General features: G+C 45.4%; 1 protein-coding gene across 1 annotated transcript; it reads right to left on the minus strand.

Annotated features, from left to right (window-relative positions):
- Positions 1–32,632: 32,632 nt before the first annotated feature.
- On the minus strand, positions 32,633–95,824 carry syndig1l (synapse differentiation inducing 1-like). The gene is made up of 4 exons (XM_033991141.2): positions 95,552–95,824; positions 74,237–74,828; positions 49,642–49,779; positions 32,633–33,701 (listed from the first exon to the last, which is right to left on the minus strand). Exons 2-4 carry the CDS (start codon positions 74,750–74,752, stop codon positions 33,543–33,545), a joined length of 813 nt encoding a protein of 270 aa, XP_033847032.1. The 5' UTR covers positions 74,753–74,828; positions 95,552–95,824; the 3' UTR covers positions 32,633–33,542.
- Positions 95,825–144,179: the final 48,355 nt, after the last annotated feature.

Raw genomic sequence — 144,179 nt, forward strand, 5'->3', positions numbered from 1 at the left:
TTAGAACATGCATTAAAGCTACAAGAGTCAGTTTTGTGTGATAAAGGAGGTTTTAAACATGATCTGTTCCACCTTGTGATGTCATCAAGTGTTAGTAGTTTTCAAGTGAACAGCTCCTTTTACCTTTAGCTCATTAGAAATTTAGTAATTCCAGGAGCTGAAATGATCCAGATGATTCTATAAATGAAGGTGTGTGGAGTTTAAAAACACAGTGGAGCACTTCCTGTATCACCACATGATGACATCACAAGGTGGAACAGAGTGTTTTCAGGGTTAAATCTGCAGGTTTGTGTGAATGAAACAAAAATACACAACTCCAGGTCTGTTTTTGAAGAAGTAACAACATTAGAACATGGATTAAAGCTTCAAGAGTCAGTTTTAAATCCAGTTTCCATTTTAGAATAAAAAGTGAAACTATTTCTCTCTGATTTTGAACAGAACAGACGCCATTTTGAGCCGAGCGTTTTTGAAGATTACTGTGGTATTTTAGGAGCAGATCAGACTCACATCGATCTCACATTTTTGTTGGAAAAGTGATCACGTCTTCGGGCGTTTTAACATTCGTGAAGTCACCGCCGACTCAGACAACAGTGGAAACGAGAGGGAGCGCTTCATTTCTACACGCTCTGGTCTATAACGCAAACGCACCCTATTATTAAAAACATTCAGTTTCATCAACACCACAGCTTCAGAGTGAAACGGCTGAGAAACTACCGTCGACGTTTACGTAATGGGTCCGTCCTGGGTTTGTTCTCGCTCTAGTGTGACGCATCTGTCCATAGGGGGCGCTACAGCATGAGGCGCTTTAGTGTGACCACAGTTTTCTAACACGGACGTCAGCGGATTTGTTTCTTTTATTCAGTGTTTTTAGATGAATATTGTGATTTAAAAAGTGTAAATTATAACAGAATGATCCACAGAGATGAGAACTATAAAGACTCAAGCTCAACGGGACTGATTTAATTAAAAAAACATTTGGTAACGCGCAAAAAATGATCATAATTAATTTTTTTTTCTGTTGTTTTTGGCTTATGTCGTGTGTTTTCTCAATACGCAATAGTTTTAGAAATGAGACGAGGACGACAGATGATAAAAAAATACTTAAATATACTTTAACTTTTTCTTAAACTAATTTATTATAGACATTGGATTAGACCAGATGCCCTGTTTGAGTGTTTGTTTGAGTGTGAATATGTTTGACTTGACCCTAAAATACTGAAAACTGAAAACATAAAAACAGAACAGTTCATTTTAAACATTTTTCTCTGACTTTATTCATCAGAACATCCTCATGACTCACCAGGATGAGTTTATAAGCTCTTCACACAGCGGCCAGACACCAGAGTGCACCCAGTTAGCATGTTGAGTTAGCTTTACTGAAACTAGCACTCAATCTGAAGGTTAACAGTTCAAATCCCGCTCTGGACGTGAACATCATCATCGTTAGCGCTTTGAGTCTTAAACGTGGAAAAGCGCCGTATAAAAATGTGACCCACGTGTCTTTGGGCGAAGACACGTTTCGCTCAAAAACGTGGCGTCAACGTGGCCCCGCCCCCTTTAACTCCGTGTTGTTTTTTTTCCCCGTGTCTCAGACGGAGAAACGGCCTGAACGCTGAGCTCTGATCCGCTTTCCAACACGAGAAACATCATAAAACGTCGTCTGCTTTTGCTTTTTGTCGGTGTGATAAACGCTCGCCCTTGTTGCCATGGCGACGGAGAGCGGCATTGTGGGAAGCAGAGGGGCAGGTGTGGGCGCAGATCAGACGTGTGCGCCGCTGTCACACACGATCACACGCACGGGAATGTTCCACAGTGCGGCATTAAACGTGTCTTTTGTGTTCGTTTTATCGTAGAATTTACTTTATATTATTTTTCTGCCCCAAAACATTTATTTGAAAACAGATTTTTTTACTGACAAAATAAATTAAAAACACATGTTCTTACTGTGAACAGCCTCCCCTCTCCACAGATCTGACCTGTAACTTGAGAATGTCATCTGCTCGTCTTCATAAAGATAAACACTTAAAGCTAAACTGTGGAACATTCCAGGTGCATCTTGTGTTAAAAAGAGACTGCAGATGTTTAAAGCTAACGCGGTTTTCAGCAACATGCTACGCTAGGCTAAGCTAGTGCTACCAGGCCGCACAAAAACAGGAAATAATTGATGAGCGACCGCATCTTCTCCGACGTGACTTTGGCCCCTCCCTCATGACACAAAAATAGCCGGAGCCGGAAGAGGAGCCGGAAGAGGAGCCAGAGCCAGAAGAGGAGCCAGAGCCAGAAGAGGAGCCGGAAGAGGAGCCGGACGAGGAGCCGGAAGAGGAGCCAGAGCCGGAAGAGGAGCCGGAAGAGGAGCCAGAGCCGGAAGAGTAGCCAGAGCCAGAAGAGGAGCCAGAGCCAGAAGAGGAGCAGGAAGAGGAGCTGGAAGAGGAGCAGGAAGAGGAGCCGGAAGAGGAGCCGGATGAGGAGCCGGAAGAGGAGCCAGAGCCAGAAGAGGAGCCAGAGCCAGAAGAGGAGCCAGAGCCAGAAGAGGAGCCAGAGCCAGAAGAGGAGCCAGAGCCAGAAGAGGAGCCAGAGCCGGAAGAGGAACCGGAGGAGGAGCCTACGACCTCCAAGAAAAACAAAGTTAAATTTACCAGACGACACCAGAGACTTAAACATGAGTTTGTCTCTGCAGGTGAGTCTCAGGCGCCGAGTCGGCTCTGTGGAATATGTGGAGGAAAAGTGAAGGAGACGATGAAACCTTCTAAACTTCAGCTCATGAGACGAAGCTCCGGGATTAAAAGATACGACTTTAGAGTTTTATGAAAGAAACAAACGCGAACAAGAAGGAAACAAGAAACAATCTCACGAGGGTTTTTATTTACTTCACTTGTTTTGTCCATATTTATCTGCTCAGTGTGAAAATAAAACTACAAATAAAAACTACATTATTCTGGGCTAAGCTAACGTTAGCCGTGCGTCTCAGTCACATAAACATAAACACGGATCGTCCTGTGTCAAACTTTTATTACAAAACATGAACATGGAACAAAAACAAAGCCACAACTGTGACCAGGAAGTGACATCATCACCGAACAACGCCACACAGGAACCAGGAGAGTTCTATATTTGGAAATCCGACCACGAGTATCATAGCAACCAAAGAACCAATCAGGAGCCAGGCTGTTGGAAGGAAACGCCCCTTAGCAACGCTGTCAATCAAACCTGTTGCTAACGGTAGCGGCAGAGAAGGCGCCGGACTTGTCTGTTATGAGTCTCTATGTGCAGACCCTCTATCAGAAAAGTTCCACAGTGTGCTTTAATACTGACACTGTCTTTCTTCTCTTCTTTTGTCAAAATTCCGTGTGTTTTTTTCCGTGCTTTCCTGTTGTGATCCCCGCGGCGTCTTCTTCTTCTGCTCTGAGCGACGTCCTGCTGACACGACTCGCTCTAGGGCGCCCCCCGCAGTCTGCCACCTGTACTGTGATGTAATGGAGCCCCCCCCCCCCCCCCACAGAAGAATGGAGAGATGAGGAAAGAGGAGAGGAAACTGTACATGAGAGAGAGAAAGAGGGAGGGAGGAGGACAGAGAGAAAGGGGAAGGAGAGTGAGAGACGGCAGAGGTAAAAGAACGGGGAGAAAGAGAGAGGAGGGAGGAGGAATAGAGGCGAGAGGAGGAGAGGGGGTAAAGGAAGGGAGAGGAAAGAGCGAAAAATGAGGGGAAGAGGAAAGAGAAAGGAGAGAGAACAGTGCTCAGTGTCCAGTAGGTTCCATTATGGTGAGAGAGAGAGAGAGAGAGAGAGAGAAAAGAGGAGGAAAAGAGGGAAGACGAGGAGAGAGGGTAAAAGAATGGAGAGAGAGGAGGAAAGAGGAGATGAGAGAGGGAGGAAGGAGGAGAGAAAGGGGAGGATTTGTGAGAGGAGGGAGGTAAAAGAACGGGGAGAAAGAGAGAGGGAGGAGGAGGAGGAGAGTTTTGTGTCATGTGGAGCGTGGGTGGTGTAGACTTGTGGGCGGAGCCTCGTACAGACTCGTACTACTGACTGTGAGGAGGGTTTGAGATCTCTAGATGACTCAGACATGCACAGATGACATTTAAATCTCTTCAGACGTGTTTTTGTTGCGGGAACGACATTTGAAAACACGGGAAAACGCTCCATAAAGTCGTTTTTCCCAGAGTCCTGCCTGGAGACGTCTCTGCTGCAGAATCATCGGGGACAGAGACACTTTTGGTTTGGACTGAAATATCTTTTCTCTGATCTCATCACAAGAGAATCTCATCTCGACTTTTCAGACTGAAGCGTCAAACACGTCCCCCCTGAATCGAGACGAGACTCCGCCCCCAACAACGAGAGGAAACAGAGACAAAGAGACAGAGAGAGACACGATTCACACGAGGAAGACATCACAGAGGGACAGAGGGACAGAGAGACAGAGGGACAGAGAGACAGAGGGACAGAGAGACAGAGGGACAGAGAGACAGAGGGACAGAGGGACAGAGAGACAGAGAGACAGAGGGACAGAGAGACAGAGAGACAGAGGGACAGAGGGACAGAGAGACAGAGGGACAGAGAGACAGGGGGACAGAGAGACAGAGGGACAGAGAGACAGGGGGACAGAGGGACAGAGAGACAGAGAGACAGAGAGACAGAGAGACAGAGAGACAGAGGGACAGAGGGACAAAGAGACAGAGGGACAGAGAGACAGGGGGACAGAGAGACAGAGGGACAGAGAGACAGAGGGACAGAGAGACAGAGAGACAGAGGAACAAAGAGACAGAGGGACAGAGAGACAGAGGGATAGAGAGACAGAGGGACAGAGAGACAGAGAGAGACACAGAGACAGAGAGACAGAGGGACAGAGAGACAGAGGAACAGAGAGACAGAGGGACAGTGGGGCTTCTGGGTAATGAGCAAACGGCAACGAAATGTCCAGGCCACAATCATGGAAATGTGAAGAGTGGAACAAAACAAGGACTAAACCAGAACTAAACCAGGACTGAACCAGGACTAGACCAAGACTGAACCAGGACTAAACCAGAACTAAACCAGGACTGAACCAGGACTAGACCAAGACTGAACCAGGACTAAACCAGAACTAAACCAGGACTGAACCAGGACTAGACCAAGACTGAACCAGGACCATGTTCCACTCTGTCCCTCCTGACACTGAGGGTCACACACATGAAACACAAATACAACACGAAGTCCAACATTTAACATGGAACATCACAGTGTTTGTGTAAAGACGGAGCTTGAATCGTCATCGCGGGATCAGAATCGTATCGTATCATATCGTATCGAGTATCGAGTCTATTCTTTAGCATCGAAATCACGTTTAAAATTTGACCATCGCAACAACAAAAAAAGAAATCAAGTCACTTTTTAAGGCAAACATGTGGATGGTTTTCAGAACATCCTAATGACTCACCACGATGAGTTTATACAAACTTCACACAACTGACACAGACCAGAGGTTTGTCACGTATCAAACACAGACACATCGCTAACCTGCTAGCCACCGCTACGTACCAAACAGGAAGTGATCACAGACGCACTTCCTGCTCCATCGACTCTGTATTAACCCTCTACATGATCCTGGGGTTTTTATTTCACATTAATAACAGACACATCAGGTCCTTCTGTCCCCGACGTCGCTCCTGTTAGCGTTAGCATTAGCGTTAGCATTAGCGTTAGCGACAGGTTTGATTGACAGCGTTGCTAATAAACCTGTGCTGGGGTGAGACACTCGACGGTTCTGGTCTCGCTCTGCGGCTCTGTTTGCTCGCCCTCTCGTTCTCCGGGTCAAAGGGAGGAGCCTGAGCGAGGAGCGGCGGCGGCGGCGGCGGCTCGGTGGGGTCGCCGCGGCAGCCGTTTTAATTACTCTTTAATGAGATTATAATTACACCTGACTGTCAGTGTTCAGAGGAAACGTCTCAGCGGGAACAAGGTGTTTCCCTCAAACAACATCGAGAAACAGAGGGAGAGAAAGAGAGGGAGAGGGGGGGAGAGAGAGGGGGGAAAGAGGGAGGAGAGAGAAAGAGGGAGGGAGAGGGGGGGGAGAGGAGGGGGAGAGAGGGAGGAGAGAGAGAGGAGAGAGGGGGGTGAGGGGGAGAGAAAGAGGGAGGGAGAGAGGGAGGAGAGGGAGAGGAGGGAGGAAGAGAAAGAGAGGGAGGAGAGAGAGGGAGGAGAAGGGGAGAGAGGGAGAGAAAGAGGGAGGGAGAGAGAGGGAGGAGAGGAGAGAGGCAGGAGAGGGGGGGAGAGAGGAGAGAGGGAGGGAGAGAGGGAGGAGAGGTGGGAGAGAGGAAGAGAAAGGAATAGATGGAGAAAAAGAAGGGAAGAGGGAGGGACAGGTGTGTTCAGGAGGAGAACAGACTCGATACTGAGTTCATTTTAAAATGTCTTTAGACGATATCGACATAAATGTGTTTGTTCATTACATCATGTGACCAGAGTCATGTGACCTGAGTCATGTGACCAGAGTCATGTGACCAGAGCCATGTGACCAGAGTCGTGTGACCAGAGTCGTGTGACCTGGACAGTGTGACCTGGACAGTGTCATGTGACTGGTCCATTCCTTAGTCTGTGGGTCTGTTCTGATAAAAGATGAGGGGTGAGTGAAAACAGGACTTTTCAGAGCAATGGCGCAAAATCTTTAAAGACGATTCACCAATGTTGATGTTTTTCTTTTTTTCTTTTAGATTTTTAAATTTCACTTTCGTTTTTTTGATGCTCTGTCTCCCTCCTCTCTTTGCTCTCTGTGCTGAACCCCTCCCCCTTCAGAGCACTATCACTAATGAAACTCCTGCACATCACACCAGGTTTGTGAAGTCGTAGTGCAGTTTTGTGTCATATTTTTGTTTATTTATGGAGAGATACAAACTGATTCAGATCAATACATTTTTCATTTTCTGTTGTGGCTAATAATCCTCCCCTTTAATAGATGCGGCGCGTCCTCTCCTTTAAGCCTGACGGATGATGCGCCGCTACTTCCTGTGTGCGTCTAATGACATTTCTACACGGCGTTTTTATACTTTTTTATTGATCTGAAAATCCATCATGGCCGACAGAGACCGCGGCCCATCGCTCATCGCCGCCGCCGCCTCCTCGTCCTTTTAGGGACAGTCGCTAATTGAGCGCCGCGTCGCCATGGAAACGCGCTAAAAGGCGGCGGAGTGCGATCGCCGTAGTAACGCAGGTGAGAATCAATGCCCCTGTGAGCTCCTCAGAGGGGCAATTAAACAGAGGGGCAATTATACAGAGGGCAATTATACAGAGGGCAATTATACAGAGGGGCAATTATACAGAGGGCAATTATACAGAGGGGCAATTACACAGAGGGGCAATTATACAGAGGGCAATTATACAGAGGGGCAATTACACAGAGGGGCAATTAAACAGAGGGGCAATTATACAGAGGGCAATTATACAGAGGGCAATTATACAGAGGGGCAATTATACAGAGGGGCAATTAAACAGAGGGGCAATTAAACAGAGGGGCAATTATACAGAGGGGCAATTATACAGAGGGGCAATTATACAGAGGGCAATTATACAGAGGGCAATTAAACAGAGGGGCAATTATACAGAGGGGCAATTATACAGAGGGCAATTATACAGAGGGGCAATTATACAGAGGGCAATTAAACAGAGGGCAATTATACAGAGGGCAATTATACAGAGGGGCAATTAAACAGAGGGCAATTAAACAGAGGGGCAATTATACAGAGGGGCAATTATACAGAGGGCAATTATACAGAGGGCAATTATACAGAGGGCAATTAAACAGTGGAGGTAGAGAAGAGGAGGAGGAGAGAGAGGAGAGAGGAGGAGGGAGGAGGAGGGAGGGGTGGAGGTAGAGAAGAGGAGGATGAGGGAGGAGAGTGGACAGGTTCTATATTTAGCCGTTTAAGTCTGAGATCAGTGACGCTCGTTCACTCGCCCACCTCCTCCATGTTTACAACAACATCCCCCTCTACATGGAACACTGAGGCATTATGGGAAACACGAGGGACGGAGGTGAAGAGAGGGGAGTACCTGGAACTGAGAGAGGAGAGAGAGGAGAGAGGGAGAAGAGAGAGAGAGAGAGAGGAGAGAGAGGAGAGAGAGAGAGGAGAGAGAGAGAGAGGAGAGAGAGAGAGAACAGAGAGGAGAGAGAGAGGGGAGAAGAGAGAGAGAGAGGAGAGAAGAGAGAGAGAGGAGAGAAGAGAGAGGAGAGACGAGAGAGAAGAGGAGAGAGAGAGAGGAGAGAGAGGGAGAGAGGAGAGAGAGAGGAGAGAGAGGAGAGAAGAGAGAGAGAGGAGAGAAGAGAGAGAGAGACAGGAGAGAAGAGAGAGGAGAGAGAGAGGAGAGAGAGGAGAGAACAGAGAGAGAGGAGAGGAGAGAGAGAGGAGGTAATCCACAAATGGCTGTTGTTGGGGCCAAATGAGAGACTGAGACAGGGAGGGAGAAGGAGAGAGAGAAGGAGAGAGGGAGGGAGAGAAGGTGCTTAGCTCAAATCCACAGACGAGTGCAGGGCCAGACTCTGCAACATCAGAAAATATTTAGTGACAAAAAAATATCCTCAGAAATTCACCGACAAAAAACAATTTATAATCAGGATCAGCAAACACACCAAAGAGAGCCAGAGCCAGAGAGCCAGAGCCAGAGCCAGAGAGCCAGAGCCAGAGCCAGAGAGCCAGAGTAAGAGCCAGAGCCAGAGCCCTGTTTCACTGACAGTAACAACAGCTGTAATGGCGTCACAACCACAGACTGTAAAGAAGTGACTGAGTGAGACGCCACAGCTTCAGCTCAAATGAAGCAGAGACCACGAGTATCACAGCAACCAAAGAGCCAATCAGGAGCGAGGCTGTTGAAGGTAACGCCTCTGGTTTAACGGGGAGCAAGCGCTTAGCAACGCTGTCAATCAAACCTGTTGCTAACGCTAACAGGAGCGACCTCGGGGACAGAAGGACCTGATTTGTCTGTTATTAATGTTCAGATCTTGATTTACAGACACAATAGTGAAATAAAAACCCCAGGATCATGTCGAGGGTTAATACGAACATTTAAGACCAGAACGACGAGTCGATGGAGCAGGAAGTGCGTCTGTGATCACTTCCTGTCTGTACCGCGGTCGTGGCTAGCAGGTTAGCTCTGTGCATTTATATAATCAGTCTATGTTCCCCACACCAGGACTAACTTAGGAGGGAGGAGAGTTTTCGAGAGAGCAGAGGGACTATTGACAAACATGTGGCAAAGCGACAGAAAAGTTCCACAATAGACCTTTAAACGGCCCACATTAACACCCTGTTTGTTCACATATTTCGGTGTTTTACTCGTTTCTTTCTTTCGTCACACAGCACATTCTGGTCCGAGCTAACCGCCGCAGATTCCTCCATCGATCGCCGCTTTGCCCGAAGGAGCCGCAGACACTCGGCCCGTCCCAGTGCATTGTGGGGGATTATCCGGTCACTGCTCTCTGGACGTGTCTAAATCAGTGTATTAAAGGCAGAGCGGCTCTAAACAGGGCCGTGGCATTTCAAACGACACATTAACCCGTCCAAACGATCGGCCGCGGCGCCACAAAAGTCAAGATTATTTCATCGATTCATCTGCTCCAACTCTCTGGGTAATTAATGAGTTAATCCTGTCGCCCGCCGGAGCTCGACGCTGACCCCGAGAAACGACGCTCTGCAGGTCACTTTCACTTTCAGTTTCATCATAGAAACATCAGAAAACAATAGGAGAAAGAAAGAGAGAGGAGGAGAAAAGAAGAGACAGAGAGATTGAAGAGAGATGGAGAGATAAAAGACAAAATGGCTGCCGTTCCCCGGTGGAGCAGGTCAGAGTGATTTATGAAGAGGAGCTCAGAGCCTCGGCACAAACGCAGTCGAATCATCTGCTCCTGTCCGTGCGCCCCCTGCTGGCCCCGCTGTGTAATACGGAACATTCTCCTACGGTGGCCCCCGGGTTCACAAAGGTCTGTGCACTAAAAGCAAAACGCAAAAGAACAAAAAAGACAAAAAGACACAAAGATCATCGTCCAGACACGAACAGTAAACACATTTCACTGAGAAGGATGTTTACTTCATTACAAGGTTAAAGGTGCACTCTGTGACTTTTCTGCGTGTCACCTGCTGGTCTCCATGGCGACGCCGTTCAGTTTAAGTTTGGCGGCGGTTGGAGGAGCGACGCGGCGCTTTACGAGGCTCTAAAAACACGTGAAAAACAGTGAAGCCTCCTGCACCTTTAAGGCTTAAAGTGGTTTAAAATGAAGGAGACGAGGGCGGAGAAGTGTCTTGCCCAAAGGACGCAACAACAGCAGCATTCATCTGCGGGAGCTGGAATCGCACCGTCAACCTCAATCAATGATGTTTACACTGGTCCTGGTTTATCGTGGGGATTATGTTCTAAAAATAACCTGCAAAAGTTGAAATCCATGAAGTATCATCTTTATTTTTACATTATTCTCTCTGTTTTTGTCTGTCAAACCCCTCACCACACACTTTATACACTTTTCTCACACACTCTTCCTTCGTCTTCCTTTTTCTCTTTCTTTCTTTCTTTCTTTCTTTTTTCTTTCTTTCTCTTTCTTTTTCTCTTTCTTTCATTTTCTTTTTTTCTCTTTCTTTCTTATTCTTTCTTTTTTCTTTCTATTTCTTTCTTTCATTTTCTTTCTTTCTTTTTTCTCTTTCTTTTTCTCTTTCTTTTTCTTTCTTTCTTTTTTCTCTTTCGTTCTTTTTCTTTCTTGTCTTTCTTTTTTTCTTTTTCTTTCTTTCTTTCTTTCCCTCACCACACACTTTATACACTTTTCTCACACACTCTTCTTTCTTCCTTTTTCTCTTTCTTTCTTTCTTTCTTTCTTTCTTTTTTCTTTTTCTTTCTTTCTCTTTCTTTTTCTCTTTCTTTCATTTTCTTTTTTCTCTTTCTTTCTTATTCTTTCTTTTTTCTTTCTATTTCTCTTTCTTTCATTTTCTTTCTTTCTTTTTTCTCTTTCTTTTTCTCTTTCTTTCTTGTCTTTCTTTCTTGTCTTTCTTTCTTTCTTTCCCCTCACCACACACTTTTTACACTTTTCTCACACACTCTTCTTTCTTCCTTTTTCTCTTTCTTTCTTTCTTTCTTTTTTCTTTTTCTTTCTTTCTCTTTCTTTTTCTCTTTCTTTCATTTTCTTTTTTCTCTTTCTTTCTTATTCTTTCTTTTTTCTTTCTATTTCTCTTTCTTTCATTTTCTTTCTTTCTTTTTTCTCTTTCTTTTTCTCTTTCTTTCTTGTCTTTCTTTCTTGTCTTTCTTTCTTTCTTTCCCCTCACCACACACTTTTTACACTTTTCTCACACAGACGTTCACATTTTCTCACATTTCTCTCTCGTTTAAACTCTCTCAAAGTTCAAACCTTCGTCTTGCTGAATGTTTCTTGATAAATTCTGCACTGACTCTTGTTTCGTGTGAATTTTCTCGTACAGAATTAAACTTCTCGTCTGTTTTCATCACTGAACCACCTGAGGCTTTAATAGACGGATTTTCTAGATTGTATCAAACCAATTATTTGAGCCGCGTGAGTTTTTAAACCAAATCTCCTCCTTTTGCATCCAAATGACGGAGCGCCGCCGCAGGGAGAACACATCCGGCAAATCCAACACAAACAAGAAATATCTGTGGTTTTCTGAAATAAATCTGCGTAAAAATCGTCCAAAATTGAGAAACAACCGATTCTTTCTTTACTGAATGTGTCTGATATTTCACATTTTAAATCTTCTCAAATCTGTCGTGTGGAGTGAAGACGTTTGGACGCTCCTTCAGCTCAGGTCAGATTCCTGCTGGACGCTGCCTTATGTCTGTCTGAAGGCGGAGCTAACAGCGCTGAAGCTAACAGCGCTGAAGCTAACACGTCCGTTTGCGTCGGACAGGAGAGTTAGAGACGCCATGTTTGTTTGGAAACACGATCCGTCTCTGAACAGGAACAAGGGATTTAGGCTTCGTTTATCTCCTGTTTAGAACTGCAGCCTCAGACCTACATCCAAACGAGCAAGACAACAGCGCTAGCCCGATGCTAATAGCCCGTATGCTAATAGCCCGTATGCTAATAGCCCGTATGCTAATAGCCCGTATGCTAATAGGTGTGAGAGCAGCACTGATCTGTTAAAATAACTGGAGGCTCAGGCTGCTTAGAGGGACCTACAGGGACTGACTAGGACCTACAGGGACTGACAGGGACCTACAGGGACTGACTAGGACCTACAGGGACTGACTAGGACCTACAGGGACTGACTGGGACCTACAGGGACTGACAGGGACCTACAGGGACTGACTAGGACCTACAGGGACTGACAGGGACCTACAGGGACTGACTGGGACCTACAGGGACTGACAGGGACTGACTGGGACCTACAGGGACTGACTGGGACCTACAGGGACTGACTGGGACCTACAGGGACTGACAGGGACTGACTGGGACCTACAGGGACTGACTGGGACCTACAGGGACTGACTGGGACCTACAGGGACTGACTAGGACCTACAGGGACTGACAGGGACTGACTGGGACCTACAGGGACTGACTGGGACCTACAGGGACTGACTGGGACCTACAGGGACTGACAGGGACTGACTGGGACCTACAGGGACTGACTGGGACCTACAGGGACTGACAGGGACCTACAGGGACTGACAGGGACTGACTGGGACCTACAGGGACTGACTGGGACCTACAGGGACTGACTGGGACCTACAGGGACTGACAGGGACCTACAGTTTTCACAAAGGTCCAGTTTTGTTGTGATTTGTACCTATTTTCAGCTCTAAACCGTCTGTTGTCTTAAAAAACACTTCGCTCTCTGTCCACTCTCGCTAAGCTCGAACTCTGATTGGTCAGAGCGGTCACATGGTACGACGTGAACGAGCCTGTGAGCGACGTGAACGAGCCAAACTGTCCTGAATGAGCCGCAGGTTTAGGACGTGGCTCTGAAGCTCCTGAAGCACAAACATTAGCAGATTTTTTTATATTTATTTCTTCTTCCTTCGCCTCCTCTCGTCGCTCAGAGTCTCATGGGCGGAGCTAACCTGCGCACGGCCACTAAATGCTAAACTAGCAACATGCGCCATTGAGTACGGCCCGTTGGCTTGAAAGGGCAGCCATGTTTCGACTTGGAGCTTGACGCAGAGACGGATTCTGTTTTCGGTCTCACTGCCTCCTGTATTTTCCCTTAAGTTTTTGTTCTTTTTCTTCACAAACTGATAAATATTTAGCGCAGGTACAATCCCGTCAAACCACGAAATACCGTACTCTCGCCACTTCGTCAATACATCGACGTGTGTGTCACCGCGGCTCACACACTGCCCTCTGCTGACCTCATTGTGCAACTTTTTTCCATAATAACTTGTTAATCATGGTATTGTTTTGTCCCCAGTGTAATTACAAATTGATTAGAGCAGCTCAAAATGCCACAGAGGTCACACGGGGCGTCCGGCGTCTTTACACGCGGCGTTTTACCTGCACCCGCTCACCCGGAACATTCTATCGATTTGTGAATTTGAATTTTGCAGGAGGAAAACGAGATGGTGCCACATGTAGGTCATTAACGCAGGATCGATGAGAATAATCGACTCGAGACGTGGAGCATGTTCAGGTATCGGCTCATACTCAGACCAAACCACTGATCCGATACCGCTCTGTATTTCCAGAATGTTCGCTGTTGGCGTCTATGGCTAATGCTAACGCTAAATACAAACTGTCCTCAGACACTTAAACACGATAATGACAGAAAAGACATTTGTGTTTCCTCTTTCGTACTTTCATTTAGCCTTTGGAGCGGACGCTAAACTTAGTAAAGCAACCACCGAGATAACAGCGCTAACACGACGACAGCGCTTACACGACGACAGCGCTAACACGATGACAGCGCTAACACGACGACAGCGCTAACACGACGACAACGCTAACACGACGACAGTGCTAACACGATGACAGCGCTAACACGACGACAGCGCTAACACGACGACAACGCTAACACGACGACAGTGCTAACACGACGACAGTGCTAACACAACAACACTACAATTGCGCTAACATGACAAGGGACCTAACGCAATAACAGTGCTAACACCACGGCGCTAACGTGAAGACAATGCTAACATGACAGCAGCGCTAACACGACCACAGTGCTAACACGGCAATGGAGCTAATAGAGCAACAGCGCTAACAGGACAACAACGCTAAAACCACAGCAGCGCTAACATGACGACGTGTGTGAGCAGAGAATTAAACCACTTTCTGCACTTTGCTGCAGATGGCGCTGTTCCTCTACGAAAACAGGAAGAACGGAGCCAAAATCCGCGCAAATCGGCCGACAAGACGCCGCTGTAAGGTCATGTGATTGTTCTTGTTGTTGTTAGCTCGAGTTGTGTAATGTGCTTATAAACTCATCAGGGTGAGTCATCAGGATGTTCAGACGCACGAGGAGCGACTTTGGACGACTGTAAACTGTTTAAAATGAACTAGTTTTGTTTTTAACGGTAATAAAAAAAAGTCTTCGTTTTTTATTTCTCAGCCGTTTCTCCAGACGCAGGAGCCAATAACGTCGCAGGTGCATCGTCCAATCAGGAGCCAGTTTACATAACTCTGCGCCGCGTTAACCCCGTCACACCCGTGTTTGTGTTCAGAGAAAGAATCCCCCGTACAGTCGATACCGTTCACCAGGATGAATGTAGCAATCAAGCTAACACGCGGGCCGAGACGAGATAAGAGCGGGTTAGCGACGTAGCGGCGCGTCAATGGGACCTACGGGAGCGCGTGCAGAGCGTTAGCCTGTAGCGCGTTAGCCGTGATCCGCGTCACAGAGGAGCACTTATCTGTTAGCGCGGCGAGGTCAGACGCACGGGAATGTCACCGCGGCGCCCGATGTTTTCAAGGTCGTCTGAAAACGGGAAAGGACGAGAAAAATGGACTTTTCACACTTTAACCTTTGTCATAATTGTTTTTTTTTGTGATAAAAAATCAGTTTGACGGTGAGAACTGACGCTGTCCAGGGTCCCCCGTTTATCTGAGGGGTCACGGTCTAAAAATAACCCCTCACCACACACTTTATACACAGGAGGAGACAGGAGGAGACAGGAGGAGACAGGAGGAGACAGGAGCAGACAGGAGGAGACAGGAGCGGACAGGAGGGGACAGGAGGAGACATGAGCAGACAGGAGGAGACAGGAGCGGACAGGAGGGGACAGGAGGAGACATGAGCAGACAGGAGGAGACAGGAGGAGACAGGAGCAGACAGGAGGAGACAGGAGGAGACAGGAGCGGACAGGAGGGGACAGGAGGAGACAGGAGGAGACAGGAGGAGACAGGAGGAGACGGGAGGAGACGGGAGGAGACAGGAGGAGACAGGAGGAGACGGGAGGAGACAGGAGGAGACAGGAGGAGACGGGAGGAGACGGGAGGAGACAGGAGGAGACAGGAGGAGACGGGAGGAGACAGGAGGAGACAGGAGGAGACAGGAGGAGACAGGAGGAGACAGGAGGAGACAGGAGACCTGTCCTGTGTGTCCATCTTTCTTCTGTCCTCAGACCCTGTGATTCTCTGGGGAAAATGTATTTGCAGATTTGTTTTATTCGGTCGTTTATTTTAATTAAAAATATAAATGTTTCAGTTTCTCAAAAGCTTCACAAAGAGAATCATGTCCCTCAGACTGACATTGTTCTTTTTACTCCTATTTATTTTTGTTGTTTGTTCTGACAAACAGTAAAACACGTCCTTCCTCTGAGCTCGCTTCTCCACAAACCTGACTCTTATTTGGCCTCGTCCTGCTTGTTTCCATGGAGATGATGTTCCATTGGCTGTGACTCATGGAGAATGTCGCAGAGTGTGGCTTTAACGTTAGCATTAGCAGCAGGTTTGATTGACAGTGTTGCTGCAGGAGGAAAGGGGCGTGACCTTCAACAGCCTCGCTCCTGATTGGCTCTTTGGTTGCTATGATACTCGTGGTCAGGTCCATCAAACCCAACGTCCCTGGACCTTTTGTTTATGAAACTGTTTCAGATCCACGTTCCACAGGAGGAAGGATCTGTGTAAATATCATTAAAATGTGTTTAGAGACGATAAATCCACAGCAGCGTCAGGGCCCACGGGGACGACCCACGGGGACGGCCCACGGGGACGGCCCACGGGGACGGCCCACGGGGACGGCCCACGGGGACGGCCCACGGGGACGGCCCATGGGGACGGCCCACGGGGACGACCCACGGGGACGGCCCACGGGGACGGCCCACGGGGACGACCCACGGGGGGCAGCAGAGGCTCCGGGGCACAATGTCAATGACAGCAGAGTTTCAATGTAAAGTGAACTGGAGCCAGATGGAGCAGGAAGTGAACGTGATACTTCCTGTTTGTGGCGCAGTGCAGATCACACACCTCACCTCATCTGAATGTGTGTGGTGTGTGTGCTTTGGTTGAACGCAGTGCAGTATATATATATATATATATATATATATATATATATATATATATATATATATATATATATATATATATAGACGCTGTGTCAGTCCTGTGTTAATGTGATTATTATTAATGTGAATCTTTAAATCTGTTTGTTCTCGTGTCGTTGCTGATAATGACGTCTCTGTTTGTCTCAGAACATCAGGAGATTCAGAGTGAAGTGATATAATGAGAGAGAGGGATGAGAGAGAGAGGGAGAGAGGGAGAGAGAGAGAGGGAGAGAGAGAGAGAGGGAGAGAGAGAGAGAGAGGGAGAGAGAGAGAGAGAGAGGGAGAGAGCGAGAGAGATGGAGAGAGAGAGGGAGAGATGAGAGAGAGATGGAGAGAGAGAGAGAGAGAGGGAGAGAGAGAGAGAGAGAGAGAGCAGAGAGTGGGTGGGATGTTGTTCAAAGCCTTAATGTTCCTTTAAATGTCGTGCAGCTGTGAGTGACTGTGATCTGAGCTGAAGTACTGAAGTACTATTGTACTGCAGTATTGAAGTACTATTGTACTGCAGTATTGAAGTACTATTGTACTGCAGTATTGAAGTACTATTGTACTGCAGTATTGAAGTACTATTGTACTGCAGTATTGAAGTACTATTGTACTGCAGTATTGAAGTACTATTGTACTGCAGTATTGAAGTACTATTGTACTGCAGTATTGAAGTACTATTGTACTGCAGTATTGAAGTACTATTGTACTGCAGTATTGAAGTACTATTGTACTGTTGTAACGTCTGGACAGACTAAAGATACAGTCTCAGGAAACAGAGTTTATTAACGACACAAAATGGACCGTGGTCGGAGCAGGAGGTGGAGCAGGAGGTGGAGGGGGTGGAGCTCTGGGTGGAGGGGGTGGAGCTCTGGGTCGGCGGTGGGGGTTCGGGGACAGGGCGGTGGTCGTGGGGTCGAGGGCGGAGGCTCCAGGGAGGGACTATGTCTCTCTGGCCCAGGACACCACCAGAGGAGCTGGAGGAAGCGTCTGGGGTGAGGAAGTCCACACTTAGACGGCCCCAACCCCAGAGAAGGAAGAGCAAGGAAGAACCCAAGAGGTCAGAGGTCAAGCAGCACAAGACTGAAGTCACCGCTGTGGACACGCCCCACTGTTCTCCTCATGTTTGGGCCTCGTCTTCCTCACGTTTGGGCCTCGTCTTTCTCATGTTCATTCATAAAAAGTCCAAATCTCCGGGAGCGTTCACATCTGGACTGGACCAAACAGAAAAGCCCCACAGTCTGACCCCAAACACTCTGCGCTCTGACCCTCAGGGGGCGGGGCCTGAAACGTGTGGGTGTTTTGAGGTCCGCCTCTTTAACGACCCGTTGGTTTCGTGCTGTTTGGGCTGAATACAGAGCGATTACACACTAAATGAGCGCGGATGCCGTTGCCGCGGGCGACGTGTGACAAACCCTCTGTGATCATCTCCATTTGAATCACGAATTACCCCAAAGTCGAACGAATCTAACGCTCCTCCTCAGCCGCGGGTTCCGTTTCGGCGGCGAGATTGGATTATTAGCCGCGTGTTTATGAGAGAGACGTGTCTGTCGGCTCCGGTGATCACGAAACAAAAACAACACGGGGTTATTGTTTTGAATCCACTTTTCTCAGACACGCACATTCTGTAAACACATTATCCGCCGAGCACGTCCTCGTTTGGCGGCGACGCTAAACTCCGCCCTGTAATGTTGTTTTCTCATCTAAAAAAAACCCTACAGTTATACAGGAATCCAGAGTCAAACCTGGAAACGGGTGATTTCACTTTGTGACATCATCGGGTGAATCGAACGACACGTGCCCAGTGCAGACGGATTCGCGACGCAGTAAACGCAGCTCTCGGGGCCGTAATGAGACTCTCCCGTCGCCGTCTGCAGCTCATCAAGCGTCAAAACCGGTGCGCTGTTAGCATGCTAGTTGTTGTTAGCATTAGCGTCACGGCTAAACTTTGCTCTGGCGTCTAAAACTTTTGAACCACTGCGTAATTACGGCACTAAAAATGCCTCACACATGTTTTTTTTTAACGCACACACCCTGCAGATTTAGGCTGAGTTCTTCTTCTCTCAAACTGAAAACACCCCGTTCCACCTGGTGATGTCATCATGTGGTGGAATCGTTTGGATCATTTCAGACCTGGAATCTCTGAACTGGAGCTGTAAACTCGAGAACTGCCACTGCTCTGAGCCGTCTGCATCCTGTCGAGTATTTGTATTGTCCAGGAAGTGCTGCTGGTGCGCTGTTAGCATGCTAGTTGTTGCCAGCATCACCGTGACGACGGGCTCAGTGTGTCACAGTCACTTTTATTAAAATCAAAAAATATAAAATAAACAACCTGTTAAAATGCAAATTAATTCAAATAACAACCTCTGTGCACCTCCTCCCTCTGCTGTGCACCTCCTCTCTCTGCTGTGCACCTCCTCCCTCTGCTATGCACCTCCTCCCTCCTCTGCAGACCTCCTCCCTCCTCTGCAGACCTCCTCCCTCCTCTGCAGATCTCCTCCCTCTGCTGTGCACCTCCTTTCTCTGCTGCAGATCTCCTCCCTCCTCTGCAGACCTCCTCCCTCCTCTGCAGACCTCCTCCCTCCTCTGCAGACCTCCTCCCTCCTCTGCAGACCTCCTCCTTACGCCTCCTTCACACAGACATAGATTTTCCTCCTGTTTTTCTCGTCTTTGCGTCTCATATTTGACTCGTTGTGTAAATCAGTTCTGAGGGTCTCTCCTGAGGAACACAAAATCTATACGACTCATTCTGTCTCCCCTCCAACTACGTTTCACCTCCTCCTCCCCCACGAGGAGCAGGAGGAGCACGAGTCTGAACCGTGATGTCTCTGTTTTATTGAATCTGGTTTATTGTATGTGATGTACAGATTTATAAAGCTTTAAAAACACGAACAACAAACTCAGTCCTGAAGTAAAACGAGTTTATACAGAACAAAATAGTTTAGTCCTGGTTTAGTCCTGGTTTAGTCCTGGTTTAGTCCTGGTTTAGAGCTGGTTTAGTCCTGGTTTAGTCCTGGTTTAGAGCTGGTTTAGTCCTGGTTTAGTCCTTGTTTAGACCTGGTTTAGTCCTGGTTTAGAGCTGGTTTAGTCCTGGTTTAGTCCTGGTTTAGTCCTGGTTTAGTCCTGGTTTAGAGCTGGTTTAGTCCTGGTTTAGTCCTGGTTTAGACCTGGTTTAGTCCTGGTTTAGTCCTGGTTTAGAGCTGGTTTAGTCCTGGTTTAGTCCTTGTTTAGACCTGGTTTAGTCCTGGTTCAGTCCCGGTTCAGTCCCGGTTTAGACCCGGTTTAGTCCCGGTTTAGTCCCGGTTTAGTCCCGGTTTAGTCCCGGTTTAGTCCCGGTTTAGTCCCGGTTTAGTCCCGGTTTAGTCCCTGTTTAGTCCCGGTTTAGTCCTGGTTTAGTCCCGGTTTAGTCCCGGTTTAGTCCCGGTTTAGTCCTGGTTTAGTCCCTGTTTAGTCCTGGTTTAGTCCTGGTTTCATTTTGACCCCTGCGCTGGTGTTGGTACATTTTCTTGTGGCGTCTGTGTTGTTTCTCCAGTCCTCGCTCCTCGCTCCTCGCTCCTCGCTCCTCGCTCCTCGCTCCTCGCTCTTCGCTCCTCGCTCCTCGCTCCTCGCTCCTCGCTCTTCGCTCTTCGCTCTTCGCTCCATGACCACTTCCTGTTTGTCACGTAGCGGCGGCGCTAGCAGGTTAGCTCTGTGCGTTTCTGTAAACAGCCGTTGTCGTCATCGTAGCCGTATTTTCCGATGTTTCTGGAGTTTAATATTTTCACACTGAGAGCGGCGCTTAGTGTGTCATGCATCATCCGTCCACTGGGGGCAGCGCAGCAAAAACACAACCTCCCCCTGAATCCCAAACTCGCTCTGTGTCCGGAGGCGGAAAAGTCCAACTCTGACGAACGCCACGTTTTATTCACAAGTCACATCTCCGTTTGACTGGACTCTGATAACACGGCGGACGCTTCTCCCTCCGGCGGCGCCAAACGCAGCTCCGACAACTAAAAACACATCGACTGCGACGCCCGAAATGTCCCAGAGCGTGGCATTAAAGCTGCAGATCTCCACGGACGCAACAGAGGGTCAGGTTCAGTCTCTCTCTTTTTTGAAATGTAAATAGACAGAATAATAAAAGATGGAGAGCGGCGGTTGCTGGTGCTTCTTCACACTCATTCGTCGAGCAGTTAGATCCACAGAGCCGCAGGTTGACGGTGCGATTCCGGCTCCCAAAGATGAACGCTGCTGTTGTGTCCTTGGGCAAGACACTTAACCCACGTCACCCCCAGTGTGTGTGTGCACTGGTGTGTGAATGTGTGTGTGTGAATCCTATAAATGGACATAACTAACCTGCCGCCGCCACATTCCAAACAGGAAGTGATCCTGGGCGCACTTCCTGCTCCATCGACTCTGGCTCCAATTCACTTTACATTGAAAAACTGGTCATTTTGGTCTTAAATGTTCGTATTAACCCTCGACATGATCCTGGGGTTTTTATTTTGAGTTTATTTTTTCCATGTTTTTCTTTTTCTTTTTTTTTTTAGTTATTTTGAGTTCTTTTTTTTTTAGTTTATTTATTTATTTGTTATTATTATTATTTTATTTATTATTGTTATTATTATTATTATTATTATTATTATTTGTTATTTGGAGGGAGTTTTTTGTGTGTTTTTTGTTATTTTGAGTAAATTTTTGAATTTTTTTATTTTTTGTTTTCTGTTTTTTTTTTTTTTTACATTTTTTTGTAATTTTGAGTTTTTTTTTGTTTTTTTAATTTATTTTGTTATTTTTAGTTTATTCTCTCTGTCTCTGCTGCTTCAGAGTCATTCTGGTCTTAAATGTTCGTATTAACCCTCTACATGATCCTGGGGTTTTTATTTCACTATTGTGTCTGTAAATCAAGATCTGAACATTAATAACAGACAAATCAGGTCCTTCTGTCCCCGACGTCGCTCCTGTTAGCGTTAGCATTAGCGTTAGCAACAGGTTTGATTGACAGCGTTGCTAAGCGGTCGCTACCTACTAAACCAGTGGTGTGGGCAGGAAGGGGCGTTACCTTCTACAGCCTTGCTCCTGATTGGCTCTTTGGTTGCTATGATACTCCGTCGCTGCTTGAGCCTCGTCACTTCTGTAAACAGGTTATAGTTTTAAAATCTTCTGATGTCAAAGTAAATACAAAAATGCTTCTTTCTTTCTCCATAATGTTATTTATACTTTTCTTTTCAACCTTTTCTCCTCAAACTGTCACTTCACCAACGTAAACTCAGATAAACATTTAACTCAGGTACAATCCTCCAAACCACGTCGGACTTAGACAAACATGAAACAGCGTCACGTTCGCTCGTTTCTGTTATTTCTTTGTTTTCACATCTGTCCAAAAACTCGCCCTGAGCTGAAGACGCTCACATTTGCATAAGCTCTTCACTTTTCATGCTGTTTCTCCTCGATCGATTCCAGCTCGGATCTGAAAACGCTCCAAATGGCGTCTCCAGCTGCGGCTCGGTCTGACCTGCAGTGGGAGGAGGCCGTGGCGTTTTTTTACATTTTTCTGTCTCTTTTCTCACCTCGAATATCCCAGAATGGAGCTTTCCCCAGAACAGAGGCTCAAAACACAAAGAGCTGCGTTTGAAAGAGGTTTGTGCTCCGGAGTCTGTGGAGCTGCTTTTGTTTTGAGCTGGAGACAGTTTCTTCATCGTGGACGTTTTTTTATTTTTATGTATTTTTTAAAGGTTCTACAACACACAAACCTCCACACAAACACAGAGAGAACACGCAAACCTCCACACAAACACAGAGAGAACACGCAAACCTCCACAAAAACACAGAGAGAACACGCAAACCTCCACAAAAACACAGAGAGAACACGCAAACTCCACAAAAACACAGAGAGAACACGCAAACCTCCACAAAAACACAGAGAGAACACGCAAACTCCACAAAAACACAGAGATAACACACTAACTCCACACAGACACAGAGATAACACACTAACTCCACAAAAACACAGAGAGAACACGCAAACTCCATAAAAACACAGAGAGAACACGCAAACTCCACAAAAACACAGAGAGAACACACAAACCTCCACACAAACACAGAGAGAACACGCAAACCTCCACAAAAACACAGAGAGAACACGCAAACCTACACAAAAACACAGAGAGAACACACAAACTCCACAAACTCCTTGGAGCTGTGATGCATCGCTGTGTCGATACAGAGACGCCAAAGACACTGGAGCTCGGATCAAATGCAGCGGACAAACGGATTATTCCATTTGCCGCGTCTCGTCGGTTTCTCTCTCCGTCGGCTGCGTTTGAAGGACACTTACGTCACTTCCGTTGCGATGAGGCCCGTCCCGTTTCACGCACCAACGAACGCGCCCGACAAACGTGCCCTGCGTTTCCAGCGTTTCCATGGAGATCGTCCGTGATCGAAGCCTCTGAGCAGACGTCACGCTCTTCTGTATCCCATCATGCACCGCACGCCGCTTCTTCTACGGAAGAAACAAGGTATATTTTCTTAAAGTTACGTAAAACTCGCTACAACTGGGAAGAAATCACCTCCAATGTTATATTTGTCTGTTGATATTCAAAGAGAAACATTAATTCTTCACTTTATTCAATCTAAACGGAAATAAATGGCTGCGACGACGACGACACCTCGACTGTTTCATGAAATAATAAAGAATTAAAAAGTAAAACTGTCATTATTTCAGACTCCATTTTACACGTTTAGGTCGTTCGCTCAGCAGACGTCGCGGTTGCTCGGAGATGTGACGTAATCGCAGAGACAGAGGTCGACGTTCGCTCCGCGGTGTCGGCCTGTCCCATTTCAGCGCGGCCTCTGCGTTCGACAGAGGAGCGCCCTTCGTCGGCCGCGTCCTTCGAACCGTACTTCAAAGTGTGTGACCGTCGAACTGAGACACGGCAGAAGTGAGTGAGACGTCGCCACAGCTTCAGCTCAAACGAAGCTCGTCGAGGCTGAAGCAGGAGACGTACGACCTCTCGTCTTGTAGCGCGTCGTACCGTGACATAAACGTACAGAAATAATCTCATTTATTTGTTTTTGTCTTTTTGGAGGTTTATATTTGACTCAGCGCTAAAAGGAAACGACGCTGCACCGCTAACGACATGTAAAATGAAACTAAACATACGCAGGTTTGTTTAGACGAGGACCGTGAACTCCGAGTGACGCCGTACGAGCTCTTCTTCGTAACGGCGCCGCTTCTTCTTCTCTTTCTTGGTTCTGCTGCTCGTGTTGTTTTGATGTCGCTCCTGTGAGCTTCAGCTGCAGTGGCCTCATTACCGCCGTGAATGAAACGAGGCGCCGCGTGTTTCTGTCTGAACGCACTCGCGGCTCCAATCATCAGACAGGTGAAAAATACACTGGCAACCAAACAAGCTAACCCTGCGCTCGCTAACAGCTAACAGCGACAGAGACGGCAGCAAATTAATAAGGACGATACATCAAAAACAGAGAGAGAGAGATTTATACACCTGAAAATGCACCAGAACACGATTAGAAGGTTTAAAACAGACAGAGAGAAAACAAGTGTGAGGAGGTATTTACATCTGTGGGGTATTAAAGAGGAGGTATTTACTTCTGTGGGGTATTAAAGAGGAGGTATTTACATCTGTGGGGTATTAAAGAGGAGGTATTTACATCTATGGGGTATTAAAGAGGAGGTATTTACTTCTACGGGGTATTAAAGAGGAGGTATTTACATCTGTGGGGTATTAAAGAGGAGGTATTTACTTCTACGGGGTATTAAAGAGGAGGTATTTACATCTGTGGGGTATTAAAGAGGAGGTATTTACATCTATGGGGTATTTACTGTAATATTTAGTCTCTCCATCTAAAGGCGTCCAGTGCGTTTGATCTGAACTATCTGCATTTAAATTTACAGTGTTTTATTGCCCGACGATTAGCATGCTAGTTGTACATTAGCATGCTAGTTGTACATTAGCATGCTAGTTGTACAATCACCATGACGACAAAACTCCGCTCTGGCGTCTGAGAGTCGTGTAAAACTCTGTGAATAGTGAAAATCACATATAGAATCTTTAATAAACATCTTCATTATTAATTATGTTTTTATAAAGGTTTAATTAAAGGTTTAATTAAAGGTTTAATTAAAGGTGATTAGGGTGTATTTATGGTGAAGTGTAATGAAACACTCGAGTTAAGTACATTTAAAGTCAAAAGTACTCAGACGTAGTACTTTACACTCATCTCTGTACTTTGCTCCTCCTGCTCCTCCTGCTCCTCGTGCTGCTCCTCCTGCTGCTCCTTCTCCGGCTCACCCATCAGTTTGAAGAGTTTGAACGAGAACATTTCTAATCTAAACTCATTCCTTAAACCTCAGAACACCATAATGATTCACCCTGATGAGTTTATCTGCACTTTTCACTTTCACTGTCACAGTAACACTAAAAACAACTAGCATGCTAAGCGCGCACTTCCTGATTACTGGACAATAAAACTCTTTCTAATTAGACGCACACAGCAGATTTATGAGCACGATGACCTGATCACACCGACTTTTACACACGCAAGGAGTGTGTGTGCGTCTCCATGGCGACAAGGAGGCAACACCTGCGGGACAAGTTACACGTCAGGTCTGTGGAGAGGTGACACTGCAGGTTTTCCACATGTTTTATCAATCCAAACATCTGTAATGGAGTAAATTCAAAGTTAATTACAGGCTACACTGTGGAACATTCAAGGCAAAGCAATAACATCTCCATGGCAACAAACACACGACTCCACGAGTCCAAGTTATAGGTCAGATCTGTGGAGAGGCGAGCACACTGTCAGTAAATGTTTTTTTAACAATCAAAACACGTCTAATTGAACTAAAGCCGTCGCCAAACTGTGAAACAAACTACACACAGAAATAACATCTCACTGTGGACAACAGAAAAGTTTCATAATGTGTCTTTAATGAAGCCACAGGGACGAACGTGTTCCCCTGAGACACTTTTAGAGCCGCTCGTCCCTGGTCTCGTCCCCAGACTCGTCCCTGGACTCGTCCCCGGTCTCGTCTCTGGTCTCGTCCCTGGACCTGTCCCTGGACTCGTCCCTGGTCTCGTCCCCAGACTCGTCCCTGGACTCGTCCCTGGACTCGTCCCTGGACTCGTCCCCGGTCTCGTCTCTGGTCTCGTCCCTGGTCTCGTCCCTGGACCCGTCCCTGGACCTGTCTCTGGACTCGTCTCTGTTTGTATTTGTCACATCCTCAGACCTTTTCACAGAACAAACCGTCTGGGACTTTGCTCCAGGAGAAACGAGGAAAAACACGGAAAAGATGTTTATGTGGAAAACCAGGCAAATACACACACACATATACACACACACATATACACACACACACCTACACACACTCACATATACACACAAACACACACATATACACACACATATATACACACATATATACACCCCAACACACATACACTCACACACATACACACACACACACCCACATACACACACATACACACACACCTTTTTAGTCTGACTCCTGATCGTCTCCGTCTAAAAACTGAAATGGAGGAAAAATCTTTTTTTGTTTTGTTTTACTTGACAAAAATAGAATCATTTGAAGGACGTTTAAACTGGAGCCGCCGCAGAAATTTAATAATGTGAGAGAAACATTTAAACTAAAGCTGCTCCTGTGTGAAGGTTTAAACATGTACAGGTGTTTGTGTGTGTGTGTGTTTGTTTGTGTGTTTGTTTGTGTGTTTGTTTGTGTGTTTGTTTGTGTGTTTGTTTGTGTGTTTGTTTGTGTGTTTGTTTGTGTGTTTGTTTGTGTGTTTGTTTGTTTGTTCCGTCTCATCGGGCTCGTCCTGCACAAATACAAACACATGAAAATAAAACCGGTCTGTTCCTGTTTAGAATTCCAGAATCAGAATTATTTTAAAATTTGCAACTGAACAGAAGTGGGCGGAGACAGGGGATGGGTTAAAACCACACTCTGTTTATATAAATACTTCCTGCTCCATCGACTCTGGGTCCAATTCACTTTCTATTGTAAATCTGTGTCTCTCTGTCTCTGCTGCTTCAGACTCATTCTGGTCTTAAATGTTCAGATTAACTCTACATGATCCTGGGGTTTTTATTTTATTTTTGTGTCTGTAAATCAAGATCTGAACATTAATAACAGACAAATCTTTGATACTCGTCACAAATCCAAATACAGACCTGGACTCGACCTTCACATGTTTTAAACTTTAAAGAAGCTGCATGTTGATCTAATTCTAAAGGATTTACCTCATCAATATTTTAACGATCTGATATTTTGAGTTTAGTTCAGACTCTTTTCTTGTTCTTGTATCTGTTTGTGACGTTAATGTGATGCTCTTTTATGTGACTCTTAGTTGCTATGGCGACATGTTGATGTGAAGGTTCTATTGGTCAGTTACTGGTCAGTTTTGGAGAAGTGAGTTGAGACGCTGGTGTTGTATTCGTGTTAATCTGCTGTTGTTTTGGTGTTGATTTGCTGTTATTTTCCTGTTCTGGTGTTGTTTTAGCATCGTTTTGCTGTTCTGCTGTTGTTTTTCTGTAATTTTGGTGTTGTTTTAGTGTTGATTTGCTGTTGTTTTTGTGTTGATTTGCTGTTGTTCTGGTGTTGTTTTGGTGTTGATTTGCTGTTGTTTTGGTGTTGTTCTGGTGTTGTTCTGGTGTTGTTCTGGTGTTGTTTTGGTGTTGTTCTGGTGTTGTTTTGGTGTTGATTTGCTGTTGTTCTGCTGTTGTTCTGGTGTTGTTTTGGTGTTGATTTGCTGTTGTTCTGGTGTTGTTCTGGTGTTGTTCTGGTGTTGTTCTGGTGTTGTTCTGGTGTTGTTCTGGTGTTGTTTTGGTGTTGTTCTGGTGTTGTTCTGGTGTTGTTTTGGTGTTGTTCTGGTGTTGTTCTGGTGTTGTTCTGGTGTTGTTCTGGTGTTGTTCTGGTGTGGGGGGTTATGGCCGACAGCAGCTCTTGTGTTCAGGAAATAAACAGAAAAAGAAACTTGGCCTCAAACCAAAACACTTCAGTATTTATACAGAGGGACTTAAGTAACTGCTGCATCGATTCTCCTCTACACACTTTATATCACCTGACACGCACACACACACACACACACACACACACACACACACACACGTCCGTTGGATCCCAGCTGCTCCTCTGTGTAAACCTCCTCCGCTCTGACTCACTGCCGCTTTAAGCACAACCCTCTGAGGAGCACACACAGTATTTTGGGTTTGAATCGATCGTTTCTTCAAAACAAAAGAGGAGAAGAAAGAGGAGGCTGCTGTCAGAAAGTCGTACACTGCGTTTCGACGGTGGGAGAGTACCCATAACTGTACTCGAGTAACACAGAGAGTATAGAGACCTCAGCTGCTTTACCCTTGGACTCACTAGAATAAACTTACGGTGTTGCTTTTAATTTTATATTTTAGTTTTAGCTTTTGTTCAGTTGCTCAGAAAATCTTTAACATCTGCAGGTGCAACGAGGAGTGAAGCAGGTTAAATGAGGCTAAAACAAGAGCTGTGACTACAAAGTTTGACAAATCCAGGTCTAAAATGATCCAAATGATTCTAGAAGCACTTCCTGTATCACCACATGATGACATCACAAGGTGGAACAGAGCGTTTTCAGTTTGAGAGAAGAAGAACTCAGCCTAAATCTACAGGGTTCGTTTTTGTGTTAAACGTGTGTGAATGAAACAAAACACAACTCCGGGTGTGTTTGTTCTGACACAAATGGGCCCTGCCTCGCTCTGATTGGTCAATCCACCTGTCAATCACACACTCTGGAATCAGGGAGACACACACGACTCCAGACTCACTCGTCTTTGTGAAGTTTTCTTGTAAATATATCCCTTTACAAAAAAAAAAAAAAGGAGTGTATATGACCATTTACCATGTCCCTGTCAAATACGTAAAATAAATAACTAGCATGCTAACTCGCACGCCCTGATAATTGCCCGCTCGTAAAGACACATTTGGACCTCACGAGCTGCTTATAAAATCGATTTGTAACTGGGCGAGACACATTAGCTCAAAAACATGGAGATAACTACACTCGTGTTTAATTTCCTGCCTGGTCTTAATCAAAATAAAAAATCAGAGACAGATTGAGTTCGAAAAAGCTTTAAAAAACACAAGGGTTAAGGCACAAGCGAGCATTAAAAACGGCCCGCCAAAGGGAGTAGTTTACTTGTGTCTTATTATTAAAATGAATGCCATTGCGCTGTTTTAGGTCACTCCCCCAGAGGACACGTTCCTTCAGAAAAAGCCATTAAGGGAAGCTAATTGTACCCCGCAAATGTCAGGTATGAGTAATGCACCCGCGCTCTGGGAAAACTCAGTGTAAAATGCCACCGGGGAGCTAGCCTGCGCGAACTAGCATCTGTCGCTACGGCCACTTACGCTAAAAGGGACGAATATTAATAGGCCCTTTTGAAAACAATGTCACAGTACGTTTATTTTTGTTTGTAATTAAAGCTGAACAAATTGAAATTCCACGGTGAAATGTGGGTGTGTGTTTTTTTTGCTCGAAATATGGCTCCCGTCAAACTCTCAACCACCCAATCAATTTTAATTTAGAACTTTTATGACTGGCAAAAAACTGAGAGCCAAATCCGATTAATCTTACGGAGCATTGAGTCACGAGGGGAAAGAGCGGCAGCGTTTGATAAGACGGAGATGTGAGGGGGAATGGAGGTGTGTGAGGGGGGAATGAGAGTGTGTGAGGGGGTAATGGGAGTGTGTGAGGGGGAATGGATATGTGTATGAGGGGTAATGGAGGTGTGTGTGAGAGGTTAATGGATGTGTGTGTGTGTGTGAGGGGGTAATGGGTGAGTGTGAGGGGGAGTAATAGATGTGTGTGTGAGGGGTAATGGGTGTTAGAGGGTAAAGGATGTGTATGAGGGGTAATGGGTGTATGTGAGAGGGTAATGGATGTGTGTGTGTGTGAGGGGGTAATGGGAGAGTGTGTGAGGGGTAATGGGTATGTGTGAGGGGTAATGGGTATGTGTGAGGGGGTAATGGGTGTTAGAGGGTAAAGGATGTGTATGAGGGGTAATGGGTGTGTGGGGGTAATGGGTGTATGTGAGAGGGTAATGGATGTGTGTGTGTGTGAGGGGGTAATGGGAGAGTGTGAGAGGGTAATGGGAGTGTGTGAGAGGGTAATGGGTGTGTGAGGGGGAGTAATAGAAGTGTGTGTGAGGGGTAATGTGTGTGAGGGGTAATTGGTTTGTGTGAGGGGGTAATGTGTGTGTATGAGGGGTAATGGGTGTATGTGAGAGGGTAATGGATGTGTGTGTGTGGGGTAATGGATGTATGTGAGGGGGTAATGGAGGTGTGTGAGGAGGGATAGGGGGGTGTGAAGGGGGTATAAGGGGTTTCCAGGGGTAAATCTGAGCTTGTGCCTGGGCGTTTTTTATTTTCCAAACGATGGATCAGTTCTGGCTCCGTAGAGAAAATATCACATCTACCTGAGTTTAGGATCAGAATCAGAGGAGCAGAGGCCGGAGGTCACAGGTCTGGAGGTGGGTGTGGTCTTAGGCCTGTCGTGATCACATGTTCTAAAGTGAGATGTTTTTATAGACGATAAACAACAGTATGCCTCTGACCTGACCACCCTAAAAAAACACTTCTCCAAAAATATTCTATAAACAGATCTGACCTGCAAGAAATAAATCAAACACTTAATGAGTCCTACTAGTTATTCTGTCAACCCTGGACTGCTCAAATCTTATCATCCATCCATTTTCTTCCTCTTATTTGGGGCCGGGTCACTGGGGCAGCAGTCTGAGCAGGAACTCTCAGACTTCCCTCATCCCAGACACTTCCTCCAGCTCCTCCAGGGAGATCCTGAGGTGTTCTCAGGCCAGAGAAACATCGTTCCGCCAGCGATTCCTCGATATTCATCAGGGCCTCCTCCTGGTAGGACATGAGCCACCTCAGCTGCTCCTCTCCATGTGGTGGAGAGTCCAAGCTCCTCCCATGAGACTGAGCTCCTCCCCCTCTCTCTAAGGGAGCGCCCAGCCACCCGGCGGAGGAAACTCCTTTACACTCTTGTATCGGCCATTTTGTCCTTTCGGTCATTACACAAACGTCATGACCAAAGGTGAGAGTAAAGTAGATCTAAACCAGGACTAAACCAGGACTAAACCAGGACTAAACCAGGACTAAACCAGGACTAAACCAGAACTAAACTGAGACTAAACCAGGACTAAACCAGGACTAAACCAGGACTAAACCAGGACTAAACCAGGACTAAACTAAGACTAAACGAGGTCTAAACCAGGACTAAACCAGAACTAAACTGAGACTAAACCAGGACTAAACCAGGACTAAACTGAGACTAAACTGAGACTAAACCAGGACTAAACTAGGACTAAACCAGGACTAAACTGAGACTAAACCAGGACTAAACCAAGACTAAACCGAGACTAAACCAGGACTAAACCAGGACTAAACCAGGTCTAAACCAGGACTAAACCAGGACTAAACCAGGACTAAACCAGGACTAAACCAAGACTAAACTGAGACTAAACCAGGACTAAACCAGGACTAAACCAGGACTAAACCAGGACTAAACCAGGACTAAACCAGGACTAAACCAGGACTATACCAGGACTAAACTAAGACTAAACGAGGTCTAAACCAGGACTAAACCAGAACTAAACTGAGACTAAACTGAGACTAAACCAGGACTAAACCAGGACTAAACCAGGACTAAACTGAGACTAAACCAGGACTAAACCAAGACTAAACCGAGACTAAACCAGGACTAAACCAGGACTAAACCAGGTCTAAACCAGGACTAAACTGAGACTAAACCAGGACTAAACCAGGACTAAACCAAGACTAAACTGAGACTAAACCAGGTATAAACCAGGACTAAACCAAGACTAAACTGAGACTAAACCAGGACTAAACCAGGACTAAACCAGGACTAAACCAAGACTAAACCAGGACTAAACCAGGACTAAACCAGGACTAAACTGAGACTAAACTGAGACTAAACCAGGACTAAACCAGGACTAAACCAGGACTAAACTGAGACTAAACCAGGACTAAACCAAGACTAAACCGAGACTAAACCAGGACTAAACCAGGACTAAACCAGGTCTAAACCAGGACTAAACTGAGACTAAACCAGGACTAAACCAGGACTAAACCAAGACTAAACTGAGACTAAACCAGGACTAAACCAGGACTAAACCAGGACTAAACCAAGACTAAACCAGGACTAAACCAGGACTAAACCCTGACTAAACCAGGACACATACTCTCCTTCTGCCTCGTGGTCAGATCTTACTTGTCCATTTCTGTCCATGCAGAGAAATCGTGGCTTTGTGAACCAAACACTTTAAATAAAATTCTCACCACTTTCACCGCGTGGGTCGGCTCGAGGTCGGCCGCCTTCAAACCGGACGCACCGCGCTCCGAAGTGGGACAGGAGCGGGAAACGGTCGGGCTGAGAACGCTTCAAACAGGACCCTCGGTCAGCTGACATCTGACAAACTAAAGTATGTTCTGACTCTAAAAACATAAACGGTGAAATGTTTGAGATCTTTGTCCTGTTGAGTCTCGGACGTAAGTGAAAACTATAAGCCCTGAGTGGACCTGGCTCGTCTCTGTTCCACTGGACTGTACGTGCTCAATGGCGCATGTTTCTAGTTTAGCCTTTAGCGGCTCGGTACATCCTGCCCATCGACCACACGCCGTTATGAGACTGAGCGACGAGAGCGAGCGGAGCGACCACGAAGGAGGTGAGGGAACGAAACATAAAAACAAAAATATAAATGCCAATGTTTGTGCTTCAGGAGCTTCTGAGCCACGTTCTAAACCTGCGGCTCGTTCAGGACAGTTTGGCTCGTTCACGTCGCTCAGAGGCTCGTTCAGATCGTACCATGTGACCGATCTGACCAATCAGAGCTGGAGCTTAGCTAGAACGGACAGAGAGCGAAGCCGAAACTAATAATTAAAGACTTTTTTTTTAAGACAACAGACAGATTTTGAGCTGAGAAAAAGTTTATGATCAGTGATTACATTTCGCTCTATGAGATAAATTCGTTGTAGTACCAATGAGTGGCCACTAGTCCGACTCCAGAGCGCTCTAAACAGAAGGAGCCTCCAGTTATTTTACAGATCCGAGCTGTAAACACATTTGCACCGTGACAAAAGGTCGTAGTCCATCACTGTGGATTCAAACAAAGACACAGAGACGTGTTTTAGACAATGAGAAAACGTCATGACTTTTTAATTACGTGACACAAAGTGAGATCAGGTGCGTTTGACACAGGAGCCACAGGAGACGAACAGAAGCAGAGCCACGTGAGCAGGAAAAACCACATCATGGACATTTAAATCACACGATCCAAACATTAACAGAAGGAATTTACAAGGTCCGTTTGGGAAAGTCCTCAGAGGTTTGTCCCGTTTCGTCCAGAACAAGAACGACGACGAGGAATCCAAACTCTTTCACCGAGACGCGGCGACATTTTCAAAGCTGTTCTGTTACAGTCTGGTAAAAGGTGCAATATGTAACTTTTCTGGTGGAGGACGTACACCACCTGCTTGTCTCCATGGAGATGGAATTACTTTGACTGGATTATTCCGGTGTTTTAAAAGCTAAAAAATACATAGATAAACATGCATTCTCACTGTGAGCCAGGCCAACTCTCCGCAGATCTGACTTGTAACTTGGCCTGTGGGTGTCGCCTGCTTGTTTCCATGGAGATCGATGAGTTTAATGCCGTGCAGTCACCATGGAGACGAGCGGGTGGCAAACCCCTGCACCAGAAAAGCTACGTCGTGCGTCTTTATGAAAACAGAACGCACCGTCGTTTCTGTTTATCTCAGGCCCAAGTCTCAGCTACGGCAAAATCCTTTGGGAAACTTGGAAAATTCCCAACATATAACATCACTTTCCTCTTCACACGGTATTCCCAGATTCCCTTCGCTCGCGCCCTCCTCTGTGACCCCTCTCCGCTCGCGTGGCTAACGTCAGCTGACAGCGAGTCCTTGGGGAGCGGAGAGAAAGAGCCAAAGTACGACACATCCCCCCAAAAAAGTCCAGACAATTCCCAAATCGTCCTCCAGCCCGGAATTCCCAGAAGTTGGCGACAAAACCAACACCGTCGCTATATGTGTCCCGGTTTGGATAAGTAGGCGATGAGGGCCACGACCACCCCGACGTAGACTCCGGTGCCGATGGTGATGGACAGAGCGGCGAGGAAGAGGGCCCTCCGAGACGCGATGTTCGCCAACGAAAAGTCGCCTTTGTTCACGGCTTTGGTGGTCTGGAAAAAAACGAGAAGAACAAGAGTCAGACGTGATTTTCAAAAACCTCAAGAGAAAAAGTGACCGATTTTTAACAAGACGACGAGAATCAGACGAGACGAACGAGTCTGGAGAAGAACGAGGAACAGAGGGATGAATGAGAAGAACGAGGGAGAACAGAGGGATGAACGAAGAACAGAGGGATGAATGAGAAAAACGAGGAAGAACAGAGGGATGAACGATGGAGAACAGAGGGATGAATGGGAAGAACGAGGGAGAACAGAGGGATGAATGAGAAGAATGAGGAAGAATTGAGGGATGAACAAGTGTCGAGAAGAACGAGGGAGAACACAAAAACCATTTGGAACCAAATACACCCGAGATGGACGTGTTTAATGCCGCACTGTGGAACATTCTCTTCGTCTTTGTATTTCAAGGAGGAAAAACACGAAGAAAGAGAGGAGGAAGGAGGAACGAGCGGAGGAAAGAGAGGAAGAAGGAGGAAAGAGAGGGGCAAAAAGAGGATGAAAAAGGAAAGGGAGGAGGAAGGAGGAATGAGAGGAGGAAGAACAGAAAACAAGGGAAATGGACGTAAAGGTTTTGTTGGATCCAGAAGAGACACAATTAGAGCCGCGCTGTCAGACTCCAGGTAATGATCATGTCACAAGAGAAGAGGAGGAGGAGGAGGAGGAGCCAAGGAAAAGGGTGAGAGGAGAGGGGGATGAGAGAAAGAGAGGAGGAGGAAGAGGAGGAGGGTGGTCAGGCTGCAGGTAATGATCATGTCAGGACAAAGGAGGAGGGTCCTGGTTTAGTCCTGGTTTCTTTTGTGCAAACACACTCCTCACAGCCCCCCTCCCTCGTCCCCTCATTGTCCCCTCTCTCCCTCACCCTCCCCTCTCTCCCTCACCGTCCCCTCTCTCCCTCACCGTCCCCTCTCTCCCTCACTGTCCCCCTTCTTGTTGTCCCCCCCTCGTCCCCTCCCTGGTCGTCCCACATGATCAGATCCATTGATTTATACGTGCTGTTTTTAGGTCAGTTATATTTAATGGCGCTGCCGGATCCGTATCTCCCTGGTGTATTCTATGGGGCGTGCTAATCTTGCTAGCGCTATCTGCACTGCTAAACTGCTTTGTGGCCTCAGTCTTCTCTTTCCTCTTTGTTCCTTCTGTTTTGACCCAGTTCACTCAAGAGCCCTTAATGTTTATAGTGTGTTTTATAAGTCTCCCCGGCCTCCTGTGGACTCGCCGCTTCTATTAGCGCAGATACTCGCTGTGCTGGACGCTGTGGTGAAAGGGATTATGGGAAAATGTAAACACTATAATGGCAAGTGCAGTTTTAACTGATAATAAATGTGGTTTTATTTACTCCATCTACTGTTAAAGATGAAACACTGAGTCTGAGTCTGTTCAGGCAAACTGGTCACTTCAGGAAAATAATGAAAATAAAATAATGAAAATAAAATAATGAAAATAAAATAATGAAAATAAAATAATGTCGACGCCGATTTAGACTCAGAGAATCAGACAGAGAAAGAGACACAGAGACAGAGAGAAAGAGACAGAAAAAGAGAAAGAGAGACAGAGAAAGAGACAGAGAGACAGAGAGACAGAGAGACGGAGACAGAGACAGAGAAAGAGAGACAGAGACAGCTCGTTACGACTGAGGCCCTGGTGGATCACTCTCCCCCTCTTTCTTTCCTCTCTCCTTTCTCTCTCTTGTCCTTCTCACCTCTTTCCTCTCTCCTTTCCTCTTTCCTCTCTCTCCTCTCTCAGCCTGTCCCTCTCCTTCTCTTCACCATGGCCTCCTCTCTTCTCTTCTCTCTCTCTCCCTCCTTCTATCTCATATTTCTCATCCCCCCACTCTCTGTCCTTTTTTCTATCGCCTTTATCCTCTTCCTTTTTCTCTTTACTCTCTCCTTTTTCTCTCCCTCTCTCTTTCTCTTTCTCTCAGTACAGACTCTTCGTTCTAAAAAGCCTCTCACAGCTGCACATGTTTGATCAAAGACACAGTAATTACAGATAAACATGAGACGACAGGAACCCCCCCCTCTGTCTCCCTCTCTCCCTCCCCCTCCCTCCGTCTCCCTCTCTCCCTCCCTCTCCCTCTCCCCCTCTCCCTCTCTCTTTCTCACAGAGGAGTACCTCTCTGAAGCCTCATTACTCGTGCACATGACATCGTTTCATTTCCTCGTCATGTTTTCATCTCTGTGCCTCAGACCTGTGCGTTTGAGGAAACATCACTTTGTTCTCGTCTGTGGAGAAGCTCCTCCCACTGGAAGCCACGCCCCCAAAACACTCAGAGGGAAAAAACAACGTAACAGAAGAGAGAGCGTCTGAAATGATGAAGAAGAAGAAGAAGAAGAAGGAGAAGAAGGAGAAGAAGGAGAAGAAGAAGGAGAAGAAGAAGGAGAAGAAGGAGGAGAAGAAGGAGAAGGAGGAGGAGGCCCGAGTCCCTGAGGTCCAAACACTTTATCTCAGGAGCTTTTTCCTTAATAAACAAATTATTTGATTTGATTTATAAACCAGCAACGCTCCTGGAATTAAACTGGAAAATAAATCAACTAAACTAAAGCAGGAGGTGCAGGAGGAGGAGGAGAGAGGAGGAGGCACAGGTCGAGGAGGAGGAGAGAGGAGGAGGCACAGGTCGAGGAGGAGGAGAGAGGAGGAGAGAGGAGGAGAGAGGAGGAGGCACAGATCGAGGAGGAGGAGAGAGGAGGAGAGAGGAGGAGAGAGGAGGAGAGAGGAGGAGGCACAGGTCCAGGAGGAGAGAGGAGGAGGAGAGAGGAGGAGGCACAGATCGAGGAGGAGGAGAGAGGAGGAGAGAGGAGGAGAGAGGAGGAGAGAGGAGGAGGCACAGGTCCAGGAGGAGAGAGGAGGAGGAGAGAGGAGGAGGCACAGATCGAGGAGGAGGAGAGAGGAGGAGAGAGGAGGAGAGAGGAGGAGGCACAGGTCCAGGAGGAGAGAGGAGGAGGCGCAGGTCGAGGAGGAGGAGAGAGGAGGAGGCACAGGTCGACTTTATAGAGACACATTTATTTAATGTGAATAAACCTGAGGACGCTGTTTCTTTCACTTTTACATTTTGCTGAAGTCACTGGTCACGAGTCTTTTCCAGACGTTCAGTTAAACTCGATTAGTTTCACATTAGAGCAGGAAGAATAAGGAGGTGAAAGAGGCACAGCAGGAGGCCCAGCAGGGGGCGCTCACTCAAAACCCCACAAGAATCAGTGATATTAATGTACAATGACCTCCACAGACAGAAGTGTCCACTGTGTCCAACCCTGAACATCCATCTGGATCATTTCAATCAAGACTGAACTAAAGGAAAAAGGAGCTGAAAACTACCACCTGATGACATCACAAGGTGGAACAGAGCGTTTTGAGCTTTGTAGATGTTACAGACGAATAATAAAATGTGTGAATGAAACAAAACACAACTCCAGGTCTGTCTTTGACAATGTTCTAACGGATTAAAGCTGCAGCTGAGGGGGAGGAGTCTGGGCCTGAGGGGGAGGAGTCTGGGCCTGAGGGGGAGGAGTCTGGGCCTGAGGGGGAGGAGTCTGGGCCTGAGGGGGAGGAGTTTGGGCCTGAGGGGGAGGAGTCTGGGCCTGAGGGGGAGGGGTCTGGGCCTGAGGGGGAGGGGTCTGGGCCTGAGGGGGAGGAGTCTGGGCCTGAGGGGGAGGAGTCTGGGCCTGATGAGGAGGAGTCTGGGCCTGAGGGGGAGGAGTCTGGGCCTGATGAGGAGGGGTCTGGGCCTGATGAGGAGGGGTCTGGGCCTGAGGGGGAGGAGTCTGGGCCTGAGGGGGAGGAGTCTAAGCCTGAGAAGGAGGAGTCTGGGCCTGAGGGGGAGGAGTCTGGGGGATGACAGTGAGGTTTATGACCCTGTGTCTGCAGCCACATCTGCCTCGGGTCAGATGTATGACCCGCTCTCGAGGTCAAATGCAGGTCAAATGCAGGTCAAATGCAGGTCAAACAGGTCAAATGCAGGTCAAACGCAGGTCAAATGCAGGTCAAACGCAGGTCAAATGCAGGTCAAATGCAGGTCAAATGCAGGTCAAATGCAGGTCAAATGCAGGTGGACATTAAGGGCTGAATGTTTGTGAGACATGAACCGGTCACGTCCTCGTTTCATGGTTTGAAAATCAGGTGGTGCAGTTTTGAGGTGAGAGTCTGTGGAGGATTTGAAATTTACATAAAAAATAAATAAATAAAAAAAAAGCCAAAATTTAATTAGGAATAAAAAAAAATCCTCCTACAACGTGAGAAAAATTAAATAAACCAGAGTTTGTTTTGTGCTGGAGCCAAAAACACGAAACTCAGGGACAAAAACAGGACAAAATACTACGACTACTACTACTACTACTACTACTACTACTACTACTATTACTACTACTATTACTACTACGACTACTACTACTACTACTACTACGACTACTACTACTACTACTACTACTACAACTATTATTACTACTATTACTACTACGACTACTACTACTACTACTACTACGACTACTACTACTACTACTACTACTACAACTATTATTACTACTATTACTACTACGACTACAACTACTACTATTACTACTACTACAACTACTACTACTACTACTACTACAACTACTACTACTACTACAACTATTATTACTACTATTACTACTACGACTACAACTACTACTATTACTACTACTACAACTATTATTACTACTATTACTACTACGACTACTACTACTACTACTACAACTATTATTACTACTATTACTACTACGACTACTACTACTACTACTATTACTACTACTACAACTATTATTACTACTATTACTACTACGACTACTACTACTACTACTACTACGACTACTACTACTACTACTACTACTACAACTATTATTACTACTATTACTACTACGACTACTACTACTACTACTACTACTACGACTACTACTACTACTACTACTACTACAACTATTATTACTACTATTACTACTACGACTACAACTACTACTATTACTACTACTACAACTACTACTACTACTACTACTACAACTACTACTACTACTACAACTATTATTACTACTATTACTACTACGACTACAACTACTACTATTACTACTACTACAACTATTATTACTACTATTACTACTACGACTACTACTACTACTACTACTACGACTACTACTACTACTACTACTACTACTACAACTATTATTACTACTATTACTACTACGACTACTACTACTACTACTACTACGACTACTACTACTACTACTACTACTACAACTATTATTACTACTATTACTACTACGACTACTACTACTACTACTACTACGACTACTACTACTACTACTACTACTACAACTATTATTACTACTATTACTACTACGACTACAACTACTACTATTACTACTACTACAACTACTACTACTACTACTACTACAACTACTACTACTACTACAACTATTATTACTACTATTACTACTACGACTACAACTACTACTATTACTACTACTACAACTATTATTACTACTATTACTACTACGACTACTACTACTACTACTACTACGACTACTACTACTACTACTACTACTACTACAACTATTATTACTACTATTACTACTACGACTACAACTACTACTATTACTACTACTACTACTACAACTACTACTACTACTACTACAACTACTACTACTACTACTACTACTACTACTACTACTACTGCTACTACTACTGTGGGACAAACTGTTTAAAACTGTTTTTATGTTTTTAAGGCACGATTCAAACAGGGTAATTCAAAGTGTTAGCGCGTGTTAGCGCGTGTTAGCGCGTGTTAGCTCGTGTTAGCGTGTGTTAGCGCGTGTTAGCGTGTGTTAGCGCGTGTTAGCTCATTCACTTTGACGGCTCTAATTATTATAATGACCAAAAATAAAACTTCAGCCTCATTAACTTTTCATGAATAAACGTAAAGACGAGAACGACAAGAACGACAAGAACGACAAACCTGCGAGATCAGAGTCAGACGAGGTTTAGAATCAGACACTCTCTCTCTCCCCTCTCTCTCATCCTTCCCCTCTCTTTTCCCCTCTCTCTCTCTTTTTCTCTCTCTTTTCCCTCTCTCTCTTTTTCTCTCTCTTTTCCCCTCTCTCTCTTTATCTCTCTCTTCATTAAACACTTTTTAATTGGAAACAGAATCGTTGCTAAACTCGATTTCTGAACTGTGTAAAACAACAATTAGCACATCCCCAGAGCACCCGCTCCCACGAACACAGCACCCGCTCCCACGAACACATCACCCGCTCCCACGAACACAGCACCCGCTCCCACGAACACAGCACCCGCTCCCACGAACACAGCACCCGCTCCCACGAACACAGCACCCGCTCCCACAAACACAGCACCCACTCCCACAAACACTGCACCCGACTTGACCTTCCTCATTAAAATCACGTCTGAAGAGGCTTTAGATCATCCATGTTTGAGTCATCTAGAGATCTCTAGATTTCGCAGACATGGTTCCTGATGGTTTGGTGTAAGATTTGTACGAGGCGACTGATGCAGCTGATTGTGATCGTGCTCTGAAGGGGGAGGGGTTTAGCACAGAGAGCAAAAAGAGACTCAGACCTGGTTTAGTCTCATTCTAAATCTGTTGATTGAGTCCTCTCTCTCTCTCTATATATATATATATATATATATATATATATGTATATATATATATATATATATATATATATATATACAGCTCTCTCCTCCACAGCAGCGACGGCACAGAGCTCAAAGATTCATATTATCTGGAAAACTGGGAGTGTTCCAGGATCTGAGGCCGAGGGGGCGGGGTCGTGGAGGGGGCGGGGTCGTGGAGGGGGCGGGGCCGCGGAGGGGGCGGGGCCATGTTTGTGTTCACTCTAATTTACAGAGAAACAAGAGGTATCCATGGCAACCACATATTTATGAGCGACGCACGCAGCAAAACAAACGAGTCTCCTGTTTGGACATGTGGTACAGTGAACACCACCGTCTGGGGTTTGTGGGTAAAAGAGCCACTGTTTTTGTGTCTTTGGGCAAGACACCTCCACCTGCTCTGTGATGTTTGACACACACACAGACACACAGAGACACAGACACACACAGAGACACACAGACACACAGAGACACAGAGACACACAGACACACAGAGACACACGGAGACACAGAGAGACACAGAGACACACAGAGACACACACAGACACACACAGAGACACACAGAGACACACAGAGACACACAGACACACAGAGACACACAAATAGGGATCAAACCTTTTGGGTCTTGAGGTCAAAATAAGCGATCAGGATGTGCACATTAGCATGCTAGATGTTGTTAGCGTCACTGTCGGTGTAAAACTCTGCTCTAATGTGAAACGTGCTTCTAAACTCATCTGTGTGAGTAAAGAGGATGGTCTGAGCGCATCAGGACGACCTTTGAACCCACAGTCCCACACAAACATCGCCATCGAACTCACATCAGACAATTAACGTCTAAGTGAAAACCCGTTAGCGCCGTTTACCCGGAGAGACGGACATGACACGAATCTAAAGCCAAATATGGTCGACGAAGGAAGTGGGCGAAGCGCGGGCGTCATTATCGTCCCTCTTCACGGCGCCGTAAAGAGGCTTTAATCAGAGGAAGAGGAGAGAGGGACGAAAAAACAGACGACACGAGCAGCTGGAGACGGCGAGGAGGAGGAGGAGGAGGAACGGTCTGAGGAAAAGTCTGGATGAAAACACAAATTAAAAGGTGCAGTACGTAACTTTTCCAGTGGACAGTCCTTGTCTCCATGGAGATGTTGCTGCTTCGCCTGGAAAGTTCCAAAGTCTCCATGAAAACAAACACATGACGCTACTGTGTCAGTCACAGGTCAGATCTGTGGAGAGGCGACTCTGTGTGTCCCACATTCATCACAAACAGACGAGATTGTGTTTTGTTTCATTCACACGTTTGATTATTATTCGTCTGGAACATCTACAAAGAGCAAAATGTGACGTTCCACCTTGTGATGTCATCAAGTGGTAGTTTTCATGTGAACAGCTCAGCCTAAAGAGGGAGGAGCAGAGGAGGAAAGAAGAGGAGAGGGGGAGAGGAGGAGAAGAGGAGGAGACATGAGGAGGAAAGAAGAGGAAGAGAGGATACAAGAGGAGAGGAAGAGAGCAGATAAGAGGAGAAGAGGAGAGGGGAGGGGGAGAGGAGGAGAAGAGGAGGAGACATGAGGAGGAGAGCACTTTTCAAGTTAACTCTTCCTTTTACCTTTAGTTCAGTCGAGATAAGAGACAACTCCAGGACTGAAATGATCCAAATGATTCTATAAATGAAGGTGTGTGGAGTTTAAAAACACAGTGGAGCACTTCCTGTATCACCACATGATGACATCACAAGGTGGAACAGAGCGTTTTCAGCCTAAATCTGCAGAGTTTGTGTGTTAAACATGTGAGAATGAAACAAAACACAACTCCAGGTCTGTGTGTGACGAGGAAACATCAGATCAGATTTAAATATAAACTAAAGTCAAAGCTTTTCACACAAAATGCACTGTGTCTCCCCTGACTCCTCCTCCTCCTCCTCCTCCTCCTCCTCCTCCTGCTCCTTCCGTCTCGAGCTGTTATTAAAAAAGTCCATAAATAAAGCAGATTAGATTACATTGGTTTGTACTGTTGTGTTGTTATTGCGTTTGTGCGTCTCCCCCGGCGACACAACGCAGCACGAGTCTTATTGAGTTACACAACTGTAAAACGACTCAGATCATCTGCTTTATTTAGGACGACTCCCACTTTGTAACTAACACAATCACAAGAGCAAAAGAGCAGGAGGAGCGAGGAGGAGGAGGAGGAGAGAGGAGGAGCGAGGAGGAACGAGGAGGAGGAACAAGGAGGAACAAGGAGGAAAGAGAAGGAGCGAGGAGGAACAAGGAGGAGGAATGAGGAGGAGGAACGAAGAGGAGCGAGGAGGAGGAGCGAGGAGGAGGAATGAGGAGGAACAAGGAGGAGGAACGAGGAGGAATAAGGAAGAACGAAGAGGAAGGATGAGGAGGAATGAGGAGGAAAGAGGAGGAACGAAGAGGAGGAGGAGCGAGGAGGAGCGAGGAGGAGCGAGGAGGAACGAGGAGGAACAAGGAGGAACAAGGAGGAAAGAGAAGGAGCGAGGAGGAACAAGGAGGAGGAATGAGGAGGAGGAACGAAGAGGAGCGAGGAGGAGGAGCGAGGAGGAGGAATGAGGAGGAACAAGGAGGAGGAACGAGGAGGAATAAGGAAGAACGAAGAGGAAGGATGAGGAGGAATGAGGAGGAAAGAGGAGGAACGAGGAGGAGGAGCGAGGAGGAGCGAGGAGGAACAAGGAGGAGGAACGAGGAGGAATAAGGAAGAACGAAGAGGAAGGATGAGGAGGAACGAGGAGGAAAGAGGAGGAAAGAGGAGGAACGAGGAGGAACGAGGAGGAACGAGGAGGAGGAGCGAGGAGGAACGAGGAGGAGCGAGGAGGAGCGAGGAGGAGCGAAGAGGAGGAGCGAAGAGGAGGAGCGAAGAGGAGGAGCGAAGAGGAGGAGGAGCGAGGAAGAGGAACAAGGAGGAACAAGGAGGAAAGAGAAGGAGCAAGGAGGAACAAGGAGGAGGAATGAGGAGGAGGAACGAAGAGGAGCGAGGAGGAGGAGCGAGGAGGAGGAATGAGGAGGAACAAGGAGGAGGAACGAGGAGGAATAAGGAAGAACGAAGAGGAAGGATGAGGAGGAATGAGGAGGAAAGAGGAGGAACGAGGAGGAGGAGCGAGGAGGAGCGAGGAGGAACAAGGAGGAGGAACGAGGAGGAATAAGGAAGAACGAATAGGAAGGATGAGGAGGAACGAGGAGGAAAGAGGAGGAAAGAGGAGGAACGAGGAGGAACGAGGAGGAACGAGGAGGAGGAGCGAGGAGGAACGAGGAGGAGCGAGGAGGAGCGAGGAGGAGCGAAGAGGAGGAGCGAAGAGGAGGAGCGAAGAGGAGGAGGAGCGAGGAAGAGGAACAAGGAGGAACAAGGAGGAAAGAGAAGGAGCAAGGAGGAACAAGGAGGAGGAATGAGGAGGAGGAACGAGGAGGAGCGAGGAGGAGCGAGAAGGAGCGAGAAGGAGAAGGAGCGAGAAGGAGGAACAAGGAGGAAAGAGAAGGAGCGAGGAGGAACGAGGAGGAGGAAAGAGGAGGAATGACAAGGAACAAGGAGGAACGAGAAGGATGAGGAGGAGCGAGGAGGAACAAAGGTGTAAAGTGTTTGCACATTTGACTAAAGACACTTCACTGTCGTCTCAAGAGAAAATGAACCAACGAGACAAAAACAACACTGATGTGGACACGGGAGGGCATCTGACACACACACACATATATACACACACATATATACACACACACACACACACACACACACACACACACACTCCAGTCTGATGCGTCTCATTATGTGGCTGTGTCTGTAACATAACTGCAGGGGGCGCTCATTTACATAATCACAAAAACAAACAACATTTAAAATGTCCTCCAGTTTCTTTCTGTGTGTGTGTGTGTGTGTGGGGAGTTGGAGTGTGTGTTGTGAGTGTGTGTGTTGGAGTGTGTGTTGGAGTGTGTGTTGTGAGTGTGTGTGTTGGAGTGTGTGTTGGTGTGTGTGTTGTGTGTGTGTTGGAGTGTGTGTTATGTGTGTGTTGGAGTGTGTGTTGTGTGTGTGTTGGAGTGTGTGTTGTGTGTGTGTTGGTGTGTGTGTTGGAGTGTGTGTTGTGTGTGTGTTGGTGTGTGTGTTGGAGTGTGTGTTGTGTGTGTGTTGGAGTGTGTTGTCTATTATCTTGTCTAATTAAATTAGAATTGTCTTCTCAATCAGCGTCGCTCGTTTTCTCTCATTTCCTCGTCGTTCTCGCCTCAGAGGAGGTGGTGTGTGTGTGTGTGTGTATGTATGTGTGTATATGTGTATGTGTGTATGTCTATACGTGTATATGTATATGTGTATGTGTATATGTGTATATGTTTATGTGTGTATATGTATATGTGTATATGTATATGTGTATATGTTTATGTGTGTATATGTATATGTATATGTGTATATGTTTATGTGTGTATATGTATATGTATATGTGTATATGTTTATGTGTGTATATGTATATGTATATGTGTATATGTTTATGTGTGTATATGTTTATGTGTATATGTATACGTGTATATGTGTATGCGTATATGTGTATATGAATATGTGTATGTGTATATGTGTATATATGTATATGTATATGTGTATGTGTGTATGTGTATATATGTATATGTGTATGTGTGTATGTGTATATGTATATGTGTATATGTATATGTGTATATGTGCATGTGTGTATGTGTATATGTGCATATATGTATATGTATATGTGTATGTGTATATGTGTATGTGTATATGTGTGTATGTGTATATGTGTATATATGTATATGTGTATATGTGTATGTGTATATATGTATATGTGTATGTGTATATATGTATATGTGTGTATGTGTATATATGTATATGTGTATATGTATATGTGTATATGTGTATATATGTATATGTGTATATATGTATATGTATATGTATATGTGTATATGTGTATGTGTATATATGTATATGTGTATGTGTGTATGTGTATATGTGTGTATGTGTATATATGTATATGTGTATATGTATATGTGTATATGTGTATGTGTGTATGTGTATATATGTATATGTGTATATATGTATATGTGTGTATGTGTATATATGTATATGTGTATGTGTGTATGTGTATGTGTATATATGTATATGCGTGTATGTGTGTATGTGTATATATGTATATGTGTATATGTATATGTGTATATGTGTATGTGTGTATGTGTATATGTGTATATATGTATATGTGTATATGTGTATATGTGTATGTGTGTATGTGTATATGTGTATATATGTATATGTATATGTGTGTATGTGTATATATGTATATGTGTATATGTATATGTATATATGTGTATGTGTATGTGTATATATGTATATGTGTATATGTGTATGTGTATATGTGTATATATGTATATGTGTATATGTATATGTGTATATATGTATATGTGTATGTGTGTATGTGTATATATGTATATGTGTATATGTATATATGTATATGTATATATGTGTATGTGTGTATGTGTATATATGTATATATGTATATGTGTACGTGTATGTGTGTATATGTATATGTGCAAGCGTGATTTCGCCCCGCCGCGCCGCCCGCCCCGCCGCTCGCTCCAAACCGCCCTCGCCTCCAAATGCCAGCGCCATTTTGAATGTCAACACTAATAGACTTTATTGACGGCTTTTGAAAACACGAGCGTCCATCAGTGAAACCATAACTCATGTCGTTAGGCGCAGTTTATCGGCGTCTACAGGAGGTGGCGCCGTAAAACCTTCAGTGCTTTGACCCCGGCTTGTAAAAGCTCAAAGAGGAGGTCAGAAAACCCCATTATGGATCTGATGTTTGAGCCGTAACTGAGTATTTGAGGTTTACGCCGATGTGTCGTCATATTAGCAACTTTTAAATCTCCAGCAGAGGGCGATATTTGTGTAAATAAAATGAATCTCTGTCTCTGCTGCTTCAGACTCATTCTGCCCTTAAATGTTCGTATTAACCCTCTACATGATCCTGGGGTTTTTATTTCACTATTGTGTCTGTAAATCAAGATATGAACATTAATAACAGACAAATCAGGTCCTTCTTTCCCCGAGGTCGCTCCTGTTAGCGTTAGCATTAGCGTTAGCAACAGGTTTGATTGAATTTAAATGTTGTTATTTGAGGAAAATAATTTAAATTGTCTAAAAAATATCAGCAGATCTTATCGTTCGAGCTCTTGTTGTCATGGTGATGTTGATTTGAGGCACTAGTAACATTTAAATGGAGCTTAATCTTTTATATTTAACAATTCTGAATGTGACATTTTTAAAATCGTCCACTTTAAACGCCCTGGACTCGGTTTGTCTTTCATATATTTGAGTATAAATGTGCCTTACCCCAGCACAGTCGTGTTGTGCTCATTGTCGTTAGTGTTAGCGAGTCTGAGAGCTGTGAAAAGTGCTTATAAACTCATCACGGTGAGTCATTAGGATGTTCAGACGCATCAGGAAAATCAAGAGGAACTTTTAAAATGGCCTAGATCTGTTTTTCACGTTTTAGGACAGAAACAATCAGGTCCAGCCCCTTTAAATCTTTTCTTTATAACGCTTATAAAAGATAATTCATGATGTGACAGATTTCTGGTCGTTTAGTCATAAACTCGACACAGATCAGAGACGACGCAGAGAGAAACAATAAAACAGCGTCTCAATTATGTAATAATGATAATGCCCTGGATTTATACGACTCCTAATGAACCAAATACACTTTACTCTGCAGGATTCACTCCACACAGACAGAGGTGAATCTACGACTGACAAAACACATTTAAACAAGGCAAAATGGGTGAAGTGTCTTGCCAAAGGACACAACAACATCAGGTATTTTGTTCCGTACCGCACAAAACTGACCCTCCATCTTAGAACGTTGTCAGTGCATCAAAAACAGACCTGGAGTTGTGTTTTTGCTTCATTCACACATGTTTGACTCACACTTTATTATTCGTCTGTTACATCTACAAAGCTCAAAACGCTCTGTTCCACCTTGTGATGTCATCAAGTGGGAGTTTACAAGTTAACTCCTCCTCTTTTTACCTTTAGTTCAGCAGAAAATTGGCAACTCCAGGGGTGAAATGATCCAAATGATTCTATAAATGAAGGTGTGTGGAGTTTAAAAACACAGTGGAGCACTTCCTGTATCACCACATGATGACATCATGAGGTGGAACAGAGTGTTTTCAGTTTGACAGAAGAACTGCAGGTCTGTTTGAGATGAGGAAACATTAAAACAGATCAGAAAACAGAGTCATACGGCGCCTTTAAATGAAATATAAAGTCTGTGAAATAATAGAAAGAAGAAATAATAATGTTGATCTGAGGTTTAGGAACAGATTTTTTCCGCTTGTTCCAAACCCAAATGTTCCGTGAGACGTTCCATGAGACGTTCCGCAGACCGGGCTGGGAGCTGTCCGCGGTGGTGAAGTATTTTTAGACTCTCGACAGGAACAAGACATTTTAGTTTCTCTTTAGTTTCTCACTTTCTGTTCTGTTTGGCAGGTTCTGCAACAACGAAGGTGAATGAGGAGGAAGTGTCTTGCTCAGAGACACAAGAACAGTGTGTATTCTGACAAACAGCAGTAATATAGTAACATATTTGATTTAAAAGAGCCTTTGTGTGACGGTCAAACTGGAGCGTGCGCTGTCCGTGGTGCTGAAATAAAGTTACATGATTTTTCTGTATTTTACATTTTAACGACGAGTTTAAAGTGATAAAAACACAAAAGAACAAAAGAGGAAACAGTTTTATATCATGATAGAAAACCCCACAAAGTCTCTATCGCTCTTTAAAAAGGAAAAGACCAGCGCTTTAGTCTTGGTAATGTGCTTGTTTTCTCTCAAACGTTTTATGCCACAGCCTCGATAAGATCGTGTTTTATTTCAGTTTAAGAAGCACAAAAATAAAGATTCATCATCAGCGTCGAGTCGGGGGTCGGTTTATTTGAATGAAGTTCCAGGTTATAAAAACAGTGAAGTGTTAATGACCCGGTGAAACCAAACGACCTCAGGACAGAGGAGTCTGTTTCTGTTCAGCTGCTCGCTTCTCCGCAGAGCTGGTGCTGAAACTCTGAGACTCTGGACGATTCACTTTATTCACTTTTACACATTTCAATCAGGACTGAACCAGGACTGAACCAGGACTAAACCAGGACTAAACCAGGACTAAACCAGGACTGAACCAGGACTGAACCAGGACTGAACCAGGACTGAACCAGGACTAAACCAGGACTAAACCAGGACTAGACCAGGACTAAACCAGGACTAGACCAGGACTAGACCAGGACTAAACCAGGACTAAACCAGGACTAAACCAGAACTAAACCAGGACTAAACCAGGACTAAACCAGGACTAAACCAGGACTAAACCAGGACTGAACCAGGACTAAACCAGGACTAAACCAGGACTAAACCAGGACTGAACCAGGACTGAACCAGGACTGAACCAGGACTGAACCAGGACTAAACCAGGACTAAACCAGGACTAGACCAGGACTAAACCAGGACTAGACCAGGACTAGACCAGGACTAAACCAGGACTAAACCAGGACTAAACCAGAACTAAACCAGGACTAAACCAGGACTGAACCAGAACTAAACCAGGACTAAACCAGGACTGAACCAGGACTAAACCAGGACTAAACCAGGACTGAACCAGGACTAAACCAGGACTAAACCAGGACTAAACCAGGACTAAACCAGGACTAGACCAGGACTAAACCAGGACTAAACCAGGACTAAACCAGGACTAAACCAGGACTAAACCAGGACTAGACCAGGTCTAAACCAGGACTAAACCAGGACTAAACCAGGACTAGACCCGGACTAGACCAGGACTAAACCAGGACTAAACCAGGTTGAACCAGGACTAAACCAGGACTAGACCAGGACTCCGACTTTAGACCTTATATTTCCAGAGTAAGTTGTAAAGTTCTTGTACTTATCTCCCTGCGCCTGAACATGTCTGTGGATGTAACACTGTGGGACATTTTCTGTGAGACACGTCTGAGAAAAACAGATTTATTTCAGTCTGAGGATGAGACTCAGTGGACGACGTGTTTTCGTTGTTATTTGTCCCTAAACAGATGCAGCTCTGTTCAGGCGTGACAGAGGAAAAGCCCAGAGTTTGTACCGCAGCGGCGTCGTGTTGTGGTGTTGCCGTGGTGACGTGTTGTGGCGTTGCCGTGGTGACGTGTTGCCGTGTTGCCGTGGTGACGTGTTGCCATGGTGACGTGTTGTGGTGTTGCCGTGGTGACGTGTCGTGGTGTTGCCGTGGTGACGTGTTCGTGACCCTTACCCCCTGTGAGAAGTAGAAGGCGGCGATGCCTAAGGGCCAGAAGCAGCAGAGCATGGAGAAGATGGCCAGACCCAGGTGATCTCTGGGAGGAACCACAATGAAGTTATCCTCACTCTCACTGTCACTGGAGCAGTCGGTCTGGAACGAGAACAAGAACGATAAGAACAAGAACAACGAGAACAAGAACGATAAGAACAACAAGAACGATAAGAACAAGAACGATAAGAACAACAAGAACGATAAGAACAAGAACAACAAGAACAAGAAAAACAAGAACGATAAGGACAACAAGAACGATAAGAACAAGAACAAGAAAAACAAGAACGATAAGAACATCAGGTGTGTGCTGCTGCAGAGAGCTGAGTGACGAGGGTAGAAGAATTATATAAATAAAACAAACACATTTTCATCCATCCATTTCATCTGCAATACCCAGACTTCCCTCACCCCAGACACTTCCTCCAGCTCCTCCGGTGAGACCCTGAGGCGCCCCCAGTCCAGCCGAGAGACATAGTCCCTCCAGCATGTCCTGTGTCTTCCCCGGGGCCTCCTCCTGGAGGGAGTCGACCAGGAGGCATCAGGACCAGACGCCTGAGCTTCAGCTGCAGCGGCTCCTCCCTCAGAAAAGACCGTTTTTCGCCTCCTCTTTACTAATTTAAATCTAAATTTATCTTTTGAATGTGAAAAAGTCAAACTCATAACGTTGCAGATAAGAGGACGCTGACCCCACGAGCAGCTGACGAACACGTTTAAAAGAAACAAACAGAATGAGTTTCAGCCTGGGCGAACACTGAGCTGGTCCCGTTTCCCCGGAGACGTCTCGCTCCGACACAAAACTGATCACACAGACGGAAAACTGATCATTCTCTCATCGATTCACCAATATTCAATCTGCCGTTTATAATGTGCTGAATGAGACACGCTCTGGGCGTTAGCGACGCGCTAACACTTTCACGACTCATTAACATCGTCACATTTCACATAAAAGCACTGACCAGTTTTATCCAGTTTGACAATTATAGTTATAGTGAAGTTTATAATTTGACTTCCTGGTTGCACACGAGCCGCAGACGTGACACATGTAGATCCATAACTGTTCCCTAGCAACCGTAATGTAAACAAGGGCGAAATTTGTCTTAAATGCACAAAAATTATGATCGAGCAAATAAAAATAAATGCAAACGCCTTTATTTTATTGAATCAGTGTTAAATCTGTGTCTGTGGTGGTGACTGACCATCGTCTTTGTAAAGTATCATAGCGACCAAAGAGCCAATCAGGAGCGAGGCTGTTGAAGCTAACGCCGCTGGTTTGTCAGTGTCAACTCGTTTGACCACAACAAACGAAGGCGTCAGACTCGAGTGAAAAGGTTTTAAAAGCTCTCTACTGGAGCTTTTATTCAGTAAGTTACAATAAATATGTGCAAATTGTGCTGAAGTGCGTTGAGGCGCTCGGCTGAGGGCGTGGCCAGAGGAGCAGCGCTGGGCGGAGGAGGCGGGGCCCTTTCACAGGTGGATGTCCTGGGCCCTAGTGCACCAGGTCACCTCCAAAAACACATTAACATTATTATTATTAATTAAAAAACATGGCACAACAGGGGCCGTGACAGCAGGAAGTGGGCGCTTAGCAACACTGTCAATCAAACCTGTTGCTAACGCTAATGCTAACAGGAGGGACCTCGGGGAAAGAAGGACCTGATTTGTCTGTTATTAATGTTCATATCTTGATTTACAGACACAATAGTGAAATAAAAACCCCAGGATCATGTAGAGGGTTAATACGAACATTTAAGACCAAAATGACGAGTCGATGGAGCAGGAAGTGCGTCCGTGATCACTTCCTGTTTGGTACGTAGCGGTGGCTAGCAGGTTAGCGATGTGCATTTCTATAAACAGTCTGTGGTTGTAACACGGTGAGTTCTTGAAATGATCAGGTTTAACACTCAGGAATTTTACCTTTTTATTATTATTTCATGGTAAAACACAGTGTAACCAACGGGGAAATCTGCCTCTTGCGCCCCCATGTGGCAGTGTGACGTCATTACACTCTACAGTCTGAAAAACATTAATATCTCACTTCATAAATGTGACGTTTTCTGTGTTTATATAAAAGCAGAAAGTCGTAAAAATAGAGTAGAAACTTTTGACTGGTGGTGAATGTGAACACACAAAATGGACACCAGAAAACGCGGCGTGTGTGAGCCGTTTGGAGCCGTCGCTCGGAGCCGTCTCTCTGTGTTCTCGCTCTGCGCTCGCGTCGGTCAAGGCCGCGCTCTCGTTCAGACGTGTCATGTTTATCCATTAGCCGTGCGCTCGGTTCTGTTTTGTTCACATAAAAAAAAAAAAACGGCCTTGGTTTTGTTTTAAACTGAACATAAACGTATAATCTGAGTGCAGTGACAGACGCAGAGGCAGGGGGCGCCACAGAGTCCACACGTACCACGGAAATATGGAACGACAGCAGAGTAAGGCTGGGTTCACATGAAAACACACTGCAGAATCCCTCTACGAGCGCTAAAGTCGACACGATACTAACATTTCAAAGTCTCATACGAAGGAACAGACTCGATACTTGATACCGATTCCGATACCGCGATGATAATAAAAACGTGGTCTTATACTTTTTCTGATACGGCTCAACATCATTCTAAAGACATTCAAGGGAAGGTTCATTTCACTCCTGTGCCTTTAAAAACACAGTGGAGCACTTCCTGTATCGCCACATGATGACATCACAAGGTGGAACAGAGCGTTTTCAGTTTGAGAGAAGAACTTAGATCAGAGTATAATGAATATATAAAGTTGATATAAAGTTAAGGCAGCGTGGAAGAGAGGGCTTATGGGTAATTTCAGCTTTGGCAGTTCACTCTGAAAGTTTTAAGAAAGCGATTTTCAACTTGAACAATCACGAGACAAAATCTGCATCCACCGACAAACAAAACAAAGGCTCCTGAGCGGCGCGGCGGCTCCTCGTAATGTCACCGCACGTTTCCGCCGCTTTACGGTAACGCACCATTAGTTTCTCATTAGTTTGGAGCTATGCAGATTCCAACATTTCACCGTCCAAAAAGACATTTTAAAAACAACAGAAGGCATTAAAGGCGCCACGGATCAGGGCGTCGGCGCGGCGGGGATGTGCGGCGTTATGAATCAAACGCCCCTCCCCCTCCGGGTTTGTACCAACCCCATTTCACGCTCCAGACGGCAGACGGCACATCCGCTCCTAATGTGAATGAAGGCATTAGCTCACGGCCAAACAACAGTGACGCATCTACAGTGAAAGAAGAAGAAGATTCAACGAGCGCCATTTTAAAAACCTACTGAGCTTGAGTCTCTATGGTTCTCATGTCTGTGGATCATTTTGTTTTACACATTTTAAATCACAATATTCAACTAAAACCACGAAATAAAAGAAACAAGAAAACTGTGGCGTCCAGTGGAGCTGACGGCGCCGTAAACGTCGTCACACTAAAGCGCCTCATGCTGTAGCGCCCCCTATGGACAGATGCACATCACACTAAAGCGCCTCATGCTGTAGCGCCCCCTATGGACAGATGCACATCACACTAAAGCGCCTCATGCTGTAGCGCCCCCTATGGACAGATGCACATCACACTAAAGCGCCTCATGCTGTAGCGCCCCCTATGGACAGATGCACATCACACTAGAGCAGCACATTTTTATACATTTGGACCAAAATGACGACGCGACGCTGCAGAATCCTACGAGTATCAACGATTAAGAAAATAAAACTGGAGAAGGAAGAGCGGACGTCACAGGGGGCGTGTCACAGGGGGCGTGTCACAGGGGGCGTGTCACAGGGGGCGTGTCACAGGGGGCGTGTCACAGGTGGAGGTTAAACGGGGGCAGATCAACAAAATGGCGTCTTGAAAATAGTCGAGCTGAGAGCAGAGCTGAGTTTTGCCATTACGGTAAAGTTAACAACAACTAGCATGCTAACACACACTTCCTGATTATCAGACAATAAAAAGAATACAGAGAGAGGGGACACAGATTTTACACATAAAGTGAATTGAAGCAGGAAGTGCGCCCATGATCACTTCCTGTTTGTAGCGGCGTTAGCATGTTAGCATGTTAGCTCATTTTACGTCTTTGGAGCAGATTATAGAATATATTTTTAGTGGAGACACATTTTACTCAAATATCTGGTAAAAACTGGTGCAGGACCTTCCTCTTTCCTCAAACAGTTTTGTCCCTGTGGTTTTCAAAGATTTGAGTTTTTAAGTGAAGCCACAAAAAAAAAAAAAAAAAAAGTCTGGATGTGGAGGAGGTTTTTTTAAGAAAAATCCAGAGTTTTTCAAACACGGAGGGAGAGTTGTAATCTCAGAGCTGCAGGCGCCTTAAACCCACAGAACCACAAAACACTTCAAATGTGCCGTAATGGAGAAGTTTAGAGGCTCAAGGTGAATTTACACTTTATCATCTCCACTTCAGACGTGTGTCATGTGTCTGAGGAAAAGACTCAACACGTTCAACTATTTAAAACTGAGACGAATCAGAATCTACAGAGAAAAGTGTTTAAACAAAAAGAAGATACTGATGTTTAACACGAAAACACTGGAGATTTAGACCTGGTTCAGTCCTGGTTTAGTCCTGGTTTAGTCCTGGTCTGTTTGTTCCTGGGGCTTGTGTTTCTCGTGTTTTCTGCTCATTTAAATATTCGTCTGTTTCTCTGTTGATGAGACGAGAGGATTAACTGTGGGAGTTAGGCCCCGCCCCCAAACGCAGAGTAAACGGCGGCTGTGTGTGTCTGTGTGTGTGTGTGTGTGTGTGTGTGTTTGTGGTGATCATGGTCGCACTTCCTGCTCCATCGACTCTTCAGACTCATTCTGGTCTTAAATGTTCGTATTAACCCTCTACATGATCCTGGAGTTTTTATTTCACTTTTGTGTCTGTAAATCAAGATCTGAACATTAAAATAAGAAACTCAGCTCCAGATTAGCCGCTATCCCCGTTAGCCTCGACGAGCGTCGCTCTCACTCTGTCACGTCTTTAGTCTGTGGTTCCACCTGAAAAGTTCCACAGTTTACTCGTATTTTTATAACTTGGAAAAATAAAACGTAAATAACTTCACGTCACATCTGCAGATTCCCCTGTGCCTTAAATCGTTAAATCTCCAGAAGGAAAATTCATAAATGTTGAACCGTTTTAGAGGCCTGACCTTTGACCCCAGAGGATCAGTGTGAAAAGACTCGACTCATTTACAAACAGAAATGTCCCATCAGCCCCGGCGTGCAGTCACCTGACCTAGTCCAGTTTTAGTCTGAGCTCAGATCTGGTTTGAGCCGCACAGATCCACAGGAAACTGTCTGAAACACGGCTCCGTTTCTTCTTCTTCAGTTCGTGGCTCGTCGCTTCTTAACGCCGCGTCGCCGCAGGTCGTGTGTATTTTTCATATTCAGTTTCACAAACACGTCACAGAACAACAGTTTATCCTCCTCCATGTTTCCCCTGAAGCCTGAGACAAACTGAACCTGTGCCCATGAGCAACGCACCACACAAGAGAAATACACACAGAGGAGGAGAGGAGGAGAGGAGGAGGAGGAGGAGAGGAGGAGGAGGAGAAGAGGAGGAGGAGAGGAGAAGAGGAGGAGAGGAGGAGAGGAGGAGGAGAGGAGGAGGAGAGGAGGAGGAGGAGAGGAGGAGAGGAGGAGGAGAGGAGAGGAGAGGAACAGAGGAGGAGGAGGAGGAGGATGTTTTGTTTTTCTTTCTGTGTTCTGTTCATTATTACAAACAGCTCTGTCCCCTGTGACCTCACACACACACACACACACACCCACACCCCGACACACACACACACACACACACACACCGACAGACACATTTCAGTCCTGGAGTTGTCTCTTATCTCGACTGAACTAAAGGTAAAAGGAGGAGTTAACATGAAAACTCCCACTTGATGACATCACAAGGTGGAGCAGAGCGTTTTGATCCTTGTAGATGTTACAGACTAACAATAAAGTGACTCAAACATGTGAATGAAACAAAACACAACATTAGATCATGGGTTTATGTTTGTTTTATGTTATGTTTATATAAAAAGGTATTTCTATATTTTCGTAAACTTATAAAATTAAAATTAATTGAAAGAAAATATGTGATTAATTGTTTCTGGCTCATTTCCTCGTCCCAAGTCCCAAACTGGACATTGTGTTTGCTCAGATCATCTGTGGCTCCTCCTGTTTGGACCAACTCTACAATTTTAATGTTTCTACGAACGAGGACGAAAAAAACAAAAAAACATAAATGTGGATTTAAACGAGACTCTGCCGTGAAAACATCAAACAAACAGCACAGAACACACACACACAGAGCCTCCGCACACACACAGAGCCTCTGCACACACAGAGCCTCTGCACACACAGAGCCTCTGCACACACAGAGCCTCCGCACACACAGAGCCTCTTTTTGTAGAAGAAAAAATCGTGACTTGAACAAACAAAACTTTGCTTCAAACATAAAATGACAAATCTAGACCTAAAATGAAAAGTGATCACTAAATTACTCAAACACTCATGAAATCCTTTTTTTTTTTTTTTTTTTTACATATTTTTAGATGAAGGACAGTGTGAAAACATGTGAGAAAATCAGTTCTGAGTTGCGAGACGGGGCCGTTTTGCCTCAGCCTGATGTGTGAAAACATAAGCTCCATAATGAGACAGTGTCATTAAAGATGCAGAGGCACAAAATGAACTTTTCCAGAGGTTTTACTGCAGCAGACGACGAAAACGTGTCTCTGTTTCCACCAAGACTCAACTCACACAAAACACCGCCATAAAAGCCTTTACACGGATTACACCGCCGCAATACTGTTTATAGTTTAGAGAGAGAGAGAGACAGTGAAAGACAAACTCAATTCTGTCACTGGACTGAAACTTTAGAGTGAAGACGTTTGGAGCTCGTCCAAGACTCAGGTCAGAACTGGACACGGCCTGAAATCAACCTGTGAAGAATCAGCTTTATTTTCACATTATTCTCTCTGTTTTTGTGTGTAAAACCCCTCACCACACACTTTATACACTTTTCTCACACAGGCGTTAACATTTTCTCACATTTCTCTCTCGTTTAAACTCTCTCAAAGTTCAAACCTTCGTAGGCGTCTTTGTCGGTGCAGAACGTTTCATCGACATTGTGGGTTTTGTCGGGGAGAAAACAAATTGCAAACGTACAGCACTTCAGAGTCACACTGAGATCCAACGTTTATGTAAATTTGTCTGAACACATTCTGTACTGGACAGGAGACACGGCACGGAGGAGACTGATGGACAATGGTCTACAGTCCAACAGCCAATCAGGACGCACGACACAATGGTCTACAGTCCAACAGCCAATCAGGACGCACGACACAATGGTCTACAGTCCAACAGCCAATCAGGACGCACGACACAATGGTCTACAGTCCAACAGCCAATCAGGACGCACGACACAACGGTCTACAGTCCAACAGCCAATCAGGACGCACGACACAACGGTCTACAGTCCAACAGCCAATCAGGACGCACGACACAATGGTCTACAGTCCAACAGCCAATCAGGACGCACGACACAACGGTCTACAGTCCAACAGCCAATCAGGACGCACGACACAACGGTCTACAAAACTCTGCTCCAGATCATCCTCTGTACCTGCTCTAGCCTCGATTCTTTACCCAGTCTATGCTCTCACACCTATTAGCACACTGGCTATTAGCATACGGGCTATTAGCATACGGGCTATTAGCACACAGGCTATTAGCATACGGGCTATTAGCATACGTGCTAGCACTCCTGTTTTCCTGGTCCAGATGTGGGCCTGAGTCTGGAGTTATAAATAGGACACAGATGGATTGTGTTTCCAAACAAAACGAGTCTCTTTTTCTCCCGTCTCTGATCATTTCTTTTCTTTGGCTCAGATCTGAACCTCAGCGTCTTCAAAGCAAAGAGCCTTTTTAGAGACGGATATTTATTATTTACAGCCTTAAAAACATGAAAAAAACAAAACTAATTCATTTAATTTTAAACAGTCTGCAGTCGTCCAGAATTACTCCTTTACATTATGCACCAGAGCGTCCTAATGACTCACCACGATGAGTTTATAAGCACTTTACACACAACTCATACAACACACACAGACCAGAGTGGAGCAGGCTAAAGCTAACAGCAACCAGCATGCTAACACGCACTTCCTCAAACAATGAATCAATGCTGCTGGACATTTTTCAAACATTCTGTGAACTGAATCTTGAAATAAACATGTAAATAAATATACAAATAAATAATAAAAAACAACAACAACAAACAAATAAACATAAAAACATTACAGAAAAAAATAAAAAATAAAATAATAATAAATACTTAAGACAATAATTTGACATTTTCCACAAAAAACATATTTAAAAAAAATAAAATAAAATAAATTCAGGGGAGTTTGTTCCAGTGAAATGAGCCACACTGATGTTTAAAATGAACTGTGATGTTAAAAAAAGTCAAATACAGTATAAAAAATATATTTATTTGAGTTATTTCCCTGTTTTTCTTCAGTACATAATTCCATACGTCTTACTTCATATATTTGATGTCTCCTGTGTGTGTAAAATGTAGAACGTTGTAAAAATAAATCAAAATAAGACTCACTCGTGTAGATAAACTCTGTCTGAGCTTCTTTCTTTGATCAGACCCAGATCTTTTCCAGACGTGTTTGTGTGACGTTTGTGTGACGTTTGTGTGACGTTTGTGTGACGTTTGTGTGAGTGTTTGTGTGAGTGTTTGTGTGATGTTTGTGTGAGTGTTTGTGCGAGTGCTTGTGTGAGTGTTTGTGTGAGGGTTTGTGCGAGTGCTTGTGCGACGGTTTGTGTGAGTGTTTGTGTGAGTGTTTGTGTGAGGGTTTGTGTGAGTGTGTGAGGGTTTGTGTGAGTGTTTGTGTGAGGGTTTGTGTGAGTGTTTGTGTGAGGGTTTGTGTGAGTGTGTGAGGGTTTGTGTGAGTGTTTGTGTGAGTGTTTGTGTGAGGGTTTGTGTGAGTGTGTGAGGGTTTGTGTGAGTGTTTGTGTGAGGGTTTGTGTGAGTGTTTGTGTGAGGGTTTGTGTGAGTGTTTGTGTGAGTGTTTGTGTGAGTGTTTGTGCGAGTGTTTGTGCGAGTGTTTGTGTGAGGGTTTGTGCGTCCGAGCGCAGATGGTGAGGCCTAAAGTCCGTCCTCCTGGAGAGAGGTGCTCCACACTCACAGCTGCTCACCTACAGCTCCCACAATGCACCTCTCCAGAACCAGACCAATGAAACAGACTACAGCTCCCACAATGCACCTCTCTACAACCAGATCTATGACACCAGAATGAACTATACCTCCCGTAGTAATAGTAGTAGTTATGGTAGTAATAGTAGTAGTTATGGTAGTAATAGTAGTAGTTGAACACTCTGCTTGTCGTTATCGCCGTCGTAAATCCCCAAAGTTGCACACGGACGTTTGGCTCCGTCTGCGCGCTGAAGGGGGGCGTGGCCACTGAGGGGTGTGGTCACTGGGGGGCGTGGTCAGTGAGGGAGGCGTGGGGATTGCTAAAGGGGGGCGTGGTGATTGCTAAAGGGGGCGGGGCTGCCTTGGGGGTGTGATCACTGAGAGAGGCGTGGTCACTGAGGGGGCGTGGTCACTGAGGGGGCGTGGTCGCTGAGCTATAGCTAAGCCAGTAGTAATAGCAGTAGAAGTAATAGTAATAGTTGTAGTAAAAGCATCAACAGTAAAATTACATCCTCCATTTTGTGTTCACCTTCACACTGACCTGAGTCTGAGTCCTGCACAGGTTTGTCAGCAGTAGTAATAGTAGTAATAGTAGTAATAGTAGTAGTAGTAGTAGTAGTAGTAGTAATAGTAGTAATAGTAGTAGTAGTAGTAGTAGTAGTAGTAGTAATAGTAGTAGTAGTAGTAGTAGTAGTAGTAGTACTAGAATATTAAAGTGTGAAATTGTGTCCATGTTTCACCTTCAGTCTCGCTCTGTCTCAGTGTGAAACTCGACTGATGATGAGTTTATTACGACACAAAGAGACGGGAGTGTTTGAGTCTGGAGGTCTGTGTTGCGCCCCCTGCTGGGCTCTGGAGGTCTGTGTGAGGGCTGATGGGAGGTTGATAGTTCAATCTCAGGCGGCGGGTTGGATTACGCCCCCCGCTGGGCTCTGGAGGTCTGCGTTGCGCCCCCCGCTGGGCTCTGGAGGTCTGCGTTGCGCCCCCTGCTGGGCTCTTTCGTTTCCGTTGTAACACAAAGCTCCTCTTCGTCACACCTCAGTCTCAGTGCGACCGCACGGGCAGAGTCGCCATACGATCTGAGAATGCGACGTTACTATGGAAACAGTGAGCTTTAAAATGCGCCGCACTGCTGCTTCAAGGAGAGCGTTTAAAAGAAAAAAGAAAAAAGATCTAATGAAACGATTCAATCAGTCGGTTTAAAACAACGAGAAGAAGGAGTTTAATACAGGATGGGGAACATGTGTGTGTTCTCTCTGTGTCTGTGTGGAGTTTGTATGTTCTGTGTGTGTGTGTCTGTGTGTGTGTCTGTGTGGAGTTTGTGTGTTCTCTCTGTGTGTGGAGTTTGTGTGTTCTCTCTGTGTGTGTAGTTTGTGTGTTCTCTCTGTGTCTGTGTGGAGTTTGTGTGTTCTCTCTGTGTCTGTGTGGAGTTTGTGTGTTCTCTCTGTGTCTGTGTGGAGTTTGTGTGTTCTCTCTGTGTCTGTGTGGAGTTTGTGTGTTCTCTCTGTCTGTGTAGTTTGTGTGTTCTCTCTGTGTGTGGAGTTATGTGTGTTCTCTCTGTGTCTGTGTGGAGTTTGTGTGTTCTCTCTGTGTGCGGAGTTTGTGTGTTCTCTCTGTGTGTGGAGTTTGTGTGTTCTCCCTGTGTCTGTGTGGAGTTTGTGTGTTCTCTCTGTGTGTGTAGTTTGTGTGTTCTCTCTGTGTGTGTAGTTTGTGTGTTCTCTCTGTGTCTGTGTGGAGTTTGTGTATTCTCTCTGTGTGTAGTTTGTGTGTTCTCTCTGTGTCTGTGTGGAGTTTGTGTGTTCTCTCTGTGTGCGGAGTTTGTGTGTTCTCTCTGTGTGTGGAGTTTGTGTGTTCTCCCTGTGTCTGTGTGGAGTTTGTGTGTTCTCTCTGTGTGTGTAGTTTGTGTGTTCTCTCTGTGTGTGTAGTTTGTGTGTTCTCTCTGTGTCTGTGTGGAGTTTGTGTATTCTCTCTGTGTGTAGTTTGTGTGTTCTCTCTGTGTCTGTGTGGAGTTTGTGTGTTCTCTCTGTGTGTGGAGTTTGTGTGTTCTCTCTGTGTCTGTGTGGAGTTTGTGTGTTCTCTCTGTGTGCGGAGTTTGTGTGTTCTCTCTGTGTGTGGAGTTTGTGTGTTCTCCCTGTGTCTGTGTGGAGTTTGTGTGTTCTCTCTGTGTGTGTAGTTTGTGTGTTCTCTCTGTGTGTGTAGTTTGTGTGTTCTCTCTGTGTCTGTGTGGAGTTTGTGTATTCTCTCTGTGTGTAGTTTGTGTGTTCTCTCTGTGTCTGTGTGGAGTTTGTGTGTTCGCTCTGTGTCTGTGTGTAGTTTGTGTGTTCTCTCTGTGTCTGTGTGGAGTTTGTGTGTTCTCTCTGTGTGTGTAGTTTGTGTGTTCTCTCTGTGTCTGTGTGGAGTTTGTGTGTTCTCTCTGTGTCTGTGTGTAGTTTATGTGTTCTCTCTGTGTCTGTGTGTAGTTTGTGTGTTCTCTCTGTGTGTGGAGTTTGTGTGTTCTCTGTGTGCGGAGTTTGTGTGTTCTCTCTGTGTGCGGAGTTTGTGTGTTCTCTCTGTGTGTGGAGTTTGCGTGTTCTCTCTGTGTGTGGAGTTTGCGTGTTCTCTCTGTGTGTGGAGTTTGCGTGTTCTCTCTGTGTGTGTGTGGAGTTTGTGTGTTCTCTCTGTGTGTGGAGTTTGCGTGTTCTCTCTGTGTGTGGAGTTTGTGTGTTCTCTCTGTGTGTGTAGTTTGTGTGTTCTCTGTGTGTGTGGAGTTTGTTCTCTCTGTGTCTGTGTGGTAAATATTTTGCTTGTTATTTTGTTTGTTATACACACTCTCTCTTTCTCTGACACTTTTTGCTTTGGCCTTGAAAGAAAAATAAAAATCTATTTCTGATAAAAATGGAGGAAATTTTGTTTTTACACATTTGAAAAACTCAACTGTGAAAAATAAGATTCACATCCACAGACACAGAAGTACAACAGTATTTATATATACCACTGTACACAGGCATAGTACTAGTAGTAGCAGTAGTGGTAGTAGTAGTAGTAGTTGTAGTAGTAGCAGTAGCAGTAGTGGTAGTAGTAGTAGTAGTAGTAGTGGTAGTGGTAGTAGTAGTAACAGTAAGGGTAGTAGTAGCAGTAACGGTTGTAGTAGTAGTAGTAGTGGTAGTAGTAACAGTTGTAGTAGCAGTAGTAGTAGTAGTAGTAGTAGTTGTAGTAGTAGCAGTAGCAGTAGTGGTAGTAGTAGTAGTAGTAGTAGTAGTAGTGGTAGTAGTAGTAGTAGTAGTAGTGGTAGTGGTAGTAGTAGTAACAGTAAGGGTAGTAGTAGCAGTAACGGTTGTAGTAGTAGTAGTAGTGGTAGTAGTAACAGTTGTAGTAGCAGTAGTAGTAGTAGTAGTAGTAGTTGTAGTAGTAGCAGTAGCAGTAGTGGTAGTAGTAGTAGTAGTAGTAGTAGTAGTGGTAGTAGTAGTAGTAGTAGTAGTGGTAGTAGTAGTAGTAGTAGTAGTAGTGGTAGTAGTAGTGGTAGTGGTAGTAGTAGTAGTGGTAGTAGTAGTAGTAACAGTAATGATAGTAGTAGTATGTGGACAGATGTGGACAGGTGGACGTGAGTCTGGTCCTCATCCTCTGTCGATTTTTCAGTTTCGATACCGATTTCGATACTATACTTCCCGTATCTGCCGATCCCGATATCAACCGATACCAGAGACAGAAAACGACATTTAAATCCTTCAAACAAAACCCAAATGTGTTTTACAACTTCAGATCAGAGCCAGACCCAAACGAGCTCGTCCAATCAGATCACGGTATTTCAGTGACACGTGTGGATCGAAGCAGCTCATTGGTCGCCTGCGATTTACAAATAAAATCACATTTCCTCACCTCAGATTCAGAGTTTAGGCGTCGCTCGGTGATTCTGCAGAAATACTCCATGTTTTTTAGCCCCCGTGATCATTTTATTTATTTATTTATTATTTATTTATTTATTTTTTTCGATACAGACCCGCCCCTGTCCCTGATTGGCTAACCCACCTGTCAATCACACAATCACATTTAAAAACAGGGAGATTCTTCAGAAAGTTTTTCGTGTTTAAAAACGTCTGACACTGGGCTCCTTCACATTGGGTCTCCGTGGAGATGTTATTTCTTTGTCCGGAATGTTCCACAGTGTGTCATTAAACGTGTCTACCTTGTGAGCGGGGTCGCCTTTCCACAGATCTGGCTCGTAACTCGGCGCGGCGCTGTCTGAATGACTTTATGAGGATAGATACACTTAATGCCACGCTGCGTAAAGTTTCAGGCAAAGCGAGAGCATCTCCGTGGATACGAGCAGGTAACGAACCCTCTGTTGGAAAAGTTACACAATACTTCTTTACGAAACCTAAAGTGAATCTCATTTTGACTTTGTGTTTTATCGAACTCTTCACAAACGCTCGACTTCTTCTTCTGCGAAATCCAGTTTTTTCACTTTATTTACGACTCGCACACGTCGTTTTGTGTTAAAGCGAAGGTCACGACGCAATTTTACACGGAAACGAGCGATTATTCCACAAAACCCTCGCTCCAAACATGTCACACACGTCCCACTCGGATCTGACATTCCCCCCGTACGACGCCGCGGACACGGTTTAGCGCGTTAGCATCGGGAAAGAGCGCCTCGGAAAATCCACGGGGCAGAAATGATCCGAGACGAGACGAATGAGAAAGTGTAAATCGGAGAGTGATTTGGGAGAGTGAGGGACGAGGGAGCCGTACGGGAAACTCCACCCGTCAAACCGGCGGTACGTGGGCAGCGGAGCGGAGGCGGCGGCGGCGTTTGTAATAAAGGGATAAAAGCTCACGTCTCTTTAGATTAGAGCTCGATGCTGAACCTGTCGTGAGCGGGCGGACGTGTTCAATCCCGCCGAGGAGCGCGGGGGGGGACAGGTGCGGCGAGGAACGGGACGGATCTGACAAGCGCACGCCCACGGATTATGATTCTGTAACTGTTTAGGTTTTGGAATATCAGGAAATTACGGAACGAATCAAAGAATCGGAGCAAGATCTGATTTAAATCTGATGTGACGGATCGGATCTATGTTCTGATGTTTCCTCGTCACACACAGACCTGGAGTTGTGTTTTTTTGTTTCATTCTCACATGTTTAACACACAAACCTGCAGATTTAGACTGAAAACTCTCTGTTCCGCCTTGTGATGTCATCATGTGGTGATACAGGAAGTGCTCCACTGTGTTTTTAAACTCCACACACCTTCATTTCTAGAATCATTTGGATCATTTCAGTCCTGGAGTTGTCTCTTATCTCGACTGAACTAAAGGTAAAAGGAGGAGTTAACGTGAAAACTACCACTTGATGACATCACAAGGTGGACTCAAGACTCAGGCCAGATCAGGGTTTTTTTATATCACATTTTAAACAACTTGAGCTTCACATAAACGTAAAAGAAAAACAAATAAACAGGAACAGAACTATGACACGCCCCCGTCCCGCCCACTCCGCTGAGCAACGCTGTCAATCAAACTTGTTGCTAACGCTAACAGGAGCGAACTCTGGGAAAGTGCGGCCATGATTACTCACTATTTGGAACGTGGCAGTTAGCAGGTTTAGCAAGTTTAGCAGATTTAGCAGGTTTAACATGTTAGCAGGTTTAGCAGGTTAACAGGTTTAGCAGGTTTAGCAGGTTAACAGGTTTAACAGGTTTAGCAGGTGTAGCAGGTTTAGCAGGTTAACAGGTTGAACAGGTTTAGCAGGTTAACAGGTTTAACAGGTTTAGCAGGTTAACAGGTTTAACAGGTTTAGCAGGTTAACAGGTTTAGCAGGTTTAGCAGGTTAACAGGTTTAGCAGGTTTAGCAGGTTAACAGGTTTAGCAGGTTAACAGGTTGAACAGGTTTAGCAGGTTAACAGGTTTAGCAGGTTAACAGGTTTAGCAGGTTAACAGGTTTAACAGGTTTAGCAGGTTTAGCAGGTTAACAGGTTTAGCAGGTTAACAGGTTGAACAGGTTTAGCAGGTTAACAGGTTTAGCAGGTTTAGCAGGTTAACAGGTTTAGCAGGTTAACAGGTTGAACAGGTTTAGCAGGTTAACAGGTTTAGCAGGTTAACAGGTTTAACAGGTTTAGCAGGTTTAGCAGGTTAACAGGTTTTCTATGTCCATTTCTATTTCCGACACACACACACACAGACTCACACTAATGCAGATGCCACGTCACTAACGCTCAGACGGCGTCTTTTCCTGCTAATTTTTAAAACGCCTCATCAAATCTCTGTTTTCACTTCAACGTCCTTAAAACTGCATTTTTTATGTATTTATTTTTTTAATCCGGTGCATTTTGTGCATCATTTCACGTTGTGCTTCTGTTTAAATCTTTTATTCTGTCGTGTCCTTGGTCGTCTCCAAACGACTGAATCAAATTTTTCTCATTTCCGTTTAAAGCTTCAGACCTGCTCTTTTTCTATACGACGACCACAATGACAGGTCCCCCATTGTACCGTGAATGTGATCAGACGCCATTTCACCTCCGTCATGGAAACGTAAATCATTTAATATCAGATCAACATCCAGATTTAAATTTAAAATGAGTTCAAGTCTCTTAAAGGGCCAGTGTGACCTGCTTCTACTCAGGAAGTGCGTGTTGTCATGCTAGTTGTTGTTAGCATTAGCAAAACATCCGCTCTTGTCTCTGGGAGCTGTGAGAAGAGCTTATAAAGTCATCATGGAGAGTAAAGAGGACGTTCAGAGTCTTTGCTCTCTCTCTCTCTTTGCTCTCTCTCTTTGCTCTCTCTCTCTCTTTTCTTCTCTTTCTTTTCAGACAAACACACGACTTTGTCAAATCTAAAAACACAAACCAAAAGATCTGATTTACAAATGTTGGAGCTTTTCTTCTCCTCCTCCTCCTCTCCTCCTCTCTCTCTCCTTCTCTCTCTATATAATACCTCCACTTCCTTCTCTCTGCCTCGCTCTTTGTTTTCTCCTCCTCCTCCTCCTCCTCCTCCTCCTCCTCCTCCTCCTCCTCCTCCTCCTCCTCCTCCTCCTCCCTTTCTCCTCCTCTCTGTGCAGCTCAGGTTTGCTCTTTTGTGTCTCTCCTCCTCCTCTCTCTCTCTATATATATATATATAATACCTACACTTCTTTCTTTCCACCTCACTCTTTTTTCTCTCTCCTCTCCTCCTCTCCTCCTCCCTCCATATAATGCCTCTATTTCTTTCTGCCTCATTTTTTTCTTCTCTAACCCTCTCCTCCTCCTCTTTGTGCAGCTCAGGTTCTCTCTCTTCCTCTCCTCTCCTCCTCTCTCTTCCTCTCCTCCTCCTCTTCCTCTTTGTGCAGTTCAGGTTCTTTGAAGACTGAAACCCTTCTCTCCTTTAATCTCGCGCTTTTAAGGTCAAAAAGCGGCTGGAGGGAGCGAGGGAGCGAGGGAGGGAGTGATGGAGGGAGGGGGCGACGGAGGGAGGGAGTGAGGGAGCGAGGGGGCGACGGCGAGAGTGAAAGAGGGAGTCGGCGTGGGCACTTGAAAGCTGTGATTTCTAACAACACGTTGCGCCCTTTCCGCAGACCTCGCTCGTTTGACACTGTGTTAGTGTCAGTCGCAGTAATCCACCTGAAAATACAGCGTCCGCCGCCTCTCGCTGTAAAACATCACGAGAACGAAATAAGGTCACGGGGAGCGCTGAACTTTGACCTCTCCAATCCAATCAGCTCGTCCTCTGCCGCCGTTTTGACCCGACGCTGCACTTATGAGATTTATTTGAAATTCCAGGATCATCATAGACAAACGTCAGTGTGAAAAAAAGAATGTTTATGTAAATGCACAGAGCTAACCTGCTAGCGCCGCGCTACAAACAGGAAGTGATCACGGCACACTTCCTGCTCCATCGACTCATCGTTTAAATGTTTAAATGTTTAAATGTTTAAATGTTTAAATGTTTAAATGTTTCGTATTAACCCTCTACATGATCCTGGGGTTTTTATTTCACTTTAATAACAGACAAATCAGGTCCTTCTGTCCCCGAGGTCGCTCCTGTTAGCGTTAGCATTAGCGTTAGCAACAGGTTTGATTGATTGATTGTGGGAAGGGGCGTTACCTTGCACAGCCTGGCTCCTGATTGGCTCTTTGGTTGTTTTTGTACATATCGTCCGCCGCCTTTGACCCGACTGTACAATAAAAATCTACAGAACGATTCTTCATCTACAGAACGATTCCTGATCCTTTGTCTCTTCTCCGTGTGACAAGTTCAACAGGAGCAAAAATACATCTTCACCTGGAATGTTCCACAGTCTGACTTTAAACTGATCTAATAAAATTCATTTTTTTTGTCAAATCAACCAGAAACAAAACCAGGACTAGACCAGGACTAGACCAGGACTAAACCAGGACTAGACCAGGACTAAACCAGGACTAAACCAGGACTAAACCAGGACTAAACCAGGACTAAACCAGGACTAAACCAGGGCTAGACCAGGACTAAACCAGGTCTAAACCAGGACTAGACCAGGGCTAAACCAGGACTAAACCAGGACTAAACCAGGACGAAACCAGGACTAAACCAGGTCTAAACCAGGACTAGACCAGGACTAAACCAGGGCTAGACCAGGACTAAACAAGAACTAAACCAGGACTAAACCAGGACTACACCAGGACTAAACCAGGACTAAACAAGAACTAAACCAGGACTAAACCAGGACTAAACCAGGACTAAACCAGGTCTAAACCAGGACTAAACCAGGACTAAACCAGGACTAGACCAGGACTAAACCAGGGCTAGACCAGGACTAAACAAGAACTAAACCAGGACTAAACCAGGACTACACCAGGACTAAACCAGGACTAAACAAGAACTAAACCAGGACTAAACCAGGACTAAACCAGGACTAAACCAGGTCTAAACCAGGACTAAACCAGGACTAAACCAGGACTAGACCAGGACTAAACCAGGACTAAACCAGGACTAGACCAGGACTAAACCAGGACTAAACCAGGACTAGACCAGGACTAAACCAGGGCTAGACCAGGACTAAACCAGGACTAGACCAGGACTAAACCAGGACTAAACCAGGACTAGACCAGGACTAAACCAGGGCTAGACCAGGACTAAACAAGAACTAAACCAGGACTAAACCAGGACTACACCAGGACTAAACCAGGACTAAACAAGAACTAAACCAGGACTAAACCAGGACTAAACCAGGACTAAACCAGGACTAGACCAGGACTAAACCAGGGCTAGACCAGGACTAAACAAGAACTAAACCAGGACTAAACCAGGACTACACCAGGACTAAACCAGGACTAAACAAGAACTAAACCAGGACTAAACCAGGACTAAACCAGGACTAAACCAGGTCTAAACCAGGACTAAACCAGGACTAAACCAGGACTAGACCAGGACTAAACCAGGACTAAACCAGGACTAGACCAGGACTAAACCAGGGCTAGACCAGGACTAAACCAGGTCTAAACCAGGACTAGACCAGGGCTAAACCAGGACTAAACCAGGACTAAACCAGGACGAAACCAGGACTAAACCAGGTCTAAACCAGGACTAGACCAGGACTAGACCAGGACTAAACCAGGACTAAACCAGGACTAAACCAGGACTAGACCAGGACTAAACCAGGACTAAACCAGGACTAGACCAGGACTAAACCAGGGCTAGACCAGGACTAAACCAGGACTAAACCAGGACTAAACCAGGACTAGACCAGGACTAAACCAGGACTAAACCAGGACTAGACCAGGACTAAACCAGGGCTAGACCAGGACTAAACCAGGTCTAAACCAGGACTAGACCAGGACTAAACCAGGTCTAAACCAGGTCTAAACCAGGTCTAAACCAGGACTAAACCAGGACTAGATCAGGACAAGACCAGGACTAGACCAGGACTAAACCAGGACTAAACCAGGACTAAACCAGGACTAGATCAGGACAAGACCAGGACTAGACCAGGACTAGACCAGGACTAGACCAGGACTAAAACATGACTTATTTCATTTACTTATTAATATATTAAGATAAAAATAATCCGTTCTTTTCCAGAGCTGCGTTTCATCGTGTTGGTTTTGATGTTTCGTGTTTTATCTCTCGCTCAAACATGTGACACTGATTCTATCTGAAACGCTCTTTAATCAGACGATCGCCGCCGTGTAGAATGTAATCTGATTAATCCTGTTATTCAAACTCCATCAGAGACACAATAGCTGCTTTTACGTCTGATGAAAAACGCCATAATGGAGCGAGAGTCGACGCGTTTCCCCGAGTCGAGCGGCGCCGAGACGGAGACGATGATGAACAGCCCCGTCCTCCTGAAGAACGTCCTGATGATTCTCCACAAAACACTTTAGAGCAACAGATGGAAAAGGTTTTCAGTTTGGAGACACGTGAGGCCTGAGGAGGTGGAGTTTGAGGCCTGAGGAGATGGAGTTTGAGGCCTGAGGAGATGGAGTTTGAGGCCTGAGGAGGTGGAGTTTGAGGCCTGTGAGGAGGTGGAGTTTAGTGACATGTGGGGCCCAAGGAGATGGCGTTGTCGTGGTGGGGCCTGAGGGCGTTGTCGTTTTGAGGCCTGAGGTCGATGGCGTTGTCGAGGTGAGGCCTGAGGTCCATGGCGTTGGCGTGGTGAGGCCTGAGGTCGATGGCGTTGTCAAGGTGAGGCCTGAGGTCCATGCCGCTGTCGTTTTGAGGCCTGAGGTCCATGGCGTTGGCGTGGTGAGGCCTGAGGTCGATGGCGTTGTCGTGGTGAGGCCTGAGGTCCATGCCGCTGTCGTTTTGAGGCCTGAGGTCGATGGCGTTGGCGTGGTGAGGCCTGAGGTCCCTGGCGTTGGCGTGGTGAGGCCTGAGGTCCATGGCGTTGGCGTGGTGAGGCCTGAGGTCCATGGCGTTGTTGTTATGAGGCCTGAGGTCCATGTCGTTGTCGTGGTGAGGCCTGAGGTCGTTGTCGTTTTGAGGTCTGAGGTCCATGGCGCTGTCGTTTCCCTCAGTTTGGTGGTTCTGTTTTTCACCGTGACCACACAGGGGGGTTACCGTGGCAACAGCGCGAGGAGCAGTGTCTGATCCTCTTTACACACATCATGCACTTCCACAGTTAAAGCTGCTCCGTGGAACTTTCCAGGGTCCACACAGACACAGAGAGAACACACAAACACGACCAGGGACTCAAACCCACAACCTTCTCCTCACTGTGCCCGAGTTACAGGTCAGAGCTGTGGAGAGGCGAGACGGTTTATATAAAACCTCCAGAATTTAATGAACAAAATAAACAAAAATAAACAAAATGATTTAAGAAAAAAAATAAAAATAAAATTGTTCCATTAAATATTTAAAGAACAAAGTGGATGCAGTTTAATGCCACACTCTGGAACAAAGCTCCAGTGTCACAGACTGAGGCTCCAGGTGGAAAAGGAGGAAGCAGATGTTTCTTTTATGTTTCAGCAGCTTCTGGGTCTGATGTGAAAACAGAACATTGAACCTTATGGTCATGTGGCACTTACCCCCTGAGGAGCATCAGAGAGAAACGACCAATCAGAAACAAACGTCTAAACACAACGTCACCAGCCAATCACAGCCCAGCAGCTCTGCCTCTCAGCCAATCACAGCCCAGCAGCTCTGCCTCTCAGCCAATCAGCTCTCAGCATTTTCATAAATACACTTCTCTAAATGTTTTTATTAACTCGCTCGACATGATCCTGTCCCTCCTCCGCCCTGTCCCACCTCTGCTCCTCCTCCTCTCTCCTCCTCTGTCCTCTGCTCCTCCTCTCTCCTCTGCTCCTCTCTCCTCTGCTCCTCCCTCCTCTGCTCCTCCTCTCTCCTCTGCTCCTCCTCTCTCCTCTGCTCCTCCTCTGCTCCTCCTCTCTCCTCTGCTCCTCTCTCCTCTGCTCCCCCTCCTCTCTCCTCTGCTCCTCCTCTGCTCCTCCTCTCTCCTCTGCTCCTCCTCTGCTCCTCTTCTCTCCTCTCTCCTCCTCTGCTCCTCCTCTCTCCTCTGCTCCTCCTCTCTCCTCTGCTCCTCCTCTCTCCTCCTCTCTCCTCTGCTCCTCCTCTCTCCTCTGCTCCTCCTCTCTCCTCTGCTCCTCCTCCTCTGCTCCTCCTCTCTCCTCTGCTCCTCCTCCTCTGCTCCTCCTCTCTCCTCTGTCCTCTGCTCCTCCTCTCTCCTCTGCTCCTCCTCTCTCCTCTGCTCCTCCTCTCTCCTCTGCTGCTCCTCCTCTTCTCTCTCCTGCTCCTCCTCTCTCCTCTGCTCCTCCTCTCTCCTCTGCTCCTCCTCTCTCCTCTGCTCCTCCTCTCTCCTCCTCTTTCCTCTGCTCCTCCTCTCTCCTGCTCCTCCTCTGCTCCTCCTCTCTCCTCTGCTGCTCCTCCTCCTCTCTCCTCTGCTCCTCCTCCTCTCTCCTCCTCTGTCCTCTGCTCCTCCTCTCTCCTCTGCTCCTCCTCTGCTCCTCCTCTCTCCTCTGCTCCTCTCTCCTCTGCTCCTCCCTCCTCTGCTCCTCCTCTCTCCTCTGCTCCTCCTCTCTCCTCTGCTCCTCCTCTGCTCCTCCTCTCTCCTCTGCTCCTCTCTCCTCTGCTCCCCCTCCTCTCTCCTCTGCTCCTCCTCTGCTCCTCTTCTCTCCTCTCTCCTCCTCTGCTCCTCCTCTCTCCTCTGCTCCTCCTCTCTCCTCTGCTCCTCCTCTCTCCTCCTCTCTCCTCTGCTCCTCCTCTCTCCTCTGCTCCTCCTCTCTCCTCTGCTCCTCCTCCTCTGCTCCTCCTCTCTCCTCTGTCCTCTGCTCCTCCTCTCTCCTCTGCTCCTCCTCTCTCCTCTGCTGCTCCTCCTCTTCTCTCTCCTGCTCCTCCTCTCTCCTCTGCTCCTCCTCTGCTCCTCCTCTCATTTCCGCTGCATTATTTACTCCTCACACATTCCCTTTAAATCCTCTGGGCGCCTCCTTTACCTTGAGCCGAGCTCCTCGTCTCCACGGCGACGGGAGATGTGTTTTTTTAATCTACTCTGGAGTTTTCTCTCCTGCGGGCGATCGAGGTGAAGGTCAAAGGGTCAGAGGAAAAAAGAGGCAGATTCTGACCAAACGTGTGATTTATGTTTTACACCAGAAAATACAGACGTTTAAATAAAAACATTCAATTAAAAAAAGAATTAAAAAAATATAATAATAATAAAATATAAAATAAAAATCTAGGTTTATGACACAAAAATGATGTTTTTTGTTCACTTTTGTCGCCCACGTCTGTCAGACTCATGTTTGTGATTGACAGGAGAATTTAACCAATCACAGCGAAGTGTGTGACAAAAGGACATTCAGGAAGAAACGGCAGGAGGAGAAGAACTAGGTGTAGTAGATGTAGTAGATGTAGTAGTAGGTGTAGTAGTAGCTGTAGTAGTAGGTGTAGCAGTAGGTGTAGTAGGTGTAGTAGTAGTAGTAGTAGTTGTAGTAGATGTACTAGTATATAGAGTATATATTTTGGTTCAATCAGATCCACTTGTTTCTAAAGGTCAAAGGTCACTTTGGGCTCTTCTTAAAGGGGAGGTCTTGAGCCAATCGTCTGTGAGGAAACACACGTGACCAGATGTTTAAATTAAATCCTGATGAAAACACATTTAAAACCTCCAGCCTCGTCCAGACTCCGCCCACACTGAACCTCGCCGTTCTGCTGGACTCGCACTCGTGTTTAAAAGTGCAGAGCGAGTCTTGACCTTTCCATGACCTGCACACTCTGTAGCGCCCCCTGCAGTCACGTACACAGAGTCAGAGCTGAAACAAACTTCAGCCCTGAGCTCCACAGACTCACTGCAGCTTCAGAAACGACAACGAACAAAACGCCCGAAGCCTCGACTCGTAAAAAGAAAATGGTCTTAAATGTTCGAACTCGTCTTCACTTTTGTGTCTGTAAATCAAGATTCAAACCATCAACCTTCAGATCGAGGGACAAATGCTCTACCAACTGAGCCACATGTTTCACTGATAAAACGACGTGAACCAAACGGCGGCTGGTCACATGATCACGCCGTCCTCTGCTTCCTGCTTCATATTTTCACGTTTGTCTTGTTCAGATTAAACTGGAGTTTTTCTGTTTTTTCATTGAAATTGGAGCCAAAATAAACTTTAATAAACTTTACACAAAAAAAACAAATGAACAAATGAATCGATGCAAAACTGAAAAACTTTGTGTAAAAAAACAGATTTATTTGAACATTTAAATCGTTTTTGAATAAAAGAGAAAATCGATCACCTCGAAAAACAAAATATTACATCAAAATCAAGAACTAAACCAGGACTGAACCGGGACTAAACCAGGACTAAACCTGGACTAAACCAGGACTGAACCAGGACTGAACCAGGACTAAACCTGGACTAAACCAGGACTAAACCAGGACTAAACCTGGACTAAACCAGGACTAAACCTGGACTAAACCAGGACTAAACCAGGACTAAACCTGGACTAAACCAGGACTAAACCAGGACTAAACCAGGACTAAACCTGGACTAAACCAGGACTAAACCAGGACTAAACCTGGACTAAACCAGGACTAAACCAGGACTAAACCAGGACCATAGTTGAGGGTAAATGTCGAGTCTTGTTCTTCTGACACATTTTCCTCGTCTCGTCTTTAATGATCCTCGTTTTGTTGCATAATTAACTCACATTTAAATCTCTGCTCCACAGCGCCACCTACAGTTTGAGTTTAATCACCTCTGTGAGTCAAGACACATCACAAACAAACGAGGGATTCTGAGGTGAACGACAAGACGGAGAGAAAGAGAGTGGGCGGAGGAAAGAGTAACAGAACAGATCCTCATTAAGAGAACGAGAAATGTCACACACACGACTCACGACGCACAAACAGACGCACAAACACAATTTAAAGAGCAATCTACACATCGCAAACCCTCCTCACAGTCAGCAGCACGAGTCTGTACGAGGCTCCGCCCACAAGCCAACATCACCCATGTACGAGGCTCCGCCCACATGTCTACATCACTCACGCTCCACACGACAATCCTCCATAAATACACAAAAACATGACACAAACTGTGCACTATGACTGTAATACCCCACAGAAGTAAATACCTCCTCTTTAATACCCCACAGATGTAAATACCTCCTCTTTAATGCCCCACAGAAGTAAATACCTCCTCTTTAATACCCCACAGATGTAAATACCTCCTCTTTAATACCCCACAGAAGTAAATACCTCCTCTTTAATACCCCACAGCAGTAAATACCTCCTCTTTAATGCCCCACAGATGTAAATACCTCCTCTTTAATACCCCACAGAAGTAAATACCTCCTCTTTAATGCCCCACAGCAGTAAATACCTCCTCTTTAATACCCCACAGCAGTAAATACCTCCTCTTTAATACCCCACAGATGTAAATACCTCCTCTTTAATACCCCACAGACGTAAATACCTCCTCTTTAAACTCCGGTCTTACCTCATACTCTACGTATTCTTCCTCTTCCACTTCGTACGACACCGTCTGGATCTTGACGTGTTCCCCGTCGTCCGTCAGTTTGTTCTGAGGGTCGTCTGCTCCCGCCGAGGAGTCGCCCCCTGCTGGTGTGGAGGCGTCTTTGCTCTTCTTCTCCGTGAACGTGGTCTCGCAGCACTCGTTTTTATATTCCTTGGCCTTGATGCTCGCGCCGTCGTCTTTGTAAAGTATAAAATTGGGTTTGTAGAAAGCTTCCACGGCCAGATGCAGAGAGGTAGCGTCCAGGAGTTGTTGCGTTTTGATTCGACCGTTTGTGTTGTAGTTCCCGGCGTTGGCCACCGTACCGTTAGCCACTTTGCTAGCCACTTTGTTAGCGCCTCCGCCCTCGCCGCTGCCCGCGAAGTAGTTGATAATGTTCTCCTGGTACTGGTTATTTGGCACATCGCCGCCGTACCCGTTCACCAGGTGCTTCGTGTTTTTGTCCAGCAGCGGATTCTGCAGTTCGCTTAAATTCTCCATGACGACGGTGAAGTTTGTCAGGCTAAACGTCTCAGGAGCTGATGGCGAGTCTCTGCAGGTTTCACAGCGTCAAGATCTGGAACAGAGACAAAACAAAAGACTGAAAATGATGTTTCACGGAACGATATCTTGGGTCGATAAGATTATTTTCCCGTTTCACCTTTTCTGTGTCCAAATAAAGCTTTATGTGGAACTTTTACGCAGCAGATTGACCAAAACTTAATATCGTCCTGTGCTGAAGACTTATGGCCGATATCCCATACGCTAAAGAGGGCAGATATCGGTCTGATATATCGGCCAACAGATATATCTCTACTAGAAAATACCACAATATGACATGACTTGGAAGACCCACCAACACCAGGTCAGAGCTGCGGAGAGGCGAGCGACAGTCACAAGGCGTTTTCCAGGGATTTGTTTTTTTAATAAATCGATAACAAATGTACTTAATGCTGGACTGTGGAACATTTCTGGCAACACAATAAGACACAAACAAGAGGTGGAAATCCTGAGAGAAAGGAACACGCCCACTGTGACACGCAAACTGTGACACGCCCACTGTGACACGCCCACTGTGACACGCCCACTGTGACACGCCCACTGTGACGCGCCCACTGTGTGAAGAGGAGGAAGAAGAGGAAGAAGGAAAAAGGAGGAAGAGGAAGAGGAGGAAGAAGAAGAAGAAGGAAAAAGGAGGAAGAGGAAGAGGAGGAAGAAGAAGAAGAGGAGGAAGAAGAAGAGGAGGAAGAAGAGGAATAAGAAAAAGGAGGAAGAAGAGGAGGAAGAAGAAGAGGAGGAAGAAGAGAAAGAGGAAGAGGAGGAGGAAGAAAAAGGAGGAAGAAGAGGAGGAAGAAGAGGAATAAGAAAAAGGAGGAAGAAGAGGAGGAAGAAGAGGAATAAGAAAAAGGAGGAAGAAGAGGAGGAAGAAGAAGAGGAGGAAGAAGAGAAAGAGGAAGAGGAGGAGGAAGAAAAAGGAGGAAGAAGAGGAGGAAGAAGAAGAGGAGGAAGAAGAGAAAGAGGAAGAGGAGGAAGAAGAAAAAGAAGAGGAAGGAGTCCACTGTGACACGCCCACTATGACACGCCCACTGTGACGCGCCCACTATGACACGCCCACTGTGACACGCCCACTGTGACACGCCCACTGTGACACGCCTCCACGCCTCTTTGTTGTGACGACGTTTGCGGTGACGTCAGCTCCCGTTGGACTTGTTTGTTTTATTACGTGGCTTTAGATGAATATTGTGATTTTAAACGTGTAAATTCTCACATGTCGATCCTCAGTCTGACCCTTGTCCTTCGTGATGCTCTTTGGTGTAATGTCAGTGGACGTCCAGCAGGGGGCAGCGTTAACGGGGCCGCGTTCCCCGTGGGCTCATTTTTCTTCCGTCTCGCCCGTCAAAGGCCTCACGCTCGAGATGATTCACTTTGGGCTCGTTTTACTCCTCGTTTCTGAGATTTCCGGCCGAGCTCAGACGCGACGCTCGCCTGCACGTGTCTGAACGACGAGAGCGCCGTCGCCACTATCAGACTCATCACAGACACGAGACGAGAGGACCGGCCTCAACAGAAGAGCGACACGAGGCTAAAACTTCAAACTACTTCAACAAATAGACTCAGTGCTGCTCCTGACGCCACGAGGATCAGAAAAACGATCTTCAGACGATAGAATGTGATTTTCAGCATTAAATGAGCTTTTTGTTTTTATTCCCATGTCGCCTTTTATCTGTGGAGTCTGTAAACGGAGTAAAAGAACGAGTGTTAATGTTTAAAGATTTACAGACACAAAAGTGATGAAATTATTCTCACTGTCACATTTTCACCACTCACTTTAGATAAGATAAGATCAGATCTGCCTTTATTAGTCCCACAGTTTCTATTCTAAAAAATAAATAAATAAATAAATATGTTAATGTCTGGCACTGTCTTAGTTATATTGTGTTGTAGTGTCCCGTGTCTGTCTGTGTTGGAGGGTGAGTTGTTTTTAATCTCGTTGTACATGTGTGTGGTGACAATAAATGGATTCTATTCTATTCAATGGGGAAATTCCAGTACTGCACCGCACAGTTAAAGAACAGAAGGAAAATGGTACATAAAAATGAAAAAAAAACTAAAAACAAAACACTATTTACAAAAAGTGCCAAACAAACAAAGAGGGTAAAGAGTAAAAAAAAGAAGGAAAAAGTTGGAAAACAGAGGAGCGCGATGCAAACCAGCGCCGGAGGACAGGACCTGCTCTTGATTTCTACTCGATTAACTCAAAGATCGACAAATGACGCCATAAAAACCCGAGGATCATGTACAAAAACGAACATTTAAGACCAGAATGAGTCTGAAGCAGCAGAGACAGAGAGAGACGCAGTTTATCAACAGAAAGTAAAATGGAGCCAGAGTCGATGGAGCAGGAAGTGACACACATGATCACTTCCTGTTTGTAGCGTGGCGGCGCAGGTTAGCTACAGGTTAGCAGGTTAGCTACGTCCACTCACAGACATCCACACCTCATTAAAACTCGCTTTGAGTTACTTCATTTGTTTAATCGATTATGGTTTTGTGTGTTTTGTGTCGTGGTTTGCGAGAGGACGCAGGTTCAAATCCCGGATGAGGCCTCGGTTTGTCATAATCCGACTCCGAACATGACGGAAAACATGGAAAACCACAATCAATTCAATAAAGTGTTAAAAATGAAGAAACTCAAAGCAGGTTTAATGAGGAGCGGAGGTAAATGTCCAGAGGGAACGTGTTTGTGACTTGAAAGAAGAAGTGTGAGGGGTGGAGCGGGCGGAGCGGGTGGAGCGGGTGGAGCGGGTGGAGCGGGTGGAGCGGGTGGAGCGGGTGGAGCGGGTGGAGCGGGTGGAGCGGGTGGAGCCGGCATCAGGCCCTTGACGCACCCAGACCCAACTCCACCTGCACAAAATAATAAGTTTATGTTAAAGCCGCAGATATAAACATGTTATTTTCATTGTGGTTGTTTTTATTCCACTGAAAAACACTGAGCAGACTCGCATCTCCACAGACCTGACTCTCGTTTGACCCGGAGCGGGGCCTGTTCTGTTTGTTTCCATTAAAATGTAGTTTATTTGGCTATAACATTCCACAGTACGGCATAAAAGGTAACGATGTCCAGGGTGAATGTTCCAGAGTATGGTTTTATCCACATTATCTCTGTACAGTGATGCAGATATCTGTTTTCAGCCGCTCTCCCTCCTCCTCCTCCTCCTCCTCCTCCTCCTCCTCCTCCTCCCTCGTTGTCCGTAGTTATTTCTCGGAGCCTTCATCTTGTGTAAATGTTTCAAATCCACTTGCGTCTGAAAACATGTTCGGGGAATGGCACAAAGTGACTTCCTTATCGGAGCGTTGCCATGGCAGCGCTGGAGACACTTGTAGACACAGATACGACTGTCTAGTGTCTGCTCCTTTAATATAATCAAGTCAATATTTATCATCTGCCTCTGCCGGTTCAGTCTGCGGAAAAACACGAGGAGGAAGCTCCGGCATTTCACTGTTACTCTGCCTGTGGTTTATTTGTGTTACAGATAAAACGATCATTTATGTAACAGAAAATAGAACAACCCGGCGTCGACAAACAGGATCTGATCCACGAGAGCCACGAGAGCCACGAGAGCCACGAGAGCCACGAGAGCCACGAGAGCCACGAGAGCCACGAGAGCCACGGAAACTTCTCTAAAGCTTTGGATTTAAGATTCTATTTCAAATCTCGCCTCATTTTTTTTCTAGTTTTGTCATTTTGTTGAAGTTTATCATGTCACTTCCTGGTTAGATTTGATGAAAGTGCAACTGTTACCGAGCAACCGTAATGTAAACAAAGGCCAAAACAAGTCCAACCTGCAAAAGAGGAGTTAAGTGAAGGTTTAAAACACACAAAAGTGTGTGTGGGACACAAAAGTGAAATAAAAACCCCAGGATCATGTAGAGGGTTAATACGAACATTTAAGACCAGAATGAGTCTGAAGCAGCAGAGACAGAGAGAGGGGACAGAATAAATAAATAAATAAATAAATAAAAAAAATTCAAATTAACTAATAAACAAATAATAAATTACAAAAAAAGTAAAGAAATAAACTTAAAATAATAAAAAATTACTCAAAATAACAAAAAAAATACAAAAAAGTAAAAAAAACAACAACTCCAAATGCCAAAAAATAAATAAATAAAAACACAAAAAAAATACTCAAAATAACTAAAATACAAAAACAAAAAACTCAAATTAACTAAAAAAACAAATGATAAATTACAAAAAAGTAAAGAAATAAACTTAAAATAAAAAAAATACTCAAAATAACAAAAAGAATTATAAAAAAGTAAAATAAAACCTCAAAATGACAAAAAATAAATAAATAAAAACAAAAAAAATACTCAAAATAACTAAAATACAAAAAAAAAGCAAAAAACACAAAAAAACCAACCCTCAAAATGACAAAAAAAAGTTAAAAAATAAACTCAAAATAAAAAAAATAAAAAAGAACTAAAAATAAAAATAAAAACCCCAGGATCATGTCGAGGGTTAATAGAAACATTTAAGACCAAAATGAGTCTGACACTGAAAACGGGGCCAGATCGACAAAATGGCGTCTTGAAAACAGTGGATTAAAGATTAAAACTCAAACATGAATCAGTCCAAATAAAACTTCAGAGGCTCAAAGAGAAGAAACGACTGAAACAGGAGAAACATCTGAAGAGTCCAGTTTGCTGCTCTGATCTGAAGCAGAAAAGTTCCACGGTGCAGCTTTACCTTTATCTCTTCTGCTGCAGTGCGTTTAATCTCAGGGCAGAGCCGTATCTTCTGCTCGGACTCGTCACCTCTCGCGTCTCTCGGAATAATCTCTGTTTGAATCGAAAATCCAAAAGCAGATTAAACCTCGGGACAGGCCTCAATCCCAATCCGGGCTGAGTGGCTTAGAGCAGTTTTCCTAAAGCTCCGGAAGATTATGGGAAATGCAAAATGGCTCCGCAGCAGCTGCACAGACGGCTCATTACGGCTCAGTTAATCACACGTCTGTAAACAGCATTTTAAAGCCTCGCCATGGAACATTTTAGGTGGAGGATGCGTCACCTTTTTGTCTCCGTGGAGATGTTGTGGTTTTCCCCGGAATGTTCCACAGTGTTTGAACGACGTCGCCTCCACGTTTCACACGGGATTTTGTTGGATGAAAACCAAAATTAAACTTTCAGGGACAGTTTGATCCAATCAGAGTCACTGTTGGATGAGAACCATGTGGAAACAAGTAATTGGGAGTGTCCTGGGCAGGGGGGCGGGGCCTGTTGAGCTTGAGTCTCTATGGTTCTCATGTCTGTGGATCATTTTGTTTTACACATTTTAAATCACAATATTCAACTAAAACCACGAAATAAAAGAAACAAGAAAACTGTGGTGTCACAGTGGGCGTGTCACAGGGGGCGTGTCACAGGGGGCGTGTCACAGGGGGCGTGTCACAGGGGGCGTGTCACAGGTGGAGGTGAAAATGGCAAAATGACGTCTTGAAAATAAGCGATTAAAGACGACTCAAACATGCACAAGTCACTCTGAATCATAGACTTTTTTACATAAATGGACATCGCTAACCTGCCGCAGCGCTACAAACAGGAAGTGATCACGGACGCACTTCCTGCTCCATCGACTCGTCATTCTGGTCTTAAATGTTCGTATTAACCCTCGACATGATCCTGGGGTTTTTATTTCACTATTGTGTCTGTAAATCAAGATATGAACATTAATAACAGACAAATCAGGCGCCTCCTGTTAGCATTAGCATTAGCGTTAGCACCAGGTTTGATTGACAGCGTTGCCTCGGTGACGTCACACTCGCTCAGTCACTTCTTCACTCCGGGTAAATGAGGAGGAAATGACTAGGACACAGTTAAAAGCTTTAAAAGGTCTCGTTCTACATAATATATTTCCTTAAACCGGTGAAAGTTTAATCGTTTTGAAGAAATAAAGTGTCTGCGGCGTCTCCACACGTCCGCTCCATATTTCCACAGAAGCTCCTTCACCTTCACGTCCCGCGCCGTCGTTCATCCACCCGACTCTGGCTCCTCCTCTCGTCTTTTTCTCTTCTCGTCCTCTCTTCGTTTGTTTACTTGTGTGATTCTTTGCTGGAAGAATTAAACACTACCCTCGTGCTCTTGGGCCTCCCTAAACCTCCTCACCACCGCGTTGAATTCGTCTTTTATTTTTAATGTTTTCTGACCCGTTTCCTTCTCGTTTCTTTCTGTGAATCTGACACACGATGGTCCACGTGCTCCTCCAGGTCACAGCCACAGGAAACGTGCAGCTTCAGTCAAAATGTTTTAGTGTAAAGTCAAGAAAAAATAAGAGATGGAGAGACGAGGAGACGAGGAGACGAGGAGATGAGGAGACAAGGAGACGAGGAAACGAGGAGACGAGGAGATGAGGAGACGAGGAAACGAGGAGACGAGGACACGAGGAGACGAGGACATGAGGAGACGAGGAGACGACATGAGGAGACGAGGAGAGGAGGAGAGGAGGAGGAGATGAAGAAGTGGCCGAGTTTAAAATCCGTGGACTGAGTCTGTCCCTGGTCAAACGTGTCTCCTGAGGCAGGTCCAAACTGAACAAGGATGAAGACTCAAACCTGAGACCGCTCCGTCCTGTGGTATGTGCTTTACCACTGTGTCCACTCTGAGCTCCTCCCCCTGTCTCTAAAGGAGCCGCCCACAAACCGCCTCCAAACGAGAAGTTCTGTCCATAAAAACAGAAAACAGGACGATGCTAAAGGGAAGCACTGCTGTGTCTAGAAAAACAACAGAACGATTCATTTATGACAGAATCAGAAGAGACGACAGGGACAGACCTCTGCAGGGACAGACCTCTGCAGGGACAGACCTCTGCAGGGACAGACCTCTGCAGGGACAGACCTCTGCAGGACACTGTGGGTTTGGCTCATATTTATTTTGATCTTATTTCAGTTTCTTTTTATTTACGTCAAACCTGGACTTTAAATCGTGATCGAGTCGTCGTTTTTTCTGATTCACTTTGACGCTGCTCAGACAAACGACTCCAGGTTTGTCTGGACAGAACGAGCTCGTTTCACGTCATGTCCCTCCATTATTTTTATGATCGATCGAAGCTGTGACTATAAAATAAGTGTAATGTGACAGCGCCCCCTAGCTCTGCTGGTATTTTTGAACTTTGCATCTCAAAGACTCATATCCATGTGATTATGAAACAGAGAAGGAGCCGAGAGGGACACGACTCGAGGACAAGCACAAAGCAGAGTCTCAAGTCTTTGACCTCAAGACCTCGGCGGGGTCTCGAGGTCCAACTCGAGTCCCTCAAGTCGATACGATACCACAATAATTCAGTTCTTCAGTTCAAACTTCAGAAATATGAAAAACTGTTTAGACGAGAAGCATCGAGTCGTCTGAAGTCACAGGCCTCAAGTCCAAGTCCAGTCCCAGGTCTGAGTCCATTTTATCAAGTCAAGTCTCAAATCAGAATCAGAATCAGAATCAGAATCAGACGACTTTTATTGCCTTTGTCAGTGAACTTCACAAACTAAGACCTTTCTTTGATGATAAAGTGCAACATAAAACACTGAATAATAACATAAAAAGTAGAAATACAGATATAAAAAACACAAATAAGGGCATAAAGTTAAAAAAGATACGGTTAAAAACAGAGACTCAGGTCTGACTCAAGTCCAAGTCCAAGTGGTTTTGGTTTTGTGTTTTTTTCTTGAGTATTTGGGGAAAGTATTTCTCCAGTAAAAGTAACTGTCATTACATAATCTGTGTAAATAAATGGATTAAGTGACGTCAGACAAATGAAGCTCATCGACGCTAAAACGTACAGCGGCTAATCTGGAGCAGAATTCTGACCACGAGTGTCATAGCAACCAAAGAGCCAATCAGGAGCGAGGATGTTGAAGGTAACGCCCCTTCCCTCCCACACTCAGGTTTAACAGGGAGCGGGCGCTTAGCAACACTGTCAATCAAACCTGTTGCTAACGCTAATGCTAACGCTAACAGGAGCGACGTCGGGGAAAGAAGGACCTGATTTGTCTGTTATTAATGTTCAGATCTTGATTTACAGACACAAAAGTGAAATAAAAACCCCAGGATCATGTAGAGGGTTAATACGAACATTTAAGACCAGAATGAGTCTGAAGCAGCAGAGACAGAGAGAGGACAGAGAAAACAAAAAATAAACTAAAAAAATAAATCAATAAATAAAATCTAAATAAAGTAAAAAATAAGCTCAAAATAACAAAAAAAGACCTTTAAATAACAAAAACATCTAAATAAACTCAAAATAATAATAATAATAAAAATAAATAAATAAAATAAAAATAACAAAAAAATGAACAAAAAATAAAAAATAAAAAACTTAAAATAATAATAAAAAAATAAAAAATAAAAAAAACAAACAAATAAAAAAAATAAAAAATAACCTAAAAATAACTAAAAAACAAAACAAATCCCAGGATCATGTAGAGGGTTAATACGAACATGATCACTTCCTGTTTGGAACGTTGCGGCGGCTAGCGCGTTAGCTACATCCATTTATATAAACAAAAAACATCTGACGTATAATTTGATGCATCTGGACCAATAAATCAGATCTGAAGGAGCAGCAAGAAACACAAATGTTCAAATCATTTCACGTCGTCACATAAACCTCAGGTCACTTTAGACTCGAGTGACACGGCGGTAATGCTAAAAAAAATAGCTAGCATGCTAACACACACTTGATTCTTGATTATCGGGCAGTAAAATCGTTTATAATCAGACGCAGACACGGGGACATGTTCTGCTCCTGAGGTCAGTTTATCTGGACACGTTTTGGAAAAAAAATAAACCAGGTACTGTCCGTTTAAACGTTCAAACACTATTTTTGCTTTAATTTCGTGTTAATTTTAAATCCAGCCTCACAGGAGTCCACAAACAGCTGGTGATGTGTTTTGTTAAAGCGATAATTCTCGCGTTAACTGAACCGTGCTGGGGGCGTCTCTGTGGGGGAGCAGACAGACACATGCTTCGCTCTGGCTACGACTCGCCTGGATGGACCTAAACACACTCAAACAGTTAATCAGTCGTTTGTGCGCTCGGTGTAACGCGGCGCTAACGAACGAGTCCCGGTAATGGCTCCGCTTTGAAACGCACCGGTGAAGCTAAACGCGTCTCGTATAAACACAAACCCCTGAGTTGAGCTAAACCGGCGTTTTCTGCTCCAAACCGCCTCGTATCAGAGCGGGATGTTGACATGAACCATTTACACACAATATGTCGGCAATCTATACATGTGGCCACGCGTATCCGCTCCACTGTGTCTTTAAAGTCCCATAATGCACTGCTCTCTGACCCGTTTTAACGTTTCCTCGTCACACACAGACCTGGAGTTGAGTTTTTCTGTTTCATTCTCACATGTTTAACACAAACAAACCAGATTTAGGCTGAGTTCTTCTCTCAAACTGAAAAAACAAATAAAAAAAACACTCTGTTCCACCTTGTGATGTCATCATGTGGTGATACAGGAAGTGCTCCGCTGTGTTTTTAAACTCCACCTTCATTTATAGAATCATTTGGATCATTTCAGCTTCGGGGATTGCCAAGTTTATACTGAACAAAAGGTAAAAAAAAAACGGGAGCTGTGAACTTGAAAACTACCACTTGATGACATCACAAGGTGGAACAGAGCGTTTTGGAGCTTCGGAGACGTGGACAGGAGTAAAAGTCATGACAAAATCGTTGAAGAGGAATGAGTACGGTATTTTCTGGATGATAAATGTCACTTTTTTCATAGTTTGGTGCGACTTATTCTCCAGAGCGACTTATATATGTTTTATTTCTTCATTATTATGTATTTTTTGGGGCGACTTATTCTCCAGAGCAACGTTTACTCCAGAAAACACAGTATATGACATAAGTGGACACTGCTCATTGTTTCATCGTCGTCATTTCACTCAAATCCTGTATTTTGTTTTCAACATGTTTGGTTTAAAAATGTCAAAAAAGTATTTTCTCAAATCTAAAAACAAGTTTAGTTTTTAGTTTAGCTCATTTTTATTATTTTTTTTACAGGGATCGTGTTCATCTTTTACACATTAATCCCTCAAAAGAAAAGACACTTCAGTCCAGAGTTTAAGACGAAAAACCTGGAAAAATCCAAAGACGTGACAGACCTGAGCTGCAGACGGAGAAATAACTGCTCAAAAACTCCACTCGAGTTTATTTATTTATTTCAGTTCATGTTTTTTTAAATGAGACCCAAAATGTTCTGTTCAGATGTTTCTCCTGTTTCACTCGTTTCTTCTTTGAGCCTCTGAAGTTTTATTTGGACTGATTCATGTTTGAGTTTAATCTTTAATCCACTATTTTCAAGACGCCATTTTGTCGATAAATCCCTGTTTTCACCTCCACCTGTGACACGCCCCCTGTGTGAAGAAGAAGAGGAAAAAGAAGAGGAGGAGGAAAGAGAAGAAGAGGAAGAAGAGGAGCAAGAAGAAGAGGAAGAAGAAAAAGAAGAGGAAGGAGTCCACTGTGACACGCCCCCTGTGTGAAGAGGAGGAAGAAGAGGAAGAAGAAGAGGAAAAAGAAGAGGAGGAAGAAGAAGAAGAAGAAGAGGAGGAAGAAGAGGAAGAAGAAGAGGAAGAGGAGGAGGAAGAAGAGGAAGAGGAGGAAGGAGAGGAAAAAGAAGAAGAGGAAGAAGAAGAGGAGGAAGAAGAGGAATAAGAAAAAGGAGGAAGAAGAAAAAGAAGAGGAAGGAGTCCACTGTGACACGCCCCGTATGACACGCCCCCTGTGACACGCCCCCTGTGACGTCCGCTCTTCCTTCTCCAGTTTTATTTTCTTAATCGTTGATACTCGTAGGATTCTGCAGCGTCGCGTCGTCATTTTGGTCCAAATGTATAAAAATGTGCTGCTCTAGTGTGATGTGCATCTGTCCATAGGGGGCGCTACAGCATGAGGCGCTTTAGTGTGATGTGCATCTGTCCATAGGGGGCGCTACAGCATGAGGCGCTTTAGTGTGATGTGCATCTGTCCATAGGGGGCGCTACAGCATGAGGCGCTTTAGTGTGATGTGCATCTGTCCATAGGGGGCGCTACAGCATGAGGCGCTTTAGTGTGATGTGCATCTGTCCACAGGGGGCGCCGACAGCTCCACGCCTCTTTGTTGTTGTTGGACGCCGCAGTTTTCTCAGGTCTGAGAAACAGCAGCTTTAAAAAGTGAAGTCGTGTCCAGTCGTTTTTAAGGAGCTCGGTTCTGCCACACGGAGCGAGGATTACGGCGAACGGAGCCTCGAGCGTGTGTGTGTGTGTGTGTGTGTGTGAGGGGGATTTTCACTCTGGGTAAATGGGAATTCAAACTCCCTGATGTCGGCCAGATGCATGAGAGCGAAAAACGAGAGGAGAGATGAGGTAAGGACGTTATTAGACACGGCGGTTTGAAAAAGGAGAATCACACGGGGCATAATAACGGCGAGGAGAACACGGCGCCGCTTAACGTTCAAACTATTTTCCACTGAACCCCGGCCCCCGGTGCTGGAGCGATAACGTGGATTTTTATGGCCGTGTGAAGTAGAACATTGTGAAAATTAACAACATAACTCACTCCACACAAAGAACGTCACACCAGCGTCAAAAACATCAGGACTAATCTGAGTTTTCAGGTAAATGAAGGTGTAAGTTCTGCTTCTTTTCTGCTTCTTCACATCCTCCTCTTCTTCTCCGAGTTTGAAGCTGCTCTGGGTGAAGTTAAACTGGATAAATGTTTTACACATGATCAGTCTGCGACGGTTCGGACGCACAGAGATCAGAGTGTTTAAACGAATCCTCCAGGCTCATGGGTCAAAGACGAGAAATCAAACTGTGGTCAGATCCAGACCATGGACTGTTTATAGAAACTGACGCAGCGAAACGGCAAACTGCTGCTTCAGACATTTTGGACTTAAATTAACCCTCTACATGATCCTGGGGTTTTTATTTTGAGGTTTTTTTTTTTCCTTTTTTTGTTTTGTTATTTTGAGTTCTTTTTGGGGTTTTTTTAGTTTATTTTTTCTTTCTTTATTTATTTTTTGTTGTTTTTTTTTTGTTTTTTTTTTGGGGGGGGGGTTGTTTGATTGTTGAGTTCATTTTTTATTTATTTTTTTTGTAATTTTTATTTTTTTTATTTTTTGTTTCAGTTATTTTGAGTTAATTTTTGAATTTTTTATTTTATGTTTTATTTATTTTATTTTTTTATTTTATTTATTTTTTTGTTTTCTGTGTCTCTCTGTCTCTGCTGCTTCAGACTCATTCTGGTCTTAAATGTTTGTATTAACCCTCTACATGATCCTGGGGTTTTTATTTTTATTTTCAGTTCTTTTTTTTTATTTTGAGTTTATTTTTTAACTTTTTTTTTTGTCATTTTGAGGTTGTTTTTTTTTTTTTTTGGGGGGGGGGGGGGGGGGTATTTTTTTGCTTTTTTGTAATTTATTTGTTATTTTGAGTATTTTTTTTATTTTAAGTTTATTTCTTAACTTTTTTTGTAATTTATTATTTGATTTTTTAGTTAATTGGAGTTTGTTTTTTTTATTTGTTTGTTTTTTCTGTCCTCTCTCTGTCTCTGCTGCTTCAGACTCATTCTGGTCTTAAATGTTCGTATTAACCCTCTACATGATCCTGGGGTTTTTATTTCACTATTGTGTCTGTAAATCAAGATCTGAACATTAAAAACAGACAAATCAGGTCCTTCTTTCCCCGAGGTCGCTCCTGTTAGCGTTAGCATTAGCGTTAGCAACAGGTTTCATTGACAGTGTTGCTAAGCGCCCGCTCCCTGCTAAACCAGAGGTGCGGATGGGAAGGGGAGTTTTCAGCAGCCTGTCTCCTGATTGGCTCTTTGGTTGCTATGATACTCTCTCAGGTCACGTCGCTCGTGGTGAATCGTGGTTTTACTTTAGGATCAAAATGAAACGTGATGTTTGTGTTTTTCTTCTCTCAGGAGGAGGAGGCTGTGGCTGATACTTGTGTGTTCCGTCTTTACAGACGTCTGCTGTTGTGATTGGACGCAGCCGCTGGTCCGTCAGAGCCTGGACCAATCACAGAGCAGCTTTGACGTTTGGGCAGAAACAAACGTGACCAATCATATCAGCCCGACTGGAGCAGAGACCCAAAACAAAAAACACATTCAAAATAACAAAAAAATTAAATTAATAAAATTAAAAATAAACTTAAAATAACAAAAAAAAAACCCTCAAAATTACAAAAAAAATTAAAAATAAAATTAAAAATAAACAACAAAAAAAACAACAAAAAAAACAAAACAAACCTCAAAATTACCAAAAAAAATAAATAAATAAAAAATAAAAATAAACTCAAAATCACAAAAAAAAAAAAAAAAAAGTTAAAAAATAAACTCAAAATAAAAACCCCAGGATCATGTTAATCTGAACATTTAAGACCAAAATGACGAGTTTTTCAATGTAAAGTGAATTGGAGTCGATGGAACAGGAAGTGCGCCGTGATCACTTCCTGTTTGTAGCGCGGCGCTAGCAGGTTAGCTCTGTGCATTTATATAAACAGTCTGTGTGGTGCAGTTTCAGAACGACAAACAAAAATAAATAAAAATAAAGTCTGTTGTTTGTTAAATTAAAGTCGACGTCACATTTAGAACAAACGTTTAATGAAACAAAATGAAGCGAGTTTCCTCCAAACGACGGACGACGGTTTGACGTCTCCATTAAACACGACGGCGCCGATCGGACGCCGCTCCAGATAATTGGATCTGCACTCAATTAAAATTCTATTACACAGCACGAACAGAACAGGAGGCGCACGAGGAGGTCCAACGCAGGAGACGCACGAGGAGGTCCAACGCAGGAGACGCACGAGGAGGTCACAGCTCCAACGCAGGAGACGCACAAGGAGGTCACAGCTCCAACGCAGGAGACGCACGAGGAGGTCCAACGCAGGAGACGCACGAGGAGGACACAGCTCCAACGCAGGAGACGCACGAGGAGGACACAGCTCCAACGCAGGAGACGCACAAGGAGGTCACAGCTCCAACGCAGGAGACGCACGAGGAGGTCCAACGCAGGAGACGCACGAGGAGGACACAGCTCCAACGCAGGAGACGCACGAGGAGGACACAGCTCCAGCAGAGTCCAGGAGAGTCCAACAATGTGAGGAAGAAGAAAAGAGCAGGAATGCACCAATCCAGCCCGAGAGAGAGAGAGGGAAGGAGAGAGGGAGAGGAGGAGAGAGGGAGAAGAGGAGAGAAAGACAGAACAGAGGGAGAGGAGGGAAAGAGGAGAGGGAACAGAGAGAGGAGGAGGGAGGTTGAACGGGGAAAAGAGAATGTGGAAGCAAGAAATAGAGAGACAAGAGAGAGAGAGAAAGAAGAGGAGGAGAGAAGGGGAGACCTTGGTGTAAACATACAGAAGAGAGGAAGAACAGGTCGAAGGAGAGGAAGAGAGGGAGGGAGATGAAAGAAAAGACAGAGTGGGAGAAAGTGGGAGAGAGAGAAGACCTGAGAGAAAGAGACAGAGGGAGAAGGAGAAAGAGAGGAAGAAGGGAGGAAACCATGAGAGAGAAGAGGAAAATGGAGAGAGACAGAGATGAAGATGGAGGGAGGAGAGACAGAAAACAGACAAAGGAAATGAAGCGGAGATTCTCTGTGTGTGATTCTCCACTCGAGTGAGTCCAGGATCTGACAAGACGAAGAGAGAGAGAGGAGGTGAAAGAGGAGGAGAGAGAGGAGGAGAGGGAGGAGGAGAGAGGAGAGAGAGGAGGAGAGAGGAGGTGAAAGAGGAGGAGAGAGAGGAGAGAGAGGAGGAGAGAGGAGGTGAAAGAGGAGGAGAGAGAGGAGAGAGAGGAGGAGAGAGGAGGTGAAAGAGGAGGAGAGAGGAGGAGGAGAGAGAGAGGAGGAGGAGAGAGAGGAGGAGAGAGAGAGGAGGAGGAGAGAGGAGGAGAGAGAGAGGAGGAGGAGAGAGGAGGAGAGAGAGGAGAGAGAGGAGGAGAGAGGAGGAGAGGGAGGAGGAGAGAGGAGGTGAAAGAGGAGGAGAGAGGAGAGAGAGGAGGAGAGAGAGGAGGAGAGGGAGGAGGAGAGAGGAGAGAGAGGAGGAGAGAGGAGGTGAAAGAGGAGGAGAGAGAGGAGGTGAAAGAGGAGGAGAGAGGAGGAGGAGAGAGGAGGAGAGAGAGGAGGAGAGAGGAGGAGAGAGAGGAGGAGAGAGGAGGAGAGAGGAGGAGAGAGGAGGAGGAGAGAGAGGAGGTGAAAGAGGAGGAGAGAGGAGAGAGAGGAGGAGAGAGAGAGGAGGAGAGAGGAGGAGAGAGGAGGAGGAGAGAGAGGAGGAGAGAGGAGGAGGAGAGAGGAGGAGGAGAGAGAGGAGGAGAGAGGAGGAGAGAGGAGGAGGAGAGAGAGGAGGTGAAAGAGGAGGAGAGAGGAGGAGAGAGGAGGAGAAAGAGGAGGAGAAAGGAGGAGAGAGAGAGGAGGAGAGAGGAGGAGAGAGAGGAGGAGAGAGAGGAGGAGAGAGAGGAAGAGAGGGAGGAGGAGAGAGGAGGTGAAAGAGGAGGAGAGAGAGGAGAGAGAGGAGGAGAGAGGAGGTGATAGAGGAGGAGAGAGAGGAGAGAGAGGAGGAGAGAGGAGGTGATAGAGGAGGAGAGAGAGGAGGAGAGAGAGAGGAGGAGAGAGAGGAGGAGAGAGAGGAGGAGAGAGGAGGAGAAAGAGGAGGAGAAAGACAGACAGAAAGAGAGAGGTTTGGAAAGGGAGGAAGAGAGGGAGAAAGAAAGAAAAAGACAGAGAGAGAAAAAGAGTAAGAAAGAGAGAGAGAGGAAGGTTTAGAAAACAGAGGGGAGGAAGAGAGAGAAAGACAAAGACGGAGAGAGAGAAAAAGAGAAAGCCAGAAAGAGGAAGAGAGAGACACAGAGAGGGAGGGAGGGAGAAAGAGAGGAACCAGTACGACAACAAACACAACACAGAGAGAACAGACCTGCTGCTTTTATCTCGACTCAATTTAACAAAAGTTTGACCAATAAGATCCAAGGATTTCACCGTGATGTTTTTATCCCAGAACGACACGTGTACGACTCAACGCACAAACCGACTCAACGCACAAACAACACGTCTGAAGAGGTTTGAGATGTGATCCATGTTTGAGTCATCTAGAGATCTCAAACCCTCCTCACAGTCAACAGTATGAGTCTGTACGAGGCTCCGCCCACAAGACGTCACCCACGCTCCACACGACAATCCTCCATGAAGAAACAAAAACATGACACAAACTGTGCACTATGACGCGACAAACCTGGTGTGATGTGCAGGAGTTTCATTCGTGCTCTGAAGGGGAGGGGCTTAGCACAGAGAGACATGTGGATGTAAATCTGCTCTGTTCTTTCTGAGCTGAATCTCGTCTTTGAGTTTTTCATTTAAAACAGTTTGTGTTTGGTTTTTTTTATTTGTAGGAAAATAATTGAAATGTTAATTCAGAGTGAAATTTGAGTCATTGCACCAAAATGCACCATCTCTCCTCCCCCACCTCCCCCACCTCCCCCACCTCCCCCCACCTCCCTCTCCTCCCCCACCTCCCTCTCCTCCCACTCCTCCCTCTCCTCCCCCACCTCCCTCTCCTCCCCCACCTTAATATTTTGTCAAAGTAATATTAAAGGAGCACAGTGTAACTTTTTCGGGCAGAGGGAGCTGCCGCCTGCTCGTCTCCATGGAAACGCTCTGTCTGTTCTGCCTGTAATGTTCTGCACTGTGGCATTAAACGTGTGGATGTTTCCGATGCTCACGGCGCGCGGGGTCCCAGATCTGACCTGGAGCTCGGTCTGGTGCTGTCATCTCTGTTTCCATGGAGACAGACATGTTTAATGCCACACTGTTGAACATTTGGAGCAAACATCTCCATGGAGACAAGTAGGTAACCAGAAAAGTTACATAGTGCAGCTTTAAAGGGGTGCTATGTGACATTTCTGCAGGAGGGTTTGCTACCGGCTTGTTTCCATGGAGATGTTGTTGCTTTGCCTGGAAAGTTTCACATTGTGGCATTAAATTTCTCAGTGGAGATGATCAGGTGCAGCCTCCAGGTCAAATTACAGGTCAGATCTGTGGAAAGGCCAAACGAGCTCGCCGGAAGAACTCGTGTTTTTCACCTGCGTTTGAATAAATGTGAGAGATTAATGCCACACTGCGGAACATTCTCAATATCCACGGTCCAGTTTGAGTGTTTTTCAGTTTGGATGTGATTTGAAAATAGAATTTAGTTTCAATTCTCGTTTTAAAATCTGTGAGTTTCAGTCAGACACAAATATCAAGAGATTTTTCAGACGAGTTTTGGGTTTGAGTTTAATGTTTTAATAAAAAGATTCAGTTTGATTTTTTAAACAAAAAACAAAAAACAAAAATACTGAAATCTGAAGTGACAAAAAGACAGGGAGGGCATCTGACACACACGGGGAGGGCATCTGACACACTGGGATTTGATTGTGCTCTCATAATATCTGTTCCAGAGCTTGCTGCAAGTTGTTGCCGTTGGAAACCCTGGACCCTGGACCCTGGACCCTGGACCCTGGACTCTGCTCTCTGCTCTCTGGACTCTGGACTCTGGACTCTGGACTCTGGACTCTGGACTCTGGACTCTGGACTCTGGACTCTGGACTCTGTTCTGGACCCTGGACCCTGGACCCTGGACCCTGGACCCTGGACTCTGGACTCTGGACTCTGGACTCTGGACTCTGGACTCTGGACTCTGTTCTGGACCCTGGACCCTGGACCCTGGACCCTGGACCCTGGACCCTGGACTCTGGACTCTGGACTCTGTTCTGGACTCTGGACTCTGGACTCTGCTCTCTGGACTCTGCTCTCTGGACTCTGGACTCTGGACTCTGCTCTCTGGACTCTGCTCTCTGGACTCTGGACTCTGGACCCTGGACTCTGGACTCTGCTCTCTGGACTCTGGACTCTGCTCTGGACTCTGGACCCTGGACTCTGGACTCTGGACTCTGGACCCTGGACTCTGGACCCTGGACTCTGGACTCTGGACTCTGCTCTCTGGACTCTGGACTCTGGACTCTGGACCCTGGACTCTGGACTCTGGACTCTGGACTCTGGACTCTGGACTCTGGACCTTCACTCTGGACTCTGGACTCTGTTCTGGACTCTGTTCTGGACTCTGTTCTGGACTCTGTTGTGGACTCTGTTGTGGACTCTGTTGTGGACTCTGTTGTGGACTCTGTTGTGGACTCTGTTCTGGACTCTGGACTCTGTTGTGGACTCTGTTGTGGACTCTGTTGTGGACTCTGTTGTGGACTCTGTTGTGGACTCTGTTGTGGACTCTGCTCTCTGGACTCTGTTCTGGACTCTGGACTCTGTTGTGGACTCTGTTCTGGACTCTGTTCTGGACTCTGGACTCTGTTGTGGACTCTGCTCTCTGGACTCTGTTCTGGACTCTGTTCTGGACTCTGTTCTGGACTCTGTTCTGGACTCTGGACTCTGTTCTGGACTCTGTTCTGGACTCTGTTCTGGACTCTGTTCTGGACTCTGTTCTGGACTCTGTTCTGGACTCTGGACTCTGTTCTGGACTCTGGACTCTGTTCTGGACTCTGTTCTGGACTCTGTTCTGGACTCTGTTCTGGACTCTGTTCTGGACTCTGGACTCTGTTCTGGACTCTGGACTCTGTTCTGGACTCTGGACTCTGTTCTGGACTCTGGACTCTGCTCTGGACTCTGTTCTGGACTCTGGACTCTGTTCTGGACTCTGGACTCTGTTCTGGACTCTGGACTCTGTTCTGGACTCTGTTCTGGACTCTGTTCTGGACTCTGTTCTGGACTCTGGACTCTGTTCTGGACTCTGTTCTGGACTCTGGACTCTGTTCTGGACTCTGTTCTGGACTCTGGACTCTGTTCTGGACTCTGGACTCTGTTGTGGACTCTGTTGTGGACTCTGCTCTCTGGACTCTGGACTCTGTTGTGGACTCTGTTGTGGACTCTGCTCTCTGGACTCTGTTCTGGACTCTGGACTCTGCTCTGGACTCTGTTCTGGACTCTGCTCTCTGACCAAAGGTTCTTCTCAGTGACCTTCACATGGTCCAGGTGGTGGAGCCTGTGACACTCCAGACCTGCAGGGGGCGTCACTGAGCTCAAACTCTGAGGAGGATCTGACGCCGTTTTGTTCACAACATTTTTAACGTGATTTTAAAATAATAAAGTTTTTGTCACTTCAGATTTGAGTCTTTTTCTCTTTGGACAGAATCACACCTGCAGCTCAATGCCACACTGCGGAACATTACAGAGCGGTGACGTCTCCTTGGTAACCAGCTCCAGGAGAAGTCGCACAGTGAAGCTTTAGTCGTGATACATCAGGAAAATGAAAAAGACTGAAGCGACGTCTCTGTGGGTTTATTATAAACAACACAACCTGTTACTCCAGATGCCCTCCCACACACCAGGACTGAACCAGGACTGAACCAGGACTAGACCAGGACTGAACCAGGACTGAACCAGGACTGAACCAGGACTAGACCAGGACTGAACCACGACTGAACCAGGACTAAACCAGGACTAGACCAGGACTGAACCAGGACTAAACCAGGACTAAACCAGGACTAAACCAGGACTAAACCAGGACTAAACCAGGACTGAACCAGGACTGAACCAGGACTAGACCAGGACTGAACCAGGACTGAACCAGGACTGAACCAGGACTAGACCAGGACTGAACCACGACTGAACCAGGACTAAACCAGGACTAAACCAGGACTAAACCAGGACTGAACCAGGACTAGACCAGGACTGAACCAGGACTAGACCAGGACTGAACCAGGACTAGACCAGGACTGAACCAGGACTGAACCAGGACTGAACCAGGACTAGACCAGGACTAGACCAGGACTAGACCAGGACTAGACCAGGACTAGACCAGGACTAAACCAGGACTAGACCAGGACTAGACCAGGACTAGACCAGGACTGAACCAGGACTAAACCAGGACTAGACCAGGTCCGTTACAGTCCTGTCACACAGCGACTCAAATCCGACCACATGATCGTCCGGCGGTCGACCCACTGTGGGTCAAACGCCAAAGGAGCGAATGTGTCGAGCGACGAGATCCACGAGGCACCAGCTCCACTGATCTGACGTGTTTCATTCACACACAAACCTGCAGATTTAGACTGAAAACGCTCTGCTCCACCTTGTGATGTCATCATGTGGTGATACAGGAAGTGCTCCACTGTGTTTTTAAACTCCACACACCTTCATTTATAGAATCATTTGGATCATTTCAGTCCTGGAGTTGTCTCTTATCTCGACTGAACTAAAGGTAAAAAGGAGGAGTTAACATTGAAAACTACCACTTGATGACATCACAAGGTGGAACAGAGCGTTTTGAGCTTTGTAGATGTTACAGACTCATGATAAAGTGACTCAAACATGTGAATGAAACAAAACACAACTCCAGGTCTGTTTTTGACATGGATTAAAGTCACAAACACATTTATATTTTCATCATTTACAGTAAAAGCCTCGTGGACGCGCGTAAAACGTGAGTCATTTTGTCACGTTTCAGCCTGAAACAGAATCACACCTGAAACACCCCGCGCCTCGGGCTCATGTTTGTCTCATTCATGAATTCAGTTTGTAAAAGGCGGATTTTGTTTTTGGGAAAAGCGCGAAATCGGAGCGTAAAAACCGAAGATGTGACACACGGACCTCAGCCCCGGAGCTTCAGCCCCGGAGCTTCAGCCCCGGAGCTTCAGCCTCCTGCGGGTTCATCTGAAATTCCAACACGACTCGCTTCTGCGACAGTGACACGCGCTGGAGTAAATGCGTAAAGAGCCGGCTCTTACCTCCGAGTCCAGAGGAGCCGCGCACACACGCGCTCCACGCGCGTCATTCCCGCTGCGGTTTGACCCACGACAAAGAAACAAGATCTGAGGAAATGTCCTACGTCCCACGGGATGGTCAGAGGACAGAGGGGTCAGAGGACAGAGGGGTCAGAGGACAGAGGGGTCAGAGGACAGAGGGGGGCAGATCCTGAACGAGAGCCGTCACATCATGAACGAAAAACACCTCCGAGACTCGAGGCTTTGTCCAGACCGCGCGCGCCCAGGCTTCAGACTGAAGCAGGAGGAGAGGAGGGTTTGAGAAAGTTACACGCCTCCTCAGAGAGGGAGGAGGAGGAGAGAGAGGAGAGGGAGGAGAGAGAGGGGGGAGAGAGAGGAGAGAGAGAGGAGAGAGGAGCGAGGAGGAGAGCGCAGACCGAGCAGAGCAGATAAGGAGGGTTTGGTAAAGTTACACGCCTCCTCAGAGAGGGAGGAGGAGGAGAGAGAGGAGGAGAGGAGGAGGAGAATGGGAGGAGTGGAGGAAGACAGGAGGAGAAAGGAGGGTTTGGGAAAGTTACACGCCTCCTCAGAGAGGAAGGAGGAGGAGAGAGAGGAGGAGAGGAGGAGGCTGCAGCTCGGAGCATCCTCCCTCTGCACCTCCTGGACACAGTTTATCTTTTACTGTAATGTTCAGATTCTGATTACAATTTAGAATGTGAGGAAGAGGAGGAGGAGGAGGGGGAAGAGGAGGAGGAGGAGGAAGAGGAGGAGGAGGAGGAGGAGGAGGAGGAAGCTGCTGAACCAGGACCAAATCAGGATTTAAGGAAACAGAAGCAGCTCTAGACTGATACGACGCGTCTGATACGACAGTCGCTCATTTACATAAAACAAAAGTTTACATCATTATATTTCAGATTTTCATTAAAAAAATAAAAATAAATCCTATATTTTCCTGATGTGACCTCTTGGTGGCGTCACTTCCTGGTTGGATGCAGCAGGTGGACGGTCTCGTCCCAGTTCAGCGTCGTTCAGACTCGGCTCCTCCTCCGTGTCGCCTCGGGCCACAAACGCCGCACTGAAGCGGGACACGCCCACCACTGAGACTCACTGCTAATGCTAATGCTAATGCTAACGCTACGCACCACACATGACGGATACAGATCAGATGTGACACACACAGAGGGAAAAACACAACTGTCACTCAAACAATAATGTAAACAAGTCAAACCTGCACAATTTAAAAATGAAGGACATCACCTTTAATTTGTTAAACAAAAGAACCGAGTGAAGAAGTGACTGAGGGAGACGTCACCACAGCTTCAGCTAAAATGAAGCTCATCGAGGCTGGAGCAGGTACAGAGGATAATTTAGAGCGGAATTCCATATTTGGAAATCTGACTGTGAGTATCATAGCAACCAAAGAGCCAATCAGGAGTGAGGCTGTTGAAGGTAATGCCCCTTCAGCCCACACCACTGGTTTAACAGGGAGCGGGCGCTTAGCAACACTGTCAATCAAACCTGTTGCTAATGCTAACGCTAACAGGAGCGACCTCGGGGAAAGAAGGACCTGATTTGTCTGTTATTAATGTTCAGATCTTGATTTACAGACACAATAGTGAAATAAAAACCCCAGGATCATGTAGAGGGTTAATACGAACATTTAAGACCAGAATGAGTCTGAAGCAGAGAACACAGTTTTTATATAGAAAGTGAATTGGAGCCAGAGTTGATGGAACAGGAAGTGCGCGCATGATCACTTCCTCTTTGTAGCGATGGCGGCTAGCAGGTTAGCGGGTTAGCAGGTTAGCTATGTGCATTTATATAAACAGTCTGTGGACGGGAAAGAGGCTGTATTTGTTTTTTTCTTCACAAAAATGGAACACACTTCAGGGAAAAACAAAGTTGGACACTTTAGTGACACAGTCGTACTTTTACACACAGACTCCTGTTTCATATGAACTGGTTTTGTTCATTTGTTTTTGTTTGTTTTGTATTTTAAACAGAGTTTGGTCCTTTCATCGAGTCACTGTCTAAATAAACAATAAAAGAAAGAAAAATACAACAGACGTGTTGAAGACTCAAGGCTTTTATTATATTCAGAGCACACAGTTTCCTGCTACGGGCGCCATTTTGGGGACTTTTCCTCATTCAAAAGATGTCACGCTCCCAGATGAGGTCAGACCAGAGAATGTGTGATGTCATCTGTGTTAAATGTGATTGGCTGTAGCATGTGTGATGTCATCTGTGTTAAATGTGATTGGCTGTAGCATGTGTGATGTCATCTCAGCAGGAGATGGAGTACTTGACGGAGTAGGTGGCGCCCCCTCTCCTCTTGTTGCAGGTTCCGTCCCCCTCCTTGTTGGTCACGTAGCAGATGTAACGCGGACGATGGCCGTTGATTTTGGCGAAGAGCAGGAAGCCCCGCCCCCCCTTTTTGATGGTCAGCGTCTGGTTCCACTCCGGAGTCTCGCTCTTCACCAGCGAAGTCTCGCTCCTTTTGCTGAAGAGGTTTGCGTGTGCCACCTGTGAGAACGAAAAGAACAAGAGAACATGACGGAAGGTACAGGAGGAAGAGGAGGAGAGGAGGAGGAGAGGAGGAAGAGGAGGAGGAGAGGAGGAAGAGGAGAGGAGGAAGAGGAGGAGGAGAGGAGGAAGAGGAGAGGAGGAGAGGAGAGAGAAGAGGAGGAGGAGAGGAGAGAAGAGGAGGAGGAGAGAGGAGGAGAGGAGAGAGAAGAGGAGGAGGAGAGGAGAGAGAAGAGGAGGAGGAGAGAGGAGGAGAGGAGAGAGGAGGAAAGGAGAGAGAAGAGGAGGAGGAGAGGAGAGAGAAGAGGAGGAGGAGAGAGGAGGAGAGGAGAGGAGGAGGAGAGGAGAGGAGGAGGAGAGGAGAGAGAAGAGGAGGAGGAGGAGGAGAGGAGAGAGAAGAGGAGGAGGAGAGGAGGAGAGGAGAGAGAAGAGGAGGAGGAGAGAGGAGGAGAGGAGAGAGGAGAGGAAGAGGAGAGGAGAGAGAAGAGGAGGAGGAGAGAGGAGGAGAGGAGAGAGGAGAGAGAAGAGGAGGAGGAGAGAGGAGGAGAGGAGAGGAAGAGGAGAGGAGGAGGAGAGAGGAGGAGAGGAGAGAGAAGAGGAGGAGGAGAGAGGAGGAGAGGAAGAGGAGAGGAGAGAGAAGAGGAGGAGGAGAGAGGAGGAGAGGAGGAGGAGAGGAGAGAGAAGAGGAGGAGGAGAGAGGAGGAGGAGAGAGGAGGAGAGGAGAGGAGGAGGAGAGGAGAGAGAAGAGGAGGAGGAGAGGAGAGGAGGAGGAGAGGAGAGAGAAGAGGAGGAGGAGAGAGGAGGAGAGGAGAGAGAAGAGGAGGAGGAGAGAGGAGGAGAGGAGAGAGAAGAGGAGGAGGAGAGAGGAGGAGGAGAGGAGAGAGAAGAGGAGGAGGAGAGAGGAGGAGGAGAGAGGAGGAGAGGAGAGGAGGAGGAGAGGAGAGAGAAGAGGAGGAGGAGAGGAGAGGAGGAGGAGAGGAGAGGAGGAGGAGAGGAGAGAGAAGAGGAGGAGGAGAGAGGAGGAGAGGAGAGAGAAGAGGAGGAGGAGAGAGGAGGAGAGGAGAGAGAAGAGGAGGAGAAGAGGAGGAGGAGAGGAGGAGGAGAGAGGAGGAGAGGAGAGAGGAGAGAGAAGAGGAGGAGGAGAGAGGAGGAGAGGAGAGAGGAGAGAGAAGAGGAGGAGGAGAGAGGAGGAGAGGAGAGAGAAGAGGAGGAGGAGAGGAGGAGGTGGCAGATGTTACCATGATCTGGACTTGAGGAGTGTTCTTGCTGACTCCTTTAAAAGTTCCACTGATGATCTTCAGATGTGTCGCCTTAAAGGAGCAGCTCTTAGCCTGAGAGGAGCCGAGGAGCATGAGGAGGAGCAGGAGGAGCTTAAGGGACCACATTCTCTCTCTCTGTTCTGTCTCTGTTCTGTCTCTGTTCTGTCTCTGTTCTGTCTCTCCTTCTGTCTGGTGGTGTTTCTCTGTCTCTGTTTAAAAACCTGACACCTGTGGGGGCGGAGCCAAGTGTCTCATTTTAATAAAACTGGTGTGTGCGTGTGTGTTTGTGTGTTTACCTGTGGGTGTGTGTGTGTGTATAGGGGTGTGTGTGTATGTGTGTGTGTATATATGTGTTTGTGTGTATATATGTGTGTGTGTAGATGTGTGTGTATATATGTGTGTGTGTGTGTTTGTGTGTATGTGTGTGTGTATATATGTGTTTGTGTGTATATATGTGTGTGTAGGGGTGTGTGGGGGTGTGTGTGTTGGGGTGTATGTGTGTGTGTATATATGTGTTTGTGTGTATATATGTGTGTGTGTATATATGTGTGTGTGTATATATGTGTGTGTGTTTGTGTGTGTGTGTTTGTGTGTATATATGTGTTTGTGTGTATATAGGGGTGTGTGTGTGTGTGTGCCGCGACTCCCTCGGCTCCTTCGGCAGAATACCACAGGGTGAACTGGAGTGTTGTGCCGTTGCCGTGGTCGCGGTCGGCTGCTCTTGTGGCTGTCCGGCTGACACACTGTGCAGTTTGTAAATGTTTTTAAAAGTTCAGTTTGTGCAGTTTAAAGTTCAAACTGGAGCTTTAGGCAAAAAACAAACAGAAGAGAACTTTCATATTTACACTGGTGTAACTCTGCTTCATGGTGTTGATTTGCCTGGAATGTTCTGCAGTGTGGCATTAAACAAAAAAATCCTGGACACGTCTTTAGCAGGAACTGTGTGTTGATCTTTCTCCAGGTGTTTGGAAAAGTGTGGAATGAACAAACGAAGAGTGAACCGTGACCTTTCCCAGGACCAAACCCACAGACGTCCTGTTTTTGAACATGACTTTGAGAATGTTACGTATCATAGTCTGTTAATATAAATGGACATGGCTAACCCGCTAGCCGCTACATTCTACACAGGAAGTGATCACGGGTGCACTTCCTGTCTCCTCTCTCTGTCTCTGCTGCTTCAGACTCATTCTGGTCTTAAATGTTCGTATTAACCCTCTACATGATCCTGGGGTTTTTATTTCACTATTGTGTCTGTAAATCAAGATCTGAACATTAATAACAGACAAATCAGGTCTTTCTTTCCCCGACGTCGCTCCTGTTAGCGTTAGCATTAGCGTTAGCAACAGGTTTGATTGACAGCGTTGCTAAACCAGTGGTGCAGACGTCTGTGCTAAGGACACAACAACAGCGACATTCATCTGTGGGAGCTGGAATCGCACCAACAACCCATGACATTTATGTCGAGAGATTTTGAACCTCCAACCTTCAGATCACTGGACTAACACCATCGTCGCCCCCTACTGTTTGATAAATGTGCGGTCGTGTCTGGTGGGAGTGTGAGATGTGCAGCGCCAGATTGTTTTGCCAAAGTTGTATTTGTCAAATTTGCTCCGGGGCGGCTCCGGGGCGGCTCCGGGGCGGCTCCGGGGCGGCTCCGGGGCGGCTCCGGGGCGGCTCCGGGGCGGCTCCGGGGCGGCTCCGGGGCGGCTCCGGGGCGGCTCCAGACACTTGCGTTGCCAGTTGCTAAAATCATCTTCATTTTTCATCATTAGCGATAATCGGCGGCTAATGCTAATGCTTCTGTGTTACTGTGACTTTCTTTTGTCCTCCATAAACAACAGTTCAGTTCATTCAGTTCATTTTAAAGAGTTTTCAGTCGTCCAGACTCACTCCTCGCTGACCTCATGTGCTCAGACCATCCTAACGACTCACCACGATGAGTTTATAAGAGCGTGATTAGACACGGGCAGCACACGCTTATTTTGACCCGACGAGCTGCGGATGCAACGCGAGACACGTTTGACTCAAAAACATAGAAACATCTACAGAAATGTTGTTGTAAAGTTGAATGTGACTCTTCATAAAAAACATCTCTGAAGAGTTTAAACATCCATGAATGTTTGAGTAATCTAGAGATCTCTCCCAGGTAAAGAAAAGTAAATACCTCCTCTTTAATACCCCACAGAAGTAAATACCTCCTCTGTGTGTTTTCAATGTATTTCTGAGCAGCAAAAACAGCAAAACAGATCAGTTTAATGCCATATTTTGGAACATTCCTGTCCGTAGTTCAATCATGTAGCAGACCCCCATTAGAAAAGTTCCACAGTGCACCTTTAGAGTGTGTCCATGTCGCCCTGACGCCTCTGTTCCGTCGCTAACTCTCACTCTCGTTCTCATTTCCTGAAGTAGTTTTGTCGCCTCGTCGTGTTCTCCTGATTTAGCGTCAGGAGGATTCCCAGTCCCAGAATAGGCCTGTTTTTGTTTGCTAGCTCCGTTAGCGTAGCTGTTTTTGTTCGCTAGTTTTATCCCTGCGCCGCGCTGAGGTCCAAATCCCGGCGCCCGCGCGGGGAGGGGCATTGTCTCTATTATGCTCCGAGAGAACACGCGGAAATAATAGGCCCAAACACGGATTTATAAACGGCATTACACAACGACACACACAACGAACCACACAACGACACACACAACGACGCACACAACGAACCACACAACGACACACACAACGACACACACAACGACACACACAACGACACACACAACGACACACACAACGACAAACGCAGAGCGGCTTTAAACATCTCCCTCCGTGTGCAGTCGTCCCTTTGAGCAGAGTTTTGTTTTTTTTTTCCTCTTGTTCCGACTCTGTTCATTTTAATTCACTGATTCGTGTCGAGGGTTTGATTCCAGCTCCATCAGTGACGTTGTGTCCTTGGGCAAGTCCACGCCTCAAACTCAAACTCTGCCATGTTTTTGGTTTAGAGCTCTGAAAAACGTCCCTTTAAACTGGAGTATGCGTCTGCAGTCATTTAAACTTGTGACGTCAGATCTGCGGCTGAGCGAGCGCACGTCTCCTCACGAGGCGGCGATGGCGACGGCAGGTTCTTGACTTTTGTTTCCTCTTTTCTCGTTGTAACGTCTTTGTTTATTATTTGATTTATTTATGATTTTTCGAGACATATTTTTATCAGCATTTTTTAAATAGTTTTTTCTTTACCTCTTTTTCTTCTTTGGTGAATTATAACCACGCCCTCCGCCGCCACACGCCCTCCGCCGCCACACGCCCTCCGCCGCCACACGCCCTCCGCCGCCACACGCCCTCCGTCGTTCTCCATCGTTCTCCGCCGCCACACGCCCTCCATCGTTCTCCATCGTTCTCCGTCACCACACGCCCTCCATCGTTCTCCGCCGCCACACGCCCTTCACCGCCACACACCCTCCGTCGCTACATAACCTTCGTCGCCCACTGTCGCTTCTCGCCCTCCGCACGCCGTCCGTCGCTTCACTTTTTAGCACATAACAAACCGCTGTCATTTGCTCGTCTCCATTGTGTCTCTTCTTCTTGTCCTAAAAAGTTAACTCAGTATCAAACGTTTGCGCCTCGTCGCCGCGGCGTTGGCGTTGCGCACGAATGGGCCAAATGGCATTATGGGATGTATCGTTCTTCATAAATCTCACAGTAATCGCTGGACTCCTTGTCAAACGGGAGACGTACGAGGCCGAAACAGGAAAAACACGAGAACGATTCACATGTGACCAGGTTAAAACTGCACTATGGAACATTTATGGTGGTGGGGTTTTCTCCTGTCGACCTGTTCACTTTTACAAAATCGTTTCTGGGCAGGGGGATTTTTGGCTGCAGTACCAAAGACCACCACTAGTCTGAGTCAAGCGCCCTGTTATTTAAATACATCTGTGCGTCGAACATGAAGTTTTAGAGGACAAATTAAAGTAGAACATGCAACAGTAGAGCGCCCCCTGCAGCTCCCGTAGGAGAACACCATGGAAACCAGCAGGTGTCAGACCCCATCAGAAAAGTTACATAGTGCAGCTTCTCCACCTCCTGGTCGCCCCGCTCTCCCATCGCTCCGTAAAAGTTGATGGATGTTTATGTTTCAAACAGAGACGACATTTGTGCTGCGCCGCGGCATTTCCCCAAAGTCACCACCGGGGGCATTCACTCAGACTCCACACACACACCACACACACACCACACAAACACCACACACACACCACACAAACATGACACAAACAGCACACACACACCACACAAACACCACACAAACGCCACACACACACCACACAAAGACCACACACACACCACACAAACACCACACACACACCACACACACACCACACAAACATGACACAAACACCACACACACACCACACAAACGCCACACACACACCACACAAAGACCACACACACACCGCACAAACATGACACAAACACCACACACACACCGCACAAACACCACACACACACCGCACAAACATGACACAAACACCACACACACACCGCACAAACACCACACACACACCGCACAAACATGACACAAACACCACACACACACCACACAAAGACCATACAAACGGACAGGTGTGTGCGCTCAACAAACACGAGGAGCAAGACACGAGCACGGGATATGAGACCCTGAACGCTCCACGAGGAGGCGAGGTCCAGTGTGTGGTCAGAATGAGGACAAGGAGGCCTTTGGAGGACCACAGTGACCCTGAACGCACCACGAGGAGGAAGTGAGGTCCACGAGGAGGCGAGGTCCATGAGGACCATAGTATGTGGTCAGAATAAGGATGGGGAGGACCCTGACCGCGCCACAAGGAGGCGAGGTCGATGAGGAGGCGAGGTCGATGAGGAGGTGAGGTCCAGTATGTGCTCAGAATGAGGACGAGGCCTTTTGAGGTCCACACTTTTTAATCACTACACTTTAAACATCCTGTCCTGTGCATTTAATGTTGAAGAATCAGGACGTGTGTGTTAGCATGCTAGTCGTTTTTAGCTTCACCATCACAGCAGAACTCCGCTCTGGTCTGTGTGGTGTAAAGAGCTTATAAACTCATCAGGGGGAGTCATTAGGATGTTCTGATGCGTGAGGTCAGAGAGGAGGAACTTTGAGCCAAACTGAACTGTTCAAAATGAATCGTTCTGTTTTTTTTTCTTTACGTTTCATGATGTAAAATGTTTGTTTTTATAAATAAATAAAATATATTTATGTTTGACCTGCAGAAGAAACACAAAAGTTCAAATCATGTCACATTTTTAAGTCACTTCAGACTCAGAGGAACACGACTTTTACTCGAGTAAGAGTACTGTTACTTTAATACAAATACTACTCAAGTATGCTGCTGGAAAAGTACTCAGAAAAGTACTCAGTAAATGCACCAGCCTCTCTCTGTGGACGTGGTCACATGGTCAGACATCGCCGCGTGCTGTTCGTGACGCCCTCATAATGGACGCCGGTGCTGGACACGTCCGTGACACAGGCGTGAAATGGACTTTTCACGCCTGTCGCTACAGTAACGGCCGCGCGGCTGATTGGTTTAATGATGACATTAGTTCAGGGGCGCGACACGGTGTCAGAGGCGCCGCGGGATAATGGGGCGACGGCATTAGCGTTAGCATTAGCATTCATTATACATTATTCATCAGGAGCCGGTCAGAAGGTCAAACGTGGAGCGGCGTGGTCATTACACTGTACGGGCGTCACACTGGTCTGAGCGGCGGACGGGAGGGCGGGGTTTAGCTGCGTTTAAAGGTGCTATTACACGCATTTTTCGAGTTTTTTTTTAAGTTCCTGTATCACACAAACTGGCTCTTGTAGCTTTAGTCCATGTTAGAAAAATGTGAGCGCAGCAAAAACACCTGGAGTTGTGTTTTGTTTCATTCGTGAAGTGTGTCCGGACGCACGCTTCAGCTACGGTCGATCTCCATAGAAACGTAGGACGCATTTTCAGCCGCGTTCGTCGGGTGCATGAAATGGGACAACACTTGATTTCACACCTGCATCCTGGCTCGTCTCTTTGTTTCCTTTGTTTGCTTTGGGTCTGTCTTTGAGATGAGTCCAGTTCACAGACTTTACTTTTGGATTTTACTGTAAACTGCACACAGACGCAGAGAGAACAAGCAAACTCCACACAGGACGGCCGGGGTCAGACCTGGGACCTTGTTGTTGTGAGGTGAGAGGCTCTTCCTGTTTGTACTGCTGGTGTGAGGTCAGAGGTCAGAGGTTGTTTCTATTTTCAGATCTGCGTCTTGAGCCGAAGACGACGAGAGAAAAGAGGAAAAACATGTGTTTAACGTGATTGTGGCATTAACCGAGTACATCGCCGTGGAGACAAGCAGGCGACACCACCAGGCAAAGTCACAGGTCAGATCTGTGGAGAGGCGAACACAGGTTTTTCAGTGTGTTTAAAGGAATCATAAAACTGTTATTAAATAAATGCAATAGAAAAATGGTTTAATGCCTGAGTTTGGAACATTTTAGTCGATAACATCAAAGATAAAGCCCGAGATCGAACGTCAAGACACTTTTTGTGGTGATGATTTTAAAACAAAATGTATCTAAAAAAAAAAAAAGAAAGAAATGTCTTTAAAAAGTTACTTGAGTAAATGTAACTGTGTAAATGTATCTGAGTACTGCTCAAGAACCAAAGTGTGTGTGTGTGTGTGGGGGGGGGGGGGGGTGAGTGTGTGTGTGTGGGTGTGTGTGGGGGTGTGTGTGAGTTTCTTAAAGGGACGGTGGCGTTTGGCTCACATTATAAATGTGATAAACAGACACAGGCCTCAGGCGTCTGAGATAAACACGACACCTCCACTTTAAAGACCCACAGTGTTCATCAGGAACAAGAGGAGAGGAGGAGGAGGAGGAGGAGGAGGAGGAGGAGAGGGGGGGAGGAAGAGGAGAGGAGGAGAGGAGGGGAGGAGGAGGAGGAAGAGAGGAGGGGGGCGTGAGTTTTATTTGCACAAATCGTTCACAGAGTAATTCAAAGTGTTTTACAGAATAAGGACAAATCACAAATCAAAACATAAATAATCACAGACGATCATCATAAAATCAACATTAAAACAGAAGAGAAAGAACAAAAGAGGGAAGAGCAAGAGTGTGAAGGAGAGAGAAAGACGGAGAGAAAGAGTGGGGAGTGAGAGAGAGAGAGGGAGGAGGAGCCGTGTGATTGGTCTGTTTTTTGTGCTGATGTCGTTGTTACTTCCTGTTTTGTTTTTGTACTTTTTTAAAAAACTTTTTCCACTGAGCTGAGCCTTTAGCACCAACGAGTCGGAAATAGAAACACAGGAGAACCTGTCAAACTGTTGCCACGGTAACAAAGGCTGTGCAAACGTGCTAATGCGGCGTGCGCCTTTCTCTGACCCGACGGACAGAGCAGAGGGCACGACCTCTGACCCCTGACCTCTGACCCCTGTGCAATGTTATAAATGTGTTTTCCCCACAGATTCACTCGAGAAAAACCTGAAGAAAACAGAAAGAAAACTGAAAACAGACTGAAAGAGGTTAGACGAGAGGGGGCGGGGATAGGGGGTGAGTGAAAACAGAGAATCTGTGAGAACGAGAGAGATGGAGGGGTAGAAAGGCAGATAGAGAGAAAGAAGTAGAGCGGGAGAGGGAGAGGGAGAGAGAGAAAGATCTTTTTCTACAAAACTCTAAGGCAGGTGGAGTCGGGGAGGAGGGGTGGAGTCGGGGTGGAGTTGGGGAGGAGGGGTGGAGTCGGGGTGGAGTCGGGGTGGAGGGGTGGAGTCGGGGTAGAGTCTGGGTGGAGTTGGGGTGGAGGAGTGGAGTCGGGGAGGAGGGGTGGAGTCGGGGTGGAGTCGGGGTGGAGTCGGGGTGGAGTCGGGGTGGAGTCGGGGTGGAGTCAGGGTGGAGGGGTGGAGCATGAGGGCGGAGCTCCTCTAGACGGAGGACCTGTCCTGCCCGATAGAAACACAGAGCTACACATGAGCATCAACTGTTTCCTGTGGCTAAAACATCGAACATGAGAAAACACAAGAGTGAAGTTAAAATGAGCAGGCGCAGAGAAGCTAGCGTTAGCATTAGCATTAGCTTTAGCTTTAGCTTTAGCATTAGCTTTAGCTTTAGCCTCATCTGAGGTCGGTTTTATGATTTAAATTTTTTTTATGTTAGTTTTGATTTATTAAGAAAACATTTGTAACATCAGTGTCTCCAGAGGAACCCCCCAGACTGACGGAGCAGAGACTGACGGAGCAGAGACTGACGGAGCAGAGACTGACGGAGCAGAGACTGACGGAGCAGAGGCTGACGGAGCAGAGACTGACGGAGCAGAGACTGACGGAGCAGAGGCTGACGGAGCAGAGGCTGACGGAGCAGAGGCTGATGGAGGTGGGTGGGGTCTGGGTTGGTGCCAGAGCTTTGGTTTGATTCTGGGTTTGGCTGGAGTTTGAGTCCTGAGGCCTCAGGACGAGGCCCGTGACTCATGGAAATGCACCGTCGCCATAGCAACCGACGTAAAACTCTCTCTCTCGATATGAAAAGTCCTCACATTACACTATTACATAAAAACACAAACCTGAGGCCCATGGGCACTTTAGGTTCACGTGGGCAGAAAAAACAGAACTGCTAAACTGTAAACACTGTGTTTTCTCTTCCTGGTGTTTTTTTCGTGGTGGTGCTGCCTCTGACTCTACAGTAGATGGTGACATCACACAGAACTGTCCTGATCACAGCCAGGTGTGTGTGATACAAACACCTGTCTGCAGGGGGCGGAGTCTGAAGTGTGGCGATCTGTTCGACCAATCACAGTGATCCTTAGACCTGCTGACCACCTTCTTTCCACAATTTCTTAAATTTCAAATCACTACAAGAATTTTTAATCTTTATTGAACGTGACATTTGGCTCAGACTCTCCACGTCAAACACGCTCAAGGACAAAGTCCTATTTTTCACGGTGTTGCCGTGGCGATGCCTGAAAACACCGTGTTATTCTGTGTTAATGCATCAGTTCAAATGTGAGGTGACTCATATATTTGACGTCTTCGTTTATAAAATGTAGAAAATATTAAAAATTAAAAATAAAAACACTGAGTCGGAGCTTAAACCTGATCGAGTGTGAAACAAACAGATGAGGTCACAGGTCAGATCTGTGGAAACATGGTCCTACTTACAGTGAAAATGTATGTTTTTTATCACTATAATAAAACAAATGCCAGATGTTTAATGCCCTGCTCTGGAACATCTCCATGGAAACAAGCACCACCAGAAAAGTTCCATGTTTCATCTTTAACTCAAACGCCCGCACTTCAGAAGGATTTATTTCTTTTTAAGTTGTCAGAGACAGAAGGATGAAACGTCAGGTTTAAAGCTTCAGCTCGTTTCAGACTCTGTTTGTTTCTGATTCGTGGTTTTGGTGAAACGCCGTCTGCTCCTTTGGTGATAAACTTTGCCGTTCTGGGTCAGTTTGAGTCGACCGTGAACAAAACAATTGAATATAATGTTTTTTTTCCTGAGAAAGTTCAAAAGTCTAATCCTCAAAGACGCGCCGCTGTTTTTCCAGTTTCAATTTGGACAAACAAAGACGTCCACCGGGACGAAAGGACGAGAAAAAACATCTGAAACTAAAACGTGTCGATGTTTGGACCTTTTGAAAATGTTCACTGCAGAATTTCAGCCCCGGACAGAACGGCACAGTCCTGAAGAAAGAAACGAAAAGACGAGACGAAAAGACGAGTCGCAACGTCAGGGAAAGAACTGAATAAAGAACAAACGTAAATAATAATGAAATAAAACCCCAGGATCATGTAGAGGATTAATACGAACATTTAAGACCAGAATGAGTCTGAAGCAGCAGAGACAGAGAGAGGAGACAGAAAAAAAAAAAAAAACTAAAAAAAAAAAAAAAACTAAAAAAAACCTCAAAATAACAAAAAATAAATAAATAAATACAAAAAAGTAAAGAAATAAACTTAAAATAAAAAATACTCAAAATAACTAAAAAAAGTAAAAAAAAACAACTCAAAATGACAAAAATAAATAAAAACAAAACAAAAAAATTACTCAAAATACCTAAAAAACTAAAACAAAAAAAAGCAAAAACCTGCGCCCGAACACACTCCAGAGAGCGCCCGAACACACTCCAGAGAGCGCCCGAACACACTCCAGAGAGCGCCCCAACACACTCCAGAGAGCGCCCCAACACACTCCAGAGAGCGCCCCAACACACTCCAGAGAGCGCCCCAACACACTCCAGAGAGCGCCCCAACACACTCCAGAGAGCGCCCGAACGCCCAGTTTCTATCTGCGTGTGTTTGTGGGCGGAGTTTCTGACTTTACTTTCTCTTTAACAGTTCTTTTATCGACTCTGTCCAGTTGCTGTTGTTCAAAATATTTCCTGTGAAAGACGTTTTAGACGTTTTGACTCATCAAAAGAATATCTAATGTTAATAGTTAATCGCTATGGTAACGGCTCGCCCACACATAACCGCGGCGTGTGTAAAGTGAAGCGCCGCGTGAGCCTCCACTTCCTTTACAGCGTGAGGTTTGACTCAGAGCAGCTCGAAGCCTCCAGGACACGGCGGCACTTTGGCTCTCGTTTTAATGACTTGAATTAGCCCCTCGATACTTCCTCCGCTCGCATCCTAACCGCTCTCCAAGGACACTATCTGGCTTCCTTTTTTTGTTCACGCTTCCTTCTCTCCTCATCCGTCTCCTTTCATATCCCGTTGGCGTGCCCCGCGTCGCTCTCACTAACAACCTGTATCTCTGACGACGCCTTCGCTGCCCTCGCGGATTTTCTTTTTTTTATTTCTTGGAGCCCATTAGCGTGTAGAGGAACTGCAAATTAGCGCCCGTTTTTTGAGGATTCATTCATTCTGGGAACATCTTGCCGAGCTTTTCATTCAAAATGTCCCGAAAGTGGCAGCGTTTCCAAAGCCGGAGCCTAATGGACTGGGCTGTGTGGGCGTTTTGAAAAGTGTGAGACGCAAGTGAAGAGGAAATAGTATCACAAAAGGCGCCGATGCATTCTAGCGCACTTAGCTTGTGATATATTAATGGACGTAGCTAACCTGCTAGCCGCCGCGTTCCAAATAGAAAGTGATCGTGGGCGCACTTCCTGCTCTAATTCACTTAAAATTGAAAAAACTGTTTCTCTGTTCGTACTGACTCGCTCTACGTGATCCTGGGGTTTACTAGCGTTAGCAACAGGTTTGATTTTGGTTGCTGTGATACTTACGGTCGGAATTCTGGCTCCAAATTCGCCGCTACAACCGCCCTAGCGTCGATGAGCTTCGTTTGGAGTCGGACGCTGTGGGTGACGTCAGATTCTTAGTTCACGTCTTTACAGTTTATCCTCGTGGCAAACTGTTTTTTTGTTTTTTTTTCTGAACCTGAACCAAAAAATGTGTTACAGTCGTCCCTCGCGATATCGTGGTTCACCTTTCGCGGTCTCGCTGTTTCGTGGATTTTTTTTGGTGTAATTTTGCATGTTTTTTTTCACAGTGTATGAGCGTGTGTTGTGTCGTGCGTCCTGATTGGCTGTTGGACTGTAGACCATTGTGTCGTGCGTCCTGATTGGCTGTTGGACTGTAGACCGTCGTGTCGTGCGTCCTGATTGGCTGTTGGACTGTAGACCGTTGTGTCGTGCGTCCTGATTGGCTGTTGGACTGTAGACCATTGTGTCGTGCGTCCTGATTGGCTGTTGGACTGTAGACCGTTGTGTCGTGCGTCCTGATTGGCTGTTGGACTGTAGACCGTCATGTCGTGCGTCCTGATTGGCTGTTGGACTGTAGACCGTCATGTCGTGCGTCCTGATTGGCTGTTGGACTGTAGACCATTGTGTCGTGCGTCCTGATTGGCTGTTGGACTGTAGACCGTCATGTCGTGCGTCCTGATTGGCTGTTGGACTGTAGACCGTCATGTCGTGCGTCCTGATTGGCTGTTGGACTGTAGACCGTCGTGTCGTGCGTCCTGATTGGCTGTTGGACTGTAGACCATTGTGTCGTGCGTCCTGATTGGCTGTTGGACTGTAGACCGTTGTGTTCTGCGTGTTTCCCCCATAAACCAGGGACCACTGTACAAATCAGAATCAGGTGAATGTAAAAACATGAGGGGACCCGGCGTGGAGCCCTGGGGTACTCCTGTATACAAATATAAAACACTTTACTTTATTCTTGTACATTTGTTTGTGGTAAAAGCAGCGCTCAGTCCCTCCGTGTCGGGGGAGTAAAGGAGGAGAATCGCTCATTAAACAAAAATGTGGACTGTGATATAATCGACCAGCTGCTCCACAGACGCGTCTCAGTCTGTGGAGTACGAACACGACCGATCAATCAAACGTTAATCAGATACTCAACGTGTTAAGTCACGATGATCAGTACATCAGTATTTATCAGGGGTATGTTTTTTAGCAATATTGGGCAGATTTTTGTGTGTTTTGTTGCTGCAGAGAGTTGAAAAAGTCACTTATGTGCGTCATTATTTCTCAACTCGTGTGTTTAAATGATTTTATTTACTGAAAAACGGTTCATCGGAGAGTCTTGCTTTATTTCTATTGTGTTAGTGACAAAAAGTAGTTTCAATATTATCATTATCGCAGTATTTCTCTGTACAGTTATATTCACGCTGCATAAAGAGGTGGACTAAGTGACCGTGAGTATCATAGCAACCAAAGAGCCAATCAGGAGTGAGGTTATTGAAGGGAACGCCCCCGAATTCCCAGTGTTCCAAACCAGTTCCATCAAATGTGAAATGGATTCTGGACGGAGCTGAACCGTGTTGATCTCAAGTCCAAAAATACATAAACAAAACACAAAACTATTACATCGACTCGCACATTTAAACTTTACCGTCCAGACACATTTTTCCCTCGTATCCTGGAGTCGTTTCTATAATCTGTAAAACAAAAACAAGATAAAAATCCAATTTGAGCTAAATGTGTGTGGCCTCGTCTTCATTTCCATCTCATCAAGATTGGACCAAATCCCTGTGAATAATCCGTCTCTGCACATGCTCAGTGCGACTCCGACGCTCCAGATGAAGCTCAGAGTTTAAGACCGCACCGGGAAATAGACCGCACCAGGAAATAGACCTCACCGGGAAATAGACCGCACCGGGAAATAGACCGCACCAGGAAATAGACCGCACCAGGAAATAGACCGCACCAGGTTTATCCACACAATAGACCGCACCGGGAAATAGACCGCACCAGGAAATAGACCTCACCGGGAAATAGACCGCACCAGGTTTATCCACACAATAGACCGCACCGGGAAATAGACCGCACCAGGCGAGACCACTGTGAGGCGCTAGTGAGCAGTGTCCAAACTGTCAGGGATGAAAAGAGAATCTACTAAAATAAATGACCTACTTTAGAGTTAATTTAATCCACTTTTTGTCTCCTTTGGATCATTTCTTATTCAAATCTGAAATGATAATACTCTAGTCCAGTTTGAAACCTGGTTTAGTCCTGGATTAGACCTGGTTTAGTCCTGGATTAGACCTGGTTTAGTCCTGGATTAGACCTGGTTTAGTCCTGGATTAGACCTGGTTTAGTCCTGGATTAGACCTGGAACAGTCCTGGTTTAGCTCTGGTGCTACTCGGTAAACCAAATCTCTTCTTTGGCCGCACCGACCTGGATTAATTACTGTACAAAAATCCAAAATGAGTTGCTTAAAAGACAGATTTCTGCACAGACTCATGGCTGAGTAAAGAATCGTCCGTGTTTACAGACAGAATGCAAAGTAGCCTGTTAGCTAACGCTGTCCAATAAGCTATTTTGTGTATTCTTTGCATATGCTAGCTAGCTTATTGCTGCCATGTATATTTATGGGTATCATTATTCAAGTGGTGCTGGTACTTTTTTCTTTTCGTATGCTTGGTGTAGCGGCAGGAGCATCCTTTTCCTCCACAAGGACAGGTGGAGGAGTGAATGTAAATGAAAACGTAAAAAAATTATAATATTGGCACAAAGATGAACAAAACCGTGATGTTGTATGTGCTTAAAAACCTGTGTTCTTCGTGTTAAATATTCATGGTTTTCAGTTTCCTGTTACTGGCGACATTTCAAGGACTTTTAAATTACATGGTGCAGTATGGTTTAAAATGGAGCGGGGCAGGTCAGAGGTCACAGGTGGAGTTTGGCTTGAAGATAACAAAGAGGCTTAACGATAACAAAGAGGCTTGAAGATAACAAAGAGGCTTGAAGATAACAAAGAGGCTTAAAGATAACAAAGAGGCTTAAAGATAACAAAGAGGCTTGAAGATAACAAAGTCGATGTTTTGGAGTGACCATGACAAAAAAATCTGATCTTAGTCCTTTTGAAAATGTATGAACACACCTGAAAAGACGATGTGCGAGTGAGACCAGTTCTGTCGGGAAGAATGGGACAAAATTTCTGCCAACTATTGTGAGAACTTTGTGGAAGGAAATCCAAAACATTTGACCCACGTCCCACAGTTTAAAGGCAGTGGGACAAATACTAATGAAATGTATGTAAACTTCTGACTGAAGAAAGTCATGAAAAAAAAACTATTAAAAACTATTTCTCTCGTTATTCTGACTTTTAGCAAATAGAAATAATTTTGTTAAACCTCATGGACCTAAACAGGAAAAGTTGCAGATTTCATGTCTCACAGTGAGGAAAAAAAACAAAAAACGTACGTGAGTATGTAGATTGGGCTAAAAATAGTGTCTCAGCTCTTCTCTCCTGTCACACAAATACACACACACACACACACACACACACACACCCCGCACACACACACACACACACTAATGATGCGTCCCACTCGGGCTCTGGAGCTCACACAGTTTAATGAAAACGCTCCCTCAGCCAAACAGACGAGGTTTGAAATGATGATGTGGCTCAGAACGAGAAACAGCTTTTAATCTGTCACTACTCTGGGGTATTAAAGAGGAGGTATTTACTTCTGTGGGGTATTAAAGAGGAGGTATTTACTTCTGTGGGGTATTAAAGAGGAGGTATTTACTTCTATGGGGTGTTAACTGTAACATATTCATATCTCTGTGTTTCGTTTTATTGTTTTTAAAAATGTTATATTCACCCAAAAACAAAATATTAACATGTTTTATAAGTTTCACTTTCGTTTTTGCCTCTTTGCTCTCTGTGCTAAGCCCCTCCCCCTTCAGAGCACGATCACAATCAGCTGCATCACACAAATGAAACTCCTGCACATCACACCAGGTTTGTCGCGTCATAGTGCACAGTTTGTGTCATGTTTTTGTTTATTTATGGAGGATTGTCGTGTGGAGCGTGGGTGATGTCGGCTTGTGGGCGGAGACTCCAGACTTGTACAGCTAACTGTAAGGAGGGTTTGAGATCTCTAGATGACTCAAACATGCACAGATGACACCTGAAACCTCTTCAGACGTGTTTTTGATGAGGATCAGTGTTAGAACATGAGAGAAGACTCATTTTTGGAGAACACCTCCTCTTTCGAGAATGGATCCATCTTTTCTCTGTATCAGAGTTGACACTAGATTAAAGTTCGTCATTCTCACACGTTTAACTCACAAACCTGCAGATTTAGGCTGAGTTATTCTCTCAAACTGAAAACACTCTGTTCCACCTTGTGATGTCATCATGTGGTGATACAGGAAGTGCTCCACTGTGTTTTTAAACTCCACACACCTTCATTTATAGAATCATTTGGATCATTTCAGTCCTGGAGTTGTCTCTTATCTCGACTGAACTAAAGGTAAAAGGAGGAGTTAACACGAAAACTACCACTTGATGACATCACAAGGTGGAACAGAGCGTTTTGATCTTTGTAGATGTTACAGACTAATAATAAAGTGTTAAACATGTGAATGAAACAAAACACAACTCCAGGTCTGTGTGTGACGAGGAAACGACTTTATTAAAGCTCCAAGACTCAGTTTGAACATGAGCCTTTAAAGATCAAACCTATAAAATCGTTTCATTCAATATTTTCACTTTATGTTCGACACGTGACCTTTGACCCTTGACATCCTCGCTCAACAAAACAACTTTATAATTCCCATCGCCCCTCGCGTTTGCCTCCCACGGCGCGTTTGGATCAGACTCGTGCCAGTCGACCATCTGCCGGCTCAATATGGCTGTTTGCTTTGGTGATTTCTGCTCTCGACGCCGCGGCCCCGAGGTGGAGGTGGAAGGATCTGGCATCTCTCCCGCCGTCAGTCGCTCTCGTCGTTTATGCAAATGCCTCGCGCTTCACTTTGCATATGAAACGTTCGAATCAGACGCCGCCATTTTTGTTTTGTCTCCGCGTGGAAGCTCATTTTGGCGGCGGCGGCGTTTCGTTCTTGGAGAGCGATGAGAGTTTCTGGGCACGAGGCCTGATCGGGCCCGACACGTCTCCAAAACAAAGCGACGCCTGTGATTCTTCTCGTGTAAAAAAAAAAACATTATTACGACTGTTTCATTTCTCGCTCGCTGAGACCGTTCTGAAAACACAGATTTTTTGAAGAAAAAACAAACAAAAAAACAACAACAATAACACGAGAAAAAGAAAAAAAGAAAATGGAACAAAACATGAAATTCACTTTTTTAATATATATTTTTTTTTTGGCGACTTTAGTGAAAACATGATGAATTCACAGCTTTGTGCCCAAAAAAAACGTCTAAATCTAAATGTGTGAGGCCTTCGCAATTTCAAGTACTACATGACATCACGCAGGGCTGCCCTGATTTCAGACAGGTGTGTAATTACAAACACCTGGCTCCAGGGGGCGGAGAATCACACTGTTCCTTATTCCTCCAGACCCCGCCCCCTCCTCACTTTTACCTTTAGTCCTGACAAACACTGAGCTAACGACATATTAGCATTAGCATTAGCATTAGCCCATCAGATGCAGTTCGTCCTTGTGTGTTGCCGTACGAAGTCTGAGCGTGTGCAGATTACATTTTAAAGCTTTTCCCCTCCGTGTTCGTGAATAATCTTAACACAAAAAGAAAAAGGAGGGTCAAACCAGCTCTGTGTTTTGGCGAGCTGCCCTTTATTTGTGAGAACGCACAAACTACAAACACCACAGAGATAAAACTGTTCCCTTAACGTTTCCTCTGGTTGTGGTTCAGGCGGAAAATGTGTCATCAACATAAGAAAACAAAGCATTAAAGAGGCGGAGATAAGGGAGGGCATCTGAAGGACTCCAGAACCACAACGTCTGAGCTAGACTTTGTTTCGGGCGTTTTTGTTTTGTGTTTTTTTGTTTTTTGTAAAGGTCACACGCCTGTTTCACTTCACTAACATGTTACCGGCTTTGTAAATATTCACGGTGATGAGTTTTTAAGCTCCTGAGGCCCGAGCTCTTAAAGGACTTTATTTGCAAAAACTATTAAGAGCTTGAACAAATACATTCTGTGTAAAAAACAAGATGAGGAACAACTGTGTCTCTAGGAACAATGTGTCTCATTTGTGCTACTGACAAAAAAATAAGTGTAATAAAAAAATATAAATAAATATATAAAATACAATGAAAAATAAAATTAAAATACAAAAAATAAATAAATTAAATAAAAAATAAAATAAATTTATATATATATATATATATATATATATATATATATATATTAAAATACAATAAAAATAAAATAAAAATACAATAAATAAATAAATTAAATAAATAAAATAATAAAATAAAAATAAATTAAAATGAAAAATAAATAAATTAAATAAAAATATATATTAAAATACAATAAAAAAATAAAATAAAAATACAAAAAATAAATACATAAAAAATAAAAAAATAAAATAAAATAAAAATAAATAAAAATAAAAATAAATAAATATTCTAAACTCTTAGAAATATTCAAAATTGACCATGTTCTTGTTGCTGTTCTTTGCACTGTGGCCTAAACAACACAAAATGTGTTGTCCACAGATGAGGACACCAGGTCTCAGGAGGTTAAGCTCATTCCACGACTTTCAGAGGCGAAACCCGTCGATGTGTCACTGCAGAGACACACACACGTCTGTCGTCAGTGAGACGTGGACCGCACTTTGAGAACCTGCGCCCAAAGACGTGCCCGAGGTCACAGAGTCCTGAGAGGGTTAAAAGTGCAGAGGTTCAAATCCCCGTCTCAGCGTAGAAGCTCATCGAGGCCGGAGCAGGCGCAGGGACGATGTGGAGCTGAGGTTCTGAATTCTGACCTCGAGTATCATAGCAACCAAAGAGCCAATCAGAAGCGCCCACACCACTGGTTTAATTACATGTATGGATGATATTTAAAACCTCTTCAGACGTGATTTTGACGACGGGACGTTAGAACATGAGAGAAACAAAAGGTAGATTGTGCAAACGAGCGCCGCTTTAATACCTTCACATTTGCTCCTCTCGCGGCGAAGTGTGAGGCTGCTCTTTGTTTTTCACAGACTCTGGTTGTGTTGAACGTTTCAGGGTCTTTAAACGTCGAGGGACACGGCTCAGAGCAGAGAACACGGACTGTTTCACAATGAACAACTGCAGCAAAAGAAACAGCCGAGAAACAGCGACGCCGCACGGACCAAAGTCATTTATACAGAAGGATTCAGAGGGTCAACAAACAAACGGTTCAGATGTTTCTCCTGTTTCAGTCGTTTCTTCTCCTTGAGCCTCTGAAGTTTTATTTGGACTGATTCATGTTTGAGTTTAATGTTTAATCCACTATTTTTAAGACGCCATTTTGTTGATCTGCCTCCGTTTAACCTCCACCTGTGACACGCCCACTGTGACACGCCCACTGTGACACGCCCCCTGTGACACGCCCCCTGTGACGTCCGCTCTTCCTTCTCCAGTTTTATTTTCTTAATCGTTGATACTCGTAGGATTCTGCAGCGTCGCGTCGTCATTTTGGTCCAAATGTATAAAAATGTGCTGCTCTAGTGTGATGTGCATCTGTCCATAGGGGGCGCTACAGCATGAGGCGCTTTAGTGTGATGTGCATCTGTCCATAGGGGGCGCTACAGCATGAGGCGCTTTAGTGTGATGTGCATCTGTCCATAGGGGGCGCTACAGCATGAGGCGCTTTAGTGTGATGTGCATCTGTCCATAGGGGGCGCTACAGCATGAGGCGCTTTAGTGTGATGTGCATCTGTCCATAGGGGGCGCTGCAGCCTGTGTCTTGAGGAGCTGGTTTCCTGTGGGACATTTACTTTGTTACATTTTAACTGTTTTCAAAATAATTGATAATAAAACTAAACATTTGTATAAAATAATGAGTTTAATGTGAATGTTTCTCTGTGGCACAGTCGCCCCGGGGCAGACTGATGGAGACGTGATGCCAGTCTGTGCCGTCGCCCCCCGAGCTCCAACAAACACTTTAATTTGTGATTTTCTAATAATAAAAAAAAATATTTTTAAAATATTAATTTTCCTCTGGCCGATCATGTGTCTGGAATTTATAAAAAACAAACACCAGAACAAGTCAGCTGAAAGAGAAAAACAGGACTGTACTCCCCCTTTACTCCCCCTTTACTCCCCCCCACTCCCCCTTTACTCCTCCCCCCCTCACTCCCCCTTTACCTCCCCCCCCCACTCCCCCTTTACTCCTCCTCCTCACTCCCCTTTACTCCCCCTTTACTCCTCCTCCCCCTCACTCCCCCTTTACTCCTCCTCTACTCCCCCTCCCCTTTACTCCTCCTTTACTCCTCCCCCCCCCCCGTAGACACTGAAGGGGGCGTGGCCTGGTGTCACAGGTGTAATCAGAGACACGTGTGATGTGGCGCCGTGGCCACTGGAGGCAGCACTTTTCACTTTTGAGCACAAAGCTGTAAATTAAAAACAGTAGATGTGATCATGTGACCGTTGAAGCGCCGCAGAGTCGGTCGGTCCTTTCGTGTTTCGCTCCAGTTTCGTTGCGGCGTCTTTAACCCTTCGTTCTCGTCGTTTGCTCCTGTTTGTTTATAATTATCTCCTTCAGTGTGATGGATTTCACGGCTAACACGTTAGCGTGACTAGGCTAATGTGTTCGGACAGAAACCATTCCTCTTCATTACAGACGTCCCCAGAGACGTGACACAAGATGGCCGCCCTCACATGACCCCGCACCTGTCCCAGACGCAGACGCCATCACCGCTGCGTCGTTACGGTGAAACGGGGAAACGGTTTATCTAAGGACACGAAACGGAAACACAAACAGACGCGGCGCTAAAACGATTATGGATGAATGTTACGGTTTAAAATCAGCCTTTGTTTACATTACGGTTGCTCGGTAACAGTTGCACTTATGTCATATCCAAACAGGAAGTGACATCATAAACTTCACCAAAATGACAAAACCAGTGTTGTTTTTGTGAGTTTCCAGGACGGTGGCGGTGGGAGGGTTTAATCCCGTCACATGAGCAGGTTCCACGGCGGGACGTCCTGATCGTCCAGTTCAAACATGTGACTGTTTATGGAGGGACACAGGGGATTGTGGGTAAAGGCCTGAGCGTCTGAAAACGTTTGGTTCATTTTGTCGTGTTTTTCTACTCGAGGAAAATGATTTTGAAGGAAAGTTGTTTTTTATTCAAGCGGCGACTCTACCACCTCCTGCGTCTCCTCCTGTGTCTCCTCCTGTGTCTCCTCTCTGTGTCTCCTCTGCGTCTCCTCCTGCATCTCCTCCTGCGTCTCCTCCTGTGTCTCCTCCTGTGTCTCCTCTCTGTGTCTCCTCTGCGTCTCCTCCTGCATCTCCTCCTGCGTCTCCTCCTGTGTCTCCTCCTGTGTCTCCTCTCTGTGTCTCCTCTGCGTCTCCTCCTGCATCTCCTCCTGCGTCTCCTCCTGTGTCTCCTCTCTGCGTCTCCTTTGTCTCCTCTGTGTCTCCTCTGTGTCTCCTCTCTGCGTCTCCTCTGTGTCTCTGGTTGTATAAAGTTCCTCAGTCTCAGGTCGCTCTTATAAACGTCTCTTCTTCTGTGTCTCATGTTGTTCGTGTCTGTCTTCATGTCTCCGTGTCTCCGTGTCTCTGTGTCTCAGTGTCTCAGTGTCTTCGTGTCTCCGTGTCTCAGTGTCTGCGTGTCTCAGTGTCTCAGTGTCTTCGTGTCTCCGTGTCTCTGTGTCTTCGTGTCTCCGTGTCTCTGTGTCTTCGTGTCTTCGTGTCTCTGTGTCCGTCCTGTCTTATGAGACTCCTGGACTTCTCTCTCTCTTCGTCCAGAGTTCATTTTTCACACTTGTCTTCGTGTCAAACAGGCGGCGTTTCCTGTGGCGCCGGAGCCATGAGTCTGGACCTGAGGATGATGAAGAGTGTGAAGAGGAGGAGGGAGGAGGAGGAGGAGGAGGAGGAGGAGCAGGAGGAGGAGAGGGAGGAGGAGGAGCAGGAGGAGGAGAGGGAGGAGGAGCAGGAGGAGGAGGAGCAGGAGGAGGAGGAGCAGGAGGAGGAGGAGCAGGAGGAGGTTCTGTGGGAGAGTTTCTTGAGGTTTTGCAGAAGCACCAGGTGAAAATGTCCCGTTGTCTCTCGTTTGTTCTTTTACAGTGGATTCTCTGCAGAGACGTCACACTGTGGGGGGCTCTACATGTGTGTGTATGGCAGAATGTTCAGCGGTTACCATGGAAACACAAACACTGTCGAAAAAGATTTAAGACGAAAAAATATAAAAGTGGATGTAAAGAGCTCATAGTCAGGGTTTGATTTTACACAAAAAGATGAGTGACTGAAAAGCTAATGCTAATGCTAATGCTAAAGCTAATGCTAATGCTAATGCTAGCTCGTGACTGTGATGTCATTTGGGACGAGTTTAAGCACAAATCACCTGCTCAGAGACAAACAGGAGATCTGGGATTAAAAGTTCTTCCCTCTCCTCTCCTCCTTCTCTCCTCCTCCTTCTCTCCTCCTCTCCTCTCCTCCCTCTCTCATCCTCTCCTCCTTCTCTCCTCTCCTCCTCTCCTCTCTCTCTCCTCCCTCAGTTGAGTCTGTCGTCGTCGCTTTTTAAAATTTATTTATTTATTCATTTATTTAAACTGGACAGTGCACATTAATAAACTCCAGTGAAAATTCGTGTAAATGTAAATGAGCTGAAATCTGCTGCTCATTTACATTCAGAGAGTCTCAACATCTAAAACAGGACAAGAGACAGAACAAACAACAAACAAACAAACAACAAACAAACAACAAACAACAAACAAACAAAAGTCTCACTCCACACATAAAGTTCACATTTATAAAGTCGTCTGTGGCTGAAGAGCTTCAGTCGTGTTAAAATGCTGCATTGTTCTAATAAATAAGTGTGTTTAGTTTAAAGTCCAGGTGTGTGTGTGTCGTGTACTTGTGTGTGTCAGTCCAGGTGTGTGTGTCGTACTTGAGTCTGAGCTGCTCTAATGGGGCAGTGTCGATCTGAGACATTTTTATCCTCCTGAGTCCTGGCGTCCTCATATGTGGACAACACATTTTGGGTTGTCTAGGCCACAATGCAAATTTTTAGAAGAAGAATAACAGCAACAATGTAAAAATATTATATATATATTCATTTTTAACAGTTTAGAATGTTTAGAATATTTTATTTAAATTTTTTAAATTTTTCTTCCTGTTTCTGTCAGCAGATCTTCACACGAGATACATTTTTCCAAGAGACACAATTGTCCTTTCACATTTTGTTTTTACATTCAGGACAAATGTTGCTGTGTTCAGGGTCTTAATAAATAGGTTTTGCAAATCATTATTTAAATGTTTTATCAAAATGAGTCAAATGTCACATATGAGGACATTTGATTTTCTACATAATGTAAAAAAGATAATTCTTTGTATTTAGACTCATCAGGTCCAATCAGAACAAATAACAAGAAGAAATTAATAAAGCATCTCATGCAAGAGCTCGGGTCTCAGGAGGTTAAGGTGTGACATGTCGTCCCCTGTCCCACTCCCCCTGTGGAGTGTATCTCTTTCAGATGCCCCGATGACAGTTGGACCCTCTCCTCCCCCTCGCCTGGCCGATTTTTCTTGTGTTGTCTGATTTTTCCTGCTGTGTCTGATTTTGCCTGTTGTTTTGTTTTTGTGTGTTGTTTTGTTTTTGTGTGTTGTGTTGTTTTTGTGTGTTGTTGTGTTTTTGTGTGTTGTTTTGTTTTTGTGTGTTGTTTTGTTTTTGTGTGTTGTTTGTTTTTGTGTGTTGTGTTGTTTTTGTGTGTTGTTGTGTTTTTGTGTGTTGTTTTTTTTTTGTGTGTTGTTTTGTTTTTGTGTGTTGTTTTGTTTTTTTGTGTTGTTGTGTTTTTGTGTGTTGTTTTGTTTTTGTGTGTTGTTTTGTTTTTGTGTGTTGTTTGTTTTTGTGTGTTGTTGTGTTTTTGTGTGTTGTTGTGTTTTTGTGTGTTGTTGTGTTTTTGTGTGTTGTTGTGTTTTTGTGTGTTGTTGTGTTTTTGTGTGTTGTGTGTTTTTGTGTTTTTGTGTGTTGTTGTGTTTTTGTGTGTTGTTTTGTTTTTGTGTGTTGTTGTGTTTTTGTGTGTTGTGTTGTTTTTGTGTGTTGTTGTGTTTTTGTGTGTTGTGTTGTTTTTGTGTGTTGTTTTGTTTTTGTGTGTTGTTTGTTTTTGTGTGTTGTTGTGTTTTTGTGTGTTGTTGTGTTTTTGTGTGTTGTTGTGTTTTTGTGTGTTGTTGTGTTTTTGTGTGTTGTTGTGTTTTTGTGTGTTGTTGTGTTTTTGTGTGTTGTTTTGTTTTTGTGTGTTGTTGTGTTGTTGTGTTGTTGTGTTTTTGTGTGTTGTTGTGTTTTTGTGTGTTGTTTTGTTTTTGTGTGTTGTTGTGTTTTTGTGTGTTGTTGTGTTTTTGTGTGTTGTTGTGTTTTTGTGTGTTGTTGTGTTTTTGTGTGTTGTTGTGTTTTTGTGTGTTGTTGTGTTTTTGTGTGTTGTTGTGTTTTTGTGTGTTGTTTTGTTTTTGTGTGTTGTTGTGTTGTTGTGTTGTTGTGTTTTTGTGTGTTGTTGTGTTTTTGTGTGTTGTTGTGTTTTTGTGTGTTGTGTGTTTTTGTGTGTTGTTGTGTTTTTGTGTGTATATCTCGGTGCCTGAGTGGCTCATGTCTCACAGCAGAAGGTTTGGTTGATCCCCGGGTCACCAGGCCTTTCTGTGTGGAGTTTTTCATGTTTCTCCCCGTGTCTGGATGGGTTTCCTCCGGGTACTCCGGTTTCCCCCATCAACCAAAACATGAACGCCCTTCGAGAGACTGTTGTTGTGATTTTGGACGTTACAAAAATAAATGAATTGAATTGAATTGAGTTTTTAAGGTGATTCTCTTTGTGTGATGTGATTCCAGATGTTCCTCTGACTGTGTGAAGGTCGTACGTCCATGAGGAGCCTCACAGTCGCCTCCTGTAGTCACCTGGTCCAGTGGGAGGTCGGGAGGAGGTGGTGTTGACTCCATTAAACACATTTAATAAATATATTTCATACATTTGCACCGTGTTGTTCTGACGGAGCTGAAGTGTGACCCGTTTAAACTCGTCTGCTGTTATGACACAAAGGTCTGAACAGTAAAACCTGGAGATGTTCTGTGCTCGTTAAACACAGACACACGAGGTCTCGTCCGTGTGGAGCAGACTCTCTCCTTCTCTCCTCTCCTCTCCTCCTTCTCTCCTCCTTCTCTCCTCTCCTCCTCCTTCTCTCCTCCTTTCCTCCTCTCCTCTCCTCCTCCTCTCCTCTCCTCCCTCTCTCCTCCTTCTCTCCTCCTTCCGTGGTCTCGTCCGTGTGGAGCAGACTCTCTCCTTCTCTCCTCTCCTCTCCTCCTTCTCTCCTCCTTCTCTCCTCCTCTCCTCTCCTCCTCCTCTCCTCTCCTCCTTCTCTCCTCTCCTCCTCCTCTCCTCTCCTCCCTCTCTCCTCCTTCTCTCCTCCTTCCGTGGTCTCGTCCGTGTGGAGCAGACTCTCTCCTTCTCTCCTCTCCTCTCCTCCTTCTCTCCTCCTTCTCTCCTCCTCTCCTCTCCTCCTCCTCTCCTCTCCTCCTTCTCTCCTCTCCTCCTCCTCTCCTCTCCTCCCTCTCTCCTCCTTCTCTCCTCCTCCCGTGGTCTTGTCCGTGTGGAGCAGACTCTCTCTCCGGTCTTGGCGTGTTTCGCTCGCAGCAGATCGCAGCGCTGGGACTTCGCCTGAAGCACAAAACGACTCGGCTCTTTTCATTAGTGTCCAACAGGGAGCACAGTGTGGAGGACACAGAGGAGCAGGTGCAGCACCTCCTCACAGCAAACGCCACGGTTTTACAGTTTAAGACGGACAGAGGGTCAGAGCGAAGGACACGGAGACTCCGCCCACACAGGTGTAGAACATGAACCACCGGAGTCACATGGTTCAAAGCCACAGACTGTTTATGTAAATGGACGTAGTCGACCTGCCGGCGTCAACATCCTCGCTCCTGATTGGCTCTTTGGTTGCTAAGAGACTCGCAGTCAGAACTCGGCTCCAAATTAGCCGCTAATTTCTGTCCTCCATGAGCTTCATCTGAGCTGAAGCTGTGACGACGTCTTCACAGTCTGTGGTTGTTTTTACAAACTTTGTGTAGTTTAAAAATAGTTTGTAATTACTTGTCCAGTTTAATTAAGCTTGAACGATTTATTAGTTCATTTTTATTTAGTTAATTAATTGTTCTTGAAATATAATTTAAAATTTATAGAAGATATTTGACCAAATTTTGAACATTTTGTGTCGGGGAGGAGCTCGGAGTAGAGCCGCTGCTCCTCCACATGGAGAGGAGCAGCGGAGGGTCGGACACCTGTCCTAGACACCTCCCTGTAAAGGTCCCACTGGGGACACCGCGGGGTCCCAACGGAGGAGCTGGAGGAAGTGTCTGGGGTGAGGGAAGTCTGGGAGTCTGTTTACACTGCTGCCCCCCCGACCCAGAGGAGATGAACATGATGGTTTTGTGTTATTTTCATCATCCATATTTTGTGTGAATTAATAAATTATAATGTTTATTTCACCTTCACGTCTGAAAAAGTCTCAAGATTCAAATGTTTCTAACTGAAGAGTTTCCAGTGTTTTTACACAGACTCTGGGTTTGGACAGTTTTATGTGGCCCTGGTTTTATTTGGCATTAAAAGAAAAGTCCTGACCCACGACAATCACAAATGTTTCCACATGTTGAACTAAAATCAAATATTTATAGAGATTTAATTTGTAATGAGAGCAGTGAATCATGAATACTTTTATGAACACTTTTATATTCAGTGAAGGTCCTCAGACCCGACCCTGAGAGCGCCCGGGGACGCAAAACATCTGCTCCATGTTTTTCTCAAAGCAACGTTCAGGGTCCGTTTGAATCATTTAACACGGGGCCTGTCCTCCTGTGTCCTCTGCCCCTCCCCTACCTGTCTGCTTGGAGCTGGGCGGAGTTCCTGACTCCTCCCATCAGCGCAATTACCTCCACCTGCTGCTGAGTATTTGAGGGCTCGGCAGAAGACACTCGGAGCCAGACCGTCTGAATGTCAACGTGATGCTCCAGCTTAGTTTTGGTATTTTGTTTCCTGTCTGCCTGTTACTCATTGGACGTTTTTTCCTCCTTCCAGATTCCCGCTCTCGCTCGTTCCTGCTCCTGCCTCTGCGCTCCAGCTCCGGTACAGTCCACCCCTCTGCCTCGCCTCCTGTCCCGTCTTGGTCTCCGGCTTGCTTCCCGTCTCCTGCCCTGTCTCCCGCTCTCTGGATTACTCCTGCTGGGTCGTCCCTGTCCCTGTCCCTGTCCCTGGTCCCGTCGTGCTCCGGCCCTGTCTGTCTCCGTCCCCGCTCTGGACATCCCTGCTTGTCTTACCCTGGTCTCGTCCTGATCCTGTCCTCGTTCCGGTCCTGGTTTTCCCGTCCCCGCTCTGCACTACGCCCGTCTGGTCTGCCTCCCGCTCCCTGCTCCCTGTGTGTGTTAAACAAACTATTAAAAACTGAATCTCACCATTTTGTAAATAAACACTGTAAATCTCCTCGGTCCACACCCGCACTGCTGTTACGACGAAGAGAAAAAGTGATTTAAAAACATCATCAGACGGATCTGTGCTGAGCCTCTGAGTCATAACATCAGACTGAAAACACGAGCGACTGTCGCTGTATCCCCCACCACAAAACAACAAACAACAGCAGAACAAAACACCAGAACAACACAGAAACAACACTAAAAACAACAGAATACTAAAAATAACATCAAAGCAAAACACTAGAACAACACCAAAACAACATCAGAAAAACAGCTCAGCAAAACAACACAGAAACAAAACAACACCAGAACAACAGCATCTCAACTCACTAGAGCCAAAACCGACCAGTGACTGACCAACAGAGCCTTCACATCAACTCGTCGCCATAGCAACCAAGTGTCACAATCATTACTTTAACAACAACACAAACACACAGAAACAACAAAAGGGTCAACTCTGAACCAAACTCAAATCGTCACATCATTAGCATGTTCGGTGTCTCAGTGTGGGTCAGTTTACTTCACTTATACAGTCGTAATAATAATAATAATATCACTGTTCATCCTCTAGGGGCAGTCACACTGAGCAGTGAAACAGAAAAAGCTCAACGGAGAGTCAGATCTGTGTCAGGGCAGTTTGAGGAGAATAACAGCCCTCAGGACAAAAGTCTCTCTCCTTTGTGTCCTGCAGCATCACAGCAGCCTCCAGGGGGCGCCAGGTGAGCTCACGATAGCCTTTTCTCGGCCTCTGTCTTCCTGCTGTGGTGATGAGACAGGACAGTGTTTTCTTCTTATTTGGTGTAAAAGTCTGTTACTCACTGCTGTAATGTCCCGTACTGTGTGATAACAAAAGACAAGGACAAAAATAATTCCTCAAAAAACAGAAAAAGTGTTTCTTGGACTTGTGTGGGGCCAAAGGGGGCACCAGTGGCTCTAGTGCAGACTGTCTTTGTGTCTTTAGGCAAGACACTTCATCCACATTGCCTTTTATTAATGTGGTGTAGTTTTGTCACGATACTGAAATTTCAACATTAATTTCGATACAAAGGAGCAGATTCAAAACTGATCCTGATGATGGAAACTCTGATGTTCCACGTTAAATGTTTTACTTTGTGTTTATAAATATAAATGTTAAAGTCGTATAAATATAAATCTTTATTCTTCTTTCCAATAATAACTCAGAGTATTGAACTTAAAAGCCTCTGGTGCAGATAACAATGTTCCGCATTAGTAATGACCTCTGGCTTTGAGCGAGCGCCCGGCCGCCGTCTCTCGTGGCCCATTTTGTGAGTGAGGAGATGAGCCCAGGTGCATGCTGGGTAATGCATTGGCCTCTTTACTTTGGGAGGATCATGAGCAGATATTACTTCCATAATGAAACGCCGTCGTCGCGGAGACATTTCAGGCCCAGTGCGGCGGCGGCGTTTGTGGTCTCCATGGTTACGGTTATGCACGGCTGGTTAGCATACGGCGCTATAGAGCGAGTGTTTACTGTGATGCGCCGCTCTGATTATCATTTCACTGAATAAAAGGCTCTAAATATCAGTTGTCGTGTTTTGAGTCTCATGAATTCAAAGTGGTTTTCAAATTGGAACATAATTCTGTATTTGCAGCGTCGATTTTAAACCAAACGTCTCCATTGTCTGGTTGTTTTGTTGCTTTTGTTCAGTTTAGTTTCATTTTAATGCCATTTGTATGTGTTTATACCAGAGTCTGTATAAATGGACATAGCTAACGTGCTAGCCGCCGCGCTACAAACGACAAATGTTCGTATTAACCCTCTACATGATCCTGGGGTTTTTATTTCACTATTGTGTCTGTAAATCAAGATATGAACATTAATAACAGACAAATCAGGCTCCTCCTGTTAGTGTTAGCATTAGCGTTAGCAACAGGTTTGATTGACAGTGTTGCTAAGCGCCCGCTCCCTGTTAAACCAGCGGTGTGGGCATTACCTTCAACTCAGTACGGGCTAGCTCCTCCCACCGTGTGACGTCAGAATCAGAGCTAGCGCGGGCTCAGAGCGGCGCTAGGCTAATCGTCATCGCTGCAGCTTTGACTCGTCGGTCATGATCATTAACCGTTTAACAGAAATGAACCTCCTTTATATCAGAATTTAGTGGCAAAACTTTTCTCAAATTCTCCACTGAAATAAATGGGATTCCTGCTTAACCATAAGCTCCACCCCCAAACACGCTTTGAGCTTTTACAGGTAAAAGTGGGCGGGGTCAGGTAAACACACCTGTCACTCACTCGGCTCCAGGGGCCGTGTGTTAAACCACAAACAGACTAAAGGTTTTTAAAGTACAGGGAGGCAGAATAACACGAGCAGGAGGAAACGAGGAGGAAAGGAGGACTGAATGAGGAGTAAATGAGGAGTAAACGAGGCGCGTGGAGGAGTAAAGGAGGAGTAAACGGTTGTGTTCTGCTGTTTGTTTCTGGATGGAGATTGGTCCAGTTCAATCCGACTCATCGGAGCAGAACACGGCGGCTCTGAGGCGCCGCCGCCGTGGACCTCGGCCTCGTCTGCAGATGGAGCGACTCGCTCCTGCACAAAATGGACTTTTATGTTGGGCGAGAATTGAAATGTCAAACTGAGACGAGCTCTGGTTTGACTCCATTTGAGCAGAACGTTTGTTCTAAAAGCATCTCCATGAGAACATGTGTCCAGATATGAAAGGTCTGTCAGAGATACAGGAAGTGCACGTTAGCATGTTAGTTGTTAGATTTACTGTGACACAAACTACAGCTTTACCATCTGAAGGATAAAAGAGCTTATAAACTCATCATCGTGAGTAAGTGAGAAATAAACTTTACAACAAACTGTTTAAAATCAACAACTTTTTTTCATGTTTTTAAGACGATAAAAATCAAGGACGTCTGATTCACACTGATCACAATTCAAAGGAAAAAACAAAAAAAAAAAAACCCCAAATAAAATAACTAAAAAAAAACCCAAAATGAACCTCAAAAAAATAAAGTAAATAAACTAAAAAAAAACACCTCAAAATAAAAAAAAATAAATAAATACATACATAAATACATTAAAAAAAATTAAAATAAAATAAAACCTAAAAATAAAAATTAAAAAAATCTCAAAATAACTCAAAAAATGTAAATAATAAAAATAAACTTAAAATACCTAAAAACATTTAAGACCAAATGAGTCTGACAGTGGCAGTTACAGAGAGAGGGGACACAGATTTTACAATAGAAAGTGAACTGGAGCCAGAGTTGAGCAGGAAGTGCACCATGATCACTTCCTGTTTGTAACGCGGTGGCGGCAGGTTCGCTCTGTGCATTTATATAAACAGTCTATGGATGAACTTACAGCCAAAATGTCGACTAAATTAAAACATGGAATCGCAGACTCAGCACTGCCCCCTTCTGGCAGCTCAAACCTCCATCTTTGTTCACTCCTCTGCAGTTTAAATCTGTTTAAACTCTGTTCACAGCAGAATTCTTTTCATTTTAAACTTTCTGGCTTCCTCAAACTTTAGCTCGACGTTTGCAGGTCAGCGCTGAATATACTTTTAACGAGCAAACGCAGAAAAACAACATTCAGAACGAGGGATACATAAATATATATATATATATATATATATATATATATATATATATATATATAAATATATATATATATATATATATATATATATATATATATATATATATATATATATATATATATATATATATATATATACACACAACAGTTTGTACAGAACTTTGTCTCGGTGATATTTTTATAAGTTTAAAGAGAAAAAATGAGAAAAAAAACAAAAAACAAAAGTGACATTGAAAAAACAAGAAGAAGAAAAAGAAGAAGATAAAGTGCTGTAAAAATACAATGATTATACTGAATATTCAAGCCCCACTGTGGATTTTTTCTGTAATGTTCCACAGTGTGGCTTTAAACATATGTACAAACTAAAAACACTTTGAACATATGAGTTCAAATCATTTGATCCAAGTTTGTCCCACGTGTCACAGACTGGATCTGTGGTTATTAGCATTTAAGCTAACGTCAGGCTAATCCTTTTGTCAATAAATCATCCAGGACTAAACCAGGACTAAACAAGGACTAAACCAGGTCTAAACCAGGACTAAACCAGGTCTAAACCAGGTCTAAACCAGGCCTAAACCAGGACTAATCTGGGACCAAACCAGGACTAAACCAGGACCAAACCAGGTCTAAACCAGGTCTAAACCAGGACTAAAACAGGACTAAACCAGGTCTAAACCAGGCCTAAACCAGGACTAAACCAGGTCTAAACCAGGACTAAACCAGGTCTAAACCAGGCCTAAACCAGGACTAAACCAGGTCTAAACCAGGCCTAAACCAGGACTAAACCAGGTCTAAACCAGGACTAATCTGGGACCAAACCAGGACTAAACCAGGACCAAACCAGGTCTAAACCAGGTCTAAACCAGGACTAAAACAGGACTAAACCAGGTCTAAACCAGGTCTAAACCAGGCCTAAACCAGGACTAAACCAGGTCTAAACCAGGTCTAAACCAGGCCTAAACCAGGCCTAAACCAGGTCTAAACCAGGACTAATCTGGGACCAAACCAGGACTAAACCAGGACCAAACCAGGTCTAAACCAGGTCTAAACCAGGACTAAAACAGGACTAAACCAGGTCTAAACCAGGTCTAAACCAGGCCTAAACCAGGACTAAACCAGGTCTAAACCAGGACTAAACCAGGTCTAAACCAGGCCTAAACCAGGACTAAACCAGGTCTAAACCAGGCCTAAACCAGGACTAAACCAGGTCTAAACCAGGACTAATCTGGGACCAAACCAGGACTAAACCAGGACCAAACCAGGTCTAAACCAGGTCTAAACCAGGACTAAAACAGGACTAAACCAGGTCTAAACCAGGTCTAAACCAGGCCTAAACCAGGACTAAACCAGGTCTAAACCAGGTCTAAACCAGGCCTAAACCAGGACTAAACCAGGTCTAAACCAGGTCTAAACCAGGCCTAAACCAGGCCTAAACCAGGTCTAAACCAGGACTAATCTGGGACCAAACCAGGACTAAACCAGGACCAAACCAGGTCTAAACCAGGTCTAAACCAGGCCTAAACCAGGACTAAACCAGGTCTAAACCAGGTCTAAACCAGGCCTAAACCAGGCCTAAACCAGGTCTAAACCAGGACTAATCTGGGACCAAACCAGGACTAAACCAGGACCAAACCAGGTCTAAACCAGGTCTAAACCAGGACTAAAACAGGACTAAACCAGGTCTTAACCAGGTCTAAACCAGGACTAAACTGGGTGTAAACCAGGACCAGGAGGAAAGTGAAGGAGGAGAGTGAACCAAAGATCTTATTTTGTGTTTGACGACTTTATCCACAGCAGAGTCTGTGGGAGGAAAAAACACGTCTTTAATGAAGAAGAGACTCGTCCAGGACACAGGGCCAGAGGGCGGGGCCAGGGGGCGGGTCCGGAGGGCGGGGTCAGGGGGCGGGGGCGGTGGGCGGGGCCAGGGGGCGGGGCCAGAGGGCGGGGCCAGAGGGCGGTCGTACTCAGTTACAAGTACTTGAGTAACTTTGTTTGTCAGACTCTCAAACTCAAACTCTGTGTATTTAATGTGTGTATTGTGTCACCATGGTAACTGCTGAACTTCCTTCCATAGATGTACACGTATTATCCCCCAGAGTAACGTCACTGCAGAGGATCGATAGTTTAAATTGAGCTGGAGTCAGGTCAGATTCAGAGTTTTTTAGCCAAACCCTCTTTCATATTTGTGTATTTTACTTTTTCATATTTTTACATAAAGTTTTAAATGTGAAAGTTTCTCCAACAGAGAAAAAAAGTTAATTAAATGCCATACTGTGAAACATCCAAAGCAAAGTGTCGACATGTCCATGAAGACCAGCAGGGGGCGTAACCCCCACCAGAAAAGTGACATAGTGCAACTTTAAAATGGTCTTCAAATGTCATGACACACACACACACACACACACTCACACATACACACACACACACACAGACACACACAGGGTTTAGTTCAGTGTTTAAGCAACAGACACAGACGCACAAGGTAAGAACACGACTCCAGCTCTTCAGAGGACGAGGGTTTTATCAAATGAACATCTTCAGCTGGAGAGCCCTGGACTTTGAAATCACCGGGAAAGTTTTCATCGAAGACAAACAAACGTGTGGCCTCAGCTGGTTACAGGGTTAAACGCAGGTCAAAGGTCGGGACGCTCCTCCTCGTTTAGTGCTTCTCCTTTTTTTTACTACTTTCTACATTTTAAAAACATGAGGAAGGTCTTTGTCCCTGTGAGTTTTTGCAAACTGTAATCTGGCATCTCTGATGAACTCAAATGTGCAGTAATCTCAGTGTGTAAACCTCTGACTTTGAAGAAATTAAACAAAAAAATGTCTAAAAAAAAATCCTTCTCTCATTATTCTGCATTTTGCAAATAGAAATAATTTTGTTAATCCTAATTTACCTAAAACAGGAAAAGTTTAGTCTGATTTTATGTCAGACACTGAGAAAAAAACAACAACATAGGTGTGTCTAAACTTCAACTGTTTATATAAATGGACAGAGCTAACCTGCTAGCCGCTACGTTCCAAACAGGAAGTGATCATGGCGCACTTCCTGCTCCATCGACTCATCATTCTGGTCTTAAATGTTCGTATTAACCCTCTACATGATCCTGGGGTTTTTATTTCACTTTTGTGTCTGTAAATCCAGATCTGAACATCCAAAATGTCGACTGTGGCGTTTTAAACCTTCATTTAACAAAAATAAAGGCATCGTTATCAACTTTTATTCTTTAAATCATAAATATTGTGCATGCTGGACTTTGCTTTGGCCTTTGTTTACATTACGGTTGCTCGGTAACAGTTGCACTTATGTCATATCCAACCAGGAAGTGACATCATAAACTTCACCAAAATGACAAAACTAGAAAAAAAAACAGGCAAAATTTGAAATAGAATCTTAAATCTAAAGTTAAAACGAGTGTAATGTGTCACGTTTTGAACCGTTTCTTGTTTTTGTGTGAGTTTCCAGGACGGTGGCGGTGGGAGGGTTTAATCCCGTCAGACAAACAACAGCCTCGCTCCTGATTGGCTCTTTGGTTGCTATGATACCGTCTGAAATCCTATAACCGCTGCCTCAACGAGCTTCATTCAGTCTGCGTCTCCGTCAGGTCAATACAAATGAGTTTTTTTTTTTTTTTTAAATTCAAATAAATAATCCATGAATATAAAGCCCAGAATTGTCATTATTATTATCTGATTTAATGTTGAGATCTGAAGCTCGATAAGACTTTGCTTCAGAAACGCGGCGGTCCTGAGTTAACGCCATGAGCAAACACTCGTCTCCCGTCAACGGCACAGAAACAACGACAGGAGAAACGATGAAAATGAAGAGCAGAGTAAAAGACATGGAGAGGTCCAGTGTGACAGCAGAGAGATAAGGAAACCATTTATAGAAAGTGTCGGCTCAGCACCTCCACAAACCAGAGGAAACGGCCGAGATGGACAGATAAACCTCCTTTATGACGGAGCCAAGGTGCAGCCGCCAGCCGCCATTTTGAAGACAATTTAAAGGGACTATAGTTCACGAAATGAACTTGAATTCATTTAAAGATCTCTCCCAGGCCCTATTCAAACTCTCCTCACAGTTAGCAGTACGAGTCTGTACGAGGCTCCGCCCACAAGCCGACAGCACCCATGTACGAGGCTCCGCCCACAAGTCGACATCACCCCCGCTCCACACGACAATCCTCCATAAATAAACAAAAACATGACACACACTGTGCACTATGACGCGACAAACCTGGTGTGATGTGCAGGAGTTTCATTTGTTCGATGCAGCTGATTGTGATCGTGCTCTGAAGGGGGAGGGGCTTAGCACAGAGAGCAAAGAGAGGAGGAGACTCAGAGCAAAACTGAAACTTATAAAACATGTTAATATGTTTCGTTTAATATAAAACAAAACATGGATCTAAATATGTAAAAAAAACTGGCTCTTGTGGCTCTGCTCTCGTGGCTCTCATGGCTCTCCTCTCTTAGCTCTCATGGCTCTCGTGGCTCTCATGGCTCTCCTCTCTTAGCTCTCATGGCTCTCGTGGCTCTCAGGCTCTGCTCTCAGCCCTGTAGCTGCTGGAGGCTGAAGTCCTGATTCATCCTCATTCTGTGGCTCTAATTACGGCTCTTCTTCAGCACAAATCAAACAGAAACACTCAGTGTTTTAAAGTGGTCCATTTGCCTAATGAAGCGGCGGCTCAAACTCCAAACTTCCCTTAAAGTTTAAAACGAGCCATTAATTGGGCCGGACTGAAAGAATTTAATTTGCACAAAGGGAGGACAAGGGTAAACGCTCAAGTTATTACTCAAGATAAATCTGTGAAAGATGAAGAAAACGAGTGGGACGAGGGCCCAGATTACAGTGTTTAAAGGCCCAGATTACACTGTTTAAAGGGCCCATATTACACTGTTTAAAGGCCCATATTACACTGTTTAAAGGCCCATATTACACTGTTTAAAGGCCCAGATTACACTGTTTAAAGGCCCATATTACACTGTTTAAAGGGCCCATATTACACTGTTTAAAGGCCCATATTACACTGTTTAAAGGCCCATATTACACTGTTTAAAGGCCCATATTACACTGTTTAAAGGCCCATATTACACTGTTTAAAGGCCCATATTACACTGTTTAAAGGGCCCATATTACACTGTTTAAAGGCCCATATTACACTGTTTAAAGGGCCCATATTACACTGTTTAAAGGGCCCATATTACACTGTTTAAAGGCCCATATTACACTGTTTAAAGGGCCCATATTACACTGTTTAAAGGGCCCATATTACACTGTTTAAAGGCCCAGATTACACTGTTTAAAGGGCCCATATTACACTGTTTAAAGGCCCAGATTACACTGTTTAAAGGGCCCATATTACACTGTTTAAAGGCCCATATTACACTGTTTAAAGGCCCATATTACACTGTTTAAAGGCCCATATTACACTGTTTAAAGGCCCATATTACACTGTTTAAAGGGCCCATATTACACTGTTTAAAGGCCCAGATTACACTGTTTAAAGGGCCCATATTACACTGTTTAAAGGCCCATATTACACTGTTTAAAGGCCCATATTACACTGTTTAAAGGCCCAGATTACAGTGTTTAAAGGCCCATATTACACTGTTTAAAGGGCCCATATTACACTGTTTAAAGGGCCCAGATTACACTGTTTAAAGGCCCAGATTACACTGTTTAAAGGCCCAGATTACACTGTTTAAAGGGCCCATATTACACTGTTTAAAGGCCCAGATTACACTGTTTAAAGGGCCCATATTACACTGTTTAAAGGCCCATATTACACTGTTTAAAGGCCCATATTACACTGTTTAAAGGCCCATATTACACTGTTTAAAGGCCCATATTACACTGTTTAAAGGGCCCATATTACTCTGTTTAAAGGGCCCATATTACACTGTTTAAAGGCCCATATTACACTGTTTAAAGGCCCATATTACACTGTTTAAAGGCCCATATTACTCTGTTTAAAGGGCCCATATTACACTGTTTAAAGGCCCATATTACACTGTTTAAAGGGCCCATTTTACACTGTTTAAAGGCCCATATTACACTGTTTAAAGGCCCATATTACACTGTTTAAAGGCCCATATTACACTGTTTAAAGGCCCATATTACACTGTTTAAAGGCCCATATTACACTGTTTAAAGGGCCCATATTACACTGTTTAAAGGCCCAGATTACACTGTTTAAAGGGCCCATATTACACTGTTTAAAGGCCCATATTACACTGTTTAAAGGCCCATATTACACTGTTTAAAGGCCCAGATTACAGTGTTTAAAGGCCCATATTACACTGTTTAAAGGGCCCATATTACACTGTTTAAAGGGCCCAGATTACACTGTTTAAAGGCCCAGATTACACTGTTTAAAGGCCCAGATTACACTGTTTAAAGGGCCCATATTACACTGTTTAAAGGCCCAGATTACACTGTTTAAAGGGCCCATATTACACTGTTTAAAGGCCCATATTACACTGTTTAAAGGCCCATATTACACTGTTTAAAGGCCCATATTACACTGTTTAAAGGGCCCATATTACTCTGTTTAAAGGGCCCATATTACACTGTTTAAAGGCCCATATTACACTGTTTAAAGGCCCATATTACACTGTTTAAAGGGCCCATATTACACTGTTTAAAGGCCCATATTACACTGTTTAAAGGCCCATATTACACTGTTTAAAGGGCCCATATTACACTGTTTAAAGGGCCCATATTACACTGTTTAAAGGCCCAGATTACACTGTTTAAAGGGCCCATATTACTCTGTTTAAAGGGCCCATATTACACTGTTTAAAGGCCCATATTACACTGTTTAAAGGCCCATATTACACTGTTTAAAGGCCCATATTACTCTGTTTAAAGGGCCCATATTACACTGTTTAAAGGCCCATATTACACTGTTTAAAGGGCCCATTTTACACTGTTTAAAGGCCCATATTACACTGTTTAAAGGCCCATATTACACTGTTTAAAGGCCCATATTACACTGTTTAAAGGCCCATATTACACTGTTTAAAGGCCCATATTACACTGTTTAAAGGGCCCATATTACACTGTTTAAAGGCCCAGATTACACTGTTTAAAGGGCCCATATTACACTGTTTAAAGGCCCATATTACACTGTTTAAAGGCCCATATTACACTGTTTAAAGGCCCAGATTACAGTGTTTAAAGGCCCATATTACACTGTTTAAAGGGCCCATATTACACTGTTTAAAGGGCCCAGATTACACTGTTTAAAGGCCCAGATTACACTGTTTAAAGGCCCAGATTACACTGTTTAAAGGGCCCATATTACACTGTTTAAAGGCCCAGATTACACTGTTTAAAGGGCCCATATTACACTGTTTAAAGGCCCATATTACACTGTTTAAAGGCCCATATTACACTGTTTAAAGGCCCATATTACACTGTTTAAAGGGCCCATATTACTCTGTTTAAAGGGCCCATATTACACTGTTTAAAGGCCCATATTACACTGTTTAAAGGCCCATATTACACTGTTTAAAGGCCCATATTACTCTGTTTAAAGGGCCCATATTACACTGTTTAAAGGCCCATATTACACTGTTTAAAGGGCCCATTTTACACTGTTTAAAGGCCCATATTACACTGTTTAAAGGCCCAGACCTTTAAAGCTCGACATGTTCCACAGTACGCCATTAAACTTACTTGTCTCACATTTTTTCATGTTTTTATTGCTCAAAAAAGACCTTGAGAAACAACATGTGTCCTCTGCACAGATCTGACCTGTAACTTGATTGAGTCACCTGCTCGTTTCCATGGAGACCAGCGAGTGTTATACTTTCAGTTAAAAAACTTACTTAGTTCACATTTATAAACGTCGTCGTAGTGACGATGAGCCGTGGAGACTTTAAAGTTCTACTGTGGAAGTTTCTCCTCCAACCACAGCTGCTCTGGGGTAGATTGACAGAGGTGAGGCTGCCCCATCTGCCCCATGTGCCCCATCTGCTCCTCTGTCCCTCTGACCCTCTGCTCCTCTGTCCCTCTGCTCCTCTGCCCCTCTGCTCCTCTGCTCCTCTGCTCCTCTGACCCTCTGCTCCTCTGTCCCTCTGCTCCTCTGACCCTCTGCTCCTCTGTCCCTCTGCTTCTCTGTCCCTCTGACCCTCTGCTCCTCTGACCCTCTGCTCCTCTGCTCCTCTGACCCTCTGCTCCTCTGACCCTCTGCTCCTCTGACCCTCTGCTCCTCTGCTCCTCTGACCCTCTGCTCCTCTGACCCTCTGCTCCTCTGACCCTCTGACCCTCTGCTCCTCTGACCCTCTGCTCCTCTGTCCCTCTGACCCTCTGACCCTCTGCTCCTCTGACCCTCTGCTCCTCTGACCCTCTGACCCTCTGCTCCTCTGTCCCTCTGACCCTCTGCTCCTCTGCTCCTCTGACCCTCTGCTCCTCTGACCCTCTGTCCCTCTGCTCCTCTGACCCTCTGCTCCTCTGTCCCTCTGACCCTCTGTCCCTCTGACCCTCTGCTCCTCTGCTCCTCTGACCCTCTGCTCCTCTGACCCTCTGTCCCTCTGCTCCTCTGCTCCTCTGTCCCTCTGTCCCTCTGACCCTCTGCTCCTCTGCTCCTCTGACCCTCTGACCCTCTGCTCCTCTGACCCTCTGTCCCTCTGCTCCTCTGACCCTCTGCTCCTCTGTCCCTCTGACCCTCTGCTCCTCTGTCCCTCTGACCCTCTGTCCCTCTGACCCTCTGCTCCTCTGTCCCTCTGACCCTCTGTCCCTCTGACCCTCTGCTCCTCTGCTCCTCTGACCCTCTGCTCCTCTGACCCTCTGTCCCTCTGCTCCTCTGCTCCTCTGTCCCTCTGTCCCTCTGACCCTCTGCTCCTCTGCTCCTCTGACCCTCTGACCCTCTGCTCCTCTGACCCTCTGTCCCTCTGCTCCTCTGACCCTCTGCTCCTCTGCCCCTCTGACCCTCTGCTCCTCTGTCCCTCTGACCCTCTGCTCCTCTGACCCTCTGACCCTCTGTCCCTCTGACCCTCTGCTCCTCTGCTCCTCTGACCCTCTGCTCCTCTGACCCTCTGTCCCTCTGCTCCTCTGCTCCTCTGTCCCTCTGTCCCTCTGACCCTCTGCTCCTCTGCTCCTCTGACCCTCTGACCCTCTGCTCCTCTGACCCTCTGTCCCTCTGCTCCTCTGACCCTCTGCTCCTCTGTCCCTCTGACCCTCTGCTCCTCTGACCCTCTGTCCCTCTGCTCCTCTGACCCTCTGCTCCTCTGCCCCTCTGACCCTCTGCTCCTCTGTCCCTCTGACCCTCTGCTCCTCTGACCCTCTGACCCTCTGTCCCTCTGACCCTCTGCTCCTCTGCTCCTCTGACCCTCTGCTCCTCTGACCCTCTGTCCCTCTGCTCCTCTGCTCCTCTGCTCCTCTGTCCCTCTGTCCCTCTGCTCCTCTGACCCTCTGCTCCTCTGCTCCTCTGCTCCTCTGACCCTCTGTCCCTCTGACCCTCTGCTCCTCTGCTCCTCTGACCCTCTGCTCCTCTGTCCCTCTGCTCCTCTGACCCTCTGCTCCTCTGCTCCTCTGACCCTCTGACCCTCTTCAGGACGGGTCACACTCGTTTGATTTTCAGTACAAATCTCCAATCCTCGTTGTTCCGCGGCTGATTCTGAAATTGCTGCAGTCGTCAGATTATATCCACAACACGTACGCGACTGGGAAGAGTGGCCGTCGTCATGGTTACGCGGTCGGAGAGAATGCAGCAGAGGAAAAGGAGGGAGGAGGAGAAGAACGAGAGAATTCAGACTGAAAAAGACTGAACAGAGCAGAGTTTAGAAAGGCCCAAAACAGCAACAGCAGCTTCAGCGAATATTTAAAGATCCTCAATTTAATCCATGTTCTAACGTCTCAGAAGAGTCTGTTTATGTCTCCAAACGCTCTGCTCCACCTTGTGATGTCATCAAGTGGTAGTTTTCATGTTAACTCCTCCTTTTACCTTTAGTTCAGTCGAGATAAGAGACAACTCCAGGACTGAAATGATCCAAATGATTCTATAAATGAAGGTGTGTGGAGTTTAAAAACACAGTGGAGCACTTCCTGTATCACCACATGATGACATCACAAGGTGGAACAGAGTGTTTTCAGTCTAAATCTGCAGGTTTGTGTTAAACATGTGAGAATGAAACAAACAAAAACAAAAAAAAAAACAACGCACAGCTCCAGGTCTGTTTGTGACGAGGAAACGACTTTAGAACAAATCAAAGAATAGTCAAGAAAATCAGGAAGTGCAGGGTTAGCATGCTAGTCGGTGTTAGCTTTACAGCCATGGGAAAACTCCGCTCTGAACGCTCTGAAATGTGCTTATAAACTCATCAGGGTGAATCGTGATAGTGAATGAAGTAGTTCTGTTTTTTAAGTGAAAATCAGAGATGTCGCCTTTAACCATGACACGAATTTGTTTTTTGCAGCGCGGACGACACTTGGCTAACCACTCTGCCGGCTCTCTCTGCTAACCACTCTGCCGGTCAAACCGCTCTCCCCCCTCTCTCTGTGCTAACCGCTCTCTCTGTGCTAACCGCTCTCCCTGCTCTCTGTGCTAACCACTCTGCCGGCTCCATTTCCTGTCGGCGTCTGATCGATGTAAAACTTGAGGAGAAAGTGAAGTGAACCGTCCTGAAATCCGAGCGCAGATAAGATTAGCCCAGACTCATCCGTCCAAAATACTGAGTGACAGCGAACACGATCTGCGGCGGTCGTGTCCGTGCGGCGCCCCAGTGCATCGTGGGAGTTATCATTGTATCTGTGAGGAGGGGCCTCGCACTCTTCACTCTGGAGTTTAGATTTGAAACGTGTGAGGATCATGTGGAAGCTGCAGGTTAAAGAGAAGAAACGGAAGCTTTTCTGACCATTTTAGGCGTCGTCCGTGTTTGAGTCATCTAGAGATCTCAAACCCTCCTCACAGTCAGCAGTACGAGTCTGTACGAGGCTCCGCCCACAAACCGACGTCACCCGTGATCCACACGACAATCCTCCATAAATAAACAAAAACATGACACAAAACTGTGCACTGACTGTAACACCTCCTCTTTAATACCCCATAAGAGTAAATACCTCCTCTTTAATACCCCATAGAAGTAAATACCTCCTCTTTAATGCCCCACAGAAGTAAATACCTCCTCTTTAATACCCCATAAGAGTAAATACCTCCTCTTTAATACCCCACAGAAGTAAATACCTCCTCTTTAATACCCCACAGAAGTAAATACCTCCTCTTTAATACCCCACAGAGGTAAATACTTCCTCTTTAATACCCCATTGAAGTAAATACCTCCTCTTTAATACCCCGTAGAAGTAAATACCTCCTCTTTAATACCCCGTAGGAGTAAATCCCTCCTCTTTAATACCCCACAGAAGTAAATACCTCCTCTTTAATACCCCACAGAAGTAAATACCTCCTCTTTAATACCCCATAGAAGTAAATACCTCCTCTTTAATACCCCACAGAAGTAAATACCTCCTCTTTAATACCCCACAGAAGTAAATACCTCCTCTTTAATACCCCACAGAGGTAAATACCTCCTCTTTAATACCCCGTAGAAGTAAATACCTCCTCTTTAATACCCCACAGAAGTAAATACCTCCTCTTTAATACCCCACAGAGGTAAATACCTCCTCTTTAATACCCCACAGAGGTAAATACCTCCTCTTTAATACCCCACAGAGGTAAATACTTCCTCTTTAATCCAGCTGTAACAGTGAATTACAGGTTTTTGTTCTTTGTGAGTTTTTGTTCTTTCTGTGAGAACAAACAAACTTCTCAGAAAAATTATATTCGATTTGCAAATCAGGAGTTTTGTTTTCAGCTGCTGCTCAAATCAGAAAAATATAAAAGTATAATCTGGTTTTGAATGTGGAAAGAGAAAAACACAAAAGCCGACGACAGAGAGAGAAGAAGAACACGAAGAACGAGACTCAGACCAGAAACAACGAAGTTACACAACGACACAAAAGAACAACATTTTCTCACTAGCTAAAGCTAACGACCGTCTTTAGTCCAGATGCTAAAGCTAAAGCTAACGACCGTCTTTAGTCCAGATGCTAAAGCTAACGACCGTCTTTAGTCCAGATGCTAAAGCTAACTTTGTTTGTATTTCTCACATGTTTTCGTGTGAAGGGCTGAGCTCATTATCGAGCTGAAGGTTTTTCTAAAGTGTTTTTAGGAGCTGGAGCGGACGTCAGGCTCGTGGGCGGAGTTAAGCGATGGCAGATTTCTCGCCGGGTTTATGGTGAGTTTATCTTTCTGGGCCGATCCAAACAAAAGCAGGAGCAAAGTTCAATATATTCTCTGTCGACATAAACAAACGAAACTGAAATGACTTTGGCTTTAGAGATTGTGCCATTACTCAACCTGAAAGTGTAAAAACAGTCACACCATAAGACTCACGAGGCAGCTCTGTGGAGAGGCAGGTCTGTGGAGAGGCAGGTCTGTGGAGAGGCAGGTCTGTGGAGAGGCAGGTCTGTGGAGAGGCAGGTCTGTGGAGAGGCAGGTCTGTGGAGAGGCAGGTCTGTGGAGAGGCAGCTCTGCCAAAGAACGTTTGGATCTAAAGTATCGAAAATCAGATGTGAATCCCCACGGCTCCTGTGCTCTGATTGGTCAGACGTGAGCACATGACCATAATGACACACACACACACACACCCCCCCACCCCCCCACACCCCCACACACACACACACACACACACACACACACACACACACACACACACACACACACACACACCCACACACACACACACACACACACACACACACACACACACACCAGGTCTAACCCAGGGCTGATGGACAAACCAGTTCTTCCATTTTAAACTTTCCTGTTTCTCTTTCATCTCCTGAAACTTCAATCTATTTTCTATTTCTCTTTAATAAATGGTGCTTTTTATTTTCCGTTCTCGTTCACACAGAACACACACACACAGAACACACACCCCGAACACACACACACACACACACAACACACACACAGAACACACACACAACACACACACACACAGAACACACAGAAATCACAGTTTCATTTTTCTTCTGCAAACGCCACAGCAAAACAAACAAACCCCCACAAGAGAGAGAAGACCTGACAATATGTACAGAGGAGGAGGAGAGGAGGAGGAGAGGAGGAGGAGGAGAGGAGGAGGAGGAGAGGAGGAGGAGGAGGAGAGGGGGAGGAGAGAGGGAGGAGAGGAGGAGGAGAGGAGGAGGAGTAGAGGAGGAGGAGGAGTAGAGGAGGAGGAGGAGTAGAGCAGGAGGAGGAGAGGAGGAGGAGGAGTAGAGGAGGAGGAGTAGAGGAGGAGGAGTAGAGGAGGAGGAGTAGAGGAGGAGCGGTGAAATGAGCTGACTCAGAGTAAACTTGGCAGAATCACAGAGGTCAGAGTTTGAGCTGCTGGAATAAAATGGACAAAGTGAATCAGAGACGAGCAAATAGAGGAGGAGGAGAGGAGGAGGAGAGAGGGGGAGGAGGAGGAGAGGAGGAGGAGAGAGGGGGAGGAGGAGGAGAGGGGGAGAGAGGAGGAGGAGAGGGGGAGGTGAGGAGGAGGAGAGGGGGAGAGAGGAGGAGGAGAGGGGGAGGTGAGGGGGAGGAGAGGAGGAGGAGAGAGGGAGGAGAGGAGGAGGAGAGGGGGAGGAGAGGGGGAGGGGAGGGGGAGGAGAGGGGGAGGTGAGGGGGAGGAGAGGGGGAGGAGAGGGGGAGGAGAGGGGGAGGAGAGGGGGAGGCGATGGAGGCGAGGTGGAAGCGAGCAGTTAAAGGTGCAGGAGGGAACTTTCTGGTGTGTGAGGGTCTATTTCCTTTTTGTCTCCATGGTGATTTTATTGCATTGGTAAATAGATCTGGTTTAGTCCTGGTTTAGTCCTGGTTTAGTCCTGGTTTAGTCCTGGTTTAGTCCTGGTTTAGTCCTGGTTTAGTCCTGGTTTAGTCCTGGTTTAGTCCTGGTTTAGTCCTGGTTTAGACCTGGTTCCATCTGTACGAGGCTCCGCCCACAAGTCGACATCACCCACGCTCCACACGACAATCCTCCATAAAGAAACAAAAACATGACACAAACTGTGCACTATGACGCGACAAACCTGGTGTGATGTGCAGGAGTTTCATTCGTGCGATGCAGCTGATTGTGATCGTGCTCTGAAGGGGGAGGGGCTTAGCACAGAGAGCAAAGGGCCTGCCTGTTTTCCTTTGGGCGCCTTTGCATTAAAGTCCTTGTGTATTTTTGCAGCAGAAATTAAAGTTTCATGATCATTTTCTTCCCAAATTGAGAATAAATGGTTTTTACACAAAATGAAATTAAAACAGTAAATTATCACGTCCCGCCGCGTCCAAACCTATTCCACCTCCACAATTACTCCCCGGATTGGAGCGTCTTCAGCGTCGTGGGTTTAATATTTCATTATTGTGGGATATTAACAAAAGTCCGGGCTCTTCCGAGACGCGTCCAAGTCCAATTTCCGAGTTTTGACGTGTTGCCAGTTGATGCATAAATTCGTTTTAGTTTCTCGTCTCTGGGGACT

The sequence above is a fragment of the Periophthalmus magnuspinnatus genome, chromosome 24, assembly GCF_009829125.3.
Source record: "Periophthalmus magnuspinnatus isolate fPerMag1 chromosome 24, fPerMag1.2.pri, whole genome shotgun sequence".
Lineage (NCBI taxonomy): Eukaryota > Metazoa > Chordata > Actinopteri > Gobiiformes > Gobiidae > Periophthalmus > Periophthalmus magnuspinnatus.

What these genes read in the sequence shown, in the direction of transcription:
- syndig1l (XM_033991141.2), bottom strand. Translation starts at nt 74,752, where the DNA reads ATGGAGAATTTAAGCGAACTGCAGAATCCGCTGCTGGACAAAAACACG. An exon ending in AAGAATACGTAGAGTATGAG is followed by an intron (nt 49,780 to 74,236) that starts GTAAGACCGGAG and finishes TTCTCGTTCCAG; the next exon opens with ACCGACTGCTCCAGTGACAG. An exon ending in CCTTCTACTTCTCACAGGGG is followed by an intron (nt 33,702 to 49,641) that starts GTAAGGGTCACG and finishes GTTTTTTTCCAG; the next exon opens with ACCACCAAAGCCGTGAACAA.